At 43.9% G+C, this 106,661-nt stretch overlaps 4 protein-coding genes across 7 annotated transcripts; 3 read left to right on the forward strand and 1 right to left on the reverse strand.

Moving 5' to 3' along the window:
* The first annotated feature begins 15,003 nt into the window (after nucleotides 1-15,003).
* On the forward strand, nucleotides 15,004-28,536 carry mmp15a (matrix metallopeptidase 15a). The gene is made up of 10 exons (XM_052474772.1): nucleotides 15,004-15,901; nucleotides 20,761-20,909; nucleotides 21,186-21,308; nucleotides 22,718-23,025; nucleotides 23,222-23,383; nucleotides 24,099-24,490; nucleotides 24,627-24,765; nucleotides 26,704-26,854; nucleotides 27,239-27,354; nucleotides 27,961-28,536. Exons 1-10 carry the CDS (start codon nucleotides 15,782-15,784, stop codon nucleotides 28,431-28,433), a joined length of 2,133 nt encoding a protein of 710 aa, XP_052330732.1. The 5' UTR covers nucleotides 15,004-15,781; the 3' UTR covers nucleotides 28,434-28,536.
* A 3,158-nt stretch (nucleotides 28,537-31,694) lies between these two features.
* LOC118401031 (cyclic nucleotide-gated cation channel beta-1-like) lies at nucleotides 31,695-65,554 on the forward strand. 2 transcript variants are annotated; one of them, XM_035798177.2, is made up of 34 exons: nucleotides 31,695-31,800; nucleotides 33,223-33,316; nucleotides 34,422-34,455; nucleotides 34,596-34,647; nucleotides 34,768-34,876; nucleotides 35,027-35,058; nucleotides 35,223-35,325; nucleotides 37,387-37,411; nucleotides 37,526-37,610; nucleotides 37,846-37,952; nucleotides 38,676-38,730; nucleotides 38,860-38,948; nucleotides 46,373-46,715; nucleotides 46,960-47,112; nucleotides 48,713-49,097; nucleotides 49,220-49,256; nucleotides 52,182-52,338; nucleotides 52,548-52,565; nucleotides 53,812-53,913; nucleotides 54,376-54,530; nucleotides 55,535-55,726; nucleotides 57,610-57,818; nucleotides 57,995-58,045; nucleotides 58,179-58,265; nucleotides 58,372-58,436; nucleotides 58,652-58,774; nucleotides 58,863-59,004; nucleotides 59,240-59,399; nucleotides 59,482-59,579; nucleotides 59,683-59,766; nucleotides 59,923-60,041; nucleotides 60,159-60,305; nucleotides 63,272-63,446; nucleotides 63,544-65,554. In XM_035798177.2, the coding sequence occupies exons 2-34, from the start codon at nucleotides 33,224-33,226 to the stop codon at nucleotides 63,766-63,768; spliced, it is 4,011 nt and encodes a 1,336-aa protein (XP_035654070.1). In that variant the 5' UTR covers nucleotides 31,695-31,800; nucleotide 33,223; the 3' UTR covers nucleotides 63,769-65,554. The 2 variants fall into 2 exon arrangements, with proteins under 2 accessions (XP_035654070.1, XP_035654071.1); XM_035798178.2 differs by lacking the exon at nucleotides 52,548-52,565.
* A 491-nt stretch (nucleotides 65,555-66,045) lies between these two features.
* Nucleotides 66,046-72,099, forward strand: fbxl9 (F-box and leucine rich repeat protein). The gene is made up of 8 exons (XM_035798184.2): nucleotides 66,046-67,353; nucleotides 67,628-67,729; nucleotides 67,819-68,133; nucleotides 68,246-68,917; nucleotides 69,066-69,284; nucleotides 69,441-69,653; nucleotides 70,152-70,369; nucleotides 70,472-72,099. Exons 1-8 carry the CDS (start codon nucleotides 67,312-67,314, stop codon nucleotides 70,638-70,640), a joined length of 1,950 nt encoding a protein of 649 aa, XP_035654077.1. The 5' UTR covers nucleotides 66,046-67,311; the 3' UTR covers nucleotides 70,641-72,099.
* Nucleotides 71,796-105,542, reverse strand: elmo3 (engulfment and cell motility 3). 3 transcript variants are annotated; one of them, XM_035798181.2, is made up of 22 exons: nucleotides 105,494-105,542; nucleotides 105,247-105,318; nucleotides 102,241-102,350; nucleotides 93,613-93,653; nucleotides 93,420-93,492; nucleotides 91,781-91,831; nucleotides 91,465-91,634; nucleotides 90,532-90,631; nucleotides 86,765-86,916; nucleotides 86,455-86,533; nucleotides 86,086-86,136; nucleotides 85,762-85,884; nucleotides 85,396-85,518; nucleotides 84,962-85,066; nucleotides 84,703-84,811; nucleotides 81,184-81,320; nucleotides 75,156-75,319; nucleotides 74,564-74,676; nucleotides 74,254-74,358; nucleotides 73,988-74,067; nucleotides 73,765-73,845; nucleotides 71,796-73,552 (listed from the first exon to the last, which is right to left on the reverse strand). In XM_035798181.2, exons 3-22 carry the CDS (start codon nucleotides 102,316-102,318, stop codon nucleotides 73,340-73,342), a joined length of 2,148 nt encoding a protein of 715 aa, XP_035654074.1. In that variant the 5' UTR covers nucleotides 102,319-102,350; nucleotides 105,247-105,318; nucleotides 105,494-105,542; the 3' UTR covers nucleotides 71,796-73,339. The 3 variants fall into 3 exon arrangements, with proteins under 3 accessions (XP_035654074.1, XP_035654073.1, XP_035654076.1); XM_035798180.2 differs by having other exon boundaries at nucleotides 105,420-105,537; XM_035798183.2 differs by lacking the exons at nucleotides 81,184-81,320; nucleotides 84,703-84,811; nucleotides 84,962-85,066; ... (11 more) ...; nucleotides 105,247-105,318; nucleotides 105,494-105,542 and adding an exon at nucleotides 77,828-77,994.
* Nucleotides 105,543-106,661: the final 1,119 nt, after the last annotated feature.

Below are 106,661 nucleotides of genomic sequence, written 5' to 3' on the forward strand. Positions count from 1 at the left end.
CAAATGGGTCTTCCAAATGGACAATGACCCCAAGCGTACTTCCAATGTTGTGGCATAATGGCTTAAGGACAACAAAGGCAAGGTATTGGAGTGGCCATCACAAAGCCCTGATCTCAACCCTATAGAAAATGTGGGCAGAACTGAAAAAGAGTGTGCGAACAAGGAGGCCTACAAACCTGACTCAGTTACACCATCTTTGTCAGGAGGAATGGGCCAAAATTCACCCAACTTATTGTGGGAAGCTTGTGGAAGGTTACCCAAAACGTTTGACCCAAGTCAAACAATTTAAAGGCAACGCTACCAAATACTAATTGAGTGTATGTAAACTTCTGACCCACTGGGAATGTGATGAAAGAAATAAAAGCTGAAATAAATCATTTTCTCTACTATTATTCTGACATTTCACATTCTTAAAATAAAGTGCTGATCCTAACTGACCTAAGACAGGGAATTTTTACAAGGATTAACTGTCAGGAATTGTTCAACTGAGTTTACATATACCTTAACCAAATACATTTAAACTTCAACTGTATCCTGAGGCTGCATTTATTGTAGCTGGGAATTTTAACAAAGCAAATTTGAGGAAAACATGACCAAAGTTATATCAACACATTTGACTGTAGTACCCCCGCTGGAAAACGCTCAACCACTGCTATGTCCCATTCCAGGATGCCTACAAGGCCCTCCCTTTGGCAAATCAGATCACGACTCCATTTAACTTCTCCCTTTCTATAGGCAGAAACTCAAACCGGAAGTATCCATGTTAAGGTCTATTCAATGCTGGTCTGACCAATCGGAATCTATGCTTCAAGATTGTTTTGATCACCCGGACTGGGATATGTTCTGGGTAGCCTCTGAGAATAACATTGACATGTACACGGACACTGTGACTGAATTCATCAGGAAGTGTATAGGGGATGTTGTTCCCATTGTGACTATTAAAACCTATCCAAACCAGAAACCGTAGCTAGGTGGCAGCATTCGTGCAAAACTGGAAACGCTAACCACCACATTTAACCAAGGTAGAAAACAACACACCTTTACTTTGCTGATCCTCAACACAGGGGCTCCACAAGGAAGGGTTTGTGCTCAGCCCCCTCCTGTACTCCCTGTTCACCCATGACTGCGGAGCCACGCATGCCTCCAGTTTGCGGACGACACAACAGTAGTAGGCTTGATTAACAACGACAAGACAGAATATAGGGAGGAGATGAGGGCCCTGGCGGAGTGGTGCCAGGAAAATAACCTCTCCCTCAACATCAACATAATGAAGGAGCTGATCGTGGACTTCAGGAAACAGCCGAGGGAGCACACCTCTATCCACATCAACTGGACTGCAGTGGAGAAGGTGGAAAGCTTCAAGTTCCTCGGTGTACACATCACTGACAATCTGAAATGGTCCAAACACAGACAGTGTGGTTTTAACCTCGAGGCTAAATAAATTTGTCTTTGCCCCTAAGACCCTCACAAACTTTTACAGATGCACAATTGAGAGCATTCTGTTGGGCTTTTGGGCTGGTACTGCACCGCTGCAACTGCATGGCTCTTCAGAGGGTGGTGGATGCTATTTATATATTTACATTTATAGGGTATAGGGTGCCCTTTGGTACGCATTCCACCTGTTGAGCCCCACCCTGCCTATTGTAAACCATTTCTCCATCCCATTCCCCCAGTTAAGCAAACAAAGGATGGAAGCTGTGACTATAATTGATGTAGTAAATTACTTTCCTGTCAATTACTTTATTTATTTTTTATTTGCTTTATTGTTTAGGTGTGTGTGCCTTTTTTAAGGTTTAATAAAACCTTCACTCAGCCAATTTTCATTAATGGAATATTCAGACTGAACAGTCATCTACCAATGAGATGAATTAGTTGCATTGCAGAAGTGTGTGGTGTTGCCATTCTGTCACGCTCTGACCATAGAGAGCCTTTTTATTCTCTATTTTGGTTAGGTCGGGGTGTGACTAGGGGGGGTGTTCCTATCTAAGTTGTTTGTTTCTATGTTGGCCCGGTATGGTTCCCAATCAGAGGCAGCTGTTTATCGTTGTCTCTGATTGGGGATCATATTTAGGCAGCCATTTCCCCACTGTGTTTTGTGGGATCTTTTTGTGTTGTTGCCTGTGAGCACTGTATTTACGTCCCGTTTCATTTATTCTTTATTGGTTTTGTACATTTCACTCAAATAAACATGTGGAACCCAGATTACGCTGCGCCTTGGTCCGAATGTTATTTCGACAATCGTGACACATTCAGCCATATCTAGTATACTTCAGCCGTAGGAAATCAATGGGGAAAGAAGTCACACTTCCAGTTTGCACAAATCTTTATTTGACTTGCTGTAATACAGATATACAGACAATATAAAAGCATACATTCAATCTTGAACAATGTCTTCATTGTGTCTTAATTGAAAATTAAAGCATAGTCTTCCTTTATTTATCATTTCAATAAGCAAATGCATAGAGCAACACCAGTATAAATGGCCATCAAACTCTGACAATATCCACAATGACTATAGAGATGGCTTTTTTTATGAAGACGTCATGGTAAGTAATGGTACCCAAGTTTTTGGATGTGGGCAGTGAGTGACTTGGGGGGGAGAAAGAACCAGTGGTGGCAGCAACCGGCGGGTAGGAGGTAGAGGGGGACAGAAATATGACGGATCACCACCTCAAGCTGAACCTCGGCAAGACGGAGCTGCTCTTCCTCCCGGGGAAGGACTGCCCGTTCCATGATCTCGCCATCACGGTTGACAACTCCATTGTGTCCTCCTCCCAGAGCGCTAAGAACCTTGGCGTGATCCTGGACAACACCCTGTCGTTCTCAACTAACATCAAGGCGGTGGCCCGTTCCTGTAGGTTCATGCTCTACAACATCCGCAGAGTACGACCCTGCCTCACACAGGAAGCGGCGCAGGTCCTAATCCAGGCACTTGTCATCTCCCGTCTGGATTACTGCAACTCGCTGTTGGCTGGGCTCCCTGCCTGTGCCATTAAACCCCTACAACTCATCCAGAACGCCGCAGCCCGTCTGGTGTTCAACCTTCCCAAGTTCTCTCACGTCACCCCGCTCCTCCGCTCTCTCCACTGGCTTCCAGTTGAAGCTCGCATCCGCTACAAGACCATGGTGCTTGCCTACGGAGCTGTGAGGGGAACGGCACCTCAGTACCTCCAGGCTCTGATCAGGCCCTACACCCAAACAAGGGCACTGCGTTCATCCACCTCTGGCCTGCTCGCCTCCCTACCACTGAGGAAGTACAGTTCCCGCTCAGCCCAGTCAAAACTGTTCCTCTGGCTCCCAATGGTGGAACACACTCCCTCACGACGCCAGGACAGCGGAGTCAATCACCACCTTCCGGAGACACCTGAAACCCCACCTCTTTAAGGAATACCTAGGATAGGATAAAGTAATCCTTCTCACCCCCCTTAAAAGATTTAGATGCACTATTGTAAAGTGGCTGTTCCACTGGATGTCATAAGGTGAATGCACCAATTTGTAAGTCGCTCTGGATAAGAGCGTCTGCTAAATGACTTAAATGTAAATGTAAATGTAAAATATACAAAATTAGGGTTTGTGAGAGCATGGCTACGACCAATCAATAAATAGTGTTGCTGTGGACACTGGATAAAATGACTAACACACACACCTCTTTGACCTTGCTGTGATACTGTAGGCCTACTTCTGAGTCAATTCAGGTAGCATTTAATGTCCTGCATTTGTATTAACCATGGCAACCAGCATTGCAAATAAAGATATGTGCTGAAAGATAATCAGACCCAGTGTCTCTGGATCCTTTCTCCTTTGTGTATTTTTCATGTCAGGCAGGCCTATCTATTTACACCATTTATTTAAATCTCTTTAAAATACTGTAAGTAGTTTTGTTCTGGTCACTAGATAATCCAAACAGTTGCAGCCAACACCGCTACACTCAGGGAGAAAACGGAATGTTCTATTCTCAGCCAGGCCCATCTTTTCAAAGAAACACTATTTAATTATCTCTATTTGAGCAAAATAAGTAGTTTTGTTGTGATCACAAGAAAATCCTAACAAATCAGGTAAAGAGCGCCACAGTCAGGCAGAACAATCCGAATGTTCTATCATAAAGTGAAAACAATTCGTTTTCCTGGTTGTTTGTTATATGGCTACTACTTATAAATACTATAACAGCAAAGTAATAGATGACATTCAGCGCTATAAACCTGTGTCCATATTAATCGCATAATTTACACAGACCCACCGCGGACCTGAAAAGGCGTCCCATGGTCTGTTTTGTGAACGAGTTCAATGTATTCCAAACACTGGTGGTCATCGAATGATCCCAATAATAAGGGTAGTAATCGATGCCCCCTCTAGTATGTTCTATTGCAAACTGTCTGGGACTCGTTGTTTTCTCCCTGTTCACTACTCAAAGATATATGACTTATTACGTCAAAGACAAAATTAACTGCAATACACTGGTCTCAAATATATTAGCATAACTAGGCTACACAGAACCACGGCGGACCCATAGTAAATCGAGAGACTTTTTACCATATTAAAATGTATCCAAGCGCAACATGCCTAGCTCTGCCCACTGAAGCGTGGCTTACGGAGCGCTCTATTAAATAAGCGCTCGTATCGCCATGCCAAAAGATCGAGTTCTCACCATACCGGCTGCACTGTGCAAACATTATGGTTTATATACTTGAAAGTACTCGTTTTTTGGGGTACCACTACTTTATATTTTTTACAACTTTTACTTCACTACCTACTTTACTATTTATATTTTTACAACTTTTACTTCACTACATTTCTAAATAAAATAATGTACTTTTCACTCCAAACATTTTCCCTGGCACCCAAAAGTACTTGTTACATTTTGAATGCTTAGCAGCACACGAAAATGGTCTTATTCACACACTTATCTAAAGAACATCCCTGGTCATCCCTACCGCATCTGATCTGGCGGACTCACTAAACACATGCTTTGTTTGTAAATTATGTCTGAGTGATGGAGTGTCCCCCTGGCTATCCGTAAATAAATAAAAAAACAGAAAATGGTGCTGTATGTTTTGCTTAAATATAAGGAATGTTAAATGAGTCATACTTTTACTTTCAGCAACTCCATTTACTTTCGATACCTAGTATATTTAAAATCAAATACTTTTAAACTTTTACTCAAGTAGTTTTTTACTGGGTGACTTTCACTTTTACTCGAGTCATTTTCTATTAAGGTATCTTTACTTTTACTCAAGTATGATAATTTAGTACTTTTTCCACCACTGGGAGTTTATCGAGCACAAGTGAATATCTCGAAGGCAATCAGCCCAACTGTCATCAGTAATCTTCATACCAAGGTCTTCCTCCCAGGTTTCCTTCAAATGTTGTGTGGATACAGAGTAATATGCTGTGAAGTAATCTACAAATCTGGAAATCAAACTCTTGGAGTCAGGGGCGAGGTTCATGAAAATATATAGTTCGCGAGCTGGTGTAATCGCCTCAAAATGTGGTATATTTAAGCGAACGTAACTACTTATCAGAAGATATCGCAAGAAATGAGATGCGGGGAGTTTGTACGCTTCCCTTAACCGTGCGAACGTGGCACAAGTATTATTGATGTAAAGGTCTGCAATAGTAGTAACGCCCATTCTCTTCCAGAATAGAAAAGTATTGTCAGATAGTGGGAGGGCATGGTTATGGCAAATAGGCCGACGGTTTTCCTTATTTGATACCAAATTTGTAATACATTTTTTGTCATAAAGTTATTGCCAGCAATACATGTAGGGGATTTAGTTGATGAAAAGAGAAGTGCTGGAAGAGAGGTGTTGTGTACATCGTGTTCAATAGCAAGCCATGAAGGGGTGGAGAGAGCTACATTACCACGCCAGGGAATGCATCCTGCCAATAAACCAGTGCTCCAACATTTGCTGCCCAATAATAATGCTGTAAATTTGGCAGGGTCAGGCCCCCTAATTATTTGGGCCTGATTCTATGTTTTTTTTAAAGATACGGTGTACTTTGTATCCCCACACAAAAGGCAAGATGATACAATCCAATGATGTGACAAAAGCTTTAGTGAAAAATATAGGCAGATTCTGAAAGAGATTAACTCGGCCTATCATAGATTGAGGCAACACTCTCCAAATCTCAATGTTGCGCTTCAATTTCACTATCATGTCTAGATAGTTGATTTATAAATTGAAGTTATATATTATAAGTTAGTTTCCTTGGGGATGACAACACCAACATATTCAGTTTAGTCTCCTGAGATTTTAAAAGGTATATTTTTAAGAAACTCTGGGTTTAAGTCGCCTTTAAGAGGCATGAATTCACTAAATACACACTGCTCAAAAAAATTAAGGGAACACTAAAATAACACATCCTAGATCTGAATGAATTAAATGTTCTTATTAAATACTTTTTTCTTTACATAGTTGAATGTGCTGACAACAAAATCACACAAAAAATATCAATGGAAATCAATTGTATCAACCCATGGAGGTCTGGATTTGGAGTCAAACTCCAAATTAAAGTGGAAACCACACTACAGGCTGATCCAACTACAGGCTGATCCTTAAAACAAGTCAAAATGAGGCTCAGTAGTGTGTGTGGCCTCCACGTGCCTGTATCACCTCCCTACAACGCCTGGGCATGCTCCTGATGAGGTGGCGGATAGTCTCCTGAGGAATCTCCTCCCAGACCTGGACTAAAGCATCCGCCAACTCCTGGACAGTCTGTGGTGCAATGTGGCGTTGGTGGATGGAACGAGACATGATGTCCCAGATGTGCTCAATTGGATTCAGGTCTGGGGAACGGGCGGGCCAGTCCATAGCATCAATGCCTTCCTCTTGCAGGAACTGCTGACACAACTCCAGCCACATGAGGTCTAGCATTGTCTTGCATTAGGAGGAACCCAGGGCCAACCACACCAGCATATGGTCTCACAAGGGGTCTGAGGATCTCATCTCGGTACCTAATGGCAGTCAGGCTACCTCTGGCGAGCACATGGAGGGCTGTGCGCCCCCCAAAGAAATGCCACCCCACACCATGACTGACCCACCGCCAAACCGGTCATGCTGGAGGATGTTGCAGGCAGCAGAACGTTCTCCACGGCGTCTCCAGACTCTGTCACGTCTGTCACATGTGCTCAGTGTGAACCTGCTTTCATCTGTGAAGAGCACAGGGTGCCAGTGGCGAATTTGCCAATCTTGGTGTTCTCTGGAAAATGCCAAATGTCCTGCACGGTGTTGGGCTGTAAGCACAACCCCCACCGGTGGACGTCGGGCCCTCATACCACCCTCATGGAGTCTGTTTCTGACCGTTTGAGCAGACACATGCACATTTGTGGCCTGCTGGAGGTCATTTTGCAGGGCTCTGGCAGTGCTCCTCCTGCTCCTCCTTGCACAAAGGCGGAGGTAGCGGTCCTGCTGCTGGGTTGTTGCCCTCCTACAGCCTCCTCCACGTCTCCTGATGTACTGGCCTGTCTCCTGGTAGCGCCTCCATGCTCTGGACACTACATTGACAGACACAGCAAACCTTATTGCCACAGCTCGCATTGATGTGCCATCCTGGATGAGCTGCACTACCTGAGCCACTTGTGTGGGTTGTAGACTCCGTCTCATGCTACCACTAGAGTGAAAGCACCGCCAGCATTCAAAAGTGACCAAAACATCAGCCAGGAAGCATAGGAACTGAGAAGTGGTCTGTGGTCACCACCTGCAGAACCACTCCTTTATTGGGGATGTCTTGCTAATTGCCTATATTTTCCACCTGTTGTCTATTCCATTTGCACAACAGCATGTGAAATTTATTGTCAATCAGTGTTGCTTCCTAAGTGGACAGTTTGATTTCACAGAAGTGTGATTGACTTGGAGTTACATTGTGTTGTTTAAGTGTTCCCTTTATTTTTTTGAGCAGTGTATATAAATAACATAAGTGCGGTGATCAACCTTGCCCGTATTTAAAGTAGCAATGACAGGATGGCCCCTGATACTAATAGCTCGGGGTTCCATAGAAATGGCGAATAGCAACGGATTCAAGGGGAACCCATGGCGGCAGGAACGCTAAAGTGAAAACGGAGGGGATTTATTGTAATTAGTGAGAACTGATGCAGTCAGCCACACATAGTATTTCAACCCAAGAGACAAAACTCTCTGCCTAACCAAACTCATTTACTACTGTCAGAATGTAGTTCCATTCCACTTGGTCAAATGCTTTTTGAGCGGCAAGTGCAATAATGGCAACTTTAGAATGTCTGTCATGTTTGGAATACATGACATTCATCAGTCGCCTAATCTTGAAAAATTAGAATCTGTCTGGGATAAAAATAAAAATAAACATTTTGGTCAGGATGAATTCTAATCTAAATGCATTTATTTAGTCTGTTTGCAAGTATTTTAGTAAACACCTTAAGGAGGGAAATAGGACGATAGGAAAATGGATTGTCTTTATCTTTATTTAATATTAGGGAGATATTGGCTGAGTGTAAACACTCCGGGAGTATGCGTTTGTCACCGTTATGGTGCAATGAATGTATTGTTTAGTGTTGTGCTGTGTGGCGGCTTTACTGGCATGCATCTAAAATAAAAATGAGTTTGAGTTTGCCCCACCAAGATTTACATGCTTAAATTGCAACTGGTAGTCAATATGTCCCTATATTGAAACAGGGAAACAAGTCGGGTGCGGTCTTTACACCTGTAGAACTATGACAGTGCTGTCATATCCAAAATCAGCGGGATAATCGGATTTACCTCTCCCGGGGGAACAGCTACTCGGAACTGCCCTACCGGTCGTAGGCGTCGGTGGCTATTGTAGTAATCCTGTCAATGAAAGACTCGGCATCCTGTGGTACCTTCTCTACCGTACCATGGGTAAGAATCAGCCGAGCAGGGGAGAGAGGAAATTGCCAATCTCTAACAGTTTTGGTCTGAGTTCTGCCACAAACAGAGTTGGTCTGCCCTTATCAATTTATTCTTCCAAGCCTGTGATTTTGAGATTGGAACGGTTTGAATGTCACTCGAGGTGAATTGGCTTGAGTTTGATAGCTTTGTTGGCTTTGTTGGCTTAGAGGTTGGTGAAGCTTGTCTCGTGGTCACCTGTGTTTCCTTCCAGGTCAATAATGCGGGTTGTGTGGTTAGACAAGGTTTGCACTGATTGTAAGGATGAGTGCAGATGATTAAATCGAGTGTTCGTGTCCATGTTCTTGATAGCTGCTAATATGATAGTCGGTGAAGGCCCTGAGTCAGGGTTAGCCATTACGGCCTGGCTAACGCAAGAGTAGCCATCCTCTCTTGTGCTGTGGTGGGTTCAGACACCAAGGCAGGGACTTTGCTGTATCTCTTGCCGCTTATTTTTTTATTATTTCGTTTCCCCTTAGCCGTGTTTCTCACGGGGTTTGATCAGGAAAAAGTATAATTTAAATCTAATGTAAGCAAGGGTGGGAAGGAGGTAGTCAGAGAAGCGTCTGCTCCTTGTGGTGCTCACTATCGACCCCCCTTAGGGATTCATCCCTGATGTTAAGGTCAACCCTGTTAAGTGAACTGAACTGGGTCATTCTACGAAAACGGTGGCTTTCCTTTCCCGGCCTTATTCACCAGGAAAAACACTTAAAAGTGTGAGATAATGACACAAAAAATATTGTTTTTGTTTTAATTGAAGTGTTTTATTATTAATAAAACATACGTAAGACAGTTATATTGCAAAGCATTTTTATATATACATTGTAGAGCACGGTCAGTACAATGAAATTGGCTTGTCCCTCGGGTCAGGAGTCATGGTTTGGTGACATATTTTGAGTTTAAAAATATATATTTTCTCCCTCTTTAATTGTCATAATACAAAGGAAAGTATTATAGTTATTTAGTAGACTACTTAAAAACTAAAATATCTAATAAATATTACAAATCATTTTCAAGTAATAACTGTCTCTCAATTTCATGTCACTGGTGTTAAAATGTATACAAAACACCACCTGGAAAAAAATGCAACATCCTTGACAAATTCTTCCTCTGTAAAATGTTTATTGGAGATGGGACTGTTTTGAAAAGCACATGGTGAGTGTGTACTCTCTCTTCATATGTTAACAATTTGATGATTAACTTGGTAATTTCATACGAGGACTTAAGATGTGTCACTGGTGTTACACAGTTTATAGTAAGGGGAAAGGAAATTGGATTCAAATGATTTCTGTGGCTCAGTTGGTAGAGCATGGCGCTTGTAACACCAGGGTAGTGGGTTCGATTCCCGGGACCACCCATACGTAGAATGTATGCACACATGACTGTAAGTCGCTTTGGATAAAAGCGTCAGCTAAATGGCATATATTATTGATTAAATTGCATGATTAAGTGATTTATTTACAATTTAAAAAGTGTGGTTTGAGCTGCAGTGGCCGCCATCTTAGATATGCCATCTTGTCTGCAGATTTGTCACTGGTGTTATCGTCACTGGTGTTATTGTTCTTGCTGGTAACACCAGTGACATGATGATAACGGCAGTGACAAATCAATAACACCAGAAAACATTTTCTCAACGTAATGTTTTATAAAACCCTCAACAATTACAGTGACAAGAAAAAGCATTTGAACCCTTTGGAAATACCTGGATTTCTGTATAAATTGGTCTTAAAATGTTATCTGATCTTCATCTAGGTCATAGACAATAGGTCATAGACAATAGACAAACACAGTCTGCTTAAACTAATAACACACAAACAATTTTACGTTTTCTTGAACACACTGTGTAAACACTCACAGTGCAGGGTGGGAAAAGGATGTGAACCCTTGGATTTAATAACTGGTTGGCCCTCCTTTGGCAGCAATAACCTCAACCAAACATTTTCTGTAGTTGCGGATCAGACCTGCACAACGGTCAGGAGGAATTTTGGATCATTCCTCTTCACAAAACTTTTTCAGTTCAGCAATATTCTTGGGATGTGTGGTGTGAACTACTCTCTTGAGGTCATGCCACAGCATCTCAATTGGGTTGAGGTCAGGACTCTGACTGGGCCACTCGATGTGTAACAGTATAACTTTAGTCTGTCTCCTCACCCCTACCTGGGCTCGAACCAGGGACCCTATGCACACATCAATAACAGTCACCCACGAAGCATTGTTACCCAGCGCTCCACAAAAGCCGCGGCCCTTGCAGAGCAAGGGGAACCACTACTTCAAGGTCTCAGAGCAAGTGACGTCACCGATTGAAACACTATGAGCGCGCACCACCACTAACTAGCAATTTCACTTCAGTTACACATGGACTGATGAACATCAAGGCTTTTAGAGATACTTTTGTAACCCTTTCCAGCTTTATGCAAGTCAACAATTTGTGATCTTAGTTCTTCTGAGATATCTTTAGTTCGAGGCATGGTTCACATCAGGCAATGCTTCTTGTGAATAGCAAACTCTAATTTTGTGAGTGTTTTTTATAGGGCAAGGCAGCTCTAACCAACATCTCTAATCTTGTCTCATTGATTGGACTCCAGGTTAGCTGACTCCTGACTCCAATTAGCTTTTGGAGAAGTCATTAGCCTAGGAGTTCACATACTTTTTCCAACCTACACTGTGAATCTTTAAATGATGTATTCAATATATACAAGAAAAATACAATAATTTGTGTGTTATTAGTTTAAGCACACTATGTTTGTCTATTGTTCTGACTTAGATGAAGATCAGATCAAATTTGATATCCAATTTATGCAGAAATCCAGGTAATTCCAAAGGGTTCACATATTTTTTCTTGCCACTATACTAAAAAAGACTTATTAGAATTTTATTAGTTTCAGTATTGTAATCACATAATATGACTTTCCTTTTGATTGCACCTGTGTGAAAGTGACAGATGTGAACTGGCGACTCGTGAAGAAGCCGTCAGTAGCTAGAAAGCAATGGAGATGTGCTCAAAGATGATAAGAGATGGACGCGACACAATAACATGGCAAAGAGAAACATCTGAAGTAAAAGTGAAGAACGCAGGAAAAATTCCATGAACATGTTTTATTGCATACAAAATGTTCGTATCAGTGTGGTTAGGAAAACAGTTTTAGTTTATGTTCAATGTTAGTGTTTCTAATGTTCTAGTGGACATGTTTTATATGTTTGTATGACAATGTTGTGTTATGAAAGACACATTTTAGCCAATAGGCTTCATCATTTGGCCTTAATCTTTGACCAATAACCCTCATCTTATTGTTCATATTAAATCAAGCCATCTTATGAAATTTGAAATTATTTCTAATTAAAAATATGACTAAGAAATTGATCAAATGTGTTTGAAATAATCTTATGTTTGTCATTGGTTTCACATTGTGTCACTGGTGTTACATTGTGTCACTGGTGTTACATTGTGTCACTGGTGTTACATTGTGTCACTGGTGTTACATTGCGTCACTGGTATTACTGTATGGCATATTGGTGTTCTGGCATCAGAGTTGCCCAATTTAATTGAATAGGGTTTTTGTATCTACCCAACTGTTGCTTCATTCATTAGTAAACATTTTAAGGATATGATCATTCAATTTTGATGACTCAACCTGAATTATTTCTAATGTTACAACAACAAAAAATAGTATAAATGGAAAAATGTCAGACAATAGAACTTTACACATGCATGTTTAAAGTCAATTATTACCAATCCAAACAATTTATTAGTATTATCATTAACCTTTTCTGTCTTTGATTATATATGCAAATTAAAGCCTGAAATTGTATTCTAGAAAGCCTGAATTGTCATCTAAAATATAGGTAACACCAGTGACAAAAAGGCAGCACAAGCATTAAAAAAATATATAATGTAGAAAAAATATTAAAATATTTTAAGCTGTCATTTATGTTGATTTATGATGTTAAGGAGTTAACTATTATCTGACTAAGTTTTGTAAAAAAATTCAAAAAGTCATTTTCATAGAATGACCCAACTCTCGTTTTATGGTGAAACTATTCCTTTTTAAATATTTTTTTCAAAACAAAAATTGAACATCTAATAGTCAAATCATAGTGTAAAATCAGGTGAGCTGATTCTACTTTTTTTTGTAAATTTTCTTGTGTTTTGTGGTGGAAAACTGAGTGGGTCGAGCAAAACACGTCAACCCTGTTACCCATAAATAGGCAAAAAATGTTTAAACTTTTTAAAAATATCTGAAGCTTGCATTGAATTGCCCCTCCCTGTTGCACACAACGCGCAAGTCCTCAACCCTGTTACGGTCATCCCTGTTGCACACAACGCGCAAGTCCTCAACCCTGTTACGGTCATCCCTGTTACTTTATTTGACACTGAATAGGTACTTACTATAGTCATTTTTTTATTCAACCACTTGAGATGGAAAAAAGTTATCAGTTTCCAGATCACGGAGGAGAGAGGATGGAGAAGTCAAGGAGTGAACAGACTTTTGCCCCCCCCAAAAAAAACCACACAACAAATTCTATAACACATGGATACTAGCCTCCCACATTCTTCCTGTAGCTAAAACTAAAACTGAAACTAAATAATCACCCAAAACTAAATAAAAACAAGCTAATCAGGTCTGAAAACTAACAAACTAAACAGAATTTCAAATACAAATAGAAAACCTAATAGAAATGGAACTATAATAACCTTGATGTGCCGTTATTTAATAAAATCCATATTTTGCTCCATGAAGTAATCTAACAGTGTTTTGCATGGCATACCAAGATGTATACTATTATAGATACAATACTGGTAATCTACACCCCTCCATCCTTCCCACTGCTACAGGAGTGCAAATATATAACCAAGAGGGTGGCAGTGCGTGGAGACCCAACTCGAGGCCTACTGTCATACGGACTAATCAGGATTGATATACCAGACAGACCCCAACCAAGTAAGGATTTCTGGTGTCTGAAGATTGCAGAAAATACACTTTATTTTTTTTTGGCTAGGGCTCATCAAATATTTCCCGCGCTCACTCCACTTGCATGTGATAATATGATTGTGACATAGTCTGGGGATCATGTTGAGGCTAGGGGCGGCTGGGGCAGGGTGGTGGTATTTCGAGAGGAGTCAACTGTCGTCTTGACTTTGTTCCAGGTCTGGTGATTATGATGGCTCCTGTGGCTGGCATCTGTGTCCTGGGCCTTTTCCTCCTTGTCCTCATCACCATAGCTAAAACAGGAAACCGACAAGTGTCATGGCTGGCGAACCGCTGACATCCAACAATGCGGATTTTAAAAAGTGAATAAAAGTAATACCTCTTTTTGGTTTCTGTGACAATGAAATGAGTCTCTGCAGAAATTGTGTGGTTTCGACATTTGATAAACATGTCTTTACCACAGAAGTCTCCGATAATTCAGACCTGCAGTTATTCAAGAATGTGGCTGTGGGTTACAAACAAGTTTAAACAAGGAGCATGAGTTGCTGGTTGAAATCTGTCTGTTATCAAGCACAGCAACTCTTTCAATGTCTCTAAAGTATATAATGGAATAGGACATTGATCATATTGGACAGTTGACTGTAACTGTACTTTATGAAATTCTATTGATTCTTAGTAATCAGAAGATGGCAATAGGAGCTTTTCTGTTGAGGTGTCAGATGGTCTATCTATCTATCTATCTATCTATCTATCTATCTATCTATCTATCTATCTATCTATCTATCTATCTATCTATCTATCTATCTATCTATCTATCTATCTATCTATCTATCTCCAGAGGCAGAGGACTTCTACCCTGACGACTCGCACTAGATTCTTCTTGGTCTGTGCTACCCGGAGTACTTGAGACGTCCCTATCCCATTGAAGTTGAAATGTAACATGGATATGGTTAGGGAAGGGTTATGGTTAGGTTACGGTTCGGATTTAGGGGGTGGACATCCCAAGGATCCCGAGTAGCACTTGCCCTTAAAATCTTGCCGTTCGCTCGTCCGTGGGCGTAGCGTTTTTGGCTGGATCAAGGAGTTTGGGTTGCCAGACAAGGGGAGTTACTTTCCAGAGGAAAATTGCTTTGTCCAATAGACACACCACAGTATGTACACCGCTATCCTCCCCTTCTTTCTAGCAGAACGTCACAACTCCCTTTTTGTTTTCTAGCAGATCTCAGAAGGCAGTGAGTTTATTGGACTATCAATGTCCAACACAGCCTGCAAGAGGCATGCTGTGGTTGAGGGGAAATAAGGAAATCTAACGGATGCCTTCTGGCTACTTGGGGGGAAATAATTTAAGACAATTGCATTTTTGTTCATTTTTATTAGCCTACAGGTTATCCTCCAAATTTAAGTTTTTCAACAAAGTGCATTGTGCATTGGATGGATAAATAATCGTACCACAAAGAAGACAAAGCTTGTTGCAACTAAAATACTTTTTTTTCGTTCCTGTTCTTCTCCCTCATACTTCCTCGTGCATGAAAGCTATTGTTGAATGTGTAGAGTGGAAGGAGCACGCAGTCTGATATCTGTAATATGCCAGAGGAAATGACCGTTTAAACATTAGACCGTGTGGGACATTAGGACATGGGATTTAACAGAAAAACTGACTCCGGGCTTTGAATAACCCGTGATCACATCTTTGGGGAAAATTGCAAATGAAGTATTTCTTCCTGTGAGATTAAGCCGAACTGTTTCGGAAACTTGGATAGTTTGCAAGCGATCTGATTTGAGCGCACCGCGACCTAAATAATGGCCAGGAGTTGAAGTGCGGAGAGAACTTCTAAAACATACAGGAAAAACTGTATTTTGAATGTAACAAAAAAAAGTGTATGTAGTCACATAGCGGTTCTCTCATCACTTGACATAACTTTCCAATCACAACCGACTCTGAAAATCCCTCGCACGGGCAAACGAGTGCGCACAAAGATGGCAATCCTTTGGAGGCGCGCTTCTCTGGGGCTGTGGAAACAAATAATGGCTCCGCTCGTCTTGCTCTTGTGCAACAGGCTTGTGACCAATGCGGACGATGACACTTTCAACGCAGAGGTACAGTATTTTATATGAATGTGTGGATGTTTTTTTATGGAATTGTGGCAGTCCGGCATTGCATGACCATGACCATATTATCCTGGTGGTCAGATAGTGATGATCTACATGGTCTTCACTGATCTGTTCATCTTCTAATGACTTCTCATGGTCTTGTCATCACTGGTCAACAGGTCATGCGCAAATTAATGGAACTATTTGGTGCGCAGATTTATGACCCTTGACCTTTTCCTAACTCTCTCACTTCATATGGCAGGCATATTAGGAGTAACTATGTGTTGGGGAAAAGTTTGATCTGTAGGTTAAAACTCAATTTACACGCCTATAAATCACAGAATGTGTTCCTTACCTACTGTGCTGTTTTTCCTACAGGCATGTTGTGCAAGACATCCAGATTTATCACTTTTGATCAGTTGATCAGTCTTTATGGTGGCTGATTTCTCTCACTCTCCCCGCTCGCTCACTCGCCTGTGCGTGTGTGTGCAATGCATGCCTGTTTACAGAGAACGCATTAACTTTCCAGCTGTGCTCAGTGGGCCCATTACGTTTTTAAATTCCCCTTTCAAGGAGTTAGCAAGGCAAGCTCTCTGTGCTATGTCTTGGTCGGGTGTCTTTCTTTGTTTCCATTGGATTATTAATGGTATATTAATCTTGCATGCCAGATTTTACAGCCAGATACATTTCTGGTTCTGGCTAAATTAATGGTGTATATATATATATATATGTGTGTATCTATGTAATATGCCAGATATGTATGTATGTATATATGTATATTATATATATATACTGAACAAACAAAAAAGGCAACATGTAAAATGTTGAGCTGAAATATAAGATCCCAGAAAAAGTCCATAGCTTATTTTTCTCAAATGTTGTGCACAAATTTGATTACATCCCTGTTAGTGAGCATTTCTCAGTTTGCCAAGATAGTCCACCCACCTAATAGGTGTGGCATATCTATAAGACGATTAAACAGCATGATCAATACACAGGTGCACCTTGTGCTGGATACAATAAAAGGCCTCTCTAAAAATGTGCAGTTTTGTCACACAACACAATGCCACAGATGTCTCAAGTTTTGAGGGGAGTGTGCAATTGATATGCTGACTGCAAGAATTTCCACCAGAGCTGTTGCCAGATAATTAAATGTTCATTTCTGTACCATAAGCCACCTCCAACATAATTTTAGAGAATTTGGCAATACGTCCAACATGCCTCGTAACCTCAGACCACATGTAACGACGCCAGCCCAGAACCTCCACATCCGGCTCCTTCACCAGCGGATCGTCTGAGACCAGCCACCCAGACAGCTGATCAAACTGTGGGTTTGCACAACCGAAGAATTTCTGTATAAACTGTCAGAAACTGTCTCAGGGAAGCTCATCTGCATGCTCATCGTCCTCACTAGGGTACTGACCTGACTGCAATTCGTTGTCGTAACCGACTTCAGTGGGCAAATGCTCACCTTTGATGGCCACCGGAGAAGTGTGCTCTTCACGGTTGAATCCCGGTTTTAATTGTACCGAGCAGATGGCAGTGTGTATAGCGTTGTGTGGGCGAGTGGCTCACTGATGTCAACGTTGGGAATAGACTGACCCATGGTGGTGGTGGGGTTATGGTATGGGCAGGCATAAGCTATGGTTAATGAACACAATTACATTTTATCGATGGCAATTTAAAGAGGCGACTCCGGGATGCTGGCAAAGAAAAAGCCATATCTCAGAATGGCCGAGGAAAATAAAACATTAAGATGGGCAAAAGAACACAGACACTGGACTGAGGAACTCTGCCTCGAAGACCAGCATCCCGGAGTCGCCTCTTCACTGTTGACGTTGAGACTGGTGTTTTGCGGGTACTATTTAATGAAGCTGCCAGTTGAGGACTTGTGAGGCGTCTGTTTCTCAAACTGGGCACTCTAATGTACTTGTCCTCTTGCTCAGTTGTGCACCGGGGCCTCCCACTCCTCATTCTATTCTGAGCCAGTTTGCACTGTTCTGTGAAGGGAGTAGTAAACAGCGTTGGCAATTTCTCGCATGGAATATCCTTCATTTCTCAGAACAAGAATAGACTGACGAGTTTCAGAAGAAAGTTATTTGTTTCTGGCCATTTTGATCCTGTAATCGAACCCACAAATGCTGATGCTCTAAATACTCAACTAGTCTAAAAAAAGCCAGTTTTATTGCTTATTTAATTAGGACAACAGTTTTCAGCTGTGCTAACATAATTGCAAAAGGGTTTTCTAATGATCAATTAGCCTTTTAAAATGATACACTTGGATTAGCCAACACAACGTGCCATTGGAACACAGGAGGGATGGTTGCTGATAATGGGCCTCTATACACCTATGTAGATATTTCATTACAAATCACCCTGTTCCAGCTACAATAGTCATTTACAACATTAGTAATGTCTACACTGTAATTCTGATCAATTTGATGTTATTTTAATGGGGGACAAGGACATTTCTTAGTGACCCCAAACCTTTTAACAGTAGTGTATACAGTACCAGTCAAAAGTTTGGACACACCTACTCATTTAAGGTTTTTAATTTTTTTTAAACTATTTTCTATGTTGTAGAATAATAGTGAAGACATCACAACTATGAAGTAACACATGGAATCATGTATTAACCAAAGAAGTGTTAAACAAATCAAAATGTATTTTCTATTTGAGATTCTTCAAAGTAGCTACCCTTTGCCTTGATGACAGCTTTGCACACTCTTGGCATTCTCTCAACCAGCTTCATGAGGTAGTCACATGGAAGGCATTTCAATTAACAGGTGTGCCTTGTTAAAAGTTCATTTGTGGAATTTATTTCATTCTTAATGTGTTTGAGCCAATCAGTTGTGTTGTGATAAGGTAGAGTTGGTATACAGAAGATAGCCTTATTTGGTAAAAGACCAAGTCCATATTATGGCAAGAACAGCTCAAATAGGCAAAGAGAAACAACAGTCCATCATTACTTTATTAAGACATGAAGGTCAGTCAATCCGGGAAAATTTCAAGAACTTGCATTTCTTAAAGTGCAGTCGCAAAAACTATCAAGCGCTATGATGAAACCTGCTCTCATGAGGACCGCCACAGGAAAGAAAGACCCAGAGTTACCTCTGTTGCAAGAGAATAAGTTCATTAGAGTTACCAGCCTCAGAAGTCTGCAATTAACTGCACCTCAGATTGTAGGCCAAATAAAGGCTACACAGAATTCAAGTAACAGACAACATCTCAACATCAACTGTTCAGAGGTGACTGCGTGACTCAGGCCTTCATGGTCGAATTGCTTCAAAGAAACCACTACTAAAGGACACCAATAAGAAGAAGATACTTGCTTGGGCCAAGAAACACGAGCGATCGACATTAAACCAGTGGAAATCTGTCCTTTGGTCTGATGAGGCCTAATTTGAGAGTTTTGGTTCCAACCACCCTGTCTTTGTGAGATGCAGAGTAGGTGAACAGATGAACTCCACATGTGTGGTTCCCACCGTGAAGCACGGAGGTGGAGGTGTGATGGTGTGGGGGTGCTTTGCTGGTGACACTGTCTGGGATTTATTTAGAATTCAAGGCACACTTAACCAGCATGGCTACCACAGCATTCTGCAGCAATACACCATCCTGTCTGATTTGCGCTTAGTGGGACTATCATTTGTTTTTCAACAGGACAATGAACCAAAACACACCTCCAGACTGTGTACGGGCTACATTGACATTGACCCTGTATATAGCCTCGTTATTGTTATTTTATTGTGTTCCTTTTTATTATTTTCTACTTTAGTTTATTTGGTAAATATTTTCTTCTTAACTCTTTCTTGAACTGCAATATTGGTTAAGCGCTTGTAAGTAAGCATTTCATGGTAAGGTTGTATTCTGTTGTATACCTGTTGTCTTCAGCAAATAACATTTGAGTTGATTTGATTTGATATATATATATATAGTACAGTTGAATATAGACAGTTGAATCTCTTTTTTTTTTACATTTCCTGTATATACTGTAAGTTATTTGTTTTGTGTTAAAGAGAGACTTCAGCCAAATTACAAAATTACACATGTGTTTCCTTATCCTGTAAACAATCCATGGTTTGGTTTCTCTTGTACTGTTTCCACATTTGTGGCACAGCTCCCATTCAAGTCATGGGACCGACATTATAATTTTTCGCGCATCATGTCCAAATCATCCGAAAGTATCTCAAATTAACTGTAACTTCAACAAAGTCACATAGCTGTTTTGAACATGATGCACGAACAATGCTAATATCGGTCCCAATACTTGAATGGGATTTGTACCACAAATGCTAAGACATTAGCATGTGGAAACAGTGCCAGGGAAAGTAAATCAAGGCATGGATTTCTATCATACCTTTGTCCATAGACTTCTTACAGGGTGAGGAAACCAATGTGTCTTTTTGTCATTTGGGTGAACAGTCCCTTTAACGGCTTACATTCCAAAGCTTTTACTGTTGGACCCCGTGACTTCTGCTCTGTCAGTCCTATTAACCACAGGATCGGATCAGTAGATCTCTAAGCTGCCAATAAGGACTCGAAGGAGGAATGCCATAGAAACCATCTGTTTCTCTGTCTCTATTCTTCTCTTTTTTTAACCCCCCTCTCTCTCCATTTGTTGTTTCTCTCTCATTCTCTTTTTCGCTTTCTCTATCTCTGTCTGGCCCCTTCTCTGGCTCTTTCTCTGTCACACACACACACACACACACACACACACACACACACACACACACACACACACACACACACACACACACACACACACACACACACACACACACACACACACACACACACACACACACACACACTCGCTCAATCTCTCTCCATCTGTCCATCTCTCTATCCCTGTTGTGTAATTGTAGTCATGGTTGCGGAGTTTTGGCTACCTGTCCCAGGCCAGCAGACAGATGTCCACCATGCAGTCCTCTCAGATCCTGTCAAATGCTGTTAGCGACATGCAGCGCTTCTATGGCCTGGAGGTCACTGGAGAGATGGACGATACCACACTGACGTATGGATGGCACTGACAGCCACAATTATACTCTTCTCCTAGTGTCTGAAGCACTCCAGGTTGACTGTACAGCCTGATAGACTAAATTGATAATGATGCCAAGATAATCTAGGGTCATGATTACATTTATAGAGCATTTCTGAGCCAGATAAGAGTTGCACCTCCTGGTCTAGGAGTATGGAACCACTCTCTAGCCTTAAATTAACATCAATGTATCTAATCCTATCTGTGGTTATCAGGGCTCTTTTCAATGTTGTTTTTCCCTCTTCTCTTTAGGGCCATGAGAAGGCCTCGCTGTGGAGTCCCAGACAAATCTTTTGGGCAGACTGAGAACGGTATGAGGCGGAAACGATACACTCTCACTGACCAGAAGTGGGACAAGAACCATCTGACATACAGGTGTGTGGTAGGTCTATGTATGCTGGGGGATTCTCAGAAATCCATTTTGGGAATCTCACCGATTTCCCCCTGACTGAACTGACGGCCGTGCGAAGCTTCAGTCTTAACAATATCTCAAAGAGACCTGCATTCCCATATGTGTATAAACCACTGACAACACATACACCATTTATAATGACCCTCTCTATATATATACTCAACAACAAAAATAAACTCAACATGCAACAATGTCATAGATTTGACTGAGTTACAGTTCATATAAGGAAATCAGTCAATTGAAAGACATTCATTAGGCCTTAATTTATGGATTTCACATGACTGGGAATACAGATATGCATCTGTTCGTCACAGATACTTAATATAAGGTAGGGGAGTGGATCAGAAAACAAGTCCATATCTGGTGTGACCACCATTTGCCTCATTCAGTGCGACATCTCCTTCGCATAGAGTTGATCAGGCCGTTGATTGTGGCCTGTGGAATGTTGTCCCACTCCTTTGTGCGAAGTTGCTGGATATTGGCGGGAACTGGAACGCGCTGTCGTACACATCAGTCTAGAGCATCACAAACATGCTCAATGGGTGACATGTCTGGTGAGTATACAGGCCGTTGAAGAACTGGGACGTTTTCAGCATCCAGGAATTGTGTACAGATCCTTGCGACATGGGGCCGTGCATTATCATGCTGAAACATGAGGTGATGGCGGAGTATGAATGGCACGACAATGGGCCTCAGGATCTCATCACGGTGTCTCTGTGCATTCAAATTGCCATCAATAAAATACAATTGTGTTCGTTGTCCGTAGCTTATGTCTTCCCATACCATAACCCCACCACCACGATGGGGCACTCTGTTCACAACCTTGACATCAGCAAACCGCTCGCCCACACAATGCCATACAGGTGGTCTGCGGTTGTGAGGCCGGTTGGACGTACCGCCAAATTATCTAAAACTACATTGGAGGCAGCATATCTGAGAGAAATTAACAATAATTTCTCTGCCATAAGCTCTGGTGGACATTCTTGCAGTCAGCATGCCAATTGCACACTCCCTCAAAACTTGTGACATCTGTGGCATTGTGTTGTGTGACAAAACTGCACATTTTAGAGTGGCCTTTTATTGTCCCCCGCACAAGGTGCACCTGTGTAATGATCATGCCATTTAATCAGCTTCTTGATATGCCACACCTGTCAGGTGGATGGATTATCTTGGCAAAGGAGAAATGCTCACTAACAGGGATGTAATCGAGAGAGAAATAAGCTTCTTGTGCGTATGGGAAATGTCTGGGACCTTTTTTTCATCTCATGAAACATGGGGCCAACATTTTACATGTTGCACTTCTATATATTTCTCAGTGTTGTATGTGTAAGTACTAAGAATATCTTGTCCTTTCCTCAACCCCCTCTCCCAGCATTATGAATACTACCCCAAAGGTGGGTGAGGAGCGGACACGAGAAGCCATCCGCAAGGCCTTTTTGGTGTGGGAGCATGTGACACCACTGAGCTTCGAAGAAATCGCCTTCCAAGACGTCACCAACAGCAGCCAGGACGCGCTAGATATCATGCTGTTGTTTGCCTCTGGTTTCCATGGAGACATGTCTCTGTTTGACGGCGAAGGGGGATCCCTGGCTCATGCCTACTACCCAGGGCCCGGGATGGGCGGAGACACACACTTTGACGCAGACGAACCGTGGACGCTTGACAACCATAATCCATCAGGTTAGATAGACACGTTGTCCCCTTTGCCCCCATTGGCTCCTCAGTCAGTCATTACACACAGACAAATGACCGTTACTATTTCCATGTCATTTGTTTCTAAATGAATTCCTTATTGATATCTTTTGATATTCATTTTCATTCTCCTCTTCCCATCTTTCTCTCTCCTGCTCTCCATTCCTCCCTCCTCTGCTCCCAGGTATTGACCTATTCCTGGTTGCGGTGCATGAGCTGGGCCATGCTCTGGGCCTGGAGCACTCTGACAACCCCAGTGCCATCATGGCTCCCCTCTACCAGTACATGGACACAAAGACCTTCTCACTCCCGGACGATGACAGGAGTGGAATACAGAAGATATATGGTGAGGAGCCCTTCCTCAGGCCCCTACAGTGCACGTGCACACACACACACACATACACAATAGACCCCCTTCAATTGAGATTCTCCCTCACAGCATGCCATACATGCTTTTACAATGATCCTACTCTGACCATGACTGAATAGAAGTCATTGTGCCTTTGTGTGTCGTAGAACTAGTGAATGTTTGTATGTGCACTGCAGACACACTGAATATAGTATTTAGGGATCCTTGTCGTAGTTCACAGTGATAGTTCAACAGATACTTTGGGGTTTTGGCAACGAGGCCCTTTATCCTCCTCCTCAGAGTCAGATGAACTGTTGTTAGCAGTTGCGCTAGTTAGCAACTTCCTTCAAACAGCACGCAGAGACACAAAAATGCTAACCCCAGAGTTCATCTGACTCTAGGGAAGTAGATACAGTCCTGAAGTATCCCTTTAAAGGTTGTACGTCTTGTGTAAGTACTGTATGTCTGTTTTTCCTTTCTCTGTCACTGTGCAACCAGAAGGGCTTCCTTCCAAAAAGCTCCATGGGCTTCCTGCCACAGCACGGAGTGGAAAATTAGACTCTCGCTCGCTCTCTCTCTCTTTCTCTGTGTGTGTGTGTGTGTGTGTGTGCACGCGCGCTAATAAGCAACAGAGGGGGCAAGCAGGGATATGTATTAGATTAATTCATTCAAACTAGTGGAATTTATAACATCATCATCTTGGATTGTGCAGGGCCTCCAGACGATGCTCCCACTCAGGACCCCCCCACCACCACCAGTGATGACACCGCGCCTCACCAAGACCCCACCACCACTGCTCCTCCGGATCTAAACCCCACCACCCCCCCTTATAGTTCTCTCCAGACAGACCCCCCCAGCCCCACCTATGACCCTGACACCCCAGACCAACCAGAACCTGAACCAGATCCCACCGACGCACCTCACCTCCCTCCAATACCTGACCCAGAGCCCACCATCCCTTGGCCCGACCCTGTGCCGGTGACCCCCTACATCAGGAGAGATGAGCCTCGTCGCCCTGTGCAGCCAGACCACACCGCCCTGGACATCTGTGACGGGGACTTTGATACGGTCACCATGCTGCGAGGGGAGATGTTCGTCTTCAAGGTGAGAAGCAGAGCTATTTTAAGAATACAGCGGGTTTTTAGTTTGTTTAGCTGTACTAATTCATACTTCATACTAATCTCCCAAAAGAGGATGAAGTTAGTCAATATGTTCTGATGGTGTCTTCTGTCCTTTCCAGGGTCGCTGGTTCTGGAGAGTTAGAAGGAACCATGTTCTGGACAACTACCCAATGCCCATTTCTGTCTTCTGGGTTGGACTACCTGATGATATAGACTCTGGCTATGAACGGCACGATGGGAAATTTGTCTTTTTCAAAGGTCTGTATTTTCCTTGAAGTTTCTTTTTTTGTAAAATTGTTGAAATCTACTTGGGGGCGTTCACTCTAGAAACACAGGGACCGAGATATCATCCTTCTCCACTGCATTCCTCATGTTTAAAACTACAGTCGGGAAGAGGCTCATGGGGTGCAGCTAGCAGCAGTGGAAAGCAGCTGGCAGGCCTGGATGGATTGCATCAGTCGCTGCTCCAGATGCTGATTTCCTAGGTTTCAGTCTGAGTAGAGAATAAGACTTGGAGGGAATAGAGTAGAGCAGGGGTACGGGCTGCACCATTTCTTCATGTGTTCGGACTCTTTTAACTTTCTGTGTGTTCTCGCACAAAGGACAACCACGAGTTGCATCAGTAGTGTGTTTACAGCGGTTGAATGTGCTTTAGTGTTTTTAAGAGTGCTACATTTATTTGGGGGGCTCTGTTATAGTAAACTTTGTTTGTTGCATCTGAGATAGTAACAAATCACTGGCATCAAATGTTGCAAATGAAACCTGTGCTTAACTTCTCTTTCCTCTCTTCTCACATCTTCCTCTTCTTGATGGTCCTCTGCCCTCTCCTCTGTTCTCTACCCTCTCCTCTGTCCTCTGTCCTCTACCCTCTCCTCTGTCCTCTACCCTCTCCTCTGTCCTCTGCCCTCTCCTCTGTCCTCTGTCCTCTGTCCTCTACCCTCTCCTCTGTCCTCTGTCCTCTGCCCTCTCCTCTGTCCTCTGTCCTCTGTCCTCTGTCCTCTACCCTCTCCTCTGTCCTCTGTCCTCTCCTCTGTTCTCTACCCTCTCCTCTGTCCTCTGTCCTCTACCCTCTCCTCTGTCCTCTACCCTCTCCTCTGTCCTCTGTCCTCTGTCCTCTGCCCTCTCCTCTGTCCTCTGTCCTCTGTCCTCTACCCTCTCCTCTGTCCTCTGTCCTCTCCTCTGTCCTCTACCCTCTCCTCTGTCCTCTGTCCTCTCCTCTGTCCTCTACCCTCTCCTCTGTCCTCTGTCCTCTCCTCTGTCCTCTACCCTCTCCTCTGTCCTCTGTCCTCTCCTCTGTCCTCTCCTCTGTCCTCTCCCCTCTCCTCTGTCCTCTACTCTGTCCTCTCCTCTGTCCTCTACCCTCTCCTCTGTCCTCTGTCCTCTACTCTGTCCTCTACTCTGTCCTCTACCCTCTCCTCTGTCCTCTGTCCTCTACTCTGTCCTCTCCTCTGTCCTCTACCCTCTCCTCTGTCCTCTGTCCTCTGTCCTCTACCCTCTCCTCTGTCCTCTGTCCTCTCCTCTGTCCTCTACCCTCTCCTCTGTCCTCTGTCCTCTCCTCTTGTCCTCTGTCCTCTCCTCTGTCCTCTACCCTCTCCTCTGTCCTCTGTCCTCTACTCTGTCCTCTCCTCTGTCCTTTACCCTCTCCTCTGTCCTCTGTCCTCTACCCTCTCCTCTGTCCTCTGTCCTCTGTCCTCTACTCTGTCCTCTCCTCTGTCCTCTGCCCTCTGCCCTCTACCCTCTCCTCTGTCCTCTACCCTCTCCACTGTCCTCTGTCCTCTACCCTCTCATCTGTCCTCTAACCTCTCCTCTACTCTCTCCTGTCCTCTACCCTCTCATCTGTCCTCTATTCTCTCCCATGTCCTCTACCCTCTCCTCTGTCCTCTCTTCTGTCCTCTCCTCTGTCCTCTACCCTCTCCTCTGTCCTCTCCTCTGTGCTCTACCCTCTCATCTGTGCTCTGTCCTCTCCTCTGTCCTCTCCTCTGTCCTCTACCCTCTCCTCTGTCCTCTACCCTCACCTCTGTCCTCTACCCTCTCCTCTGTCCTCTACCCTCTCCTCTATCCTCTAACCTCTCCTCTGTCCTCTCCTCTGTCCTCTACCCTCTCCTCTGTCCTCTCCTCTGGCCTCTACCCTCTCCTCTGTCCTCTGTCCTCTACCCTCTCATCTGCCCTCTACCCTCTCCTCCTCTCACTCTGTAGGGGACAGGTACTGGGTGTTCAGGGAGGCTGACGTGGTGCCTGGTTACCCCCAGCCCCTGATAGAGTATGGTCAGGGCATCCCCTCAGACAGGATCGACACAGCCATCTGGTGGGAGCCCACCGGCTACACATACTTCTTCAGAGGAGACAGGTGACTACATGCCCCCAAATGCCTTGCCTTACTCTACCATATTCAATCTCCACTAACTGACTGATGTAGTGTGGAATGATAAATATAAAAGTGAAATGACATTCATTTAGTCAAGGGAAAGCCGTTTCAGCCCTGACTTTTGAGAGACAGAAAGACATGGGGCGGCAGCGTAGCCTAGTGGTTAGAAAGTTGGACTAGTAACCAGAAGGTTGCGGTTCAAACCCCGTGACAAGGTAATCAACAGGCAGTTAACAAGGCCGTCATTTAAGAATCTGTTCTTAACTGACTGTGGTTAAATAAAGGTAAAATAAAAAAAATTAAAAATAAGTTGCATCATCAGCCCATTTAACTTGTCATCTGTCTTGTCACCGTCCTTTCCTGCAGATACTGGCGTTTTGATGAAGAGTCCCGCACCGGTGACAGAGACTACCCTAAACCTGTCTCCAGGTGGGGCAAGGTCCCATCCTCTCCTAAAGGAGCCTTCCTCAGCGACGATGGCGGTGAGTGAGTCACTATAAGGGAAACTGTCCGTAAAAATGTTGGGAGGCTATAGATTCTGAGCTGAGAGGGGAAAGGGTTGGGACGCATGAGATCTTAGGTTTGGAGAGGTCGCCTATGCTTCACCCAGAAATCGAGTGCCTGGCAAAAGTATTCTAATGTAGATGTCTCAGAATCTATCCTAAAGTCCCACCCCAGCTAATGCTTTTCAAAGTGGTTTCCTGTAGTGAAAAGAAAAACTAATCTGACGGCCCAAATGTCTTCCTGATAAGTCGTTTTTTTTTTTTTTTCTTCATCAAAATGGAAAGGTACTTGTGAAGGGGAATTAAAAACAGCCTCTAGTCCAATTGAAGCTTCACCGTACTGTAAATATTACTAGCACGGCTCGGCAATGACACTATCCTGTGAAGTGTGACGAACTTGTGTCATGATGAATAAATAAACAGTTGGATCAGAAGACGCAAAACCCCAAAAAGATTAACAATGGCTCAGACCTTTTTATTTTATTTTATAATTTGAGAGAAAAAATAGCATGCTCACAGTAAATTCCCACAGTGCATTTCAACAGTTGCCTCAACCGTATTTTTGTCTTCCCCATACCGAACCAGCTTACACCTACTTCTACAAGGGCTCAAAGTACTGGCGGTTTGATAACCAGAAAATGAAAGGTGACCCAGGCTATCCTAGATCCATCCTTAAAGACTTTATGGGCTGTGAGGGAGCACCGGATGTGGACCCCGATACAGATGACACAGTAACGGGCCGCAAGTGGCCCACAGTCGACCAACCAAAACCACAACCACCAATTGGCTCCGACCCGGATGATGTGGACCGTGACACAGATACGGATTACACCAACGATGTGGATTATGAACCTGATGCAGAGGACAAAGAGGTGGATGTGGTGGTGAGGATGGCTGAGAACGAGGCCAAGGTTATGACCCTGATCATGGTGACCGTGCCCCTGGTCCTGGTGCTGTGCATCCTACTATTGGTCTATGCTATTATCAACACCCTGCAGAAGAAAGAGGCGCCCAGACTTTTGGTCCATTGCAAACGATCCCTGCAAGAGTGGGTTTGATGTGCTCCAGAAATGGATTCACACACACACACACACACACACACACACACACACACACACACACACACACACACACACACACACACACACACACACACACACACACACACACACACACACACACACACACACACACACACACACGCACCATACACACACACACGCACCATACACAGGCACATACAGTACACACACAAACATTGCATACAAACGCAAGCACATAATCTCCCTATCGTTCCTCCTTTACCAGTTTATAACAGGCAATTTGCACTTTTAACACCCAGTGTTTTGATTTTTTAGTTGTTAGTTAGTTTGTACCCTGTTGTAGTTTTATGTGTTTAAGCCAAGGATATCCACGAATGTCCTTATAAAACAGAGCGGTGGTGCCTGTCTACAACCAGCAAAGGAATGTCTAACTGTTGTGTGTGCTGAAAAGACAAGACCACCACCTCCCACTGTGTCTTTCCTCTAGTCTACAACAGCCCGGACTTTATCCATAAAAGGGCGGATTTAGATATTGATATTCAGACCCCCTTGGGGTGAAATTAAATACAGGGGTTCAAAAAGTGGTATATCTCATTGTACACATATTTAGGAAGGCTGAAAGTCTGCTAGAACGGAGTCTGGTTGACATTACCCAGATGTTGCTGATTTAGTCATTTTGGCTGCAGAGCCGGGGGAGGGGTTAGGATGCCTGCCAGCATTTCCTTTTCCTGAGTTAGAGTTATTTTCTCTTGGGAGGGGTGGGGGGCAAGGGAGGGGCTGAGCGGAGCTACATTGGCATTGTGCCTCCTGACCTAGATTAGCGAGGCCCACTCCTATTTTTCAAAACGTATTTTACTGAGCGGTTTGGCTGGTGATGTCTTCCTGTGAGACACCCCCTCCCCTGCCGCTATGTTTCACTGTAGACATTCTCCATCTGCAGTCTCTGTTTCGATCTGAGAATCTGCTCTATACCTAGGAGAGGCTTTAGTTCTAATCTGTGATGATGGTGTCACAGGGCTTTGTGATGAGGACTGTTGGTGTATTTACGTTGAACTTAACCATAAATGATGTCTTACAACTCTTTGTTGCCATTTTTTTATTTTCTTTTATTAAAATGCCCCTCTGTGGGACTTCTTCCTCCGTTGCCAACTCTTTGTGTGCCAACCTCCCTCATTCAAAAGCCAAACACTTTTTATACTACACCCAGAGTGCAATTATTTTTTTTGCACAATAGACAGATGAAGACCATTAGTCCTAGAGGTTTTTCCTCAGCAAAGCCACTATGCACAAGTAAACAAAAAATGGTTGTATATGCTTCAGGTTTGTGGTCGGTTGTGAATCACCCGTGTTTTGTCATTTATTGTTTGTGTTTTGTATTAGTCGGTTGTTGGAGAGGAACCAATACTTTTAAAAACGTATTTAAAAAAAAAACGTTTGAAAATTCGCACAACATTTTGTGTTGTGCTCTCTGTACATTAGCAGAGTTAAATGATGCATGCAGGACATGTAAATGTATGAAATGTATAAGGATTTCAAAATAAAACATGAGTCATGGCAAACAAGTCTTTGCGTGCAATTTGGGGTGAGCATGAACAGTTTCTCATTCTCTTTCATTGTATTTTCCACTGTATTCCAACAGCAGTTCATGTCTGTTTTTCTAAGCATGACCAAAAGAGGGAGTCTTTGTATCTACTATTATCAATGAGTATCGCATGGAAAACTGACTGGACAGTATTATTTTGCTCTGAATTACTTCTCTACGCCACCGTGACATACTATAGATACAACCTCTGACGTCAAGTTACTTTAAACACAGCCTGATTTTAAAATGGAAAAGCCTTAAATGGTTTAAAGTGTGCGCATGAGAGCACCTCACTGACGACATGCGCCACGGTGAATCGGGATTAGCTTCAATCGACCAGCTCAGACATTGCCGCCACCTTTCTCTTTCTGGATTCTACAGACTACCCATCTTTCTTACTTTCCCTCTGTCGTTTTCTCCATGCTGTCCTCCTACCCTGTCTCTAAGCAGTCCCTTTCTGGCGTGCTTGTTTCCTCTAATGGGACTGGCTAACGCTTACCTGTCGCCACTGCGTGTTGTCCAATCAGAATCGAGGACGGTATGGCACCACCACGTTCATTCTTCCTCCTGGCTTATCCCTCCTTATCTCTTTATGGGATCGCCTGCCTTTTGGCTGCTCAGCCCTATAGAACTCCACTAGAGACCGAGCCATAGAGCAGTGTTCGTCATCCTCTCCAACTGCGGACCCCCCCCCACAAAAAAAAAAGAAATTGTACTCTAACGCCACACATGCACACCTGATTCCACTAACCAAGGGCTTGATGATTAGTTGAGTAGTTGAACCAGGTTAGCCTAGCCTGTGTGGGGATTATTATTATTTTTTTTTAAGTGCAAACTTGGGGGTACTCGAAGACAGGGGTTCTAGGGGATCTGACAGACCCTACAAAAGAACCCTGCGGACGGGGCTTCTTCACTGATGTCTGCCGACAATACAAAACATCTGCGGATGCCTGAACAAGATGCAGCCTTTGGAGATTGCTGTGACCGATGTCCCCCCACCCCCACGTCATATATGTTCTAAATTGCTATGGGTTTAACCTGGATGCTCAATCCCCTGTTCTGCTGAGGCTGACGGTTCTCTCGCGCTACACCTGTGGCTTATCACACGGTAATCTTCCTGGACACACTATTCAGATATCAGGAAACCAATGGCCGTTCATTTGCCCAAGGCAAACCTACTGTAATGCCACGTGATGAGTGCATGTCCTATTTCCTAGAAGTAATTCAGTCCCTGATTGTACCTGCCAGACATGGATCACAGGTAATGATCCCCTGGCGTGTGCTACAGGGTTTACACTGGCTACTACAAGGACACCTTTTTATAGCCCAAACTGTAACCACACACCACAACAAGAGTGACGTCTGTGCTATGTACATTTCACAATCGTGAGAAACAGTTATACTAGCAGCGAGCAGACAGACAGTTATAAGGCGAGAGATAGACACGTTCGGTACACAGTAGCTACAGTGTTAACCACTGAGTACCACTCCAAATGGCACTCCGCTGACAGTGACCCCCGTATTCATGTTAAAGGTTCAAACTGTTTTTATTAACTCAAACAGCTACTTTTATTCAAACTTCTACAGTATAGAACCTTGTAAATTTGGACCTGGGGCTTTGGGTTACTTATATGGCCTGAGGTTTTCATTATTCTCATTGCTAATCTCAGCAGGATAGTGCCGTCCTTCAGGTCCATAATCCCGTTAGGCGAGTCTCATCCTAATCCAGCCAGAACATCGCTGTCCGTCCTGGGCTCTTGTGTCCCTGTCAGGTATGCTGCTGCACCACTGAACATACAGGTACGATATGTTGCTACTACCTTTTCACCTAACCTCTGCACGTTGAGTAACTTGACTGGATTTACTAAGGGGTTTCTTGTCAAATGTGTTGGTGAGACGTCAGCGTTGTGGTGTGCTTCTATTGTAAAACAGATTGTGAGGCTTGTGTGTAGACATTTACAGGTATATGTGAACATTTAAAAGTAGTCGTGGGTGGTGTTGCGCAAATTGATAATCCTTGTGACAGTTCATTGCCTTGCAATAGTTCACTTGAATATAGTTCATTTTGATGATGTGCGCGCGGTTGTTTGTTACAGAGCTGGTGGTACAGACCACTTCCAGTGCTACGGTCTGCAGGGACGAAGGTGGTACAGACCACTCCTAGTGCTACGGTCTGCAGGGGCGAATCCTCTACCTTTGCAGAGCACTTTAGGCTGCACTGCTGCAGTGTGTTCTGTGACTTTATAATGTAGTCATTTGCTGGCGCCTGCTTTGATGCAAAGAAATCAAAGGTGCACAGTTTGAGCTGTGATCCTCAGATTAGGCCAAATATCAAGTGGCAAGGGGATAATCTATCAGAGAAAGTCAGTCTGGGATTACATGGCCAGCATGCACAGGTTCTCTACAGGTACACTAGTGTGGCAGAGGCCATGTTTTGTTGGTGCGACAGAGTGGGTGCAACCTGATCTCACTTGGCCTGTACATGGGATGACATGTACAGTTGGAGAATACATTTTATTTGATTTGAATTTGATTATATTCAAGATAAAATAATGAAATTGTTGTTTTAGAGACCCACAAAAAGGCAGAACAGCCACACATGTTGGTTTTTCAGCGTGTTCTCTAACAGTTGGATGAAATCCTTTTCCTGACTGTTGTTCCTGTCTGCGGTAACTCGCTTGTCCTCGAAAGCAGCTTGTCAGTAGTGTGTGATGAAGGTTATGCCTTGAAACGTGCTATTCTGTTTCCTCTTTAAACGTCAGGCTTTGCCAAACAATGTGGTTGGAGCTTCATAAGACCAAAACAGCAGAGCTTCTTTAATCACAGGCTCAAGTACTGGCAATTATTATCTTCAAGCAGGATGTGGAGAGCGATTATTGGCAATGCCAATACACAACAACGCAACAGCTGCCAGAAAAAGCCAAAGTCAAAGCTTCCCACAAGATCCCACATGACATGACATTGCAAAAACAATTTCACGTGCATGAAAAATAGTTCACCAATGACTGTTATAATCAGCATGGTCTCTGAAGTGGCTGCACTTCAGGAGTTTCATGCTTCAGGAGTTTCATGCTCCATTGCAGCATATGTGACATTCTGACTGTCTCTGAGGTACCGGACGACATAGAAAAAAATCTGGTTTATTCATATTATGGGATGCTCACTTCAGCAGATTTTGCCCTAGTTACTGAGCTGTTGTCCTGGTATTTGCCTTTGTCACAGGATGTTTAACTGGGTGGTGAAAGTGGTTCCTCAGCCCCCTGACGCCCCTGGCTCTCTGGGACAGGAGACAGTCAATCCCACACCTGCATCCCTAGTAAGAACACACTAATCACACCTGCATCACCAGTAAGAACACACTAATCACACCTGCATCACCAGTAAGAACACACTAATCACACCTGCATCACCAGTAAGAACACACTAATCACACCTGCATCACCAGTAAGAACACACTAATCACACCTGCATCACCAGTAAGAACACACTAATCACACCTGCATCACCAGTAAGAACACACTAATCACACCTGCATCACCAGTAAGAACACACTCAATCACACCTGCATCACCAGTAAGAACACACTAATCACACCTGCATCACCAGTAAGAACACACTAATCACACCTGCATCACCAGTAAGAACACACTCATCACACCTGCATCACCAGTAAGAACACACTAATCACACCTGCATCACCTGTAAGAACACACTAATCACACCTGCATCACCAGTAAGAACACACTAATCACACCTGCATCACCAGTAATCACACCTGAACACACTAATCACACCTGCATCACCAGTAAGAACACACTAATCACACCTGCATCACCAGTAAGAACACACTAATCACACCTGCATCACCAGTAAGAACACACTAATCACACCTGCATCACCAGTAAGAACACACTAATCACACCTGCATCACCAGTAAGAACACACTAATCACACCTGCATCACCAGTAAGAACACACTAATCACACCTGCATCACCAGTAAGAACACACTAATCACACCTGCATCACCAGTAAGAACACACTAATCACACCTGCATCACCAGTAAGAACACACTAATCACACCTGCATCACCAGTAAGAACACACTAATCACACCTGCATCACCAGTAAGAACACACTAATCACACCTGCATCACCAGTAAGAACACACTAATCACACCTGCATCACCAGTAAGAACACACTAATCACACCTGCATCACCAGTAAGAACACACTAATCACACCTGCATCACCAGTAAGAACACACTAATCACACCTGCTCACAAATCAACTCACCTGTATATCTGATCACCTCACATGATATTACCAAAAAGATTTAAAAAATCACTAAAAAAATCATATTATTTATGACTTGTCCTCTTCACATTACCTGATTGTCTCTCTCCATCTTTCTCTCCAAAAGCAAAAAGTGTCTAAAGGTGAAGTCAAAAAAGAAGGTGATGCTTCTGTTCTTCAAACAGTGTATCATAGCTTTGTAAAACAACGAAACAACCGTGAATACGTGTGTTTTATAAATGCCTATTCAATCTGTTAACCCTCTTCTTCACTTCTGTTTTATGTACGTGAATCTCAACAGTCAATGCAAAACCAGCCAAACTGAAGGAAGAGGATATTTCAGAGGACAATGGGTATGTGTGTAAAATTTGACCTGTGAGCAGTCTGGTCTGCTTGCATACAGACTTTTTGCCATGATGGTGATGAAGGTGGCGGTGGTGATGATGATCTCTCTCTCTCTTTCTCTCTCTCAGTATTCAGAGTCAGAGTGGAGTGATGACCTGGCTCTCCAATGGCTTCACCAGTGCTCTGCCTCAACCAACAGGCAGCCCTAACCTCAGCAGATCCAACTCTGTATCCAGGGTGAATGTTAGACTGTACCAAACACTACCTGTATCAATCAACCAGTCTCTAATTGAATCACTGTAGGTCTTTTTAAGCTGTATAAAGGGTTAATATGTGATTCTATGTTTCTCTAATTCTATCCCTCCACTTTTTCCTTCCATCCATCAGTTACTGCAGGAGGTACAAAGAGAGGATGAAAGGTACAAAGAGAGGACTTTTTTTAAGTGTTGGTTTTGTGAATTCCGTTGACAATTTTGTTGTTGTATATTACTTCAAAGTATGTTGAAATGTGGAAATATATCATCTTTTTCAAAAAAAAGTTTGATAGCTCTATTAATTGACTGACGATTCCTACTTCCAACAGGAATGGGGTGATTAAGTGGATTGCAGAGGGACTGAGCAAGGTGGTGCCTCAGCCGGATGACAAGTACAGAGAGGATATTCGAGAGGAGGAGGAGGAGACAGAGGTGAGTTGACACTATCATGTCACTATGTCAAGGTTTCTGTGGAAGTAGATTGTAGATGCATTTTTTCAGGAGAGCACGTGGTGCTCCAGGTCCACTGGCTCCAGGTCATCTATAAGTCTTTGCAAGGTAAAGCCCCGCCTTATCTCAGCTCAATGGTCACCTTAGCAACACTCACCCGTAGCACACGCTCCATCAGGTATAGTTCACTGGTCATCCCCAAAGCCAACACTTACTTTGGCCGCCTTTCCTTCCAGTTCTCTGCTGACAATGACTGGAACGAGTTGCAAAAATCACTGAACCTGGAGACTTATATCTCCCTCTCTAACTTTAAGTATCAGCTGTCAGAGCAGCTTACCGATCACTCTACCTGTACACAGCCAATCTGTAAATAGCACACCCAACTACCTCATCCCCATATTGTTATTTTATCTTCTTGCTCTTTTGCACCCCAGTATCTCTACTTGCACATCATCATCTGCACATCTATCACTCCAGTGTTAATGCTAAATTGTAATTATTTTTCCTCTATGGTCTATTTATTGCCTTACCTCTCCACTTTTCTACATTTGCACACACTGTACATATATTTTTTTCAATTGTGTTATTGACTGTACATTTGTTTACGTGTAACTCTGTGTTGTTGTTTTTGTCACACTGCTTTGCTTTATCTTGACCAGGTCACAGTTGTAAATGAGAACTTGTTCTCAGCTGTCCTACCTGGTTAAATAAAGGTGAAAAAAACCAACAACCTTTTTTCCTAGATGAAACATAAATTTAAAACATCATTTTTGTCAGGTTGCCCTCATAATAGCTTTGAAACAATATAATCACTTTAAAAACATAATTACTACATGCCTAGTAATGATGCTACATTAAAATATTAGCTCCCCACGATAACGCAATATTCTCACTTAAAATCACTTTTGTAAAACAATTCTGCTCCCCCGCTTGATGAATATCCGGCGATGGTCTATAATGATGTAACAGGCTTTTGAATAACTCGCTTAATCAAAGCCAATGGTGTCACAGGGCTTTCGGAGAGCTGTGAGTGAGACGCGATAGCAACGTAATACCACGAGAGAGGTTTATAAATGTAATAATCTGTTATGATATCCATGGTGTTAAGACGTTGCCGACTTCCTCTCACCATTATCTCATAAGTATCTGCTCCATTTAACGGTTTCTTTTACAGCAGGCCTACTGTTAGTTTTAAAAGCATCGAGCCCTCTTAAAACGGAGTGGTCATGGCTTCCCAGGCTCTCGCGAGGTCCGCCTGCTGTAGTTTCAATTGTATTCTTGTTCAGCTTTCAGACATTAGCTTGGGGGGAGGGTGCTGATTACTCATACATGACATAACAAAAATGCCATTTTGCTGGAGTTTCTTTTTCTAATCCCCGTAACGAGTTTTTTTTGACTTTATGTTCCTTTATGTACTTAAGACGCACGAAGAGTATATCGCAGAGCCATGTGTAAGTACAGCTAAATAACAGGCTGTATCTGGGCAGGACACCCATCTACCCCCTGAGTAGTCTGAGTAGTCTTACAATCAGTAGTCTGCAATCAATCCACCATAGCATTTGCTCAAAAAGCTTCACATGCGTTCAAACATTCACTTGAAGGATTCAAGGATAGAATAAAAAAATGGTGAAGTTCTGGACAAATGATATCAATGATTGATGAATTCTACTCCTTATCTTACAGACATGTGCAATAGGATACATTATGATAATAATGATTATGACACGAAAACATTGTTCTGAACATTTGAACAGCATTCTTTTGCACCTTCCTATAAGTTGCACACAATTCACATATTCCAGATCCTGTGGTGAAAGAAAGTTTCAAATTCATGGGTACAGATATGGGTACAATCATATCGGTAGATTCCTAATTCCTTTAAAACATCACCCTGCCACACGTAACTGAACATCAGAGGAGCATTTGAAACTATTATCATGTAATAACACACCATAACATGATCGAAACAGTATTGTGGTAAATATCCCATATAACCTTCATTGTAAAAATGAACGTTTGTGACTCTGGCTTCTTTATTTTCAGGTTTATAACATGAAAGATGTGCCAGGTATATGTTTACATTTGTCACACAGCAATCCCATTTTTTTGTGTTGTAACTTCTTTGACTTATTATGGATGACTTATAACTAGTTATTATTGATGTGGTCTATTTTCTGTCTAGACGCAGAGCCCCTCCCACACATACCTGTGGTGGAGATCTTTTCAGACGATGAGGAAGAGGATCGGGTACCACAGTTCCCCCTCAAGTGAGTCACACAGAGACCTCCCTCCCCCCCCCCTCCCACCTTGCCTTCCATCCTTACCTCACTGAACAGACACATCTCCACAGCCAAATCCACCTTTACTTGCTGACAAAGCTTGTCTTAATCCTAATCCTCTCCCACCCCCCTCTCTCTCTCTCTCTCTCTCTCTCTCTCTCTCTCTCTCTCTCTCTACCCCCTCTCTTTCTTCCTCTTCCTCCCTGTCTGTCTTGCGTTGCAGAGTGGTTAACTGGATTAAGAATGTTATTCCTCAGCCTGTGATGCTCCCTGCAGGTTACGTAGAGGCCCAGAGTAAGGCTCAGAGCAAGAGGTCATCTCTTGACAAAGGTACAGTCAGAGTTGAAATGTTTGAGGCCGGTTACCTGGACATACGCTGATTGTACAAACAGTAGGAACACCTTCCTAATATTGAGTTGCACCCCCTTTTGCACTCGGAACAGCCGCGATTCATTGGAGCATGGACTCTACAAGGTGTCGAAAGCGTCCCACAGGGGATCCTGGCCAAAATTGACTCCAATGTTTCCCTCAGTTGGGTCAAGTTGGCTGGATGTCCTTTGGGTGGTGGTTCATTCTTGATAAACACAGGAAACGCAGTGTTGCCGTTTATGACACACTCAAACCGGTGTGCCTGGCACCTACGGCCATACCCCATTTGCTCAAAGGCACTTCATTCTTTTGTCTGTCCCAATCACCCTCTGAATGGCACACATACACAATCCATGTCTCAAGGCTTAAAAATCCTTCTTAAACCAGTCTCCTGCCCTTCATCTACACGGATTGAAGTGGATTTAACAAGTGACATCAATAAGGGATCATAGCTTACAGTCTATGTCATGGAACGAGCAGGTGTTCCTAATGTTTTGTCCACTCAGTGTAGATTAAGCCTAGTCCTGGACTAAGAAGCATAACCAGTGGAGGATCTCAATTGAAATAACTTTCTAGTCCCAGACTAGGCTTTATCTGTGTCCAGGAAACTGGTCCGTATAGTCTAAATCTACTAGCTGTACATCTACGCTACTGTTGTACACCTGTCTTCTCCTTTCCTCTCAGTTTTGTCGCCACCTCCTGAGTCTCTCAAAGGTGACGAGGACTCACAAAACTCCAAGTAAGTTTCACCCGAGAGCGCTATGCTACTCCTGTCACAATGTAGGCTCAGCTGTCTGTATGTGTCTGTTTGTACGTTTCTGTGTTCCTTTTGGCCCGTTAGTAAGGTGTTTCTCTGTGTGTACCACAGTGTCGTGGGCTGGTTTGTGACGGGCCTCGGCCTCAAGATGCCACAGCCTGTCGCAAGATCAAGAGATGACGTTGAAGTTGTGCAGAATAGTAAGTGTTAATTGATTTATTTTTTATATATATTTTTTTTACATTTCTCTTCCCTTCAAACTGATGTCCCAGTTCAAAATAAAATCAGATCTTAAATCACATAATAGACTCACATTCTATCTCATTTATTTAATTGTATTTTTCACTATTTCTTCTATATTCCATAAAGTGTTAAAGAACCGAAGAGACCATAACCCTCTCCTTCTGTTGGTCTGTTTCTGACGGATCCTAACTCAGTCCATCTTCTGTTGGTCTGTTTCAGACAGATCCTAACTCAGTCCATCTTCTGTTGGTCTGTTTCAGACAGATCCTAACTCAGTCCATCTTCTGTTGGTCTGTTTCAGACAGATCCTAACTCAGTCCATCTTCTGTTGGTCTGTTTCAGACAGATCCTAACTCAGTCCATCTTCTGTTGGTCCGTTTCAGACAGATCCTAACTCAGTCCATCTTCTGTTGGTCTGTTTCAGACAGATCCTAACTCAGTCCATCTTCTGTTGCTGTTTCAGACAGACCCTAACTCAGTCCATCTCCTGTTGGTCCGTTTCAGACAGACCCTAACTCAGTCCATCTTCTGTTGGTCCGTTTTAGACAGACCCTAACTTAGTCCATCTTCTGTTGGTCTGTTTCAGACAGACCCTAACTCAGTCCATCTTCTGTTGGTCTGTTTCAGACAGACCCTAACTCAGTCCATCTTCTGTTGGTCCATTTCAGACAGATCCTAACTCAGTCCATCTCCTGTTGGTCTGTTTCAGACAGATCCTAACTCAGTCCATCTTCTGTTGGTCTGTTTCAGACAGATCCTAACTCAGTCCATCTTCTTTTGGTCCGTTTCAGACAGAGCCTAACTCAGTCCATCTTCTGTTGGTCTGTTTCAGACAGACCCTAACTCAGTCCATCTTCTGTTGGTCTGTTTCAGACAGACCCTAACTTAGTCCATCTTCTGTTGGTCCGTTTCAGACAGACCCTAACTCAGTCCATCTTCTGTTGGTCCGTTTCAGACAGACCCTAACTCAGTCTATCTTCTGTTGGTCCGTTTCAGACAGACCCTAACTCAGTCCATCTTCTGTTGCTGTTTCAGACAGACCCTAACTCAGTCCATCTTCTGTTGGTCCGTTTTAGACAGACCCTAACTCAGTCCATCTTCTGTTGGTCCGTTTTAGACAGACCCTAACTTAGTCCATCTTCTGTTGGTCTGTTTCAGACAGACCCTAACTCACTCCATCTTCTGTTGGTCTGTTTCAGACAGACCCTAACTCAGTCCATCTTCTGTTGGTCCATTTCAGACAGAGCCTAACTCAGTCCATCTTCTGTTGGTCTGTTACAGACAGATCCTAACTCAGTCCATCTTCTGTTGGTCTGTTTCAGACAGACCCTAACTCACTCCATCTTCTGTTGGTCTGTTACAGACAGATCCTAACTCAGTCCATCTCCTGTTGGTCTGTTTCAGACAGACCCTAACTCAGTCCATCTTCTGTTGGTCTGTTACAGACAGACCCTAACTCAGTCCATCTTCTGTTGGTCTGTTTCAGACAGACCCTAACTCAGTCCATCTTCTGTTGGTCTGTTACAGACAGACCCTAACTCAGTCCATCTTCTGTTGGTCTGTTTCAGACAGACCCTAACTCACTCCATCTTCTGTTGGTCCATTTCAGACAGATCCTAACTCAGTCCATCTCCTGTTGGTCTGTTTCAGACAGACCCTAACTCAGTCCATCTTCTGTTGGTCTGTTTCAGACAGACCCTAACTTAGTCCATCTTCTGTTGGTCTGTTTCAGACAGACCCTAACTCAGTCCATCTTCTGTTGGTCTGTTTCAGACAGACCCTAACTCAGTCCATCTTCTGTTGGTCTGTTTCAGACAGATCCTAACTCAGTCCATCTTCTGTTGGTCTGTTTCAGACAGACCCTAACTCAGTCCATCTTCTGTTGGTCTGTTTCAGACAGATCCTAACTCAGTCCATCTTCTGTTGGTCCGTTTCAGACAGACCCTAACTCAGTCCATCTTCTGTTGGTCTGTTTCAGACAGATCCTAACTCAGTCCATCTTCTGTTGGTCTGTTACAGACAGACCCTAACTCAGTCCATCTTCTGTTGGTCTGTTACAGACAGATCCTAACTCAGTCCATCTTCTGTTGGTCCATTTCAGACAGACCCTAACTCAGTCCATCTTCTGTTGGTCCGTTTTAGACAGACCCTAACTCAGTCCATCTTCTGTTGGTCCGTTTTAGACAGACCCTAACTTAGTCCATCTTCTGTTGGTCTGTTTCAGACAGACCCTAACTCAGTCCATCTTCTGTTGGTCTGTTTCAGACAGACCCTAACTCAGTCCATCTTCTGTTGGTCCATTTCAGACAGATCCTAACTCAGTCCATCTCCTGTTGGTCTGTTTCAGACAGACCCTAACTCAGTCCATCTTCTGTTGGTCCGTTTCAGACAGACCCTAACTCACTCCATCTTCTGTTGGTCCGTTTCAGACAGACCCTAACTCACTCCATCTTCTGTTGGTCTGTTTCAGACAGATCCTAACTCAGTCCATCTCCTGTTGGTCCGTTTCAGACAGACCCTAACTTAGTCCATCTTCTGTTGGTCCGTTTCAGACAGACCCTAACTCAGTCCATCTTCTGTTGGTCCGTTTCAGACAGACCCTAACTTAGTCCATCTTCTGTTGGTCCGTTTCAGACAGACCCTAACTCAGTCCATCTTCTGTTGCTGTTTCAGACAGACCCTAACTCAGTCCATCTTCTGTTGGTCCGTTTTAGACAGACCCTAACTTAGTCCATCTACTGTTGGTCCATTTCAGACAGAGCCTAACTCACTCCATCTTCTGTTGGTCTGTTACAGACAGACCCTAACTCAGTCCATCTTCTGTTGGTCCATTTCAGACAGACCCTAACTCAGTCCATCTTCTGTTGGTCCGTTTCAGACAGACCCTAACTCAGTCCATCTTCTGTTGGTCTGTTTCAGACAGATCCTAACTCACTCCATCTTCTGTTGGTCCGTTTCAGACAGACCCTAACTCAGTCCATCTTCTGTTGGTCCGTTTCAGACAGACCCTAACTCAGTCCATCTTCTGTTGGTCCGTTTCAGACAGATCCTAACTCAGTCCATCTTCTGTTGGTCTGTTTCAGACAGACCCTAACTCAGTCCATCTTCTGTTGGTCCGTTTCAGACAGACCCTAACTCAGTCCATCTTCTGTTGGTCCGTTTCAGACAGACCCTAACTCAGTCCATCTTCTGTTGGTCTGTTTCAGACAGACCCTAACTCAGTCCATCTCCTGTTGGTCTGTTTCAGACAGACCCTAACTCAGTCCATCTTCTGTTGGTCTGTTTCAGACAGACCCTAACTCAGTCCATCTTCTGTTGGTCCGTTTCAGACAGACCCTAACTCAGTCCATCTTCTGTTGGTCCGTTTCAGACAGACCCTAACTCAGTCCATCTTCTGTTGGTCCGTTTCAGACAGACCCTAACTCAGTCCATCTTCTGTTGGTCTGTTTCAGACAGACCCTAACTCAGTCCATCTTCTGTTGGTCTGTTTCAGACAGACCCTAACTCAGTCCATCTCCTGTTGGTCCGTTTCAGACAGACCCTAACTCAGTCCATCTTCTGTTGGTCCGTTTCAGACAGACCCTAACTCAGTCCATCTTCTGTTGGTCCGTTTCAGACAGACCCTAACTCAGTCCATCTTCTGTTGGTCCGTTTCAGACAGACCCTAACTCAGTCCATCTTCTGTTGGCCTGTTTCAGACAGACCCTAACTCAGTCTGGCCCTCCAAATATACCTCCGCTGTCTTCAACCAGGATCTCAGCGATCACTGCCTCATCGCCTGTATCCGCCACGGAGCCGCAGTCAAACGACCACCCCTCATCACTGTCAAACGCTCCCTAAAACACTTCTGTGAGCAGGCCTTTCTAATCGACCTGGCCCGTGTATCCTGGAAGGACATTGACCTCATCCCGTCAGTTGAGGATGCCTGGTCATTCTTTAAAAGTAACTTCCTCACCATTTTGGATAAGCATGCTCCGTTCAAAAATGCAGAACCAAGAACAGATACAGCCCTTGGTTCACTCCAGACCTGACTGCCCTCGACCAGCACAAAAACATCCTGTGGCGGACTGCAATAGCATCGAATAGCCCCGTGATATGCAACTGTTCAGGGAAGTCAGGAACCAATACACGCAGTCAGTCAGGAAAGCTAAGGCCAGCTTCTTCAGGCAAAAGTTTGCATCCTGTAGCTCCAACTCCAAAAAGTTCTGGGACACTGTGAAGTCCATGGAGAACAAGAGCACCTCCTCCCAGCTGCCCACTGCACTGAGGCTAGGAAACACGGTCTCCACCGATAAATCCATGATTATCGAAAACTTCAATAAGCACTTCTCAACGGCTGGCCATGCCTTCCGCCTGGCTACTCCAACCTCGGCCAACAGCTCCGCCCCCGTAGTTCCTCACCCAAGCCTCTCCAGGTTCTCCTTTACCCAAATCCAGATAGCAGATGTTCTGAAAGAGCTGCAAAACCTGGACCCGTACAAATCAGCTGGGCTTGACAATCTGGACCCGCTATTTCTGAAACTATCTGCCGCCATTGTCGCAACCCCTATTACCAGCCTGTTCAACCTCTCTTTCATATCGTCTGAGATCCCCAAGGATTGAAAGCTGCCGCAGTCATCCCCCTCTTCAAAGGAGGAGACACCCTGGACCCAAACTGCTATAGACCTATATCCATCCTGCCCTGCCTATCTAAGGTCTTCGAAAGCCAAGTCAACAAACAGGTCACTGACCATCTCGAATCCCACCGTACCTTCTCCGCTGTGCAATCTGGTTTCCGAGCCGGTCACGGGTGCACCTCAGCCACACTCAAGGTACTAAATGATATCATAACCGCCATCGATAAAAGACAGTACTGTGCAGCCGTCTTCATCGACCTCGCCAAGGCTTTCGACTCTGTCAATCACCAAATTCTTATCGGCAGACTCAACAGCCTCGGTTTTCGGATGACTGCCTTGCCTGGTTCACCAATTACTTTGCAGACAGAGTTCAGTGTGTCAAATCAGAGGCATGCTGTCCGGTCCTCTGGCAGTCTCTATGGGGTGCCACAGGGTTCAATTCTCGGGCCGACTCTTTTCTCTGTATATATCAATGATGTTGCTCTTGCTGCGGGCGATTCCCTGATCCACCTCTACGCAGACGACACCATTCTATATACTTTCGGCCCGTCATTGGACACTGTGCTATCAAACCTCCAAACGAGCTTCAATGCCATACAGCACTCCTTCCGTGGCCTCCAACTGCTCTTAAACGCGAGTAAAACCAAATGCATGCTTTTCAACCGATCGCTGCCTGCACCCGCATGCCCGACTAGCATCACCACCCTGGATGGTTCCAACCTTGAATATGTGGACATCTATAAGTACCTAGGTGTCTGGCTAGACTGCAAACTCTCCTTCCAGACTCACATCAAACATCTCCAATCAAAAATCAAATCCAGAGTCGGCTTTCTATTCCGCAACAAAGCCTCCTTCACTCACGCTGCCAAGCTTACCCTAGTAAAACTGACTATCCTACCGATCCTCGACTTCGGCGATGTCATCTACAAAATGGCTTCCAACACTCTACTCAGCAAACTGGATGCAGTCTATCACAGTGCCATCCGTTTTGTCACTAAAGCACCTTATACCACCCACCACTGCGACTTGTATGCTCTAGTCGGCTGGCCCTCACTACATATTCGTCGCCAGACCCACTGGCTCCAGGTCATTTACAAGTCCATGCTAGGTAAAGCTCCGCCTTATCTCAGTTCACTGGTCACGATGGCAACACCCATACGTAGCACGCGCTCCAGCAGGTGTATCTCACTGATCATCCCTAAAGCCAACACCTCATTTGGCCGCCTTTCGTTCCAGTACTCTGCTGCCTGTGACTGGAACGAATTGCAAAAATCGCTGAAGTTGGAGACTTTTATCTCCCTCACCAACTTCAAACATCAGCTATCCGAGCAGCTAACCGATCGCTGCAGCTGTACATAGTCTATAGGTAAATAGCTCACCCTTTTTCACCTACCTCATTCCCATACTGTTTTTATACTGTTTTTATTTATTTACTTTTCTGCTCTTTTGCACACCAATATCTCTACCTGTACATGCCCATCTGATCATTTATCACTCCAGTGTTAATCTGCAAAATTGTATTATTCGCCTACCTCCTCATGCCTTTTGCACACATTGTATATAGACTGACCATTTTTTTCTACTGTGTTATTGACTTGCTAATTGTTTACTCCATGTGTAACTCTGTGTTGTCTGTTCACACTGCTATGCTTTATCTTGGCCAGGTCGCAGTTGCAAATGAGAACTTGTTCTCAACTAGCCTACCTGGTTAAATAAAGGTGAAATAAAAATAAAAATAAAAGTCCATCTTCTGTTGGTCCGTTTCAGACAGACCCTAACTCAGTCCATCTTCTGTTGGTCCGTTTTAGACAGAGTGTGGACATTTATACAGCTCAACTGATCAACCCGGTAGCTGTGAGACATTGCTTGAAAAGAAATTGAACCCCTTTCTTTATGGATTTCAGATATTTTTGTTTGATTTGAAATGTATTTAGTCAGTGTATATCAGTATATTAACATGAACTGTTTTGTCTGTTGATGTCAGTTATTCAACTCTTGTCGATATGTAGCAAGACATGGTGTCTTGTCTTCATTGAAGTAATCTTTGCAACAATTTGGATACATTATAAGGGATTATATTAGAAAATGCGTACAGACACATAGAGCTATCAGACAACATTGATACTCATAGTTTTTGTACATGAAAGAGACCATATTAAGCTGCCATTTTGTATGGTATACTTGTGGCATAATTTCACATCAAAAACTTAAGCCACGAGAGATTATTTTATGACACTAAAAAAGCGCACACACACAAAAAACCCGACATGTTTTGCCCTTGTGACCTATTCTCATCGCCTTGAACTATGTGGCCTAAAGTTGTAATGTTATTTATTTTGATTTGATTGAATTGACTTTTAGTGAAATCCACCAGAGACGATTTGACAAACACAGTCAAGGCAATTAAGTTATTATAAAATAGATTATAAAGGATGACATAACAGTATGGCTGACAGTATAAAAACCTGTGATTTTTTTTTTTTAAAGAATATAGATGTCATATGAAATATTATGTGTCATTTTAAGAGATTGATGATATGAAATTCAACAAAACATTTTGCACAGTATTCCTTTGGGCGTAATGCGTTTAAATGGAATATAAAATAAGAGCATGTCATATTTTAATTGTGGGTTTCAAATATTTCCCTCAATTCAAATGCTACACCTCCAACCCAATTGATTCTTCACATTAACATGTTGACTCTGGGTGCCATGTCATGTCCAGACAAAGACAGTGACCTACTGTGTGGCTGCTTGTCCCACAGTCTCTAAACAACCCAAAGCAGTGGATCTGGTTCTGGAGGAAGTAGTAGAAGCAGACTTGAAGGATCTGAATCAGGAAGTGCCATCCAAGGCTATGCAGTCAGAACCACCACAGCCTTTTAAGCCCGCACAGACGACACAGCCAACACAGACGACGCAGTCACAGCCGGCACAGCCAAAACAACCAGTGAAACCAGAAGAGCCTGAACAGACTCTTCCAAATGTGCCAGAGTCTACAACACCATCGCTGGAGGATGCTGAGACTCAGACGGGCAGGTGGACTCCCTTCATAGAGAGCATCAAGAGAGAGGCTGAGGGCGTAGCTATGGCTACCATGGAGGAACGGTAAGGAAGGAGTCAGACAAGATCAAAGATTTATGTAGAATATCACAGCAGCCTACACACAGTCACTAATTCACACATTCAGTCGGGTTATGGTGATCCAACCAAAGTTTCATATCTTATCATAGGGTTAACCAGATTGTTTTTTCCCCCAGTCTGATGGAGTAATACAATTAGCTCAATAAAGTTAACTTGGGTGCTACACATGACATACTAGTGATATCACAGAACGTGCACATCTCTGCAGGATGACCCAGGAGCGCGTGGATTTGGTTCGAATGGCAGAGGAGGTGGCCAGACACACAGCTGAGACAGCCATCAGGCAGATGCAAGAGGCACAATCAATCAAGCTTTCCATTCACAGCCAGGAAGCCATTCTGGAAGAAGACGAGGACCCAGAGTAAGTTGTCACTCAGGCCTCAACGTCCTCAGGGTCCACTGCCTACTCCAGAGAGAATGTATAGGCTAGATCCAACCACCTACTCCCCTAGACTTAAATCGAAGTAAATGTAACATTTATTGGGGTCCTGGTTTGAGACAACTGGCCGTAAACGTGTGAAGTCCCTATATGCCTGTACACGTATGTGAGGGGAGGTAGGGCTCTGTTTGTCTTATCTGTGTCCATGTCATGCCCTGAACAGGTTACACATGCTACGGGAGGAGGAGAGTGAGGTGGAGCACACTAAGAATAAGATGACAGAGTAAGATATACCTACTCATACACGCCTAGAAAAAAAGGTGCTATCTAGAACCTAAAAGGGTTCTTTAGCTGTCCTCATAGGATAACCCTTTAAAGAAGCCTTTTCAGGGTTCTACATGGGACCCAAAAAGGTTATACCTGGAACCAAAAAGGGTTTTCATATGGGGACAGCCGAAGAACCCTTTTGGAACCTTTTTTTCTAAGCGTGTAGAATAAGATGGTTTAAAACCGGAACAAAGAGAGCGGAATATGCCCATAAAGGTTCTACAATCCCTTTGTGAAATTCACTAGCCGCCTCAATGCTTCTCAGCGTGAAAAACAACAACAGTAGGCTATGTGTTTGGACTGTAAATCGGTAACTTATTACACCAATGTAAAGCATTTTCATCTGCAGGACCTGAGAAAGTGCTGTGTGTCATATTATATAGGTATTTGCTAGGGCAGAAACCAAAACCTGCACAGGGGGGCTCATGACCCAGTTAGGGAAACCCTGCCATAATTCACTGCAAACTAGCTTATCAACAACAATTTGTGTAATCACATTCACATCGAGCATTTCTTGTCCAGGCTCGTTCCAAATCTCTCGTGGATGCCCGTTTAGCGTAATTTGTATCCTCCTCCTCATAGAAACCACATCGCTTCCCTTGGCAAAATGGTCCCCTCTCGACGGTTGCCTTAGTAACAGAGCGCACTTCCTATTTTTCCGCTTTGACGCAGGTGAAGGATGGCGCAGGTTTTGTCTCGAGTTGAATCCATTGAGGGAGACGATTCTCTCTCTATTTCAACATTTTTAAACCCAGCAGAACATTTGCAGACTTGACAACGTATTCGTTCATGTCGCAAAGATGCGTCTTAGGGGGGATACTATTACATAATGCACTTCGAAATATCTTGAGTGTCCAAGTGAGTACTGTAATTAGCCTGTCAAGGATACCTTGTCCATATTATGCGAAATGTTTTTGACCCAGATGTAACACTTATGTACCTGTTGCTAACCGTTTACTGGCAAGAAACTAAATGTCTGAAAATATGTTTTGTTTATTCCAAACTGTACACTTATTTCTTCTAGTGAATTATCTTGATTGGCTACTGAACTGGTTGCTAGGTTGATTACATAATGCAGGGTATTAGTAGGCTGGCATTAGCAAGTGAGCTGTTTTGTTGTTGCTCTACCTATGCATATGGTGTCAGGTGGTTACAGGGGGGAGGCATTATGATCATCAGGGAGAAACATTCTGTTGTGTTCATATCACTGTGTGCATATTTCTCTAATGTAGCCCTAACTGCCCATGTACTGTAGGTGCCAGGTGTGTAAGGAGCAACCAGTGGATGCAGCAAAGAGTGCCGCTCAGTCAGAGCGCGACTTTGCATCACCCGACGTTGAACCAGAGCCCCAGGAAGAGCTAGAGTCCCAGAGGGCCTCTCCATCCCCTCCTCCCAGCCCAGAACCAGATCCAGTCAAGAGAGCAGAGCCTGAACCTAAACCAGAGCCCCAGGAAGAGCTAGAGTCCCAGAGGGCCTCTCCATCCCCTCCTCCCAGCCCAGAACCAGATCCAGTCAAGAGAGCAGAGCCTGAACCTAAACCAAAGGCCCAGGATGCCAAAGTAGCACCTGAACCGGTGACCCAACAACCACAGAAAGCAGAGGGGGCAGAGGACGGAACCGCACCTGACACCACTACCAAGGTAAAGTCACAGCAATGGTTTCTCCTGAGGCCTGTGGTACCTGTCAGTAAATGCTATTCCCTGCTGTTGTTCAGTCACTCATGGCTGTTCCTGTTCCTCTTTTCTGCTTACTGTCTCTGCAGGAGGAGGGGGAGACTGCAGAGGGGGGTGGCTGTGGTGGTAAGTATTTGTTCATTATAATACGGTTGTGTTTATGTTTGTAAGGGAATATTGTAATTTAATGTGTTTCTTGGTTTGAAAGTCGCTAGTCCCATGATGGACCTGACCAATCCATTATCTGCGGAGAATGCATTGACCACCACGTGTGTGTGTGCGTATGTGTGCGTGCGTGTTGCGTGCATTCATGATCTCTCACAGTGTAGGGATTCATATTTTCCCGAAACTCTACCAAGCTTCAATACCGGGAATAATTCATATTTATCCAGAGCGTCCCCGGAATTACAGCAAAGTGCCAATTTAAAGTGTTTAAAACCAAGATATGGTCACTATGCCAGGGTTCTCCCGAAATAAGAGTGGCTCAGTGTCACTTTTTTGGCTTGGCTGCACCACTATGTAAAGATTACAGAGTAAATTAAACTGATATTTAGAAATGATAGAGTAACTATCTTTGACCAAAATTGCTAGATAACCTCCTTCAACGAATGAGATATCTCCTATATTTGGCAAAATCGAGTTGATGATTATACAGATAGCAGATCAGCTCATGGATAACGGGGAGATGAAGAGTGGAAACTGTTTAAATATCATTATACAACAGGTGGGTCTAATCCTGAGTGCTGTTACATCTGACTGCGCAATCCACTGTCTCATCAGCCCAGGCAAGGAAGTTATAAACTTGATCTCCACTATAAAAAGCATCGAGACATTATCTCACATTTATTTTCGGCTAACAATTAGTTTTCAACAGAGGAGATTTGTATAAACCTTGCTGTCAGTCTCTCTGATATTTGCAACATCGTTTCAATATTCAAAGTGGATCTCCAACTGTCCGATAGTAATGAACAAGTAGGGGTCGGGAGTCGGGACGAGAGAGAGAGAGGCGGGTGAAATCATGAATAAGCCTATACAAAGAAATGTCAATTGAAAAAAAGTAGTTAAAAAAAACAGATAAAACAACACCTTACCGCACAAAGGGGACTGTGAAGAGACACAGCCATTTTATATATCTTGAATTGAAATGTGCACTGTACTATGTATTAGACCTAGATATTGTGTGTATGTACTGATATGTATATTTCTTTCCACGCAAAACCCACCATTGGTGTGTGTGTCAAAGACCTCTATTTTCATAACCATCTGACCATGGTCAGCTGACATGAAAGTAGAGCTCTTTGTCCACGCACACCAGTGGTGGGTTTTGCGCCGAAAGAAAGATGCATATGCAGAAAATAACCTTTGATGTTATGGAGCTATTTCGCTTCCACTGGTCCTGGCGCCCTTGTTAAGGTCAAGTTTACCCAGTAACAGGACATTTTAGACAAACATCTGGTTGCCAGTTTTTGTATTATTTATTTTTTAAATATAACTAAGGGTGACAATAATTATGGGCCTGACTGTTTATATATATTTTTTGAGGAGGGGGTCGGGGGCCCCCTAGCGGCCAGGCCCTAAGTGACCGCTTATGTGGATCTTTCCCAGGGCCGACCCTAATTAGGATGAGTGTTGTCTAGTGCTGCCTGACTGACGGTATTGTGCTCTCCTCCCAGTCCCTGCCAGCTGTGATGCAGTAAAGAGCTGTCTCATGCGTGTTCCCCACGCGCCTGCGTGCCTCGACAGCTTCAACAACCTGCTGAAAGAGCACAACATCACCCCTCCTAAACTTCCCCCCATGCCACAGCTCCCCACCAATCTCACCCAGTTCACCTCCCAGGTCACCCAGCTAGTGCCCTCTCTCCCCCCAGAACTCGCCCAAGAGCTCTCCCAGTACACTCGGCCATTCACCCAAATGTCCCAGCGTGTTTCCCAACTGCCACAACAGATCTCTCAACTGCCCCAAATGATGTCCCAACTGCCCCAGCAGCTCCAAGTTCAAATAACTCAGGAGTTACCCGGTCTACCCACCAACCTAACCCAGCAGTTATCGAACTTACCCCAAACCCTGGCCAATATCCCCAGCCAGATATACAACATACCTCAGCGAGCGGGACAATCCTACGCCAACGTGCAGAACCGCCTGAACAGCCTTATGCCTCAGGATGCCTAAGCAGCAGCAGAATCTTGACCTGGAGATGGACCACCTGATCCGCCAGGTCCCCCTCCACCACCGCCCCCCGACCCGCACCCCCTCCCCGTCCTCCCCCAATAGTACCCTGGAGATGCCCAACGTGCCCTCCTACCCCCAACTGCCCCCCATAAGCCTGTCCAGGCAGCTGTCAGGGCTTTCCAACCCCGCCTTCCACATCGAGGACGACCCCACGTCCGCTCGGTCCTCAGGTGATTCAGCGGCAGCCCACAGACTTCCCGCTCTGGCATGCTGCCACGTTCAGTGCTGTGCCGTGCTTAGATCTGCTGGGCTATGTTGTGTTGTCGTCCGTTGTTGACACTAGCACTGCATTCGTTGTTGTTGTTGTTTGGATCCTGTGGTTCCAGGAAGCTCTTGCTTTAAATGGTCTACTCTGTTTGTTCTTTGTGTGTTTTGTTTTGTTTTTGTTCTTATAGATTAGTTTCAGCTGTCTGTTTTGTGATAGGTAATGTCTGTTTTGTGATAGGTAATGTCTGTTCTGTTTTGTGATAGGTAATGTCTGTTTTGTGATAGGTAATGTCTGTTCTGTTTTGTGATAGGTAATGTCTGTTTTGTGATAGGTAATGTCTGTTCTGTTTTGTGATAGGTAATGTCTGTTTTGTGATAGGTAATGTCTGGTCTGTTTTGTGATAGGTAATGTCTGTTTTGTGATAGGTAAGCCTTCAAGTGGCACTTGAACAACAGAGGAAGAGTCAGAGTATAGGCCACTTGTAGTGTCCTGTTTAGTGTCTAGCATGTGATTACCACAGTACAAACGCCTCATTACTAGCTGTGTTCCACTTCCCCATAACATCCCTCGAGAATAGTTAAGTCAAATTAGTGTGTTCCTGTTTCTTCCCCAGCGAGCTCCAGGCTCAGTGTGCACCCTGCTGTCAACGTGGAGGATGTGGATTCAGGCGGAGGGGGGCACCGTCGACACATTCGCCAAATCCTCACCCCCCAGGACCCTAACCTCAAGACCCTGACCGTACCCAGAGTGTCCAAAGCCAGCCGCCAGAGGTGAGCCCACACTCCCAAATGATATTGCTTCCACTTGGAATAAGGGTATTGTATAAATGTAAAGCAGCTAAACACATAACCGCAGTCTAAGTAATGTATAATACTATACTAGTTCTACTACCATTGAATTTATTTATTTCCCAATCTATAATTATATCTTCTAAATGTATGTTTTCTTTTTCTCTCCTATATTGCTTTGGCCAAAACAGCAAAGTTGCCGATAAAGAGTAAGAACGGAGCATGAATACACTATAGTCGATCTTAGACCAGGGTTTTCCAACTGGCGGCCTGCGGGTGGTTTTATTTGCCCCCCCAAGTTTTCTGAGCAAATCTGAGCAAATTATGTTTTAGTCAAATATTATGTCTGTTCGGACCTCTTGTGTCCAATTTGTATACTACGTTTCGTCCCCCCGACCATCCGCTCAAGGAAAAAACGGCCCGCGGCTGAATGTAGTTGATGAAGTTGATGCTCCCTGTCTCCCTGACTGTATTTCAAAAGTGCCGTGTTCTCTGTTTTGTTTGTGGATAGCCCCATCCACATCGTGTGTAGTGTCTCTTTACCTCTTCTTCTACTGGCTGTGTCTCTCAATAGCATGTTCACCTGTGTTTGCAGTTCTTCGTTCGGCTGCTCTGCTTTGTATTGCGTTGCGCTGTTCTGTTCTGTCTCATGTTGTGATGTGTTTGTTCTCTTCCGTGTTTCTGTTGTCTGCTATGGCTGTCAGTCATGTCAGTACTAATAGTCAATCAACAGATGAGGAGTATCTTGCACTGCATCTTCAGTGCGGCATCTGGTCGTCTGTCCTGTGACTCACTATACGAATGCTTTTGGTGATTGTTTGTGATTAGGATTCTCTCCCTCTTCTACCTCATTCTGTTTCTCAGATTTGCTTCATCCTCCTCTCTTCCCCAACCATTGGAGTTATTCCACAATAAAACGCACACACACTCACGGCACACTCTCACTCTCACACTCCTCTGTCCCTGTTGATTGAACCATGGGCTGACCTAGTGAGTAGAATCCCAGGAAGATGTAAGATATGCAGTCATTGTCACGTCAAGGATCCATCCATCCATCAATCCACAAGTCACCGTTTGTCCAATCATCAACAATTCCCCCAGACTGCATCACGCCACTCTTTCACCCCATCCTAACCTGAGTGCCTCTCTGTATAGTTTTTATAATTGTTTACTGTATACTCAAAAGAGCTGATGCTCGAGGTAGTTCAGGGCCTCATTCAGGGTACATGCATGTTAAACCAACATAATGTTATCATGTTCGACCATGTTCCACATACTGTATTTCCCTTCCTGTGTAGACTGTAATGCCCATGGCAAGGCCAAGACTGCAGGGAACACTGATAACAGGGCAGGGTCCAAATGAGAGCAGCCTTGGTCTTTCCTCTCCATCTGTCTCTGGATCAGTTCTGTGCGTAGTTTCCTATTGTGCCTCAGTGTTGTTCCCTGCCTCCACAGAAAGAACCTGCACTCTCAGAGTGAGGATGATGATGAAGAGGAGACTGAGACCGCAGTGAGGGCGTGGCCTAGCCAGTCCAGCATCCTCAGTGGAGACGATGGGTGAATAGTGATACCTCCACATTTCCACTGTTAGCTAGCTACATGTGTCTCCTGCACAAAATGTGTTGGCCAGTGGGCGTCGACAATGTGGTCAGAATGACCTTTCTCATAGCATCAGTGAATGTTTTTAGAAAGGTCGTATTGACTGAAATTCCGACACTTAGAAGTGTGTGGGAGACATTTTTTCAGTTTATCGGTGCTTTTATTCACACCAACATAAGAAGAGTCCGTGTGGGACTGTGGGTTGTTCATATTTACTTCAGAAGGACAGTGATGTGTGATGTCAGGCAAAGTGTTTGGGACAGGTGTGTGTGTGCGTGTGCGCGCGTGCGTGTGTGTGTGCGTGTGTGTGTGTGTGTGTGTGTGTGTGTGTGTGTGTGTGTGTGTGTGTGTGTGTGTGTGTGTGTGTGTGTGTGTGTGTGTGTGTGCGTTAATTAACCCATGGATGTTTTGTGTTTGAAGGCTAAAGGAGCGACCTGCGTCGTCCGCTAGCCAGGCCAGCTACGTGGTGAACGAGCGCCTACAGGAGCTGGTCAAGATGTTTAAGGAGAGGACCGAGAGGGCCAAAGAGAAACTCATAGACCCAGATGACTCTGATGATGACAGTCCCACTGCCTGTGTGTAACACGTTTACACTCTGGTCATGTGCTCAACATACACAACACTCGCAACACATAGACAGATACAGTTGCAAACACACATGGGTTACGAACAATGAGCCTGTTTAACAATACTACCAATAAGGGCGCTAATGTCAAAAGAGACCGTAATACTCCCAAAGCAAATGGGCATTTCGAAAAAGTAATTCACTCCATGGCTAATAAAAGACAGTTGTTGTGAAGGGTTACAATAGCTTTTATTTCCAAGTGTTAACACACAGCCACACACAGCACAGCTCGGGCCCTCCGGTCACACACAGGTGAGCCGCATCAGGAAATACTTCTGCAAATACTTCCTTTTTTTCAACTTCACCAGAGTCAGACGAACTTATGGATACCATTTTTATGTCTCTGGGTGCAGTTTGAAGGAAGTTGAAGGTAGCATATCGTTAGCTTAGTGTAATTGCTGGAAGTCTCCAGGAACTACTAACCAGCTCCTCTCAAAAGCAGGGAAATATACCTTCTAACTACACCAAAGCTGGGTGGTTGGTCATTTAAAGCCTTACAAAGCTACACATGGTAATCTGTATTTTATCAATGCGTTAATTTTACTGATAATCCTAAAGAACGAGATTCTCCACTTCCTCATTCTGTCCCGTTGTCGCATAGAGATGTATAGAGATCGTAACGTTTTGTCTATCTCAATGGCCGTGCTCTCACAAACGCCATAATGAGACAGATACAATGTTACGATCTCTATACATCTCTGTGTCAACTGAACAGAGTGAGGAAGGGGATAAAATATAGATTACCATGTATAGCTTTGTAAGACTATAAATGACCAACCACCCAGCTTTGGTGTAGTTAGAAGGTATATTTCCCTGCTTAGGAGCTGGTTAGTTGTTCCTGGAGATTTCCAGCAATTACACTAAGCTAACGATATGCTACTTTTAACTTCAAGTATCCCTTTAACCTGACCTTTCATATCTGACCTGTGACTCTCTTCTCTGTCTCACCTGCAGCCCCTGCGAGAGCTCCAACACCTCCTCCTGCACCTCCAGAGGAGCCGGAGGAGGAAGCACAACCAGCCTCCCCTGAGAGGGAGATGGAGGAGCAGCAACCCCAGTCTAGACTGTGTTGCAAGGTGACGCCTCCTCGCTGGATCAGAGCCCTGCTTCAGTACCGCTTCCCCTCTAGCATCGACCCCTTCACCAGTGAGCTCCCCTTCCGCCGAGCATACACTACCCCCTCTTCTACTCCTTTAACCCTCCTCTCTCATCTTCCTGCTTTCCTCCTCCCTGCTCATAATCTTGTAGTCAACCCTCTTCATCTCCTCCCTTTTCGACTCCAACTCTATTGCCATTTCCTATGTAGACTTCCTTTTATCAGAATGTTAGTTTGGCTCCACCAAGTGGTTAATGGGTTGATCTTTCAGTGACCTACATTGTTGATCCTGTCATTCAGTACCAGTCAAAGGTTTTAGAACTCCTACTCATTCAAGATTTTTATTTTTATTTCTATTTTCTACATTGTAGAATAATAGTGAAGACATCAAAACTGGGGAATAACACATATGGAATCATGTAGCAACCCAAAAAGTGTTGAACAAATCAAAGTAGCCACCCTTTGCCTTGATGACAGCTTTGCACACTATTGGCATTCTTTCAACCAGTTGCTTTTCCAACAGTCTTGAAGGAGTTCCCGCATATGCTGAGCACTTGTTGGTTGCCTTTTCTTCACTCTGCGGTCCAACTCATCCCAAACCATCCCAGTTGGTTTGAGGTCGGGTGATTGTAAAGGCCAGGTTATCTGATGCAGCACTCCATCACTATCCTTATTGGTCAAATAGCCCTTATACAGCCTGCAGGTGTGTTTTGGGTCATTGTCGTGTTGAAAAACAAATTATATTCCCACTAAGCGCAAACCAGATGGGATGGCATATCGCTGCAGAATGCTGTGGTAGCCATGCTGGTTAAGTGTGCCTTGAATTCTAAATAAATCACCAACAGTGTCACCAGCAAAGCACCCCAAAACCATCACACCTCCTCCATGCTTCACGGTGGGAACCACACATGCAGAGATCATCTGTTCACCTACTCTGCATCTCACAATGACACGGCGGTTGGAACCAAAAATCTCAAATATGGACTCCTCAGAACAAAGGACAGATTTCCACTGGTCTAATGTCCATTGCTGTGTTTCTTGGCCCAAGCAAGTCTCTTCTTCTTATTGGTGTCCTTTAGTAGTGGTTTCTTTGAAGAAATTCGACCATGGAGGCCTGATTCATGCAGTCTCTTTTGAACAGTTGATGTTGAGATGTGTCTGTTACTTGAACTCTGTGAAGCATTTATTTGGGCTGCGATTTCTGAAGCCGGTAACTCTGATGAAGTTATCTTCTGCAGCAGACGTAACTCTGGGTCTTCCTTTCCTGTGGCGGTCCTCAATGAGAGCCAGTTTCATCATATCAATTGGTGGTTTTTGCAACTGCACTTGAAGAAATGTTAAAAGTTCTAGAAATGTTCTGGATTGACTGGCCTTCATGTCTTAAAGTAATGATGGACTGTCATATTTCTTTGCTTATTTGAGCTGTTCTTGCCATAATATGGACTTGGTCTTTACCAAATAAGGCTATCTTCTGTATACCACCCCTACCTTGTCACAACACAGCTGATTGGCTCAAATGTATTAAGAACGAAAGAAATTCCACAAATTATCTTTGAACAAGGCACACCTGTTAATTGAAATGCCTTCCAGGTGACTACCTCATGAAGCTGGTTGAGAGAATGCCAAGTGTGTGCAAAGCTGTCATCCAGGCAAAGAATGGCTACTTTGAAGAATCTCAAATAGAAAATACATTTAGATTTGTTTAACATTTTTTTGGTTACTACATTATTCCATATGTAATATTTCATAGTTTTGATGTCTTCACTATTATTCTACAATGTATAAAATTGTAAAAATAAAGCAAAACCCTTCAATGAGTAGGTGTCCAAACCTTCGACTGGTACTGTACCTGCTCTTTCTTTTGAGGTGTGGGGATGGTGCTTAGGGGACTTCAGCCTTTGCTGGGGGGGTGACACTGCTTCTCTCTCTCTAGATCTGGTCTATGTGCTGTGGCTATTTTTCGTCACCTTGGCGTGGAACTGGAACGTGTGGCTGATCCCGATGCGCTGGGCCTTCCCCTACCAGACCCCTAGTAACATCTACCTGTGGCTGCTAGCCGACTACCTGTGTGACCTCATCTACATCCTGGATATCATGGTCTTCCAGCCCCGCCTGCAGTTTGTCCGCGGTGGCGACATAGTGGTGATTCAGCCAGCTTAAGGCCACATATAACTGCAGTTGTTAAATGGCACCATGTTGACAGTTTCCATGGAGACCATGTTGCCAGATGAGAGTTTATGTCTCAAATAGATTTTTCAGATACAACACACAGAAATCAAAAGCATTGATGCATGTGTTTTTCTTTGTTTACATTGCAGTTTGACAAAAAGGACATGCGAAAGAATTACATGAAAACTTTCCGGTTCAAGGTAGATCTTCAGCTGAAAATGTTACAGAATTCACTACTGAACAGCTTTGAATGAGAGGCTTTCAAGCGATGTAATGAGGTGTCCATTTATTTTCTGAGCATATCTGTGTTGACTGTTTTTCCCTGGGTTCCAGATGGATGTCATCAGTCTTGTGCCACTGGAGTTGTTCTATTTTAAAACTGGGATCAACCCACTCCTCCGCTTCCCACGGCTACTAAAGGCAAGGCTCACCTGCCACCTGTGTGGTCCACCTGGGTAGACCGTGTCGCATATAATCGTGTTATTCACACTGCGATGAAAATATGTCATCTTTCTGAATTCTCCAGGTAATGTCTTTCTTCGAGTTCAACGACCGTCTTGAGGCCATCCTGACCAAAGCCTACGTTTACAGGTGAGCACAGTCAACGTGAGGTTTTGATCTGTATCGCCATGCTCAGATCACAATGAATAGGATTATAAGGACAGGGGGGGAGGGACCTGATACTAGATAAGCACTCCTATTAGTGTGAAATACTTTTAGAATGCAGGCCCTGGTCTTTCTGAGAGAATTGAGGGGCAGCTCAGTACGTATAACCCAGTCTCTTTCCTTCTGTCTTGTTTGATTAGAGTGATCCGGACCACCAGCTACCTGCTGTACTGCCTCCACTGTAACGCCTGTCTGTTCTACTGGATCTCTGCGTATGAAGGTCTGGGCTCCACGAAGTGGGTCTATGATGGAAAGGGCAACAGGTGTGTGGAATCCCCTTCGTTAACCTCATATCTTTACACTATCATCGTTTAATTGTCACTGTAATCCTGTTTTATTTTTCTTTCTCAGTTACATCCGCTGCTACTACTTTGCTGTGAAGACTCTGATCACCATTGGTGGACTGCCGGAGCCCACAACGCTCTTTGAAATCATCTTTCAGCTCATCAACTACTTTGTTGGAGTGTTTGCCTTTTCCATCATGATAGGACAGGTTGGTTATCACATTATCAATACATGTGTTTGAGAGTGCATTATGTAAAATATGAGAGTGTTTATGGATGAAATATCTAGATGTTATGATATTTGCTATTTAATAAAACTACTACTTGTTATCTAGCTCTGAATCCTTATTTGACCATTTGTGCTATTATAAGCTGATTAAACTGTTGTCAATGGCTGTTGTGATTGGTGTCGACTCCTGATTGGACAATGACCGTCTCTTGCAGATGAGAGATGTGGTTGGTGCAGCCACTTCCGGACAAACGTACTACAGAGCATGCATGGACAACACTGTCAAATACATGGCCTCCTACCGTATCCCCAAAGACGTGCAAAACCGGGTCAAAACCTGGTACAACTACACCTGGCAGTCCCAGGGCATGCTGGGTAGGGACATGTTACTTTTCAGTGGGTTGTGTTGCATTGCTTTGTCTTGTGTTGTGTTGACTCTGTTAGTGTCTCTATGCAGATGAACAGGAGCTTCTGGTCCAGCTCCCAGACAAGATGAGGCTGGACATCGCTGTGGATGTCAACTATGACATTGTCAGTAAAGTCTCTCTCTTCCAGGTGCGTAAGTCTTAGGGCCTCTTCAGGCTGTCTCAGGCCACAGAAGATTTAAAGATCTTTATCTCTCTATATTTCTCGATCAACGCTTTCTTCTCCCTTTCAGGGTTGCGACAGACAGATGATCTTTGACATGTTAAAGAGTCTGAGGTCTGTCGTTTACCTCCCGGGGGACTATGTCTGCAAAAAGGTAAAGGCTAAAGCTAGATCCACCTCTCTAGCGAGTCTCTTTTTCAATGTGTTTACTGTGCGGTCTGTATGCACTCTGCTCCTTGTTCTTTGTGTAAGGCAAACTGTAAAGAACAGGAGATCTGTCCAGTTGTCTGACTGCCCCTCTGTGTTTCAGGGCGAGGTTGGACGGGAGATGTACATCATCAAGGCCGGGGAGGTGCAGGTGGTGGGCGGGCCAGACGGAAAGACCGTGTTTGTCACACTGAAGTCGGGGTCAGTGTTTGGGGAAATCAGGTGAGCATCCTGATGTCAAGTCTGACGTGTGTTCTTTATTTCGCTGAAGCAAGCGCACACATTTATCCAGGAAAAAGTACTTTTCCCTCCTTAAATGTTTTCTCTTTGGGTTGAAAGCTTGCTTGCAGTGGGTGGAGGAAACAGGAGAACAGCCAACGTAGTGGCTCATGGCTTCGCCAACCTGTTCATCCTGGACAAGAAGGACCTCAATGAGATTTTAGTGCATTACCCCGAGTCTCAGAAGCTGCTCCGCAAGAAGGCCAGGTGAGAGAGAGGAAAAAGTGACTAAAAACTACTTTATTTATTTATGGGAATCCACTGATATTATGGCTGCCGAGAAAGTTCATCGTTTTTAGAGTATAATGTAGTACACTATAAGAATTAGATTTCTTTTGCATTATTTGTAACTTATTTTGTACATAATGTTTCTTCCACCATCTCTTATGACCGAAAAGAGCTAGATATCAGGACAGTGATGACTCACCTCGTACTGGTCGAAGATTTTTTCTTTAACGAGTCGGACACGAAGGATTTACTCCAGCCACCCGACAAGGCCCTCATCCCCGTTATTGGCAGGAGAAAGAGACCGAGATATTGGGGATGTTGGTCGGGGTGCCTTGTAAGGATGCGACGGCGAGTGGGTAATCTGCCTATACCATCAGTCCTATTAGCTAACGTACAATCATTGGATAACAAAATAGACAAGCTACGATCACGAATATCCTACCAACGGGACATTACAAACAGTAATAACTTATGATTCACTGAGACGTGGCTGAACGACGACATGAATAACATACAGCTGGCAGGGTTTACGCTGCATCGGCAGATAGAACAGCCACCTCCGGTAAGACAAGGGGTGACGGTCTGTGTATATTTGTAAACAACAGCTGGTGCATGAAATCTAATATTAAGGAAGTCTTGAGGTTTGCTCGCCTGAGGTAGAGTATCTCATAAAAAGCTGTAGACCACACTATTTACCAAGAGTTTTCATCCATATTTTTTAAAGCTGTCTATTTACCACCACAAACCGATGCTGGCACTAAAACCACACTCAATGAGTTGTATAAGACCATAAGAAAACAGGAAAATGCTCATCCTGAGGCAGCGCTCCTAGTAGCCGGGGACTTTAATGCAGGGAAACTTAAATCCATTTGACCTCATTTCTATCAGCATTTTAAAATGTACAACCAGAGGGAAAAAAACTCTAGACCACATTTACTCCACACACAAAGAGACGCACAAAGCTCTCCCTCGCCCTCTACATTTGGCAAATCTGATCATAATTATATCCTCCTGGGACTATGGTGGTCTGCTTGAAACATGTTGGTAATACAGGCTCAGTCAGGGACAGGTTGAAAATGCCAGTGAAGACACTTGCCAGTTGGTCAGGGCATGCTTGGAGTACACTCTAACCCGGAAGCTTACAAGAAATCCTGCTATGCCCTCCGACAAACCATCAAACAGGCAAAGTGTCAATACAGGACCAAGATTAAAATCGTACTACACCGGCTATGACACTCGTCGGATGTGGCAGGGCTTGCAAACTATTGCAGACTTCAAAGAGAAGCAGTGCTGCGAGCTGCCCAGTGACAAGAGCCTACCAGACGAGCTAAATTACCTCTCTGCTTGCTTCGAGGCAAGCAACACTGAAGCATGCATGAGAGCATCAGCTGTTCCGGACGACTGTGTGATCACGCTCTCCGTAGCCGATGTGAGCAAGACCTTTAAACAAGCCAACATTCACAAGGCAGCAGGGCCAGACGGATTACCAGGACGTGTACTCCGAGCATGCCCTGACCAACTGGCAAGTGTCTTCACTGGCATTTTCAACCTGTCCCTGACTGAGTCTGTATTACCAACATGTTTCAAGCAAAACACATTGGTCCCTGTGCCCAAGAATACTAAGGTAACCTGCCTAAATGACTACCGTTTCGTAGCAATCACGTCTGTAACCATGGCTCACATCAACACCATTATCCCAGAAACCCTAGACCCACTCCAATTTGCATACCGCCCCAACAAATTCACAGATGATGCAATCTCTATTGCACTCCACACTGCCCTTTCCCACCTGGACAAAAGGAACACCTACGTGAGAATGCTATTCATTGACTACAGCTCAGCGTTCAACACCATAGTGCCCTCGAAACTCATTACTAAGCCAAGGACCCTGGGACTAAAAAACCTCCCTCTGGAACTGGATCCTGGACTTCCTGACGGGCCACCCCCAGTTGGTAAGGGTAGGTAACAACACACAGATCCTCAACACGGGGGCCCCTCAGGGGTGCGTGCTCAGTCCCCTCCTGTACTCCCTGTTCACTCATGACTGCATGGCCAGTCACGACTCCAACACCATCATTAAGTTTGCCGACAACACAACAGTGATCACCGGCAACGATGACAGCCTATAGGGAGGAGGTCAGAGCCCTGGCCGTGTGGTGCCAGGATAACAACCTCTCCCTCAATGTGATTAGACAAAGGAGATGATTGTGGACTACAGGAAAAGGTGGAAAAGGTGGACAGGACTACAGGAAAAGGTGGACCGAGCACCCCCCTATTCTCATCGACGGGGCTGCAATGGAGCAGGTTGAGAGCTTCAAGATCCTTGGTGTCCACATCACCAACAATCTATCATGGTCCAAGCACACCAAGACAGTCGTAAAGAAGGCACGACAAAGACTATTCCCCCTCAGGACACTGAAAAGATTTGGCATGGGTACTCAGATCCTCAAAAGCTGCACCATCGAGAGCATCCTGACTGGTTGCATCACTGCCTGGTATGACAACTGCTCGACCTCTGACCGCAAGGCACTACAGAGGATAGTGCGTACGGCCTAGTACATCACTGGGGCCAAGCTTCCTGCCATCCAGGACCTCTATACCAGGCGGTGTCAGAGGAAGGCCCTAAAAATTGTCAAAGACTCCAGCCACCCTAGTCATAGACTGTTCTCTCTGCTACCGCACGGCAAGTGGTACCGGAGTGCCAAGTCTAGGTCCAAAAGGCTTCTTAACCTCTTCTCCCCCCGAGTCAAAATACTCCGGAACAGCTAATCAAATGGCTACCCAGACTATTTTTTACTAAACACAAATTTTCCTAAAACTGCATTATTCGTTAAGGGCTTGTTGGTAACCATTTCACTGTAAGGTCTACACTTGTTTTATTCGGCACATATGACAAATACAATTTGATTTGATTGATTTGATTTGTTTGATGTTTCTGGCTACAGGAATATGCTGACAAAAGACAAGAAGCCGAAGGAGCCGGCCCAGGTGATCCCTCCTCGGACAGAGACACCCAAGCTACTCAAAGCTGCTCTGGAGATGGCTCATCAGAAAACAGGCCTCAAAAGGACCCTTGCAAAGATTAAGGAGAACACCAACATATCCAGTATTTCGCTAGAGGTATGGTATTCACTGTACAAAAACACACACATTGTCTATACACACACAATCTACACACACACACACTGAATGAGCTAACCTCTCCGTTTCCCCACAGCCCTCAATGTCCTCCTCCCTGACCCCCCTGTCCCCAGTCACTCCAGTCTCCAGTCTGGACCCAGAGCGCAAGTCTAGCATCATGTCCCCAACCTCAGACAGCTCCACGTGGCTCCACCCCGCCTCCCATTGTCACAGAGGTGAGACGCTGTCCAAGGAGCAGGACAACGTGGCGGAAGAAGAGGCAGGAGAGAGTGGGAAGAGGAAAGAAAAGAGAAAGCCATGAGTTGTCTCCAAAAGCTTTAAGAGGCAGTCTTCATGTGGAGAAATGGATGCAGTTGTTTATCCCTCTGTACTCTATTGCAGAGAGGAAGACCAGAGAGAAAAGCCATGGGTCCTAAAGATCATCCAATTATGTCTCAGGAGTCACAGTCACAGTTCCTGTTCCGTTATACCTATAGACTCTTCTTCTTTTTTTTTTACCTCACTGACTGTCTTATCCCCCTGACACTTATGTATAGGGCCTAGGCTACCTAATTCCACAGGGATGACGAAACAGGTGCTAAACTGATGTCTTCGACATTGCACTATATGTTTGTGTTTACAATCCCAGGGGTAAATGTACCAATCAGCAATAATTGACACATACCATCTCATTACGGAGATAACAAAGAGGTCACACAGGGTAGAGCTGTATGTGTGTGTGTGTTGGTGAGGGGAGGTGTCTCTCCAGGTCTTCTGTTATGTCTGCTTTCGGAAACAAATTCATTCTCTTAAACCCTAGTTTTGTTAATTTCCTATTTATTCAGCAAGGGGAGGATTGTGATTGGGAAATGCTATAAAGATGTTGGAATGTGAGGAAAGATTTTGCTGATGTTTATAAGAAATGTTTACATTTTGTAAAGATGACCAGTTGTTTATAGAGTTTTGTTCAATGGAATATGTTATTTTTGCCTTATTTTTCATGGCCCTTGAGGTAGTGTTTAGTGTTTCTGGGGTGAATGGGTCAAATATGTAAATGTTGAAAAGTGTACAGGCCTAGATGTAAAAAATGTAAACAAATGTCAACATGTAAATCTATATATTGTTTTGTATGTGCACAGGTAGCAGTGCAGCTAATTATTTAATCAAGACTGGTATGCTGTCAGTTCACCATGCCAGACAATCAAAGATTTACTTTTAAGCAGGGTAGCTAATAATTTTTCAGGGCTGGTATGCTGTCAGTTCACCATGCCAGACAATCAAACATTTACTTTAGAGCTAACAGCTGTAGCGAACAAATTCATTTGGAATTTAGCTGAACAAATTATGACAAAGGTTACAACAGCTTTTGACATGAGGGGTATGTTTAAAATGACTGTTTATCTTCTTTCTTTTTTTTACATGTACATTACATGTTTTTAAGTTTGATATTATGATATTATTGTTTCATACTGTTAATCAAATGCTGTTTCATAAGTTCTTGGCTTGTAAATACATTGTAAATGGAAAACTAAAGGGTGTGTATATTCCATTAGTTTTCACAGGGAAATTCTTAGACCCTTGCGTGTTAGTTTTCAGAAATCAATGCAAGGTTTTACATAATTATATAGATCCTATATTCCCACTTGGAATACATAGGGTCTAAAAACCAGCTACCGAAACTGCCAGACAATCTGTAGATTGAATGTGAATATTGTTATCGTGTTGGTTGACTACGTTCTTTATGTGTGTTTAAATGGTATGTATGGTGTCGGTCAGTGGTTCCCAACCTCTTTTGGTTATTGTACCACCAACTGAATTTTGCTCTGCCTGGAGTGCCCCATGTGCATTTTTACCAGTAGGTCTATGGTCTCATGAATCTTCTCAAGTACCCCCTGTGGATAGGCCCAGTACCCCCAGAGGTCTTAGTACTTCTCATTGGGAACCACTGGTGTAGGTGACAAAAGCTGGCAGCATGCAACACATGCTGAGAAAAATTGCATTTGTGACTCAAGACGCAGCAAATCTGAATGCGTTAATATCACCATGATGAATGTTTGATGTTTTTGTGGATTCTTTTCCAAATAAATCCTTATGCGATTAAAAATGAATCCCTGTCGTCTTTGTGTGGTTGTGTGATATTACTGGTGATATGAAGCTTGAGAAATGGATATGGATTTACAATGGAAAATGGACACGCCACAGTAACATAACTCACGAACAAATCCGTTTTAATTTATACATCTGTTTAGCTTGATCTCTACAATTAGCAGCTTAGTAAAACTGCACAGGGATGCGAGTCTGAAAATGACGCAGAAAATAAAATAATAAAGAAGCTAGCTAACAACAACCTCTTCCTGAAAGCCCCTTTATGTCTTGGGCTCTATTTCACTTTCTTAGAGGAACAGGACTATTTAAGAGAATTTAATGTAGGTGTCAAATGGTCAAGTATGCGCTGGGAAACGTGTAGTATGTCAGTGACCAGGAGTGGTCTTATTTTGATTAACTGTGTGTATGACAAACAGAGGAAGATTGCAGTGAGCCTCAAAAGAATCCGCACAACAGAAGTTTTGTTTTGAACATCGGAGTAGAGCACCAGTCAAAGGAGTCATCTCAGGGGTGACAACGAATGTTCATATTGACTCCCTGAAGAGAATTACTGGTGTGATTGGTACCCGGCATCTGACCCGTTGGGTGAATGGAGAAAAATAAAGTATTTCAGTCCTGTTGTTTTTTGATGAAGAGCAAATACATACGCGTGTGAAGCTTGTTTTTTTTCTTCCGGATACGCTGTAAGAGCTTTCGTTCCCATACCATTGCAGTGTAAGAATTGTAAAGGATTTCGCCATGTTTAAAGTGTGTGCAGACGGACAGAGTATATCGAAGAACGGTGTGTAGAAGGAGGAGGGATGAAGAAGATTGGGGTAGCAAAAGTTTAGCGAGATAAATCGAATCTCCTATGCGGAGGCGATTAAAATAACTGAGAAAACAAGTGATGCTAGTGGACGCACCGCAGCCTGTGGTAAATGTTTGATGGCAGGCAAAATATACCCTGTGTGTAAAAAAGGTGGATTTTGTGGCATTCATTGCCACAGTTCTAAACTGTTACACACACGTTTCAAATAAATTATTGTGGCTGCGGCAGAAACGTTTTGGGGATTTAAATCTGAAGACTTGCTTGGGGTACTGGCGCCGGAAGACCCGCCCTCCCAGGTTCCCCTTGAGCCTGTAGGGATCAGATCTGTTTTTTTTGTGTGTTTTTTTTTTTACAGAAAAGTTGTTTTGATTTAGTTTAGTTCATTTATTGTGTTGTAGTTTTTGTATTTCTTTACATTTCTGGGGAATCCTGTTTCAATCCCGCACAGTAGGTGGCAGAATGCACATTCAATTGTGCGATTGCCAATCTTCCATAAAAGAAGAAGAATCCTACCCCGATCCCTAAGAAGAAGCTCCTGGTTTTAGTGTTACGTCAAGAGGGTTTGTTTTGATCTGCAGTCAGCTGAGGGACCATCTGTGGCGCTGGCAAAGTGAAGAGGGTGATGACATCTTCGTGCTCTAAATTAAATAACTGTTGAAGTGAGAATTGAAATGCATCAAAATAGCTCAACTTGGCGAACCAGGTCTGATTGCGACGTGAATGAATGAAACTAGCACGATTGAAGATAGCTAGCTAATGTAATGATTAACTAAACTAGCCCGAGAGGACGCTAGCTAGCTGGAGAGCTACCGTTCACGTTAGTTAGCTGACAGCACTTGATGTCGTAGCTAGCTCATCAGCGAACATCGGAATTGAAAATGCTTGACAGATATTGACATGATCAATATAATGGACTACACTCCATCTTGTAATCCAAGGATGTGACTGGGGATGGGAGAAATAACCATGGAAACGCCTGAGTTACCTCTTGAGGTAAGTCTAGCAAATAGGCTTGTAGCCTGCTTCATAAAATAACAGTTGGTGTCACTGTGGTTGTCAATGCATTGGGTGTCCTGACTAGCACGGTTGCGTCAACAACTTGATATGTTACTACCAGCACAATAGATGTTAACTAACTAGCTAGCAAGTTATAATGCACTGATTATTTAAAACATTTGGCACACCTTATTTGATCCATTTCCTTATGCATGGCACTATGATAGAACTGTTGTAAAAGACCTGGTGGTCCAATCAACTTTCTGTCTAGATCGTCACCTACATCCTAAGTTTCCTCAAAGCATCAGACAGGAAGGAAGCCTCTCTGGTGTGCTGGAGCTGGTATGATGCGAGCCAAGACCTCCAATTTCAGGTACTACTCTATTCCACAATTTCCCCTTATCTCACAAATTTCATCAATCTCACTAACAACCTAATCCTAACTTTGACTCCATTTTCCAGAGGAATGACACCTTCAAGTTCCCAGCCTCTATCTCCTCCCTGGATCTGATCCGGGGCCTGAGTAGGCGTTCCCGCTGCAGCCTGGTCATAAGCCATCTGGATGGGTCCAGTATGTCCCGGGCTGTGCTTCAGGAGATAGGGCTCCATCTAGGCCCTCGGCTGGAGAGCCTGGCCCTGCCAGGAAGCAGCGTGACCGAGTCTTCCCTCCTGGCCCTGCTGCCCCACCTGACCGCCCTGCGCAGGCTTGACCTCCGTGGCCTGGACAGCCTCTTCATGTCTGGAGCCTTCCTGTCCAAAGAAGAGCACCGCCAGCAGGTCAGACAGACCCTGTAGGCTGGAGATGATGATGAGTATTCCTTTTCTAATGTTTTTTTAAATTGTATTTTTACACATGCCAGTTTAAAAAAAATGTTTGTCCTTTTCCTAGGTGGGGGTAGCTTTAGCAGGTCTTGAGGAGCTGGATCTCTCTGACCTGCGCTATCTATCAGATCTCACTTTCAACCGACTCACAGGCTGCACTCTCAGACTTCGCCGTCTCTCCCTGGCCGGCTGCCACATCGCCTTTGAGTTTGACCCGTACCGTGGCTGCCCCGTGGGGCCTGACTCCTCTGCCCTGCTCTCCCTACGTAACCTCCGCAGGCTGCTGCAGGAGCAGGCCTCCACCGTGCGGGGGCTGGACCTGAGCAGAACTAGCATCACCCCAGAGTCGCTGCGCTCCGTGGCCCAGGTAGGGGGCCTGTCTCTAGAGGAGCTGCGTCTGCGGGGCTGCAAGGAGCTGACCGACTACTCTGTGGAGGTGCTCTGCAAGCACCAGCCTGGCCTCCGGATCCTGGACCTCAGCGCCTGTACAGAGCTCACCAGCCGGGCTGTACTGGCTGTGGCCCTGAGCCTGAAGGGCCTCCGGTTCCTCTCTCTGTCCCGGGACTGGAGGATGACGGATAAAGGGCTGGCCGACCTGATGATGCTGCCGGAGCTGAGGAACCTGGATCTGTCTGAGTGCCTGCATGTCAGTGGGGCTGAGATAGTGAAAGGGCTCTCTGCCCTGGAGCCCAGGGCACGGTTGGAGACACTCAGCTTCAAGAGCTGCACCTATATCAGGGTCAGTGTGTGTGCTGCTCTCTCCCTCACATTACTATGACTTTACCAGAGCTGTTTTACCTGACTCTTTCAGGATTTCTCTTTTATAGAATGAAATGTTTATCAGGACATCATCCCTTATGTTCCTTTGTTTCCCATCTCTCTCCCAGGATCTGGCTGTGTTCTCTCTGGCTCGGCTGCTGGGCTCCAGTTTGCGGGAGCTGGACCTCACCTCCTGCGTCTACCTCACAGACCTGAGCGTGCGTGCTATCGCCACCTACCTGCCCGGGCTGGTGGTGCTACGACTGGGCTGGTGCAAGGAGATCACAGACTGGGGGCTGCTGGGCATGGTGGAGCTCACCAAGGAGTGTGAGCCCAGCAAGGAAATGGTGAGAGAGGGCTGGGTAGGGAAAGGTCTAGATGTCTCTGGAATAGGATATAAGCAGACTAGCTGGTCTTGACTTCGCTTATATTCATGTTACTACCACTGTAGCTTACTATGACCGTGCGCCCCTGACCTTCAACCTCTCACCCTGGCTTTGTAGGAGGACAAGGGGCCCAGCTTCACCCGTACTTTTGGAAATATGGGTTTCTTCCGGCCTCCCAGCATGCCCTTCCAGGAGAAGCCCCGGCTGGTGACGGACGAGGACCTGGGGGTGTTCAAGGAACAGGACGGGTCCTCACTGCTGGCCCTCAGGAGCCTCCAGGAGCTCGACCTGTCTGCCTGTTCCAAACTCACTGACAGCAGCATCACACAGGTTGGTCTACCATGAGAATATACAGGCTATGGTTAGGGCAAGGAGTTTTAGGTTACTTATCAGGGCCCATAGTTTTTCCTGGTCCGGTTCGGAAACACTCCATTAAAGGAACATAAAATATATATTTAAAAAAAAAATAAAAAATTCATCATCTCATTTACATTTGCATTTAAGTAATTCAGCACCAACATCTAAATCTTAATATTAACGTATGTGGAAATGGGGTTTCAGGTGTCTCCTTCCTTCTCCGTTTTGTAGCAACATCATCGGTGTGTGTTGTGTGAATTTTATTTAGTTTATTTTTCATATAAACAATTTTGAGTTGGCATTGCCTACTAATTGTTTGATGCCGTCTTTGGAAATAGTTAGCTTCATCTTTTCCCTACAAAACATAGAAATGTGCCATTTTCACATGTTGATGATGGAGTGGTACTAGATATGATGAATATGAAGTTTAGCAATTTCCCTATAAGTTAACCGGGCAATTGTTGTGAGCAGGTGCTGCGTTATCCAGACCTCCAGCGCCTCTCTCTCTCCATGCTGCCTGAGATCAGTGATGACAGCCTGGCGTCGGTGGCCTACCACTGCCGCAGCCTCACCAGCCTGGCACTCAGCCACTGCCCCCAGATCAGTGACCAGGGTATTGCCCGCGCCGCCCCCTACCTCGCCAGGCTGCAGCACCTCTATCTGTCCTGCTGCGACGCAGTCACAGATAGGTGAGACACACACACACACACACACACACACAGAACCCCAGAGCGACCGACTGTGTTATCTGTGTATCAGTGTTTGACAGCAGTGAACTCATGCTCCCGCAGGTCTCTCTCCATGCTCGTCCAACACTGTAAGAGATTGCGGACGCTGGACATCTCCATGTGTAAAGACATCTCCATAACAACAGTGGACCTCCTCCAATCCCAGCTGCCCTTCCTAGAGAATGTCCACTGCCGCTTTGTGGGCGGAGCTGACCTGACCCTCACACTCTGATAGGGTTCTGACTAGGTGGAATACAACTACGACTAGAAGGTACTTTTTCGTACCAGGTTAGGAGAATGATGTTAAGGTTAGCTAAAATGTTCTCCTAACCTGCTACGAAAAGTAACTTCTGGTCGGAGCTGTACTCAATTTAGTCACAAGGACCCATATGGCCAGTGTCTTAGACTCAAATTAAGTCTTTGATGAATTAAAAATCATTCTCATTGGAGAATCTGCATCTGCAAATGTCCATCCCGTGTGGACTAAAAGTCTGTTTAGTCTAGGACCAAGATGAATCGTCTGAGAAACCGGCCCTTAAAGTCCTCCTTCGGTGTATGCCAGGGGTGGGCAACTGTCGGCATGCAGGCCCACACAAATAAGAACTGTCAGGTGTACTGTTGAACACAGGAGGTTGGTTAGTGGTACCTTAATTGGGGAGGACGGGCTCGTGCTAATGGAATGGTATCTAACACATGGTTTCCAGGCGTTTGATGCCATTCCATTTGCAGCGTTCCAGCCGTTATTATGAGCCGTTCTCCCCTCGGCAGCATCCACTGCTGTTGAGTTAGAATAATAGAATACACAAGGTGCAATTTCAAAATGTGGTTGTGCATCAGTCACTCAATTAGTTCATGTCAGCATTTTTTAAAAATTGAATTGGTTAGTCTATGGATGTGGGTACGCAGACCCACGAGCCACTGTGGACCCTCAAATTATTTTTATTTGTGGCCTCCCACCCCCATCGCTGGTGTAAACTGTGCGATATAAGGTCACTGTTAATCTCGATGTTTGTTTGATTAGAATGTGTCTGGTTTATGGAGCTGAGGGACCAACTCAGTAGATGCTGCACAAACCTTTAACTGGCCTAGAAGATGTGCTCGGATTTAAAAAGCACCTTGTAGTTGATCTCAGAACCAGATCTCGCCATGTTAATTCTTAAATGGCTACACTAAGAGAAATATTGATATGTGTTTAGCTGGCTTAATGTAATTTTGTATTCAACTTAATTTAACACTGCCACTGAAGGAAGCAAAACTGTTGTTTATTTAAAAATGTAAGAGATAGTTTCAATAAATGTATGCTTATCTCTTGCTTAGAATCATGAGTACAATAGGCTTGTTTCTTCTAGGATTCCGCCAGACCATAAACCAAGCTAGACAAGGACAATTTGTATAAATCATATTTATTCGTGTCAACCTTGATCTTCATAAAGCATGTTAGGGGTTACCGTGGAGATTAGGTGTTAACATGAACAGACATGCAATGAATAGCAAAATCACCTCAAACTCCAGCTGAATTTCTGATTGTTAGCTGGCTACAAAAACCTATTATTCATTGGCCGATGAGATTTGGAATATGAAAAGTTGAAGGGTCATCATACTGACAGAACTTGTTTACTGTTGTACAGTATATGAGGTCAAATGTATCTGTCAGGATCATTCAGTCATGGAAATAAAGTACCCTAAAATAACATCAATATTGAACTAATATTCATTTGTTATGGCCTGACATTCATAATGTACCTATAATAATTGCCTTTGACAAACTCTGGAGCAAAAAAAACTTTACCAGGACAATTAATAGCAGCGATACATACTGTGTGACACACAACAGTTATCTGTACCGTCGCTACGTCATCTGTTAAATGTACCATAAAAGCAATATGTCAGTTGGCTGTACCGTTGATCAAGTTCTTTGTGCAATAAAACCCTGTTGCCTAAGAGAACCGTTTGAACAACAGCCATCAAACCTTAACCTTCCATAAAAAGTACAAAAGATCAAAACCAGTCCATGGGAAGCTCTGAGGTATTCTATTTAAAGTGCTCCTCATGAGCCAACGGAACTCATTCAAATACTATCTGCACACACTTAAAAAGAGGATTTAATATATTATAAATAGGGATTTGAATAGGCTTGGAGCCAGAGTATGTTTTCCTGTTTCTTCAACTCATTAAAGTACCATTTTAGAACAGGGAGTAGGGATTCTGTTTGAGTAGGTCGGTAAGTACAATGTCAGAAATCAAAGGGATTCTCTCTCCGAGCCATATACAGTATATACCCACAAATATGTATTTGGCTCTGTTCTGTCTCAGTCCTTGGGTTGAGTACCTTCAGAAGGGATGTCATGCATCCTGCCTCACAAAGCTTTCAGTTTAAAGAAAAGTAGAAAAACAAACATGGATATGGCAAAAATGAACTCTCCGCCTAAAGACAATGCACAGAGGAGCGTGGAGGACTAGAGCCATGGAGCGGGGGACTGAAGTAAACCCAAATCCTTCCCGCTGCAGCCTGGTCATAAGCCATCTGGATCGATCCAACAACAGAAAACACACTCACTGTACAGTTACAATACACTTGACCACACCCAAATAGATGACCACTCCTATAGAACCCAAGGAATAGTCTTCAGCCTCGATTCCTCTCATATAAGATGAAACCTTTGCCTACGCATTAGATTTGTCGATCCAGTCCTCCATGTCCACTCCTGCTGTGTAGACGTCTACAGGCTTGGTCGTTACTAGGGTGCATTTAATGACATGAAACATTCCGAACATTGCAAATAGAAATATAATGAATAGAGCTGACACAATTGCCTATTTTACAGACGACAAGACCATATCTGTTCTAATTCATACATTTCTAGCTGAGCATTCTGTAACGTTACATCCTCCTGAACAGGCCCCAGGTCTACTCCTCTGCCCTGCCATGGACTACTGCTCAGCCTGGCTGAAGTCGTAGCAGAAGTTGAAGTTGCTGGGGGGTTTGGGCACCGGTGGGGCACTGTCTGGGATGGGCACGTTCTCCAGATCCAGGAGGCGGAGCTTGATCTCCATGGAGAGCAGGGTCTCCAGCTCGCTCCTCATGCACTCACTGCTCATGTCCCGTCCCAGCAGCACGCTCAGTCCATCCGTCCACAGGCAGAACTGAGAGCGACACAGAGATCACCTTTGTTATTCGATCATAATGTTTACTTTGGTAATGTATGCGTTTTAACTTTCCACACAAAGTTTAAATTAAATTAAGAGGGACGAGAAAGAGCGAGCGATAAAGATGTAGGATTTAACTCTGGGAAAAGAGAGAGAATTATCTATGTGAAGGAGTACAGATACTCCTGTGACATGACATCACTACTCACGTCGGTTCTGGATGAGGCGATAAAGTTGAGGCTGTACTCCTCCACGTCATACGTGACGCTGAACGCCAGTGCCAACACTTCCTGCAGAAGGACAGCACAATGCCGTTTATGGAGGGCCAGGTACATAGTGTGAAAGAGGAAGTCGGGGCGGGGTAGGGAAGAGGGAGTGTTCAGGGGCTGTTGTCGGTAGGGAAAGTGGTGCTGGTGATGATGGTGCACTAACCTTGGTCTGTTTGCCCTTGTGCTCCTTCATGTGAGGGCAGTCTTTCCCCGTCAGCAGCGCTTTGATATCTGCCACAGGAACTGCCAGAGAAAAAGAGGAAGAGCAGGTCTACCGGCACCCCTCAGCTTCGTACACAGAGCCAATGACAGAGCGCGATGTAATTTCAGTGTCGAGGCCATAGAATTAGGGGCGGCAACACTAATTTAATAGAATCTCTTTGGTCAAGGCTATAGTGGAAGAGTATATTGCTGTGAGTAATAACTCACTCTTCTCCTGGAGACTCTCGATGGTGGGTGTTTCTGTTTCCTCCTCCATGTCGCCAAAGTGCAGGACTTTGTGATTGGGCGATAGGCGACAGTGCCACAACTTATCTGAAATGACCAATAATAAAAAAACATATTAAATTAAAAAATAAATAAAAATCGGCAGCATGGTGTAAGAAAGGCCAGCTATCTCTTCATCTACCGTCCTTCATTAGTCTCCCTATGTTTCACCGCGTCGTGCTGTCCAGCTTCCCCCTATACTTCTTCCCCCTATACCTCTCGAGTTAACGCGTATGCTCTTAACCGGTCTCACCCTGTCTGCGTCGGCTGCTGATCTTGCGGAAGAGGGTTCCCTGACACAGGCGGTTCAGTCTCTGCTGGCGAATCAACTCCAACAGCTCTGGCCTCAGACGCTCCTTCAGCTCTCTACAGGGGGGTAGAGAGAGTCACGCCCACCGCAAGTACCATGACGCACTCAACATGATACATTTCAATGAGCTTTATTTTCCATATTAAAAGGTCAGACACTTGAATAGATACGGATCAGATAGGACGAGGACAAGTAGGTAGGATCAGTGCTACTTGGTTGACTGGGAATGTGTAGAATGGGTTGTGGACCTGTGATGGTGGGGTCACATGACATTTCCAAGCTGTTTGGTGACAAACAGGGCAGACGCAGAGGATAGCAACAGCACTGATTCTGATTCCATAGGGGTGAAAAATACTCTGGACCAGAGACAAATGGTACGAATACAGGTGTAAGTATACATACACATACACTAAAAGGGGCTGATCTCTGCCCTCTAGGGGTCATTGGAGGAAGTACAGGCTTACAAGAGTTGTGTGTGTGTGTGATTGATAGAGAGAGCAAGAAAAAGATTCTGCTGAACAATGTAAGGACTTACAATACAGGCGGGGCGAGGGTCTCTTCTTGGTGCAGCCGCTCCGTCTGGCGTAGTTTGAGGATCTCACTGTAGTTCAGGGCATTCACCTTGTTCTTAAACAGCTCCAGAGACGTGGGCTTACTGGACAGAGTCCTGGTGATCTGTTCACGCACAACCTGCATTACCTACAGATGGACAGAATCAGTCAACATTTGATTATTTAAAGGGAAAACATACCAGCTATGTTATGGCTATAAACATGGTTTCTCTGGTGGGTAAACAAGACAATTCAAAAGCCCTTGGGTGGGTCAAAGCAAAAACATTTGGGAACCACTGAGCTATATTAAAGTTAAAGTTTTAGTGTATGTACTGTATGTTTTCATATTTCAGTAGCTAGCTATCGTGTGAATGTGGGTTTGAGTTGAGAGAAAGCAGACTGTTCCCGCTCTTTGCTCTGCTGGGCACAGTGACGCTTACAAACTCAGACAAGGCTTGACCTCGGGCCCCCCAAAACATGAGTTCTCTGAGGCGAAGGCCACATGACAAAGCACAGGAAGGAAGAAATACGGTAGGGTGTGTGTGTGTGTGTGTGTGTGTGAGAGAGAAAGAGACAGGAAAATCTGGTGTTTCTCTCTAACTGCAGCCACAGTTTCAAAATCCCTCAAAGAAATCTATGAGAACACACCAAACCAAACTCAAGTCGATCCCCCCCACACTCACTATTTCCTCCCCTCGGTCTCTCTCTCCCTTTATCTCAGGGTGGCCATACTGAGTGTCTCTCAATGACACTGCACTTGACACCAAGCAGCCGTCGCCATGGGAATGTAATTTGTTTGTGCATCATGGTAACTCCCCCCCCCCCACCTTCCTCCAATGTACAGCAGCACCAGTTTGGAGGACTTTAATGAAATGGTACTGTACGTACAGATGTGTTGGGCACACAATAACCATGACCCATGAAGCAGGCTCTGAATTACAGTATCCATGGAGAGCCCACTATCTATGGAGCAACAGGTATGGAGCAAACAATGTTCAGCAATTGCGCACTCATCCTCTATGGAGCACGTGGTATCTGCTGTGCATGCCGCACCCATGGAGGCACATAGCGGTATTTCTTCAATCTAAAATAATCCCACCTCAAAAGTTTGAGGTAATAGAATGCAAAACATAACAGAATACAGGTAACTGCCAAAATAAAAGGAAACACTTGAGCAAATGAGGGATACAAAGTATGTTGAAAGCAGGTGCTTCCACACAGGTGTGGTTCCTGAGTTGATTAAGCCATTAAAAAACATCCCATCATGCTTAGGGTTATGTATAAAAATGCCGAGTTGCACATTATTTAGGCTACCATGGCTAGAAGAGATCTCGGTGACTTGAAAGAGTGGTCTCAACAGAGCATAGGGGGGTTTAAAGGGTGTGAGTGTGTTCCTGTCTCAGAGTAATGTACAGAAGGTAGCCTAGTGGGGCGGCAGGTAGCCTAGTGGGGCGGCAGGTAGCCTAGTGGGGCGGCAGGTAGCCTAGTGGTCGAATCCCCGAACTGACAAGGTAAAAATCTGTCATTCCGCCCCTGAACAAGGCAGTTCCCCGGTAGCCAGTTATTGTAAGTAAGAATTTGTTCTTAACTGACCTTCCTAGTTAAACAAAGGTTACGTAAAAAAAATATTTAAAAAATGGAGACCGCACCTAGCAGTGGAGGTTTCAGTGAGGAAGCAGACAATATGGACCTAGTGCAGTGCCCAGGAGTGGCCTTTTATTTGTGGAGAAGAGACACCAAAACTATTGTACACCTATTTACAAACAAAATAAACATGACGATGGACAGAACAGGAAACATAAACAAGGGGTTGACTGAAAATAAATAAAAGGTTGAGTTCAATAAACACCAGGCCTCAATAATACCTGTCAGCAACCTGTCCCCTCTCTACCAAGACAGGACCGACACAGCTTAAGTATAGTAGCTGGGATACTTCCACATGGACCATACCATTGCAACCAATCACAAATGAATGGCATAATTACACAAATTAAATGATCTATCACCATATTCAGGAAATCACATTGGCAATTCTGAAATAGACAAATCAATTAATAGTGCAGAATCCTGCATAAACCAGAAATAATCCCGGGGAACATTCATCTCCCCCTGAGATTTGGACAGCTTGGCATAACCCAACCACACAGGAAAAATTGCGCTTCAGACCACGGACCTGGATTGCCAACCCTCCTTATGCAGCAGGAAGGAATAATTCACCTCTTCAATCAACAAGGATTAACAGGTATGTTTTTAAAACATTCTGTACATATTACTAAAAACTGTACAACCAGTGACTGCAAAAAAAAGATTCTATATTAAAAACACAGAATTCGATCATCGGTATCCTGCAACTACATTACACCGCACTTTATTATATTCAAAGAGCTCTAAACCATACTAATACGTAATGCCAATGTAATATAACATGTATTTATCCATGTAGGCAGAGAAAAATATATTTACAACAACACATCCAAGGAGAATGGCACTAAAACTGTAACTAAAATTGAGACAGTCATGTACTTGGAACAAAACAAAGCTTTCAGTGACACCTCCCTCAAAATGTCCCCAGGTATAATCCCGTGTAACAACATTCTTCACATACTGTGTAAAGACCATGTAGAAATGACTAATGAATCCAAATAGAGTATCTCACCTCCATGTTGTGTCTTTCAAGTATAACCCAGAGGCCAACAATGTTAGTTCCACAGCCGAGAGAGAGAGAAAAAAAAAAAAAATATGAGGAGCGAAACAGAGGACAGCGGATAGAGGGATAAGAGTAAGTATCACCTTTATGGCATCAGCAGTCCAGAGATGAGGTTATTTTGTAAACAGACACCCTGATAGTCACTCACACCCCGTCCGCCCCCCCTCTCCCCTGCCGTCACTCCTCTGCTTTAACCAATAGGAAGAGGAGAACCCCAGTACAGGAGACGTTTACCTCAGCTTTAGTGAGGAGCAGCTGTCTCTGTTCCCTCATAACCCAGCAGAGTGTGTGTGTGTGTGTGTGTGTGTGTGTGTGTGTGTGTGTGTGTGAAGATGACTGTTATTGGAGGGAAAGTGCGTGATGGGGGGGGGTGTCACACACACAAAGTCCTAGCTGGAGGCACCCAGCTGGCAGCAGCGTGTTGCCAGGAGTGATTAACGGCTGGAAATCGACAGCACAGTTAGGGGTTTATTGGAGGGAAGAGGGAGAGGGAGAAAGAGAGGAAGAGACAGGGTTTGTGATCGAATGAGTAGAGAGAAACAGAGAGACTGCAACAGAGGTAGAGGAGGAGAGGCTGAGGGACATGGTAGTAAAAGCCAAATATACACAAAGGGTTCTACCTGGAACCAAAAGGGGTTATTCAAAGGGTACTCCTATGGAGACAGTCAAAGAACCCTTTATGTTCTAGAGGGCACCTGTGTCTCTAAGAGTGTAGAATCTCATTATGGGTTGTTGACAGTGAGGTGTGGAATCTTCTGTGAGACAGGCACGGTGGAGACAGATACCACTCACTCTTCAAGCTGTAAACAAATTCTCTCAGCACCAGTACTCTGCATTTATCCCCTTAACATTTCTCATCAGACTTAACAAGTATCTGACTTGAGGATGAACAAATCTAAAAAGGAGATAAGAAATACCAATAGGGTATAATAAGATGCCTTTGCTTTGTACCCCCCCCCCTCTCTCTCTTTTTAACATGGCTGACCACTGTGGCTGACCACTGTCCATCTCTCCATTGTCAGTGTCCAGAGGTTTTTCTCTTGTGTAATTAATGCTGATGGAACCAATTGATTGTGTTGATTGTGAAGGACCTTTCTCCCTCGCTCTGATTCTGCTATGGAGTGGGATTCTCTTTGTGCTTCTAATGCCCAATTATCCCTGCTCCATGTGATTGTGGGAGGCAGCAGAGGGCGCAACACAATGACAGGGCCTGCTGGCTGGACACTCGCTCCAAACCAAAAGGTCAAAAGGTTAAGGGTTTATGACCAGAAAGCATTTTGTAAAACATGGGCCTGTTGTATGGTTTTGGTGTTAATGAATAGTTCTCTCTGAGTGAGCCCAGTGTAGTTAACATTGGAATGGAAATAGCCTGGATTGGGCCCATCCAGCAGTCTTTCCTACATTACCTTAGCACGGTATCAATACATTTAGATAGGGCAGCCAGTCGATATTCCATTGTGGTAGCCATTCTGGATGACTAATCGATGTCCCGTTCTAACGATTACAACTGACTAATTATACCCCAGCTGGTTGCCTCCCACAGCCCTCTATAGATTAAACTCTGTGTTTCCTACTCTGTGTGGCTGTGGCAGATGGATGGTATTATCCTGCATACGATTCTTGCTCACAGGACACAGAGAACATACGATGGTGGCAGACAAGACACAGAGAACTTACTGTTTTCGGTGTAGCGCATGCAGGTAAATGCCATTCCACTCCGGATGCCATGGAGTGCTTTGAAGTTTGATTTTCTAAATTAGATTACCACTTTGCCCCTCCACAGTTGGCAATGTAAACAAATAGACCATCTATCAGACAATACACTGCAACACGCTTGGACATGATATACAACATACACTATATATACACACACACACAAAAGTATATGAACACCCCTTCAAATGAGTGGATTCGGCTATTTCAGCCACACCCAATCCTGACAGGTGTATAAAAATCGAGCACGCAGCCATGCAATCTCCATAGGAAAACGTTGGCAGTAGAATGGCCTTACTGAAGAGCTCAGGGACTTTCAACGTGGCACAGTCATAGGATGCCACCTTTCCAACAAATCAGTTCGTAAAATTCCTGCCCTGCTTCAGCTTCCCTGGTCAACAGTAAGTGCTGCTATTGTGAAGTGGAAACATCTAGGAGCCAAGTGGTAGGCCACACAAGCTCACAGAATGGGACTGCCTAGTGTTGAAGCTCGTAGCTAGTAGAAATCATCTGTCCTCAGTTGCAACACTCACTAGCGAGTTCCAAACTGCCTCTAAAAACAACGTCAGCACAAGAACAATTCGTTGGGAGCTTCATGAATTGGGATTCCATGGCCGAGCAGCCACACACAAGCCTAAGATCCCCATGTGCAATACCAAGCATCGGCTGGAGTGGTGTAAAGCTCGCCGCCATTGGACTCTGGAGCAGTTGAAACGTGTTCTCACCAATGAAGAATCATGCTTCATCATCTGGCAGTCCAACGGATGAATCTGGGTTTGGCGGATGCCAGGAGAACGCTACCTGCCCCAATGCATAGTGCCAACTGTAAGGTTTGGTGGAGGAGGAATAATGGCCTGGGGGTGTTTTTCATGGTTTGGGCTTGACCCCTTAGTTCCAGTGAAGGGAAATCCTAACCATACAGCATACAATGACATTCTTGACAATTCTGTGCTTCCAACTTTGTGGCAACAGTTTGGGGAAAGTCCTTTTCCTGTTTCAGCATGACAATGCCCCTGTGCACAAAGCAAGGTCCATACAGAAATGGTTTGTCAAGATCGGTGTGGAAGAACTTGACAGTTTGGCACAGAGCCCTGACCTCAACCCCATCGAACACCTTTGGGATGAATTGGAACGCCGACTGCGAGCCAGGCCTAATCGCCTAACATCAGTGCCCGACCTCACTAATGCTCTTGTGGTTGAACGGAAGTAAGTCCCTGCTGCAATGTTCCAACATCTAGTGGAAAGCCTTCCCAGAAGAGTGGAGGCTGTTATAGCAGCAAAGGGGGAGCCAACTCCATATTAATGGACATTATTTTGGAATGAGATGTTTGACGAGCAGGTTTCCACATAGCAGGTATATTACCTGACCAAAGGTAATATACCTGCTATCTACTTGTAGACATGCTCCCTTCAACTACTTTGTTTCAAATGGCAAGAGGCTGTTTCTTGTACTTGTACATTAGAGTACAGTGTGGGAAAAGGGTGAGATATAGGGTGAGAGTGAGACAGATGTGATGCTGAGACATGGGGTGGGAATGAGACATGGAGAAAGAGGGAGCTATATGGTGACATTGCAGTGTGGGTTGTGTTACCTTGTCAAAGTCCTCCTGCGTGGCTCTCATCTCCTTCCAGGTCTTATTGAGCAGCTGGATGCAGATGCAGAAGAGCTCATCCAGCAGCTGGTCCTGAGCGAAGAAGATGGGGTGGTAGTCTGAACCTGTTTCTGAGGCTAGTGGTGAGTGAGTGAGTGAGTGAGTGAGTGAGTGAGTGAGTGAGTGAGTGAGTGAGTGAGTGAGTGAGTGAGTGAGTGAGTGAGAGAGAAAGATGAGCAGATAAGCTCACATTTTTCAGCATGTTTTTACAAAAATATAGATTTAGAGTCAGATAAACTTGGATTTTTCAGCAAGGACATATACAGGATACTACCCTCCACAACATAACCTTCACTGCAAATCAGAACTCTAAACCCACAACCTGATTTTGGATTCATACTACCAAAGATTATTATTTCCAAGCTATACAGCAAATGCTCTGGCAAACAAACAGACACCTGAAAACACCATCCAACTTGGAACGGAGTAATGTTTAATCTGAAGCTACATTTAAAGCAAAGAAGAAAAATACATTAGAATTATATATTTTACTTTATAAGGACTGAATGCTAAGATAAAGCCTTAGCTTGGACAGAACATATCTGAATGCAACTTCAATTTGCACTGAGGTGTGAAGTGAGAAGTGAGCTCAACAATGGCAGGAGAGTATCACAGCCTACCCCACCCAAATGCAGAGGCATCTGAAGCCCCCTCCCGCTGTCCAGACCATCCCCTGGCATGGTGCAGAGCTATATTAACCAGACCATCCCCTGGCATGGTGCAGAGCTATATTAACCAGATCATCCCCTGGCATGGTGCAGAGCTATATTAACCAGACCATCCCCTGGCATGGTGCAGAGCTATATTAACCAGACCATCCCCTGGCATGGTGCAGAGCTATATTAACACACTGTCCCTCTGTTAAGAGGGGGTGTTAGCGATGGGTGGAAACTCAGGATTAGACACAGAGGACTCGGAGTCAGCCAACGTCAACCTGTACAAGTCTGGAACAGTAATGGTACAGGGCATTCCCAAACAGTTTCAGCTGGACTTTCACATTATCAGAGAGGTAGCTCAGCAGGGTAAGCTCTCTCTTGAGAAAGATATCCCCACCCTGAGAGTGTCAGACCAGACCTCTTCATTATTCAACCCCACAGACGAGCAACCCCAAGAGGAATGTCAAACCTCCCAGCACAGAGTACTACCCCCTCATTGAAATGAAGGATACATTCACCCAGCTGAAAGTAAGGCAGGTGGAGCTGGAAAAGCAGGTGAACACACTCCAGTCAGCACAAAACAATATATTAAAAAAATAGTCCAGCTCAACAACACCCCCTCAACCAGACACAGAGAGCTGGAGGTGGAGAGAAACATATCGACACTGGACTGTGGTGAGACAACATCAACAGGAGAAGAGCAGGAGCAGGAGAAGAACAGAGCACTAGAGGAGAAGGTGAGTGTGCTCGAGGAGAAGGTGAAAACGATGACATGTGACAGAGAACAACCCATTAGAGAGCTGGCCACCCCCACAAAGAACCCAGCAGAACAGCCCACCTCAGACCCTGACAAAAGTCTGGACACCACAGCAGAACAGTCCACCCCAGACCATAGCCTCGACATCCCAGTAAGACAGACAAATGAAGAACCCCAAGCCCAGGGGATCCCACCCACTCTGAGCACCCCTCCTGTCAGCCACCCTGATAGCCCTCCTGACAACCCCCCCACACCCACTGAGGACATACACAAGACACAGATCGTACTCCTTATTGACTCAAACAGGACATATATACAAGAAAATGTAATTTTTCCCCAAACACAGTGTCCAAACACCCAACGCACCCTAGACCTTCTGTCCAACAAGGTTATCCTAGCCACATAATAATACACACCTTGCTACCATACAGCGGGTAAACGCAAGTATTTCCTGTTGACTATGCCTCAAAAGCAAATGTACACCTGGCCCAGTCTTTACGACCAGGTCCACCTATACAAGGCAGCAGTGCAAACCTTTGTCCATACCCTAAAGGACGTCGCCCTCAACTGCAGCCCCAACACCTCACACAGGAGCAACAGACACCCCGCCCAGACCAGCGAGACACCTCCCCCTGACCCACATCCAGACCAGCGAGACACCTCCCCCCTGACCTACATCAAGACCAGCGAGACACCTTCCCCCCTGACCTACATCCAGACCACAGATCAGAGCAATACCAATCATGAGGCCAAAGCTAAAGGAACTGAATAATATAAAGAAATGCCTACATCCAGACCAACTCCCCTGACCTACATCCAGACCAACGAGACACCTCCCCCTGACCTACATCCAGACCAGCGAGACACCTCCCCCTGACCTACATCCAGACAACTCCCCCCTGACCTACATCCAGACCAACGAGACACCTCCCCCTGACCTACATCCAGACCAGCGAGACACCTCCCCCCTGACCTACATCCAGACCAGCGAGACACCTCCCCCCTGACCTACATCCAGACAACTCCCCCCTGACCTACATCCAGACCAACGAGCCACCTCCCCCCTGACCTACATCCAGACCAGCGAGACACCTCCCCCTGACCTACATCCAGAACACAGATCAGAGCAATACTCAATCATGAGGCATCAAAGCTAAAGGAACTGAATAATATAAAGAAATGCTATAAATGGAATGAAAGTAGTGTGGGAACCTATCAAAAAACAATTAGGCATCAACAAATTCAATCCCTTTTAGACAACTTCCTGGACAAAAAGTTTCACTATAATGGTGAAGGTGTAAACTTGGCAGTAGAAAACCTAAACAGTCTATTTGACCACTCAGCTTCCCTATCAAATCTAAACATTTCAAACAGAAAACTGAAGAAAATGAACAACAATGACAAATGGTTTGATGAAGAACGCAAAAACCTAAGAAAGAAATTGAGAAAGCTATCCAACCAAAAACATAGAAACCCAGAAAATCTGAGTCTACGCCTTCACTATGGTGAATCACTAAAACAATACAGATATACACTACGTAAAAAGATGGAACAGCACGTCAGAAATCAGCTCAATGTAATTGAAGAATCCATAGACTAACCACTTCTGGGAGAATTGGAAGACACTAAACAGACAACACGAATAGTTATCTATCCAAAACAGAGACGTATGGGTAAACCACTTCTCCATTCTTTTGAGCCTTATAACAGAGAACAAACAGCAAAAACAAAAACTACTAAAGACTACCAGAACCCACTGTATTCTCCAATTACATTGAATGAACTACAGGACAAAATACAAACCCTCCAATCCAAAAAGGCCTGTGGTGTCAATGGTATCCTCAATGAAATAACAAAATATACAGACCACAACTTCCAATTGGCTATACTTAAACTCCTTAACGTCATCCTTAGCTCTGGCATCTTCCCCAATATTTAGAACCAAGGACTGATCGCCCCAATCCACAAAAGTGGAGACAAATTTGACCCCAATAACTACAGTGGGATATGCGTCAACACCACATGTACTAGCTCAGGTTGACTTACGGGGCTCTCCGATGCTTAGGATCTCACACAGGATGAGAGTCAGCTGGATGCTACTGCGGGCGAATGGACACTCGTGCTTATCCTCCCTACTGCTGTTCTCCAGAACAAACTAAGAGACAGAAACAGAGAAGGGAGAGAAAGTGTCATGAAGATGACCTACCTACCCAACCTGCACCCTAACAAAAGACCCATGTTAGTCCCTTTAACTCCCTCCCACACCCTCCGTTCCCTTGATTTCTCTTCCCCTCCCTATTTTCACCCTGCTGTAGGCATCGGGGTAGCGGGAGGCAAAGTGGGCCATGGTGTCTAGGGCCAGCAGGCCTGGAGGGGCCCGGAGCAAGTCCTGACCTGGGTTACTGTTGTTCTGGAGAGAGAGAAAGGACAGAACAGGGATAAGAACACACACGGTGTATGGTGGGAGACAATGAAGAACGGTATAGATAAGAATAAGACTCGGACAAGTTTAGCAACTGTGAATGATTAATAGTAAGTGATAAGAGTGGAATCAAAGTCTGATAGCGGGGCAATTATATCAACCAGCAACGGTTGGTATAGATGAGAATACGACTCAGTTGAAAGCGACAGCTTATTGTTGACAGTAAGTGATAGACGAGGTGAGTGAAGAGACACAGAGGCCCAGTGAGTGGGACCGAATGAGGTGGTGGTAAGTGGAATCTCATGGAGTAGACTCACAGAGAAGCCCAGCTTCTTGAACTCCTTGGCGCAGAGAGAGCGTCGTCGCTCATGACTCAAGCTGTTCTCACTCTCCGTCTCAAAGGCCGCCTGCCGCAGGCCATGTAGAATCTCCCTCTGGTCCTGGAGGAGGACAAGGATGGGGTCGATAACAGTAGAGGGAGACAGAGGTAATGAGAAGGAGTGTATGTATGTATGTATGTATGTATGTATGTATGTATGTATGTATGTATATATATATATATAAAAATAACTAACTAAGTGGATTTCAAGGATACTGATTCAGCACTTCTCATTAAACTCCTCTCTCCTGGAGTGGGTTAGAGACAGTGGTTTGCTGTGGTTGGTGGGGGTCATCTAACTCACCTGGTTGTAGGAGTCCAGGGGCATCCTCATGCGAGACTCCAGGTGGTTCAAAGTGACAGACTGGAGGACATACAGGTAATGGGCCATTTCATCCCCCACGGAGGCAGAACTATGGATGATGTTCTGTGGGTCACAACAAACCACGAGGAACAGGTTCAAAACAGAGCGGTATTTACTACGGATAAAATGACTGAAAGGAGGCAAAAAATAATAATAATTCTGCTATAACGACAATTGTATTTCCTCCAATTTGATATTCGAAAGGGAGCAATGACAGTCAGGTATCATTGCACCTCAATCTAGGAACATTCAAAATGGCTTTACCTTATAGATATACTGTCGAAGATTTTTCTTCCCTAGGAAGACAAACAGCTCCTGAAAAGCAGTAGTGTATGTTATTAACTGATTATTAATAACTGACGGTACTAGTGGTAATTATAAAATGCAGTGACACTACTTTCCCCACAAGGAGGCAGTAAAAGCTACTCGGTCACAAATCAGGTCAGGGGGGGGGGACACAGCAGGTCTTTGACCCAGCTGCAGTGACATAATGGTCACATAAATCAGTCTAAAACCCTTTGTTTTGAACAGACTCACTCAGCCTGGTTAAACGGATTAAAGTGACTTGCACCTCACTCTGGAAACCAGGGCAGGCAATGGGGAAAGAAAAGAGAGAGAGATACCATGTTGTACCTGTCTGTCTGCATGTCCAGCTGTCTGTAGCAGAGCCATGAGGAGGGCCATGGCTTTGGTTTGAATCTGCTGGTTTGTCCTGGAATAAAGATAGTATGGGTGGGCGTATGAGTGTTGTTTCGACGATGAGTAGACTTCAGTCACTGGGCAAGCTTAAAATAGCATGTTTCAGAGTTAGATTTAACTGTAAAATGATTTGGAGATGGGGTCTCTATGTTTGTAAGCATTTACAGTATAAGCACGCTCATTCATTGGAGGAACTGCGCGTCGTTCGTTGCCACCATGCTACCCATGGACAACACACACTTACACCTGCAGTTGTGAGAGCAGTCTATCTAGAGTGACTTCCTGCTTGACCTGCTGGAAGAGGCTGCTGCTGCTCAGCACCATGCTCTCCAGGATGGCCAGGGACACCTGCTGGATGGATGCATCCAGCACCGTGGCATTGACGAAGCTGGCAATCTGAAAGGTACGATGAGTCAGACACCGGGTGAGAGATACAGGAGGAGTAGCGTGGGAAAGAAATGAGATAACATGGGAATGGAATCGGTTGAAACTATGCATGATGACTAGTGGTCACCAGAGCTCCTACAGACATTTCTTCATGGTCAAAGATTGCACACATGAATATTATGGGTCCAGTTGTCCAGACACAGATTAAGTCTAGTCCTGGCTTTAAATATCACTCTCAGATGATTATATCTGAAAGACCCTTTTAGTCCAGTACTGGGCTTAATCTATGTATTGGAAACCGAACCTAAATGTATTGTCTAATTCCTTACACATACACACACATACAGTGGGGCAAAAAAGTATTTAGTCAACCACCAATTGTGCAAGTTCTCCCACTTAAAAAGATGAGGCCTGTAATTTTCATCATAGGTACACTTCAACTATGACAGACAAAATGAGAAAACAAAATCCAGAAAATCACATTGTAGGATTTTTAATTAATTTATTTGCAAATTCTGGTGGAAAATAAGTATTTGGTCAATAACAAAAGTTTCTCAATACTTTTATATACCCTTTGTTGGCAATGACAGAGGTCAAACGTTTTCTGTAAGTCTTCACAAGGTTTTCACACACTGTTGCTGGCATTTTGGCCCATTCCTCCATGCAGATATCCTCTAGAGCAGTGATGTTTTGGGGCTGTTGCTGGGCAACACAGACTTTCAACTCCCTCTAAAGATTTTCTATGGGGTTGATCTGGAGACTGGCTAGGCCACTCCAGGACCTTGAAATGTTTCTTACGAAGCCAATCCTACATTGCCCGGGCAGTGTGTTTGGGATCATTGTCATGCTGAAAGACCCAGCCACGTTTAATCTTCAATGCCCTTGCTGATGGAAGGAGGTTTTCACTCAAAATCTCAAGATACATGGCCCCATTCATTCTTTCCTTTACATGGATCAGTCGTCCTGGTCCCTTTGCAGAAAAACAGCCCCAAAGCATGATGTTTCCACCCCCATGCTTCACAGTAGGTATGGTGTTCTTTGGATGCAACTCAGCATTCTTTGTCCTCCAAACACGACGAGTTGAGTTTACCAAAAAGTTATATTTTGGTTTCATCTGACCATATGACTTTCTCCCAATCTTCTTCTGGATCATCCAAATGCTCTCTAGCAAACTTCAGACGGGCCTAGACATGTACTGGCTTAAGCAGGGGGACACGTCTGGCACTGCAGGATTTGAGTCCCTGGCGGCGTAGTGCGTTACTGATGGTAGGCTTTGTTACTTTGGTCCCAGCTCTCTGCAGGTCATTCACTAGGTCCCCCCCGTGTGGTTCTGGGATTTTTGCTCACCGTTCTTGTGATCATTTTGGCCCCACGGGGTGAGATCTTGCGTGGAGCCCCGAGGGAGATTATCAGTGGTCTTGTATGTCTTCCATTTCCTAATAATTGCTCCCACAGTTGATTTCTTCAAACCAAGCTGCTTACCTATTGCAGATTCAGTCTTCCCAGCCTGGTGCAGGTCTACAATTTTGTTGCTGGTGTACTTTGACAGCTCTTTGGTCTTGGCCATAGTGGAGTTTGGAGTGTGACTGTTTGAGGTTGTGGACAGGTGTCTTTTATACTGATAACAAGTTCAAACAGGTGCCATTAATACAGGTAACGAGTGGAGGACAGAGGAGACTCAAAGAAGAAGTTACAGGTCTTTGAGAGCCAGAAATCTTGCTTGTTTGTAGGTGACCAAATACTTATTTTCCACCATAATTTGCAAATAAATTCATTAAAAATCCTACAATGTGATTTTCTGGATTTTTTAAATCCTAATTTTGTCTGTCATAGTTGAAGTGTACCTATGATTAACATTACAGGCCTCTCATCTTTTTAAAAGGGAGAACTTGCACAATTGGTGGCTGACTAAATACTTTTTTGCCCCACTGCATGTCTGCATGTACAGTGCCTTGCGAAAGTATTCGGCCCCCTTGAACTTTGCGACCTTTTGCCACATTTCAGGCTTCAAACATAAAGATATAAAACTGTATTTTTTGTGAAGAATCAACAACAAGTGGGACACAATCATGAAGTGGAACGACATTTATTGGATATTTCAAACTTTTTTAACAAATCAAAAACTGAAAAATTGGGCGTGCAAAATTATTCAGCCCCCTTAAGTTAATACTTTGTAGCGCCACCTTTTGCTGCGATTACAGCTGTAAGTCGCTTGGGGTATGTCTCTATCAGTTTTGCACATCGAGAGACTGAAATTTTTTCCCATTCCTCCTTGCAAAACAGCTCAAGCTCAGTGAGGTTGGATGGAGAGCATTTGTGAACAGCAGTTTTCAGTTCTTTCCACAGATTCTCAATTGGATTCAGGTCTGGACTTTGACTTGGCCATTCTAACACCTGGATATGTTTATTTTTGAACCATTCCATTGTATATTTTGCTTTATGTTTTGGATCATTGTCTTGTTGGAAGACAAATCTCCGTCCCAGTCTCAGGACTCCATCAGGTTCTTCCAGAATGGTCCTGTATTTGGCTCCATCCATCTTGCCATCAATTTTAACCATCTTCCCTGTCCCTGCTGAAGAAAAGCAGGCCCAAACCATGATGCTGCCACCATGTTTGACAGTGGGGATGGTGTGTTCAGGGTGATGGGCTGTGTTGCTTTTACGCCAAACATAACGTTTTGCATTCTTGCCAAAAAGTTCAATTTTGGTTTCATCTGACCAGAGCACCTTCTTCCACATGTTTGGTGTGTCTCCCAGGTGGCTTGTGGCAAACTTTAAACAACACTTTTTAATTCGTATCTTTAAGAAATGGCTTTCTTCTTGCCACTCTTCCATAAAGGCCAGATTTGTGCAATATACGACTGATTGTTGTCCTATGGACAGAGTCTCCCACCTCAGCTGTAGATCTCTGCAGTTCATCCAGAGTGATCATGGGCCTCTTGGCTGCATCTCTGATCAGTCTTCTCCTTGTATGAGCTGAAAGTTTAGAGGGACGGCCAGGTCTCGGTAGATTTGCAGTGGTCTGATACTCCTTCCATTTCAATATTATCGCTTGCACAGTGATCCTTGGGATGTTTAAAGCTTGGGAAATCTTTTTGTATCAAAATCCGGCTTTAAACTTCTTCACAACAGTATCTCGGACCTGCCTGGTGTGTTCCTTGTTCTTCATGATGCTCTCTGCGCTTTTAACGGACCTCTGAGACTATCACAGTGCAGGTGCATTTATACGGAGACTTGATTACACACAGGTGGATTGTATTTATCATCATTAGTCATTTAGGTCAACATTGGATCATTCAGAGATCCTCACTGAACTTCTGGAGAGAGTTTGCTGCACTGAAAGTAAAGGGGCTGAATAATTTTGCACGCCCAATTTTTCAGTTTTTGATTTGTTAAAAAAGTTTGAAATATCCAATAATTATCCACTTCAAGATTGTGTCCCACTTGTTGTTGATTCTTCACAAAAAAATACAGTTTTATATCTTTATGTTTGATACCTGAAATGTGGCAAAAGGTCGCAAAGTTCAAGGGGGCCGAATACTTTCGCAAGGCACTGTATGTATATATATGTATATATATTAGTCCTCCACTTCGTCTATAGGCGCCACTAGTTGAGGAACCTACCTTCTTGATGAAGACAGCAGAGACGTTCTCCCATGATACAATCCCATGATCCATCAGCTCCATGAAGCCTGTCAGTGTGTGGGCCATGATCAGAGGGGCCCTTACAAACAAAACACAGAACAGACACACACACACAAAAACTCTTAGACCAGAACATTAGAACATCATTGAATACAACCTTGACATAGAAAGCCATAGACAACACTGAGCATTTATACTGATTGGGTTCCAGGTACAGATAAGAAGACTAAACCAGACTAAACCGTCCCAGGCTGATACCTTTCCCCCCATGTTTGGTACGAAGGTAGGCCGTCATTGTAAATAAGAATTTGTTCTTAACCGAATTCCCTAGTTAAATAAAAAGATTAACAGAATGTGTTTCATGCCTTCACTGGGATTCAAGTGGTATAATTGATTCGTGGGAAAGTGTGTTTTCTAAACAAGGCATGATGGTACATCGTCAAAAGCATGACATCAGGCTCATATCCATGGCATCCCATTGGGTCTCTGATAAACATCTTAACCCCATCACTAGCTATGCAACACAAAGCTGAATATTCTTCAGAGCCAATTCTCCATACCAACTTGATGTCCTTTTTTGACTCACATAATGCAACTAAAGAAACCAATTACAGCTTCCTTGAATTCCTCCATAGTAACTATGCTAACAGTGTGAGGAAAAGGCCAGACTCAGCCCATACTTCACCCAGGAATGTGTTCCCACATGTGAGGAAATCACCTCATCTCTTCACCAGCAACTATCAAAGCACAGCAAATATATGCACTTCCCCCCCCATCCACTATAGAAGGTTAGTTGGAGAGAGAGTGAAGGATTGTAGTGATATATGTTATTGGGGAAAATAAGACAAACTTAGACAAAGACACATTGAGACGCATTGACATGTATAGAGAGACATCGAGAAGGGAACTGACTCGTGAGCGTCCTCTACGATCTTCACCAGCAGAGAGTGGCCATTACGGCTGATAAACTCCTGAGCAAACGTGACATCAGTAGACACGCAGGCCAGCTGCTTCAGCGAATCACAGCGCACGTCTGAGTCGGAGCTCTGGATGCCCTTGTAGAGGTCCTCGGCACAACGGCCCTACAACACGCACACCATAAAACCCCAGACAAAAGGATGGACGAAGTAGTTACACTGATAATGCAATTGTAATAGGCCTACAGAGCGTGCAGACACACACAGCCATGAGGGGATTATCTCTGTCAGGCTCTTGTTTGCAGACTCACCGGTGCCTTGGTCAGACGGAGAATGCAGCCATTCTTTATGTCCAGACGGTTCTAGAAGACAACGACACACAGTCATACAGGCAATAAAGACCGACTTAGAAATGGCTTAGACTGATTACTGTTTTCAAACTGTACTAAGGGACATAATTATAAAGTGAGAGAGGGCGAGCGAGAGATAGGAGAGAGAGAGAGAGAGAGAGGAGAAAAAAGGGAGAGAAAAAAAAAGAACGAGAGAGAAATGGAGTTGATTTAGTTTCAGATGAATAGCTCAACATCTCTCCACAGACACCCACAAACGCAAAAATAGACTTGCTTTATAATTTGACACGCTATGACGCCATTGACGCGTGCAGCCCATCTGTTCTCTCATGAACTCCTGTGCGTTCTTATTCCAGTGTGTACACACTGGTTCACGTGCGTAAAAAACACATTTTGTTTGAATTGAGCTTTGGGATCAATATCATGCCAAGTGTATTGTGAACTCACAGCATGCATTTTGTATTTGTGTATCATGTTCTGTACAAATAAGTACCAATCCACAAATGTAAATCACTAATCCACAAACAAACACCTTTTGATTAGTATTTGTAAATCGATAAATTGCATTCTGATATTTTTATAACTGAAAATACGCAGGTCATTTCCAAGGGCCTCAAGTTAAACGACTGCCATAAAGACTAAAAGTTATCACGCGTGGAAAGCGAGTTGTAGTTGTCGTTTCCCTTGCTCTGCACGGCCGTGGCTTTTGTGGAGCCGATGCTTTGAGGGTGACTGTTGTCGATGTGTGCAGAGGGTCCCTGGATCAAGCCCAGACTGAGGCGAGGAGAGTGACAGAAGCAATACCATTACAAAGTCTGAGCCCATATCCTACACCTCACCTCTACCTTTTGCATGCCTCTCCTGGGGAAACGGATAGAGGCATCAGGAGTACTTATGTCTCCATAATGCTCATCGTCTGTGCAACATAAGACAGCGGATGGATTATAATCCCTTACAATGTATGACATATCCTTCACATTTAGTGGTGCTATCATACTGGCCAGCTAATTCAACTAGTTGGGTGATTAACGGAAGTACACCGCAATAGTGTTGCAAATATAGAGTCCTCTAGGGCTTCGATTATTTACGTTGGACGTACTATGGATACACATATGGTTACCATACTATCATTTATAGAAACTGCTTTCTATGGGTACAAAACTGTTTTATACAAATAACTTTCCACACGTGACAACTTTTTGTATTTCTCTTGTCATCAAATCCCTGACAAAAGTCAGGTGACCTAAGCGCTTCCAAATATGGAGTTGCAGGTTTTCCATATCTGTCATGTTTGCGCATATCTCTCCTATGTGCACATTGTTATGGCAGGCATTTTACTTTAGGCCCTTGGAAATTACCTGCATTGCCCCTGGTCGAGGGGTGTGTTTGACCTCTCCAAAGGTCACCAGCATAGTTTAGCTCCAACAGCCACCCACACCCAGGTCACTGGCATTGATGACATTTCAGACATCACTGGCATGACAGTGACATCTTCTACTATCAAGTTATAGTACAGAAGCTACACACTGAACAGCCAGAGAGACCGGTTTGTTCACAGACAGCCTCCGTGATCACAGTAAAGAAAGATCAATCAACTCACAGATTCAGTGATGTAGATCTGAACACCGTCGGCATACTGGAGGGCGTAGTTATCAGGGCCCGGAAGATTCCACCTTAAAACACAGTCATCTTAGCCACTGTAACTACTCCAATAGGACAAAGTAGTTACTTGAACTCCACAAGAACAGCATTAGACCAAATAGAAAGCGCTTTTTAAACATGAACACACTTACCCGTCACAAACCTCCTTAATTACGGCAGAAAGGGGCTTTTTCTGTCAGAAGACAAGCACAGGTGTGATCAATGAGCAGCAGGAAGTAGGAAGTGATTTAGATATCATGCCTTCATTTTGTAAACCACGGTGGAACTATAGTACACCAGTCCCATGACCCGAGCCTGCTGATCCTGCCTACTTCCTCTATGCGGCTGACGAATGTATTTGAGGCAGCATGGAAATTCAGTGCATTGAATAAATAAGAGGCAAACTACTCCAAAGACTACACATCAATTGCCCTGTAATTTGTGGTATACATGGTGGTCAACCAATCAAATGTTTTGGTGTACTGTGGTAGACCTATCGCTGCTCTGTAATTAGTGATCTGTAGGGGGTCAACCAATCAGAGGTTTTTGGTGAGGTCTGGTAGTCCAATAGGAGTGATTGAGGGGCTTGCGGTTAGTTATTTTCTCCCATGAAGTGTCTACAGAACCAGCCTGTTCACAAATCCTGGACATTACATTACAAAGTTAAGGGTCACTCTCTAACTCCAAGAACATTCGGTGGTACTGTTGAAGTACTAAACATCTTAATATCAAGTGTTAAGAACAGTACCAGTCAAAAGTTTGGACACACCTACTCATTCAAGGGTTTTCCTTTATTTGTACTATTTTCTACATTGTAGAATAATAGTGAAGACATCAAAACTATGAAATAGTACATATGGAATCATTTAGTAATAAAAAAAAAACAGTTAAACAAATCCAACTACTTAAATATTTGAGATTCTTCAGTTGCCTTGATGACGCCTTTGCATTCTCTCAACCAGCTTCATGAGCTAGTCACCTGGATTTAAAAAAATTGTATCTTTATTTAACTAGGCAAGTCAATTAAGAACAAATTCTTAGTTTCAATGACGGCCTTCCGGTTACTAGTCCAACGCTCTAACCACTAGGCCACCCTGCATTTCAATTAACAGGTGTGCATTGTTAAAGGTTCATTTGTGGAATTTCTTTCTTTCTTAATGCCTTTGTACCAATCAGTTGTGTTGTGACAAGGTAGGGGTGGGATACAGAAGATAGCGCTATTTAGTAAGAGACCAAGTCCATATTATGGCAAGAACAGCTCAAATAAGCAAGGAGAAATGGCAGTCCATTATTACTTTAAGGCATGAAGGTCAGTCAATCTGGAAAATTATAAGAACTTTGAATATTTCTTCAAGTGCAGTCCCAAAAACCATCAAGCGCTATAATGAAACCAGCTCACAAAACGACCGTCATAGGAAAGGAAGACCCAAAGTTACCTCTGCTGCAGAGGTTAACAGAGGATAAGTTCATTAAGAGTTACCAGCCTCAGAAATTGAAGCCCAAATAAATGCGAGTTCAAGTAACAGACACATCTCAGCATCAATTGTTCAGAGGAGACTGCGTGAATCTGGCCTGAATTGCTACAAAGAAACCACTACTAAAAGGACACCAATAATAAGAAGAGACTTGATTGGGCCAAGAAACACGAGCAATGGACATAAGACTGGTGGAAATCTGTACTTTGGTCCAAATATGAGCTTATTGGTTCCAACCGCTGTGTCTCTGAGACACAGCGTAAGTGAACGGATGATCTCCGCATGTGTGGTTCCCACCGTGAAGCTTGGAGGAAGAGGTGTGATGGTGTGGGGGTGCTTTGCTGGTGACACTGTCGTGATTTATTAAGAATCATGACACTTCACCAGCCTGGCTACCACAGTGATACGCCATCCCATATGGTGTGCGCTTAGTGGGACTATCATTTGTTTTTCCAACAGGACAATGACCCAAAACACACCTCCAGGCTGTGTAAGGGCTATTTGACCAAGGAGGAGAGTGACGGAATGCTGCATCAAATGACCTGGCCTCCACAATCACCCAACCGCAACCCAATTGAGATGGTTTGGGATGAGTTGGATCGGAGAGTGAAGGAAAAGCAGCCAACAAGTGCTCAGCATTTGTGGGTACTCCTTCAAAACTGTCAGAAAAGCATTTCTCATGAAGCTGGTTAAGAGAATGCTAAGAGTGTGCAAAGCTGTCATCAAAGCAAAAAGGGTGACCACTTTTTTTGTGCCATTTTTTCTTCCCAATTTGTTGTATTCAAGTGGTAGTTACAGCCTTGTCCCATCGCTGCAACTCCCGTACGGACTCGATAGAGGCAAAGGTCGAGAGCCGTGCGTCCTCTGAAACACAACCCCGCCAAGCTGCACTGCTCTTTGACACACTGCTCGCTTAACCGGGAAACCAGCCACACCAATGTGTCGGAGGAAACACCGTACACCTGGCGACCGGGTCAGCGTGCATGTGCCCGGGCGCACCACAGGGAAGTCAGTTAAGAACAAATTCTTATTTACAATGACGGCCTTCCAAAAGCCAAAAGGCCTCCTGCGGGGACAGGGGCTGGGATTAAAAATATAAAGAAATATAGGACAAAACAAACATCATGACAACACTACATAAAAAGAGACCTAAGACAACATCGCAAGACACCAACAAATCACAACAGAGCATGGTAGCAACACAAAACATGGTACAAACATTATTTCATTCTGGTTTTGTTTCTGTGAACTCGATGTGCAGTTTCTGTAGAGATAAATCAGATCAAGGCTGAACTGTGCGATGTAGTTGGGAGTTGTAGTTTTCCAACAGGCCAATATTCTACACTGTGCTAAACTGAAGTGGTGATTAACTACAATGACCATAATCCACTGTGGGCCCACGTAAAACTTGTCCTGTCTGTGCGGAGACTGAGAGGGATCAAAAGCAGGTGCTTCACAAGCCTGAAAAGACGTGATCTAAGCAGTCATAAAAGTATGCCTTATCTACTTTGAAGAACAAATAAAATAGTGATAGACAGCATGGGCAGCAGTTCTATAGAGAAGTAACTTGGAATTAAATAAAGTCATCAAATATTTTATTAAAGTAAAGCAATGTGAATAGTAAATAAATGGTTAATAAGTGATACGCAGTAATGGGCAGTCAATACCATCATGGAACGTTTATTAATTGTTTTATTCAGTGTTGTTACAGCATTCAATCCATGATAACAATGACTGAGATTATCTTGAGGGAAGATCAAGGCGGAACTACATTATTGTGGACAGAATTGCAAAATCTCCACGAGACCTGGACGGGGTCTGAGGATAAAGTGAAGGAAATTATCTCTAAGAAATGTAAGACAAACCACAGGAAGATTGAGGTGTTGTGCGCCTACAGGATCGGGAAACCCTCCGCCGGCCCAGGTGACAGGCCCAGGCCGATAGTGGCCAAGTTCAAAGACAAGGTAGCCGTTCTGGAAAAGAGACAAGAATTTGAGAGGAACGTACATCTTCCACAACGAGGACTATCCTGAAGCTGTCCGCCAGAAGAGAAAATAACTTATCCACTATGACAGGCACATTGTCCACCCTCCCTACCAACAGCCTGGAAGGGATGACAGAGCCAAGCCTATGGGTTTGTAGCTTCAACCCCACAGCAAACACACACACTTACACAAACAGTTTATGGACTGCTTAATGTTTTTCTCTTGCTTTATTTGGTCTTTTACATATTAATGTCCATCTCTGAGAAGTACCCAGGAAAGGCCTGAAAACAGCCCATATTATTAATATATGTAGCCTTAGAAATAAGGTTAATGAAATCAATAACTCGCTAACATTCTTATATTAGCTATTTCTGAGACTCCCTTAGATAATTCCTTTGATGATACTGCAGTAGCAATACAAGGATAACATGTATAGATGAGACAGCAATGCTTATGGGGGAAGTAAAAGTATTCACACGCTTTACTAAGTACTTTGTTGAAGCACCTTTGGCAACGAGTCTTCTTGGGTATAACGCTACAAGCTTCCCACACTTGTATTTGGCTGTGTGCTTAAGGTTGTTGTCGTGTTGGAAAGTGAACCTTCGCCCCCCTCTGAGATCCTGAGCACTCTCTGCACTTTGATCGGTTTATCTTTCCCTCGATCCTGACTAGACTCCCAGTCCCTGTTGCTGAAAAACATTCCCATAGCATGATGCTGCCACCATGCTTCACCGTAGGGATGGTGACAGGTTTCCTCCAGACTTGACGCTTGGCATTCAGGTCAAAGAGGCATTCAGGCCATCTTAGTTTCATCAGACCAGAGAATCTTGTTTCTTATGGTCAGAGTTCTTTAGGTACCATTGTGCAAACTCCAAGCGGGTTGTCATGTGCATTTTACTGAGGAGTGGCTTCCGCCTGGCCACTCTACCATAAAGGCATGACTGGTGGAATGCTGCAGAGATGGGAGAATCTTCCAGAAGAACAACTATCTCCACATAGGAACTCTGGAGCTCTGTCAGTCAAACCGATTGCTTAGTTTGGCCAGGCGGCCAGGTCTAGGAAGAATCTTGGTGGTTCCAAACTTCTTAAATTTAAGAATGATGGAGACCACTGTGTTCTTGGGGACCTTCAATGCTGCAGAAATGTTTTGATACCCTTCCCCAAATCTGTGCCTCGCCACAATCCTGTCTCGGAGCTCTACGGACAATTCCTTCGATAATAATCTGTCTGTAGGTGTAGGCAAGACCATAAGCAAATAGGGATATGAGTAAATAATTAATTAGGGTGATTTTTCCACAAGTAGACAGGTATTTTCCTTTCCATGGTAGAAAGATGACCTATTTTTGCTAACTTTCTATTCAAATGTATTGTAGTGAGATCATTTATTTATTTCAGGATATGAATACAGAGTATGTCCACATCACCGTCAAACCATTTTATTGGTAAACTACCTGGTAAACTACCTTGTAATCTAACGGCATAATATGCCGTGTTTGCTCCTTACCTTCTTTTTCTTGATCTCCAGTATTTTCCACAACTAGTCACATTTATTCCACAAGTCTGACTTCCCCTTTACCTCCTGAGCAACCAGTAAACATTCCCCCGTTTCGAGTTTATTTGTCACGTCCTCTGCATCCATTTTGCTGCCTTTGTGTTTTTGCTGCCACAAGTCTGGTTCATCCTTTGGAGCAATTTCCAAATGCCTGAAGGTACCACGTTCATCTGTACAAACAATAGTACGCAAGTATAAATGCCATGGGACCACGCAGCCGTCATACCGCTCAGGAAGAAGATGCGTTCTGTCTCCTAGAGATGAGCGTACTTCGGTGCGAAAAGTGCAAATCAATCCCAGAACAACAGCAAAGGACCTTGTGAAGATATTGGAGGAAACAGGTAGAGAAGTATCTATATCCACAGAAAAACTAGTTCTATATTGACATAAACTGAAAGGCAGGAAGGAAGGAAGAAGCCACTGCTCCAAAACCGCCATAAAAAAAACCAGACTACGGTTTGCAACTGCACATGGGGACAAAGATCGTACTTTTTAGAGAAATGTCCTCAGATCTGATGAAACAAATATGTAACTTTTTGGCCATAATGACCATTGTTATCTTTGGAAGAAAAACGGGGAGACTTGCAATCCGAAGAACACCATCCCAACCGTGAAGCACGGGGGTGGCAGCATCATATTGTGGGGGTGCTTTGCTGCAGGAGCGACTGGTGCACTTCACAAAATAGATGGCATCATGAGGGAGGAAAATGATGTGGATATATTGAAGCAACATCAAGAAATCAGTCAGGAAGTTAAAGCTTGGTCGCAAATGGGTCTTCCAAATGGACAATGACCGCAAGCATACTTCCAAAGTTGTGGCAAAATGGCTTAAGGACAACAACGTCAAGGTATTGGAGTGGCCATCACAAAGCCCTGATCTCAATCCCATAGAAAATGTGTGGGCAGAACTGAAAAAGCATGTGCAAGTAAGGAGGCCTACAAACCTGACTCCGTTAAACCAGCTCTGTCAGGAGGAATGGGCCAAAATTCACCCAACATATTGTGGGAAGCTTGTGGAAGGCTACCAGAAACATCTGACCCAAGTTAAAGAATATAAAGGCAACGCTACCAAATACTAATTGAGCGTATGTAAACTTCTGACCCGCTGGGAATGTGATGAAAGAAATAAAAGCTGAAATAAAGTGGTGATCCTAACTGACCTAAGACAAGGCATTTTTACTAAGATTAAATGTCAGGAATTGTGAAAAACTGAGTTTAAATGTATTTGGTTAAGGTGTATGTAAACGTCTGACTTCAACTGTGTGGATTTGATTAAAATACATAGGATGTGTCTGTCTGTGGAAAAATACACATTTAAACAATCGATTGGTCGAAAGAACAGACAACTCTCGGTTTACCAAGGTTTTTTTCCGTACAGCCTGTAGGTTCTTTCCTTGATTATTGTCCAGTCATGTGGTCAAGTTCTTCAAAGAAAGACCCGGCATCTGGCCCAGAACAGAGCAGCACATCTTGCTCTTCATTGAAATCAGAGGGCTGATATAAATACTATGCATGCCAGTCTCTCTTGGCTAAGAGTTGAGGAGACTGACTGCGTCACTTCTTACATTAATGTGTTGAAAATTCCAAATGGTTTGCATAATCAACTTACACACAGCTCTGACACACACATTTAGCCCACCAGACATGCCACCAGGGGTCTTTTCACAGTCCCCAAATCCAGAACAAATTCAAGAAAGCATATAGTATTAAATAGATCCATTATTATGGAACTCCCTTCCATCTCATATTGCTCAAATCAACAGCAAAGCTGGTTTCAAAAAACAACACCTCACAGCACATCTCTCCCCTATTCGACCTAGATATTTTGTGTGCTTGTATTGATATGTAGGCTGTGTGTGACGTTTTTAAATGCTTGTAGTTCTGTCCTCAAGCTTTTCTTGTCTATTAATGTTCTTCATTATGGTAATGTTTCATGTTTTGTGTGGACTGCTGCTTTCGCAAAAGCTAATGGGGATCCTGATAAAAAATAAAAAACTAATAATGCTTAGTGCATGTTAAAAAAAAACACTAAATTGAAAACAGCACTAAATCGCTCAGTATTATTTATTGCTGAAAATTGCAAACGTGTAGTGTATTTTGAGTAACTTTAAACGTTGACTTGATGTGCTCTAACAAAAAATGTATCAAAACAAAATGGATCAACCCCTGCTAAAATGGATCAACCCCTGCTAAAATGGATCAACCCCTGCTAAAATGGATCAACCCCTACATAAATATATCAACCCCTACATAAATATATCAACCCCTACATAAATATATCAACCCCTACATAAATATATCAACCCCTACATAAATATATCAACCCCTACATAAATATATCAACCCCTACATAAATATATCAACCCCAACATAAATATATCAACCCCTACATAAATATATCAACCCCTACATAAATATATCAACCCCTACATAAATATATCAACCCCTACATAAATATATCAACCCCAACATAAATATATCAACCCCAACATAAATATATCAACCCCAACATAAATATATCAACCCCAACATAAATATATCAACCCAACATAAATATATCAACCCCTACATAAATATATCAACCCCTACATAAATATATCAACCCCAACATAAATATATCAACCCCAACATAAATATATCAACCCCAACATAAATATATCAACCCCAACATAAATATATCAACCCCTACATAAATATATCAACCCCAACATAAATATATCAACCCCTACATAAATATATCAACCCCTACATAAATATATCAACCCCAACATAAATATATCAACCCCTACATAAATATATCAACCCCTACATAAATATATCAACCCCAACATAAATATATCAACCCCAACATAAATATATCAACCCCTACATAAATATATCAACCCCAACATAAATATATCAACCCCTACATAAATATATCAACCCCTACATAAATATATCAACCCCTACATAAATATATCAACCCCTACATAAATATATCAACCCCTACATAAATATATCAACCCCAACATAAATATATCAACCCCAACATAAATATATCAACCCCTACATAAATATATCAACCCCTACATAAATATATCAACCCCTACATAAATATATCAACCCCAACATAAATATATCAACCCCTACATAAATATATCAACCCCTACATAAATATATCAACCCCAACATAAATATATCAACCCCTACATAAATGGACATGAATTATTATCCACATAATAGTGAACATGTCCTGTTGCTGCAGGATTATTTTACTGCTGTAGCAAACTGGCTCAAATTAACATTCTACATTTGAAAATACTTTGTGCCAAAACCGCCATGTTCTTTACAGAGCGTGTAATGATCTTACCAGAGCTCCGACAACGTACTGCATGACATCAACTTCACAGGCACTCGTATCTAGCGAACACCTTTTACTCAGCTAAGGCCCTGGTCTATTAACAGTTTGACATCATAAACAACCATTACATTAGCACCCTACTTTACTATGATAACTTCTCTATTGATAGGGTGGCATGTTTCTATGGCAGCAGCTGCTTCACAACTCTGAACACGCTGCATCCATGCTGAGGTGCACTACCCCTTCATAAACCACATCATTAGCCCGCCCATCTCTGTCTTGCTACATAAACCACAGCTCTAATACAACCCACAGGCTGCAGTGCTGATTTCTACTGTAACTTTCCACTCAGGATTTGATAGTTCAGTAGGTTTTTTTTCTCCTTCAACTCTCTGACTCAGGCTCCTCTCCTGTGTGCTAATGCTTACCTGGTCCAGTTGAATGAGCTGAGGGTATGCCCCTGGCATCTGGATGGCAATTTTCACGATATCCTTCTGTTGCGGCATCTTGAAGTGTGTTTATAGGTGTCCTCCTAAGACTGAGACATAATAACATTTTACTATCAAAGAATTCACACAGTAAAATAGGGGTTTCTGTAGGTTTCTGACCAGATCAGATCAGCATGGTCCTCGAGTCATGAGAGCTTCCATTTTCCAAATGAAACTTTATCTTCCTCTTTGACAAGTAGTATGTCTGTATTTTCTTCAGTGTGTACAGGGAACATGGCCCTTTCTGTGTATAGGACTACACACAATTGAAGGCCAGACAGACAGACATGCATCCAGAGGAGTCCCAGAGGAAAGGAGACAGGCAAACTCTTTTCATGCTCTCCAGCACATATGGAAACACTAAAGTTTGTTAAACAATTTTGCACATGCTTCACCTGATGAAAAGGAAAATGTGTGTGTGTGTCTCCCATCCGCGGGAAATGGAAATAACCTACTTACAATGATCACCACCAGTGTTTTGGCTTTGATGGAAACTAACCTGAAACTTTTCTCACTCACTTCATATACTAATACTCTTGATGCCTTGTGAGAGACAATGATCTCTTGACCCATAACATTCCTATGCAGTAGCCTAGTAGCCTATCCATACAAGGATAGGGTGAGGTGTCGATAGTGTAGGCCAGTGTTTCCCAAACTCGGTCCTGGGGCCCCCCTGGGTGCACATTTGCTTTTTTTCTCTAGCACTACACAGCAGATTCAAATAATCAAAGCTTGAAGAGGAGTTGGTTATTTGACTCTGCTATGTGGTGCTAGGGCAAAAACCAAATTGTGCACCCGGGGGGGAGGCATGAGAGTTTGGGAAACCCTGGTATAGGCTACATGACAGGCTGGCAGGGAAGGAGGTGTTTGGGTTTCCAAGGATCTCTCCCCTGCCTGTCCCAGCATGCATTGGGCTTGAGACTAAGTGGCTGTAACAAACATTTCACACCCGCTATAACACCTGCTGAAGTTGCTAAACTGTGTACGCGACCAATAAACTGCTGCTACTGCAAGAGACAGAGGATAGAGACAGACAGAGAGAGAGAATGTGTGACCTCAACCTCATCGAATCAAATTTATTTATACAGCCCTTCGTACATCAGCTGATATCTCAAAGTGCTGTTCAGAAACCCACCCTAAAACCCCAAACAGCAAGCAATGCAGGTGTTGAAGCACGTTGGCTAGGAAAAACTCCCTAGAAAGGCCAAAACCTATGAAGAAACCTAGAGGAACCAGGCTATGAGGGGTGGCCAGTCCTCTTCTGGCTGTGCCAGGTGGAGATAACAAAACATGGCCAAGATGTTCAAATGTTCATAAATGACCAGCATGGTCAAATAATAGATCTGGGACAGGTAGCACGTCCGGTGAACAGGTCAGGATTCCATAGCCGCAGGCAGAACATCGAGCACCTTTGGGATAAATTAGAACACAGACCGTGAGCCAGGCCTAATCACCCAACATCAGTGCCGACCTCACTAATGCTCTTGTGGCTGAATGGAAGCAAGTCCCCGCAGCAATGTTCCAACATCTAGTGGAAAGCCTTCCCAGAAGAATGGAGGCTATTACAGCAGAAGAGGGGGGACCAACTCCGTATTAACGCCCATGATTTAGGAATGAGATGTCCGACGAGCAGGTGTCCACATACTTTTGGCCATGTCGTGTATTACTGCTGTTCACTGTAACAGTGTTAGTGATTATTATAGTGAAGCACATCGTAATAGCGCCCATGACCATATAGGGCTATGCATTAATGTGTACTTTCGGGTATCCCTTCGGTTAGCCTGCAGAACTAACTGTGTCATGCCCCTTGACCCTCCGCCGGTCCCATTAGGGTGGGGAGGGGCGGGCCTTTAGCTTCTTGGAATTCCAACCCTGACAGACCTCCACCTACAACTGCCACCACACACACACACACACTTTGAAGTCTGTTGACATCTGCACCACCAGTTGAGAAGGGCTATTACTGCCTGAGACTTTACATTCTGGGTGCTGGGCAAATGGCAGTTGTCTAAACACTAGTGAAAATTGATCCATGGGTCAAGAGCCAGTCATTTCCTGGCGTGACTCATTTAAAATGCATATTGAAAGAGTCAAGCTCCAGAGTGGCGCAGCGGTCTAAGGCACTGTATCTCAGTGCTAGAGGTGTCACCGAGGTCCCTGGTTTGAATCCAGGCTGTATCACATCCGGACGTGACTGGGAGTCCCATAGGGTGGCGCACAATTGGCCCAGCGTCGTCAGGGTTTGGCCGGGGTAGGCCGTCGTTGTAAATAAGAATTTGTTCATAATTGACTTGCCTAGTTAAATACATTTTTAAAATTCAACTGGCGGTGCCGATGACAACCGACTTCAAAGTGTGTGTGTGGTGGCAGTTGTAGGTGGAGGTCTGTCAGGGTTGGAATTTCAAGAAGGCCCTCCTCCTCCCCACCCTAATGGGACAGGCAGTGGGTTTTATGAGTGATCCTAGGAAATCAAATCTATCTACATAATGAGTAGTTGAATTCATGGTGGGTATTTTGGAAGTAGTTTCATTGTATGCCAGCATCTGCTGTGAAATGGCTAATGCAGAGAAATTATTTAACATTCCATTTTTGTGAAATGTTTGGTAAGATAATATACCAATTTCTCTGCATTAGCCATTTCACAGCAGATGCTGGCATACAATGAAAACTACTTCCAAAATACCCACCATGAATTAAACTACTCATTATGTAGATAGATTTGATTTCCTAGGATCACCCATAAAAATTAGGGTGACTGATTAACGTTATATTGATAATGTCAACCCGTTTATTCTAGCTCGCTGTAGACACGGATAATGCTGTACTGGGCCCCCGGAGCTATTCGTACCAGGAATACTAAACATATTTGTTCCTTCTCGTTCGCAAAGTTTAGAGAACAATCAAAAGAAAATCTATATTTGAGTTGAACATTTATTTAGTTCTTACCTTTCTGAAAATAGAAGTTAGTGTCCTCGCGAAAGCCCAGAGTTCGAGAATGTAAGCATTTGCAATCCCTCCCTAGAAAGGACGACAATAATCCGTGAGATTTATATTTTGAATTTGCGCAATCTTGGAGAAGGCTCCCCTAGGCGGAGAAATGTCTTTAAATAATCAATTACTTTTTGAAATTTGTTAAAGTTCCGGGTTGAGTCGAGTCACACCCGCCCCCCTGTAGGAAGAAGCGTGTACTGACCATAGATCGACCAGCCCCAACTTTTCCGACATAGTGGGTTTACTGTAAACGGATGTGCATCTAAGGGGAAATTATTTGAAAAGCCTATAGAGCGCTCAAAAATGAGTACGGACAGGTTCAGAAACAACTAAAGTATTGTGCGATTTTTTTTCTCCACATTGAATATTTCCAAAATGCAATTTATTTTTATTGGACTGATGTGAGATAGTTGTCCGGATTGAAAAATACTGTATATGCCATTTCAATTATATAGGCTACTAATCCCTAAATGATATTAATCTGGTTTCTGATAAACATTGCCTGTTAGATTATATTATCTTGTGTTTTATAAGGAACAAAAAATATAAACGCAACATGTAAAGTGTTGGTCCCATGGGTGAAGCTGAAATGAAAGAGCCCAGAAATGTTCCATACACACAAAAAGCTTATTTCACTCAAATGTTGTTTAAACATTTAAACATTTGTTTACATCCTTGTTAGTGAGCATTTCTCCTTTGCCGAGATAATCCATCCAACTGACAGGTGTGGCATATCAAGAAGATGATTAAACAGCATAATCATTACTCAGGTGCGCCTTGTGCCCAGGACAATAAAAAAAGTGCAGTTTTGTCCCACAACACAATGCCACAGATGTCTTATGTTTTGAGGGAGTGTACAATTGGCATGCTGACTGCAAGAATGTCCACCAGAGCTGTTGCCAGAGAATTGAATGTTTGGCAGTACGTCCAACTGGTCTCACAACCGCAGACCACGTGTAACCATTGCCAGTCCAGGACCTCCACATCCAGCTTCTTCACCTGCGGGAGTCTGAGACCAGCCCCCTGGACAGCTGATGAGATAAAGCCATTTTGTGGGGGAAAACTAATTCTGATTGGCTGGGTCTGGCCTATGCCCCCCCCCCCCAGGCCAACCCATGGCTGCACCCCTGCATTCATGTGAAATTCATAGATTAGAGCCTAATATATTTCAATTGAATTATTTCCTAATATGAACTTAAACTCAAATTGTTTAATTGGTGCATTTATATTTTTGTTCAGTAAAGATAGCCTACTACATAAAGCTGTGCAGTAGCCAATATGCATGTTGGGGAATTTTTCACAATGCAATTAATGCAGTCATTAGTTTTATTTAGGGTTCCTTATCCATATTCAGTTATAATATTGCATTA

This window comes from Oncorhynchus keta, chromosome 22 (assembly GCF_023373465.1).
Source record: "Oncorhynchus keta strain PuntledgeMale-10-30-2019 chromosome 22, Oket_V2, whole genome shotgun sequence".
Lineage (NCBI taxonomy): Eukaryota > Metazoa > Chordata > Actinopteri > Salmoniformes > Salmonidae > Oncorhynchus > Oncorhynchus keta.

What these genes read in the sequence shown, in the direction of transcription:
- mmp15a (XM_052474772.1), top strand. Translation starts at nt 15,782, where the DNA reads ATGGCAATCCTTTGGAGGCGCGCTTCTCTGGGGCTGTGGAAACAAATA. An exon ending in TGACAACCATAATCCATCAG is followed by an intron (nt 23,026 to 23,221) that starts GTTAGATAGACA and finishes CTCTGCTCCCAG; the next exon opens with GTATTGACCTATTCCTGGTT. An exon ending in TACTTCTTCAGAGGAGACAG is followed by an intron (nt 26,855 to 27,238) that starts GTGACTACATGC and finishes CCTTTCCTGCAG; the next exon opens with ATACTGGCGTTTTGATGAAG.
- LOC118401031 (XM_035798177.2), top strand. Translation starts at nt 33,224, where the DNA reads ATGTTTAACTGGGTGGTGAAAGTGGTTCCTCAGCCCCCTGACGCCCCT. An exon ending in GTACCACAGTTCCCCCTCAA is followed by an intron (nt 37,611 to 37,845) that starts GTGAGTCACACA and finishes CTTGCGTTGCAG; the next exon opens with AGTGGTTAACTGGATTAAGA. An exon ending in TGATGACAGTCCCACTGCCT is followed by an intron (nt 54,531 to 55,534) that starts GTGTGTAACACG and finishes TCTCACCTGCAG; the next exon opens with CCCCTGCGAGAGCTCCAACA.
- fbxl9 (XM_035798184.2), top strand. Translation starts at nt 67,312, where the DNA reads ATGGGAGAAATAACCATGGAAACGCCTGAGTTACCTCTTGAG. An exon ending in AAGAAGAGCACCGCCAGCAG is followed by an intron (nt 68,134 to 68,245) that starts GTCAGACAGACC and finishes TCCTTTTCCTAG; the next exon opens with GTGGGGGTAGCTTTAGCAGG. An exon ending in CTGACAGCAGCATCACACAG is followed by an intron (nt 69,654 to 70,151) that starts GTTGGTCTACCA and finishes TGTTGTGAGCAG; the next exon opens with GTGCTGCGTTATCCAGACCT.
- elmo3 (XM_035798181.2), bottom strand. Translation starts at nt 102,318, where the DNA reads ATGCCGCAACAGAAGGATATCGTGAAAATTGCCATCCAGATGCCAGGG. An exon ending in ATTAAGGAGGTTTGTGACGG is followed by an intron (nt 93,493 to 93,612) that starts GTAAGTGTGTTC and finishes CTGTGTTTTAAG; the next exon opens with GTGGAATCTTCCGGGCCCTG. An exon ending in CTGCTGTCTTCATCAAGAAG is followed by an intron (nt 86,917 to 90,531) that starts GTAGGTTCCTCA and finishes CGTACCTTTCAG; the next exon opens with ATTGCCAGCTTCGTCAATGC.